General features: G+C 42.3%; 2 protein-coding genes, 1 long non-coding RNA gene and 1 other non-coding gene across 7 annotated transcripts; 3 read left to right on the forward strand and 1 right to left on the reverse strand.

Annotated features, from left to right (window-relative positions):
* Positions 1-14772: 14772 nt before the first annotated feature.
* On the reverse strand, positions 14773-19067 carry LOC121574013 (interferon regulatory factor 1). Of its 2 annotated transcripts, none has more exons than XM_041886520.2 (9): positions 18907-19067; positions 17824-17915; positions 17474-17573; positions 17048-17259; positions 16695-16824; positions 16352-16465; positions 16203-16231; positions 15904-16045; positions 14773-15433 (listed from the first exon to the last, which is right to left on the reverse strand). In XM_041886520.2, the coding sequence occupies exons 2-9, from the start codon at positions 17908-17910 to the stop codon at positions 15297-15299; spliced, it is 951 nt and encodes a 316-aa protein (XP_041742454.2). In that variant the 5' UTR covers positions 17911-17915; positions 18907-19067; the 3' UTR covers positions 14773-15296. The 2 variants fall into 2 exon arrangements, with proteins under 2 accessions (XP_041742454.2, XP_041742455.2); XM_041886521.2 differs by having other exon boundaries at positions 14782-15433; positions 16352-16411.
* A 12822-nt stretch (positions 19068-31889) lies between these two features.
* LOC121574012 (long-chain-fatty-acid--CoA ligase 6-like) lies at positions 31890-92822 on the forward strand. Of its 3 annotated transcripts, none has more exons than XM_045222658.1 (21): positions 31890-31953; positions 50740-50960; positions 51626-51743; positions 52357-52421; positions 53047-53148; positions 53385-53484; positions 56452-56630; positions 62409-62441; positions 64495-64546; positions 67759-67832; positions 68137-68214; positions 75668-75802; positions 75899-76033; positions 76284-76379; positions 76579-76651; positions 84636-84724; positions 86373-86489; positions 86719-86862; positions 91194-91295; positions 91618-91689; positions 91845-92822. In XM_045222658.1, the coding sequence occupies exons 2-21, from the start codon at positions 50757-50759 to the stop codon at positions 91983-91985; spliced, it is 2109 nt and encodes a 702-aa protein (XP_045078593.1). In that variant the 5' UTR covers positions 31890-31953; positions 50740-50756; the 3' UTR covers positions 91986-92822. The 3 variants fall into 3 exon arrangements, with proteins under 3 accessions (XP_045078593.1, XP_041742453.1, XP_045078594.1); XM_041886519.2 differs by lacking the exon at positions 31890-31953 and adding an exon at positions 32742-33206; XM_045222659.1 differs by lacking the exon at positions 31890-31953 and adding an exon at positions 49135-49364.
* A 1555-nt stretch (positions 92823-94377) lies between these two features.
* On the forward strand, positions 94378-96330 carry LOC121574431. Its single transcript, XR_006002196.1, has 3 exons — positions 94378-94474; positions 94725-94863; positions 96159-96330. It is a non-coding gene; the product is annotated as an uncharacterized LOC121574431 (long non-coding RNA).
* Positions 96331-96628: 298 nt separating this feature from the next.
* trnae-uuc lies at positions 96629-96701 on the forward strand. Its single transcript has one exon. It is a non-coding gene; the product is annotated as a tRNA-Glu (tRNA).
* The last annotated feature ends 6745 nt before the right edge of the window (positions 96702-103446 follow it).

A 103446-nucleotide genomic window follows, 5' to 3' on the forward strand; every position in this document is an offset into this window, starting at 1 on the left:
CAACTAACCCCAGCCCCCCGACACATAAACTACTGCAGCATAAATACTGGAGGCTGAGACAGGAGCGGTCCGGAGACACTGTGGCCCCATCCGAAGACTCCTGGGCCAGACTACACTCAATCATATGACCTACTGAAGAGATAAGTCTTCAGTAAAGACTTAAAGGTTGAGACCGAGTCTGCGTCTCTCACATGGGTAGGCAAACTGTTCCATAAAAATGGAGATCTATAGGAGAAAGCCCTGCCTCCCGCTGTTTGCTTAGAAATTCTAGGGACAATTAGGAGGCCTGCGTCTTGTGACCGTAGCGTACGTATTGGTATGTACGGCAGGACCAACTCGGAAAGATAGGTAGGAGCAAGCCCATGTAACGCTTTATAGGTTAACAGTAAAACCTTGAAATCAGCCCTTGCCTTAACAGGAAGCCAGTGTAGGGAAGCTAGCACTGGAGTAATATGATCAAATTTCTTGGTTCTAGTCAGGATTCTAGCAGCCGTATTTAGCACTAACTGAAGTTTATTTAGTGCTTTATCCGGGTAGCCGGAAAGTAGAGCATTGCAGTAGTCTAACCTAGAAGTAACAAATGCATGGATTAATTTTTCTGCATCATTTTTGGACAGAAAATTTCTGATTTTTGCAATGTTACGTAGATGGAAAAAAGCTGTCCTTGAAACAGTCTTGATATGTTCAGTCAAAAGAGAGATCAGGGTCAAGAGTAACGCCGAGGTCCTTCACAGTTTTATTTGAGACGACTTTACAACCATCAAGATGAATTGTCAGATTTAACAGAAGATCTCTTTGTTTCTTGGGACCTAGAACAAGCATCTCTGTTTTGTCCGAGTTTAAAAGTAGAAAGTTTTCAGCCATCCACTTCCTTATGTCTGAAACACAGGCTTCTAGCGAGGGCAATTTTGGGGGCTTCACCATGTTTCATTGAAATGTACAGCTGTGTGTCATCCGCATAGCAGTGAAAGTTAACATTATGTTTTCGAATAACATCCCCAAGAGGTAAAATATATAGTGAAAACAATAGTGGTCCTAAAACGGAACCTTGAGGAACACCGAAATGTACAGTTGATTTGTCGGAGGACAGACCATTCACAGAGACAAACTGATATCTTTCCGACAGGTAAGATCTAAACCAGGCCAGAACTTGTCCGTGTAGACCAATTTGGGTTTCCAGTCTCTCCAAAAGAATGTGGTGATCGATGGTGTCAAAGGCAGCACTAAGGTCTAGTAGCACGAGGACAGATGCAGAGCCTCGGTCTGACGCCATTAAAAGGTCATTTACCACCTTCACAAGTGCAGTCTCAGTGCTATGATGGGGTCTAAAACCAGACTGAAGCATTTCGTATACATTGTTTGTCTTCAGAAAGGCAGTGAGTTGCTGCGCAACAGCTTTTTCTAAAATTTTTGAGAGGAATGGAAGATTCGATATAGGCCGATAGTTTTTTATATTTTCCGGGTCAAGGTTTGGCTTTTTCAAGAGAGGCTTTATCACTGCCACTTTTAGTGAGTTTGGTACACATCCGGTGGATAGAGAGCTGTTTATTATGTTCAACATAGGAGGGCCAAGCACAGGAAGCAGCTCCTTCAGCAGTTTAGTAGGAATAGGATCCAGTATGCAGCTTGAAGGTTTAGAGGCCATGATTATTTTCATCATTGTTTCAAGAGATATAGTATTAAAACACTTAAGTGTCTCTCCTGATCCCAGGCCCTCGCAGAGCTGTGCAGATCCAGGACAGCTAAGCCCTGGATTCAAAGAGGAGTCCGTAATTTGCTTTCTAATGGTCATGATCTTTTCCTCAAAGAAGTTCATGAATTTATTACTGCTGAAGTGAAAGCCATCCTCTCTTGGGGAATGCTGCTTTTTAGTTAGCTTTGCAACAGTATCAAAAATAAATTTTGGATTGTTCTTATTTTCCTCGATTAAGTTGGAAAAGTAGGATGATCGAGCAGCAGTGAGGGCTCTTCGGTACTGCACGGTACTGTCTTTCCAAGCTAGTCGGAAGACTTCCAGTTTGGTGTGGCGCCATTTCCGTTCCAATTTCCTGGAAGCTTGCTTCAAAGCTCGGGTATTTTCTGTATACCAGGGAGCTAGTTTCTTATGACAAATGTTTTTCGTTTTTAGGGGTGCAACTGCATCTAGGGGTATTGCGCAAGGTTAAATTGAGTTCCTCAGTTAAGTGGTTAACTGATTTTTGTCCTCTGACGTCCTTGGGTAGGCAGAAGGAGTCTGGAAGGGCATCAAGGAATTTTTGTGTTGTCTGAGAATTTATAGCACGACTTTTGATGCTCCTTGGTTGGGGTCTGAGCAGATTATTTGTTGCGATTGCAAACGTAATAAAATGGTGGTCCGATAGTCCAGGATTTTGTGGAAAAACATTAAGATCTACAACATTTATTCCATGGGACAAAACTAGGTCCAGAGTATGACTGTGGCAGTGAGTAGGTCCAGAGACATGTTGGACAAAACCCACTGAGTCGATAATGGCTCCGAAAGACTTTTGGAGTGGGTCTGTGGACTTCTCCATGTGAATATTAAAATCACCAAAAATTAGAATATGATCTGCTATGACTACAAGGTCTGATAGGAATTCAGGAAACTCAGAGAGGAACGCCGTATATGGCCCAGGAGGCCTGTAAACAGTAGCTATAAAAAGTGATTGAGTAGGCTGCATAGATTTCATGACTAGAAGCTCAAAAGACGAAAACGCCATTTTTTTTTTGTAAATTGAAATTTGCTATCGTAAATGTTAGCAACACCTCCGCCTTTGCGGGATGCACGGGGAATATGGTCACTAGTGTAACCAGGAGGTGAGGCCTCATTTAACACAGCAAATTCATCAGGCTTAAGCCATGTTTCAGTCAGGCCAATCACATCAAGATTATGATCAGTGATTAGTTCATTGACTATGACTGCCTTTGAAGTGAGGGATCTAACATTAAGTAACCCTATTTTGAGATGTGAGGTGTCACGATCTCTTTCAATAATGGCAGGAATGGAGGAGGTCTTTATCCTAATAAGATTGCTAAGGCGAACACCGCCATGTTTAGTTTTGCCCAACCTAGGTCGAGGCACAGACACAGTCTCAATGGGTATGGCTGAGCTGACTACACTGACTGTGCTATTGGCAGACTCCACTAAGCTGGCAGGTTGGCTAACAGCCTGCTGCCTGGCCTGCACCCTATTTCACTGTGGGGCTAGAGGAGTTAGAGCCCTATCTATGTTGGTAGATAAGATGAGAGCACCCCTCCAGCTAGGATGGAGTCCGTCACTCCTTAGCAGGTCAGGCTTGGTCCTGTTTGTGGGTGAGTCCCAGAAAGAGGGCCAATTATCAACAAATTCTATCTTTTGGGAGGGGCAGAAAACTGTTTTCAACCAGCGATTGAGTGCTGAGACTCTGCTGTAGAGCTCGTCACTCCCCCTAACTGGGAGGGGGCCAGAGACAATTACTCGATGCCGACACATCTTTCTAGCTGATTTACACGCTGAAGCTATGTTGCACTTGGTGACCTCTGACTGTTTCATCCTAACATCGATCCTTGCGACATGGGGCCGTGCATTATCATGCTGAATCATAAGGTGATGGTGACGACAATGGGCCTCAGGATCTCGTCACGGTATCTCTGTGCATTCAAATTGCCATGGATAAAATGCAATTGTGTTCGTTGTCAGTAGCTTATGTCTGCCCATACCATAACCCCACCGCCACCATGGGGCACTCTGTTCACAAAGTTGACATCAGCAAACCACTCACCCACACAAATTCATACACGCTGTCTTCCATCTGCCCGATACAGTTGAAACCGAGATTCATCCATGAAGAGCACACTTCTCCAGCGTGCCAGTGGCCATCGAAGGTGAGCATTTGCCCACTGAAGTCAGTTACGACGCCGAACTGCAGTCAGGTCAAGACCCTGGTGAGGACGATGATCACGCAGATGAGCTTCCCTGAAACGGTTTCTGGCAGTTTGTGTAGACATTCTTCGGTTTTGCAAACCTACAGTTTCATCAGCTGTCCAGGTGGCTGGTCTCAGACGATCCCGCAGGTGAAGAAGCCGGATGTGGAGGTCTTGGGCTGGTGTGGTTACACGTGGTCTGCGGTTGTGAGGCCGGTTGGACGTACTGCCAAACTTATGGAACAGATGGCAAAAATTCTGGTGGACATTCCTGTAGTCAGCATGACAATTTCATGTTCCTGTGTCATTTTGTTGTGTGACAAAACTGCACATTTTAGAGTGGCCTTTTATTGTCCCCATCACAAGGTGCCCCTGTGTAATGATCGTGCTGTTTAATCAGCTTCTTGATATGCCACACCTGTCATGTGGATGGATTATCTTGGCGAAGGAGAAATACTCACTAACAGGGATATAAACACATTTATGCACACAATTTGAGAGAAATAAGCTTTTTGTGCATATGGGACATTTCTGGGATCTTTTATTTCAGCTCATGAAACATGGGACCGACACTTTACATGTTGCGTTCATATTTTTGTTCAGTGTAGCTCGATGAGTGCGATCTTAGTGCCAGCATCAGTTTGTGGTGGTAAATAGACAGATAAGAAAAATATAGATGAAAACTCTGTTGGTAAATAGTATGATCTACAGCTTATCATGAGGTATTCTAACTCAGGCGAGCAGAATCTTAAGAATTCCTTAGTATTAGAGATCGCACACCAGCTTTTGTTAACAAATCTAAGTTAGCCAGGCTAATGTTGCTAACTACACTACATGGACAAATGTATGTGGACACCTGCTTGTTGAACATCTCATTCCAAATTCATGGGCATTAATATGGAGTTTGTCCCCCCTTTGCTGCTATAATATAATATAATAACTCTTATAGGAAGGCTTTCCACTAGATGTTGAAACATTGCTGCGGGGACTTGCTTCAATTCAGCCACAAGAGTATTAGTGAGGTCGGGCACTGATGTTGGGCGATTAGGCCTGGCTCGCAGTCAGCGTTTCAATTCATCCCAAAGGTGTTTGATGGGTTGAGGTCAGGGCTCTGTGCAGGCCAGTCAAGTTCTTCCACACCGATCTCGACAAACCATTTCTGTATGGACCACGCTTTGTGCACGGGGGCATTGTCATGCTAAAACAGGAAAGGGCCTTCCCCAAACTGTTGCCACATATTTGGAGGTACAGAATTGTCTAGAATGTCATTGTATGCTGTAGAGTTAAGATTTCCCTTCACTGGAACTAAGGGGCCTAGCCCAAACCATGAAAAAACAGCCCCAGACCATTATTCCTCCTCCACCAAACTTTACAGTTGGCACTATGCATTCGGGCAGGTAGCGTTCTCCTGGCATCCGCAAAACCCAGATTCGTCCATCAGACTGCCAGATGGTGAAGTATGATTCATCTCCAGAGAACGTGTTTCCACTGCTCCAGAGTCCAATTCGGCTATCAGATGAATTGCAATTAATTGCAAAGTCCCTCTTTGCCATGAAAATGAACTTAATCCCCAAAAAACATTTCCACTGCATTTCAGCCCTGCCACAAAAGGACCAGCTGCCATCATGTCAGTGATTCTCTCATTAACACAGTTGAGAGTGTTGACGAGGACAAGGCTGGAGATCACTCTGTCATGCTGATTGAGTTAGAATAACAGACTGGAAGCTTTAAAAGGAGGGTGGTGCTTGAAATCATTGTTCTTCCTCTGTTAACCATGGTTACCTGCAAGGAAACACGTGCCGTCATCATTGCTTTGCACAAAAAGGGCTTCACAGGCAAGGATATTGCTGCTAGTAAGATTGCACCTAAATCAACCATTTATCGGATCATCAAGAACTTCAAGGAGAGAGGTTCAATTGTTGTGAAGAAGGCGTCAGGGCACCCAAGAAAGTCCAGCAAGCGCCAGGACCGTCTCCTAAAGTTGATTCAGCTGCGGGATCGGGGTACCACCAGTACAGAGCCTGCTCAGGAATGGCAGCAGGCAGGTGTGAGTACATCTGCACGCACAGTGAGGCAAAGACTTTTGGAGGATGGCCTGGTGTCAAGAAGGACAGCAAAGAAGCCACTTCCCTCCAGGAAAAACATCAGGGACACCCTGATATTCTGCAAAGGGTACAGAGATTGGACTGCTGAGGACTGGGGTAAAGTCATTTTCTCTGATGAATCCACTTTCCGATTGTTTGGGGCATCCGGGAAACACCTTGTCCGGAGAAGACAAGGTGAGCGCTACCATCAGTCCTGTGTCATGCCAACATTAAAGCATCCTGAGACCATTCATGTTTGGGGTTTCTTCTCAGCCAAGGGAGTGGGCTCACTCACAATTTTGCCTAAGAACACAGCCATGAATAAAGAATGGTACCAACACATCCTCCGAGAGCAACTTCTCCCAACCATCCATGAACAGTTTGGTGATGACCAATGCCTTTTCCAGCATGATGGAGCACCTTGCCATAAGGCAAAAGTGATAGCTAAGTGGCTCGGGGCTACAAAACATTGACATTTTGGGTCCATGGCCAGGAAACTCCCCAGACCTTAATCCCATTGAGAACCCACAAATTCTGACAAACTCCAAGCATTGATATGCAAAGATGGGCTGCCATCAGTCAGGATGTGGCCCAGAAGTTAATTGACAGCATGCCAGGGCGGATTGCAGAGGTCTTGAAAAAGAAGGGTCAACACTGCAAATATTGACTCTTTGCATAAACTTAATGTAATTGTCAATAAAAGCCTTTGACACTTATGGAATGCTTGTAATTATACTTCAGTATACCATAGTAACATCTGACAAAAATATCTCATAACACTGAAGCAGTGAACTTTATGAGACCAATACTTTTGACCATGACTGTATATACACACGACTGTGGTGGGAGGCCTTTGTTCAGTGTCACAACGCTTCCTGTCGCCATGTTAAAGACAGGCCTTTCTCTTAGTTACATAATGAGGTCTAAGCCTACTGCAGATGATTTACAGTATGAGCTTCCTGTGCAGTCCACATTATCATACATTGGTTTTGCATGTTCAGATAAGCCCTTATTCCCAAAGACTCAGTCTAAGACAATCAGCAACTTTATGGATTTTCTTGCTCCATCCTTTTAATAGTCTTGGTCTCACAATTTACTAAGGGAAGGCCTACTTTAACTGATTTACTACTGTTTACAGTATGAGTACTCACTGTATTGGCTGTTTACGTCTGCAAGGAACACTGTTGCATTTTACAAGGAAACCTTTTTTATCCTTTATACATTGAGGTTACGCTCAGAGTATGGAAATTGTCATTTACAGATCATATATACTGCTTATAAAAAGTAAAGATACAGTGACATCATCCATGACATCATTCTGTTTTCCCATCGTTAGTGCATTTAATGATCCATCATTTGGTCATATAGCCTACCAATGTTTTGTTTTAAGTATCTGTACTCGGCACTGTGTTTCTATTTACTGTAACAGCCCTGCTTTAAATTCCAACAGATGCAATGTATCTTGACTTACCAGTTTTTCATCAACCACTATTCCACTGCATGATAGATGTCATGCCAGGCATTCCTGGTCTCTGTGTGTTTCAGAGAATGTCTTTCCAGTAAATCAGCAGACAAACATAGAGAGGCAGGGAGGCTTAGAGCCTGAATCACTCAGGGATCTCTTCCTCCTTCTGAGCCTGCTCTCAGCCATAGGGCTCTGGTCAAAGGTAGTGCACCATATAGGGAATAGGGTGCCATTTGGGACGCGGACCCTGGTCAAAAGTAGTGCACCAAATAGGGTGCCATTTGGGACGCATGGGCGACCGTGCCACATCAGATCATTCAGTTAGTTTGATTATATCCAATGCAATGAAAGTCAGTATTCATACTTTTGTGTCATTTTTGTATTGTGGTATTGTGGTAATGTTGTATTGTAGTGCATTGCGGTTCCCACTGCCACGACAGTGATTGTGCATTAGTAGCCTGAGTCATCATTGTGAGGAGTAGCTACCAGTGTGTACGTGTGTGTGCCTGCCTGCCTGCAGAAGGGTTTCCAGAGAGGCCAAACAAAAGCATCAAAGTCTAAATAGAAAGTCAACACAGCAACTAAACCTGAAAATCAACCTGCCAGCCAGGTCTATTATGTTGTTTTGTTTGGCCTTTGTTATGATTCCTAGCATTCATTTCAATCATTCTGCCTTGACGTATCAAATATTATTAGTTTGATTATTAGTTTGAGCAAGTGAGTTTGAAGAGTGATTTAGTGGTAAAGGAAGGGATTTAAACAGAGGGGTTTAAAGTGATGGTGATGGTGTTATGTTCAACAACATCATGCAACATGATCTCATCAACAGTAGTATCACCACCATACCACAATGGTTATGGCACTTCCATTGCTGCATGTCCATCCAATTTGATTATAGGCCATAGTGTAATAATGAATCTATAATAGGAGAGTTTGCATAGACAAAACTGAGTTTAATATTAGCACATTTACATATGTTCAAAATGCATGCATATCAGCTGAGTCTTGACTATGACTCATAAATGCATTCCATTGCTGAGCATAATATTCAGAATCACTGCCCTAAAATGCTCTCTACTCTACTTTATCTCTGCCTATTGGCATCCTGTCATTCAGAAATGCCTGTGATCATAATCATCCTGTTGGCTTTTTCACACTATCTGGTGCAAAGACATATGGGCAGGTGCAATAAGTCAGGTGATATATGTCTGTCATGTCTGGTTTTTCAGTAAAAGGGGACAATGAGGACAATGAGCTCTGAGGACAATGAGCTCTGATTATCATCAAACATCTGAGTGATTGGTTCCTTGGTAACCCTTGGATTTGATTGAGCGAGAACAAATGATAATTCATCATTTTGAAATAAAATTCAAAATCCCATTGAAATAACAACCTCACCCTCAGTTTCGTTCCTGTACTGAGATGAGATATTTGCTCATTCAATTCAGAACCTGCACATACACTCACGAACACACTTCTCACCTTTTCTGTCGCCCACATTGTATGTTTAAACTGTGTCATTGAGAGTCTTCACCCTTGATATCCTTGACCCCCCTAATAAGGACTATACATTTTGTTTGTTAATGAGTGGCCTGGGTGGGTAGTATTTCAGCTCTCACCCTTTCTGTCACACGCTTTGTGTGCTTGATATGTGACAGTATGAGTCAATATTACAGTACTAGACCTACTAAATCATTTATGTCAACACATTATGCTCTTACAGTCATTGATAACTTATCTTCTCTCTGGGTAATGTTTGCAGAAGACCAGTATGTACAGCCATGCTGGGTCATGAGGGCTGAAAATTTGGGAAATACCAAACAGACTTTTCTCTCCACTTGTGATAAGGGAAGTTACCCATGATGCTGTGCTGTGGTGAGGTTGTGTGGCTGAGATCATTTCACAACCATCAAAACAACTCATGTTAAACTTCTGCTTGTTCAGAAGCAATAAATCAGCACTTTAAAGTGGTAAAATGTATATATCTTCTAAAAAATATGAAGGTGCATACTTTTATGCCTGAGAATACATCTTCTGGTAGGGTACTGTAATTGTCAACTAAGATACTGTTTGCTGGATAGCATCTTAATGATAACAGTAAAATGATCCCATTATAGATATGAAGAATAGCCCCTATGGTCAATGATAAATACAGTATGCACTGTACAATGTTATGCTTCTGTCATTATAACTATATAATTCCTTACCATCTAACTAATAAGTCACATAGGATAGATGTTTTCTTTTGCATGGGAAATTCTGTTCTTATGGGACAGCATTATATGTACACTATAGTGTGTGTAGATTGGAAAGCACCTCTGTTTTTCATCTGTCACATGATTTTGGTACACTCCCTTCCTCCTTTCCTCCCTCCCTCTCTCTGTGTGTTTGTGGTTACGTATGAGCTACTGTGACAGAGCTTGCTAGTTCTTTGCACAGGCAGGATGGATCATGGATTAAATCTATTGTAATATACATGCATGAAATAAAATATGAAGCTGTGTAAAGGTTTTGTATACAGATGATAATTAAGTGATAATGCCCGAGAAGCTGGTGTTTGGAGGATATACAGTATTGGCACAGGTGTTGTTAGGCCCTAGACCATTGGTTCGGTTGCCAGGGACGCGACCCAGTCGTTCAGTCTTTTTGTTCTGTATCTATGGACGCGACCCAGTCATTAATTCTAAATGTTCCATTGCCATACTGGCTGGCAACGGTCTTATCCCTTGCCTGCTAGCTACCCAACTACGGCTAACTTACAGTCACGTCAAAAAGAGCAGCCAGAATAACCTCCCCAGTGGCGCAGTGGTCTAAGGCTGTGCCACTAGAGCTCCTGGTTCGAATCCAGGCTCTGTCGTAGCCGGCCGCGACCGGGAGACCCATGGAGCGGCGCACAATTGGCCTAGCGTCGTCCAGGGTAGGGTAGGGGAGGGAATGGCCGGCAGGGATGTAGCTCAGTTGGTAGAGCATGGCGTTTGCAACACCAGGGTTGTGGGTTCGATTCCCATGGGGGACCAGTATGAAAAATAAAATAAATAATGTATGCACTCACTAACTGTAAGTCGCTCTGGATAAGAGCGTCTGCTAAATGATGTAAATGATAACAGCAAAGTAGCTGCATTTTAACGATGAGCTAATGAGGCGCGATTTCGCCTGGCTTAGAAAATGTGCTCACTCGTCAGGACAATGTTGCTCAGAGGAGCTAACCAATCACTTCAAACGGAAGCTGGAAAGACTGCAAACTAGCTGCACTTCGTTTCGTTTTACCTTTTTTCAATTGACATTTTCTTTGTATATATCCATAAAAATAATGCCAGCTGATTTATGCTTTCGACTGGCTGAGAAATGCTGCCGGTCTGTCTGTCTCGTCCCTACTCCTGACACGTTCATTACTATGGGACAGCTGGAGATCGAATTTGACTATTGAAACAATGTTGCAAATGTCGGAGAGACAGACAACAAGGTTTATATTTGTCTCTCACTGTTCAAATAAACCAACCATTAAAATTATAGACTGATCATGTCTTTGTCAGTGGGCAAACGTACAAAATCAGCAGGGGATCAAATAGTTTTTGCCCTCACTGTATCCTCCTTGCTGTGTCATGGGTATATTGCCCATCCAAAACTGCTTACACTGGTTTCCATACCAATTTACTAATGCTGAGTGGTTCCTTATTTTGATATCTTCCCATGCAGAATAAAGGCTACAAGTTGAAACAAAACCTGTGGGAGGCTTGTCCTCAAGGACAAACTGAATGCATCTCCCTCTCAAAGATAGTGGTGGAGTTTGGATTAACAAAGTACAGTACAGGAGAAAATGACAAGTTAGGGACTGTCAGAGAGGAATGTTCCTGACATGAATCAGATAGGCCAGATTAACATTTAGAAACTAGAACCAACTTATTGAGAAGCAGCTGAACATGCATGGAGCTGGAAGCCATATAATAAACTCACATGACCAGGTGTCACGCCCTGACTCAGGGGACGTTTATTTGTTGAGTCAGGGTGTGTTTATTTCGTGTTGTGTTTATTTCTATGGTGAAAATCTAGTATGTCTATTTCTATGTTGGCCGGTGTGGTTCCCAATCAGAGGCAGCTGTTGCTCGTTGTCTCTGATTGGGGACCATACTTAGGCAGCCTTTTGGCACTAGTGGGTTGTGGGATCTTGTTCCGTGTTAAGGTATGTTGTGTTGTGCTGCCTTGGACTTCACGTATCGTTTGTTTATTGTTTTGTCGTTGTGTTTATTCGTTAATAAACATGTATGCATATCACGCTGCGCCTTGGTCCGTCCCGTTCGTCAACGATCGTGACAGAAGATCCCACCAAAACAGGACCAAGCAGCGTGTCCAGAAGCAGACAGCCTGGACCTGGGAAGAGATCCTGGACGGTAAGGGATCCTGGACTTGGGAGGAGATTCAGGCCGGGATGGATCGCCGTCCTTGGGAGGAGACAGTGGAGGCGCGATATAGAGAGGAGCAGCGGCAACGCGGAAGGCGCCGGCCGAGGAAGAAGCCCGAGAGACAGCCCCAAGAAAATTTGGGGGGGGGGGCTAAAAGGGTGGTTGGCGGAGCCTAGAGGTAGAGCAGAGCCAACTCCCAGTTCTCACGCGAGGAGGAGTGTGACTGGGGAGGCTCCGTGTTATGCGGAGCTATGTACTGTGTCGCCAGTGTTCCGGCACAGTCCTGTACGTCCTGTGCTAGCACCACGCACGTGTCGTGCGAAGATGGGCATTCAGCCAGGACGGGGTGTGCCGGCTCAACGCTCCTGGTCTCCAGTACGCCTCCTCGGTCCAGCATATCCTGCGCCTGTTCTATGAGCTGTATCGCCAGTGCGCGTGCACAGCCCAGTGCGTCCTGTGCCAGCGCCCCGCAAATGTAGTGCGAAAGTGGGCAGCCAGCCAGGACGGGTTGTGCCAGCTCTCCGCTCCAGACCTCCAGTCCGCCTTCGCAATCCGGTCCGGCCCGTTCCTGCTCCTCGCACCAAGCCAGTGGTGCGCGTCGCCAGTCCGGTCCGGCCTGTTCCTGTCCCTCGCACCAAGCCAGTGGTGCGCGTCGCCAGCCCGGCCCGGCCGGTTCCTGCCCCTCGCACCAAGCCAGTGGTGCGCGTCGCCAGCCCGGTCCGGCCTGTTCCTGTCCCTCGCACCAAGGCAGTGGTGCGCGTCGCCAGCCCGGCCCGGCCTGTTCCTGCTCCCCGCACCAGGCCAGTGGTGCGCGTCGCCAGTCCGGTACGGCCCGTTCCTGCTCCCCGCACCAAGCTAGTTGTGCGCGTCGTCAGCCCGGTACAGCCCGTTCCTGCTCTCCGCACCAAGCCTGTGGTGCGCGTCGTCAGCCCGGTCCGGCCCGTTCCTGCTCCCCGCACCAAGCCAGTGGTACGTGTGTCCAGTCCGGCACGGCCCGTGCCTGTTCCACCGGGATCCAGTCCAGCTCCGGTCAGCGGCTCCACTCCGGAGCCAGAGCAATCCGCTCCACCGGGATCCGGTCCAACTCCGGTCAGCGGCTCCACTCCGGAGCCAGAGCGGTTCGATCCACTGTCATCGGGTCCAGCTCCAGTCAGCGGTTCCAGTCCAGACCCAGACGTCAGCCCCTCTCCAGGTTCGGGGTCTCCCACACCAGGGTCCAGACAGGGCTTGGTACGTCATGGGAGGAAGGAGAGGGGAAGCAGCGCGCCGAGGTCCAGACCTGACCAGGGGCGCAACAGGGAGGCGGAGAATACAGACTTTTTCCACATTTTGTAATGTCACAGACTAATTCTAAAACGGATTAAATTACAAATGTTCCTCATCAATCAGCACACAATACCCCATAATGACAAAATTAAAACTGTTTTTTATAAATACCTTATAAACATAACTATTCAGACCTTTTGCTATGAGACTCGAAATTGATCTCAGGTGCATCCTGTTTCTTTTGATTATCTTTGAGCTGTTTCTACAACTTGATTGGAGTCCACCTGTAGTAAATTAAATTGGTTGGACATGATTTGGAAAGGCACACAACTGTCTATATAAGGTCCCACAGTTGACAGTGCATGTCAGAGCAAAAACCAAGCTTGAGGTCAAAGGAATTGTCCATAGAGCTCTGAGACAGGATTGTGTCGAGGCACAGATCTGGGGAAGGGTACCAAAACATTTCTGCAGCATTGAAGGTCCACAAGAACACAGTGGCCTCCATCATTCTTAAATGGAAGAAGTTTGGAACCACCAAGACTCTTCCTAGTGCTGGCCGCCTGGCCAAACTGAGCAATAGGGAGGTGACCAAGAACCCGATGGTCACTCTGACAGAGCTCCAGAGTTCCTCTGTGGAGATGGGAGAACCATCCAGAAGGACAACCATCTCTGCAGCACTCCACCAATCAGACCTTTATGGTTGAGTGGCCAGACGGAAGCCAATCCTCAGTAAAAGGCACATGACATGATAGACTAGCTCAAATTCAGCACAGTTCTTTCAGCTCCTGTTATAGAATGTAGAACAAGAAGGTTCAAAATAATACAATGGCCAATAAAATGTATACCTTGTATTAAGTACACTGCAATGATTTGACAAACTACCTAAATAGGAAATGAGAACAATTATAATACATGGACTAACACAAAGCATATGGAGTAAGGCAGGTTTGGGTCTGTTCATCAGCCTAAGAGGAATTGTAACTTCTGTCTATGGCTGAAACTCACATGAGGAAGAATAGATCGTATGGGAATGGATAAATAAGACTCAGCAAAATACCAAAATAAAGCCTCTGTGGACAGCAGTTGTCAAAGCAGTTTGACCCGTTTCCGAGAAACGTTACAAACCTGTCATAAAAAAATGTGCATCGGTATTCAACAGTGGTTCATAGGCTTGAGTCTGAGAAAGTAATTCCTCTCTAATTTATGTATGGAAGTAGTTTACAACAGCTGGGACTAATCATGTGATTTACACACAATGCTGTGTTGTCACCTTCACCATTAAAAAACAACAATTGTATGCTCAGTTAAAAGCTCTGCCACTTTGAAGAATGGCAATAAGAGACTCCCTTCAAAACAAATCTGTTTCCAATAAAATGTTATTTTACAATAAAATGTTATTTGACAATTATTACATTGTAATTTACAATGTTACTATAACCTTGAATCAGGATGTTGCCTGTTGCGCATTGATGCGTTGGACACTGTCAGCTCCTCATGTCTTAGACAGCTAACTAATCAGGTCATACAGGCTCTTCTCCCCTCATCAAAACCTCTCTAAAAGTATGTCATGGCAGATATAAATATTATTAGATATTAAGTATAGCATAGTATACAATATATACACTATATAGTATAGTATACACACAACTCACAAAAGAAGTTGGTATTTCATTTCATTTATTTTGTAGAAAATAAACAGTGACACAAAAATATTTACAAATATTGAATACAAATATACACAAAATGACATCTTTTAGACCTTTCACCAAATGGACAGTTTGTTATGAATGATTATCATGCGGGAATATACTGCTGTATATTATATAGTGTGTAAATAACGGAACATTTTGTCACAGTAAAACAGAAAAATCTGTTCTTTGTTGTGCTGGCAATGGGCTAGGTGCCCTCATATCAACTATGGATCTTGTAAATGAGCTATTCATACTGAGAACAATACAGCTATGAGCACAACAATTTAACAAAGACTAGAAACACAGTAGAGAGTCCCAGACTTACTTCCTGTCAAAAATGCTACCTAAGGTTTTAGAGATCCTTCAACTGTCACAGAGCAGCAGACGCCAAATGGCAAAGATGGTGTAGCTTGAGGTCATGAGATAAAGAAGAAGTCGGAGTGAAGTCTTTTGGTTCTGTACAGGGTCTGAGAGAGTGCAGAGCGGGGGCTCAGAGTGGGCAGGGGATCTGTTGGAGATAACTGGTTGTGTTGTTGTTCAGTGTCCAGGTGTCGGCGCAAGAGAAGAAGTCTTCAGTATATGGTAGTCCTTGGAGTTCTGTGTACAGACGCAGCTCTATTTCCGTCCCTGTAAAACAAACAAAACAAAGCAGGTCAGGGATGCAAGAGAAACACAGCTGAAAGATGGTACAGATTTCTTCTTACGTTTTGCAATATTGACAGCAGCCTTGTTAGATGGTTTTGATGTAATAACACAAACTGAAGCTTAGGCTCTGGTGTAATCATTCACTTCTATCTCTGCCATCTGTTTACCTTACATGCATTATTCTGTTTCACACCTTATGCATATGAGAAGGAAATATTATTGATTGAAACACCTTCCTCAATCGTCTCAGTGTTTTACATATGACAGTTTTGTTTAACAAATCTGTTTCCAATGGCCTACGGAATCCAGAGTTTTCCTCCTCCTTTTCCTTTTGTAGTCTTTCATTTTGACTAACAAATGTTTTACAAAGACAATACATGCAGACAGGATTTAATCCTGCCGTCGAATACTACAGTATAACAAACAGCCTGATTCCATGTAGCATAATTTACCTGAGTTATCACTCCATTGGCTCTCTGAACTGTGATAAGACTCTGCGATGTTGAATGACTCTGCTGTGCTTACTTCACTGCTCAGGATCCCCTTGTCGTTTGCACTGCCTTGCTGCTGCAATTGCTCCCAATACTGTGCAATCTAAATGAACAAAACACAGGGGATGAACCTGGTTACATTTTTGCTTGATTTAGCTGTGTTAGCATTTTTAGTATTCAATAAAGAATATCTGGCAGACATGGTTATTCCTGATAATGAAAAAAGCACACTGAACTTGTAGCGGTAGTGTCAAACTTACCTCAGTAAGGGATTCGTTGTCTTCATATTCTGTAAAGTTGAAGAAGGAAAATTGACATGAGCATTGGTCAAACCTCAATTACATTTGCAGCTCACACTCAAACACAAAGAGTTTAATCAAACCCAAGCATCCAGCAAGGTTAATCTTACCTGTGGAGTGCTCTGGTGACACTTCGAAAGGCACGTGGTAGTCGTTGGTGCTGTCTGGGCCTATTTCCACAGAGATGGAAAAGTCTGGAGTATTAGTTTCGTATGTTGTAAAATCTTTACAGAAAAGACACAGAAAACCATAAGGACTACCATTCATTTGTACCCTCACGTTCATACACATCTCACACACAGTTTTGTGAATGAATTAGTGAATTCATAGTCTCTAGTCCTTTGTATCTTTTGTTGGGACAAAGTTTAAAGTAAATTCTGCAGCTTTTGTATATCAGAGTCTGGTAATCATTTATAGAGACATCAAGACATGATGCTGCTGTGATGTTCTCACCTAGGTTGTCTGTGCTGTCTACCATGCTTTCATGTTTAATTTTGTCCTCGTGCAGGTGTGTGTTGGTATTGCAGTCCTCGGGGCAACAGGTTTCACTGGAGTCCATTCCCTCTGTCTTGGTCTTTGACCCCTAGAAGAGACAACAGCAAAACTTGAAGTAAGATTATAATTTTCATCTCTGTTGACACTGGTCTGGATACAGCCAGCTAAATACACATGCACAGGTCTTTATATAGCAGAGGGAATACATAACTACAAGTGATGATAGGGATTCTAAAGTGGGTTGAAGGGATTCTAAAGTGGGTTGAAGGGATTCTAATGTGGGTTGCAGTTAAAAAGTAATATAACCTTACCTTGTTATTTTTATTGACATTGTTTGCTTTTGACCTCTTGCTATTTCGCTTCGAGCAGACGTCCAGCATTTTGTAGACGCGCACCGCTCCACACCCTCTGTTGATGCTTTTGTCTTTCACTTGCTCTATGTCAGGAAGGGAGTTCATTGCACAGCGGAAATTAGCCTTCCATGTCTTAGGGTCTGGTTCAGTCTTGCCTTGTATGAATTTCCCTGCATCAACAGACAAGTAATATCATTGTTATTACAATGCAGTTAGTATATTGAAAAACCTTAAGGTGCTGAAGTGCATATTGTGCAGAGCATATGATGCACCTTAAGGTGCTGAAGTGCATATTGTGCAGAGCATATGATGCATCTTGGTGAAAATACATTTTATTATGAGAGGGGCTCTAGTAGGTAGTCTAGGAATGTGTTATTTGCACACCTGTGTGCATGGCCCATTGCTGGAACAGACAGGCATCCTTGTTCAAGTCCCATCCATGACGTGCAGCATGCTTCCATGGGATGGAGAAAATCATCTTGGCCTGGACAAAAACCACAAAGCAATGGGTTTCAAATGAACGCCTCCTATCTCTCAACCCAGCATCTCCTCTACATGCCTAGTTTTGAGTAGTCCTTTTCATGGGTAATAGTGCTTAATATGTTTTGAGCTGTCAATGTCTGGACTGAGTTCTCTTCTTACAATGACAGTTTCTGCCACTGCAGTGTTTCAGGGAGTATTGCCTTTGTACATAAAAATGCATTAGATGAGTCTGATGAGTAGGAAAGTCTTACCTTGTCCACCCACACCAATCCACTGATGGAGTTGGACTCAAGCTTTTCCTCCAACCAAGGCCTCATTCTCATCCTAGACACAGGCATGGTTCCTGGGAGAGCAAGGAGAATAGAATAGATTAGCTTAGTTTTAGGCACATGGCATTTGGAATGTGAGGTAGATGTACAAGCATGTTACTCAGTCCCTCCCACTGCCATTCTCAGTTTTGGCATCCGATAGTGGGCGCTGGAGCTGCACGATAGTCTAGGATTAATGTGCATTCCCGTCAACACACTCCTGTCCCCCGTGGACCTGGAATGCGCATCAATCCTAGACAATAGTGCAGCTCTAGCGCCCACTATCGGATACCTAGTCTAGTCATGACCAGGAAGTGTGATGTAGCTATGACCATTGCCAACGACAGTCAAATTACTGGACTATGCAAATCAGTGAAAGAGAGCAGTACTAGTATTTATATCATGTGCATTTAATAGGACTACATTGAACGTCTTTATAAGTCTTTCTCATGATCTTATTCAAGCAGATAAAGGGTTTGGTTATTTCTGGTGCATCCCAGGTTAAATGGAGCAGGTTCTTTACAAGTACTTAAAAATAACACGATAGACCAATAACAAGCATGCACACTCTCATGCACTGAACAAGCGCATGAACATTTAAACCAATGCATTACAGTGCCTAGATACGTTACAAACAGTGTTACACCTAGACCTACTAAAACGTGCAATGATTTATATTTTAACTAGAACTCTTAAAAAGTCATAATATCCGACTGCAATGTTATTAGCTACTTGCATTACATCGGCTAGGTCAATTCACCAACAGGTTGACCGCACCGCCGCAACCCTTTGCTTCTAGGCTTGTTCGTGTCAGTGTAATAATATCTGTCAAAATATGTGGACAGTGCCCCATGACAAGACGCACGCTGCTGCACACATGGAAAAACAAATGCGAGTCAATAGAAAAAAATGCCTATAGGCCTACTAAAAATACAAATTGTATTGTCTATAAATATGTACAAAGAGCACTATGAGCACAGTTTCTATGTAGCCTATTGCATGCAATAAGAAAACAAAATCACTTACAGCTGCAATATGATATCGCTTAATCCGATTGTTTAGAAATTGTGCCTAAAAGCAGGTATACTCTTTTGTAAAGATTGAGCGAGAAGTTGTTCCTCTGTTATTCCTTGTAATAGCCACTCCTTTCTTCGTTGACAGTGTGTACAGTCTGCTGATGGAAACATGGCTTTTATACAGAGAGGTTGGGATTTCCCCCCAATGTAGTACCATGAACACGGTTTTGGCAGCTGTCCGCGTCTGCGCTGAATGTCACCCCAAGGCATGCGCGCTCAAACTACAGGCAACCTGATTTCCGAGAAATCATGCCTTTGTGAGCGAAGCTATGGGATGAGTTAGAACGCTTGAATAAATGTATATGCATGCTGCTCGTAGCAGGAAGTATCATTTTACAATATCTAGGCTTTTAATGTCTTATTGTTTTCAGTGAAAATTAATAATTATGCATGACTATTGATAGTTTAATTTAACTTGTGTTTATAGAATATATAGAGATAATGTATAGCAAACAAAGCCTATTTTATCAGTTAAGTAATCATCCCACACGTATTCCTATCATTTAATTTAATGCAGCCGATTATCCTCAATAATGAGACAACATTAGAGAATTTGATTCCATTATTTAATTGCATAACTATGCCAAATGCAACCAGCGGGTGAGTGGCCTATGCATTTTCTGTTATTGATGCAATTATTTCCCGCGAAGCATCAATAGCCCAGGCATAGGCAAGCCCTTTAAAATAAAGTCGCGCTTTTCCGGGAAATGGTGTAGGTATCAAAAGCACCGACAGGGGACGTGTTGACTATTCAGTTGATTTTGCGCGTCACGGACTCCAGTCCAGACTTCATGTAAGTCACTGCAGACACGAGCACGTTTCTTGTTTACATTTTTTAAAAGCACTTCTACCAAGAGCCAACTGCTAAAAAGTTAAGCAAGTGTTATGTATTACTATTCAAGAATGACCCTTGTTCGAATGTTAACAGCATGAAACTGCCATGCACTTTATTATAAAGACTTGGAGTGATCTGCTTTATTCTCAATAGTCTCGTATTGCGTAAGTACAGAAAGCGTATTTAACGGTGTTCTGATTTACAGTGCAGCGGTTGATCCGCCAGGAAACCCCTCGTCAAGCAGGAACAAACACGTCACCCGTTTTTGCCATTAAATTACTGTCATGTTTGAGCCCGGAGCGCGCGGGGGAGGTGTGTATTACAATGTGTGGGTGTGTCCCAGTCCTATGAGGAAAAGCAGGGTATTTTCCTGTTGCGGAATTTTTGCTCCGTTTAAAAAGCCCAGGGTTTTCCCAATAAAAAGAAAAAGGATAGATCTCTCTTTTAATGGTGGTCAATATGATTTGTCCTTTATACAAATTATTTGGATTACCACCAACCCATCGTGTGTATATTTGCAGAGTCAAACTATTTGGTATATATAATCCAGGAGTCAGCCTAATAACCTGTAGGCCTATCACATGCAATGGTTATTTAACTAAGTAGCCTAGTACTTCAGTAATTTTTACATGTTGGCTAAATCCCAACCTGGATGCTTAGTAAGACATTTCTTGTATTTATATAGTGCTTTTCATTTTACTAGGTCTCAAATTGCAACTCACCACAAATCTGTCTGACTGAAGAGGAAATAATGACAGCAAACTTCTTCAGATATTTCATTACAACTCTTCTAAGGTCATTGGCATATAATGCATGAATAACATTTTAGGTTGATTTGTTTAAAGGCCTTGTGAAGCGTCCAGTATTTCTATAGGGCTCGCCAGCTTGTAGTCCTTTTTACAAAACAAAAACTCACATTAATAATTGTCTGAATGTTAAACTGCTGAGGAAAAAGTAGCCTCCATGCCATGCTTTAGAGATCTGGAACTGAGAATAATACGTTTGCTCGTAATAAGAAGTCTGTAAACAAGAATAAACTCCCTCAAATGGGCATCTAAAGCTCCTCTGACAGAGGTAATACTACTATAGTGAGTACATTTACTGTAGCACGGTGGTTTTCGAAGTGGGGGGTACATAATAACAAAAACAATGTAGGGGGTAGATCAGCTTTAAATATATTTTCCTTTTATATTTTCCCCTAACCCTACCATCCCTCCCCTAATTGGAGTAAACTAATGGACAACAACACTTAGGCTTCTCCTTCCAGCTTATACATACTATATACATTTTACGGACACAGTATATTTTACAATAGTTATATTTTGTTTGTTTCTAGTCCCATCCTTCAGCTCCACTCAACCCCTCCCATCTATCTCTGAACAACATCCAGTTTTGTGCTGTGATGTTTCACAAAAGTTCTGAACCTTTCTATTCTCATAGATTCTAGCTCAGTTGGTAGAGTATGGTGCTTGCAACACCAGGGTTGTGGGTTCGATTCCCACGGGGGGCCAGTATGAAAAAAGCATGAAAAATGAATGCACTCACTAACTCTAAGTCGCTCTGGATAAGAGTGTCTGCTAAATGACTAAAATGTAATGTAAATTAAAAATAATATTTTTGCTAAGAGTATTATTATATTATTGATCGATAGACTATGACTTTTTAAATCACCCAGCAGTGCTATTTGCAGAGGGGGACATAACTTGGCAGGAGGTCTGGGGGCCCTCCCATTTTGGGGGGCATCTAATGCACATTTCCTGCATTTCTACACAATCTAATATGACCCATGGTCCTTCTAGCCATCTCTATTTAGAACAACACAAAGTAAGCAAAAATGCCCACAGTCATCAAGCTAGGTAAGAGATTATTAAATATGTTTAAGTGATTGATAACACTGAACTAGATCCATGATAATTCAATAATCAATATTGTGCTGCACTTTTAACTAATAGCGTAACAAATGAACAACTCTTACAAATAATAATAATAATATGCCATTTAGCAGACGCTTCTATCCAAAGCGACTTACAGTCATGTGTGCATACATTTTTGTATGGGTGGTCCCGGGGATCGAACCCACTACCCTGGCATTACAAGCGCCGTGCTCTACCAATTGAGCTACAGAGGACCACAACTGAACCTACCTTAACTGAACCTGGACTGCAAAGTCGCACTTGGTCCCAGAGATGTCCATGGAGCTGCTGGTCTGCTGGACCTGCTGGGGCGTCAATGCAAAGGCATAACACGTCTCCTGAAACCGCTGACTGTTGTCCGAGGCCAGGCTGGTAAAGAACAAAGACAACTTTTGATTGTCTTTAAGACAGACCGCCCAGCCAACCAGAGTCGCCTACACGCCCGACCCCCACCAGTCTAGTCAATAACTCAACTCTCTCCCAACACAACTTCCTTCCCATTTTTTTAATGTCTCAAGGGAAAGGTTTGGAAAACAAAAGTTGAATGAAAACCCACATACACCTACACAGTAACACACAGAAACAGTACACCCTCCATATCATTCATATCATAGTTCTAATAGTACTGTAGTACTGCTCTTTTAACTTGCACACAATATAACTGGGTCACCCCGTCCTGCCCCTAGGGGTCCACCGCACTGTAGTGCCCCAACCCAACACACCCCACTCAGCTTTAGGATGTTAGTGAAATATTCATTATTGGTTTCAGGTGTGTTAGACCAAGGCCAGAGTGACACCAGTACCACAGACCCCCAGGACCAGGACTGAGCAGCCCAGTAGCTAGGGATTGCCTAAATAGGTATCTCCCCTGACGTGGACATGTTTTCAATACAGACTCCTTTTGTCGTACAGTATTCCATATAAGGCATCCAGATCTTATGAAAGTTGTACAGTATATACTTCAGCTTAAAACAAATCTAGTGATACTGAACATAACTTTACATTTCTTCCATACATTGTGGGAGGATAACCAACCTTCCAATTAATGGTAATGCATGTATTAGCCACTATAAATGCTAGGTTACACAGTTTATTCTGATAACAGTCTCCAGTATCAACATTTCCAAGCAAACATAAACAGGGAGAAGGGAGAATCTGTAGACATACTGAGATAAAACAACATACACTTTGCCAGAATTCAGCCAGCCTTCACAAGACCATAACATATGCAAATCCCCTTTTGTGCTTTACACCTCCAGCAGAATAATAACATTTCTGAGTGCATGATATTCAGTTTCACTGGTATATAGTACATTCTATGGATGGTCTTAAACTGCAGTCATTTATGTCTGAGATTATATGGACATGACTGGGCATTCGAACATATCTGTATCCATTCATCATCATCAATATCGTCTCCCAGGTCTTCCTCACATTTCTGTTTGAGATGTTTTGTGTCATCAGGAAAAGCCTCTATCAACCCTTGATACAGTTTGGAAATCAACTTTGGAGGTTTGTCAGACTGCCTTAAAATAGCATCTGGCTTGTCCAGTGTTTGCTGGACAGAGAGAATAAAGTGTGATATCTGCAAAAATTCACCTCACTTCTGTCACAGACTGGTCTTCCCTGGCTGCCTGACCCTGCTGCGACCCCTGTCACCATCTGATCCTCCTAAAATAAGGCATGACAAAGAATTACCTTGGTGTAAATGTATACATTATATTATCCAATAATAGAATCAATGGTTCAATAATTGAAATGACCGTTATTCCCAGATCCCAGACTGTAGCTTTAAATTTAAGCTGCTGTCCTGTAGGTCTGCCCATCAATTCAAGATGGAACTTTGTATAATTCACTGAATATACTGCAAAATTCACCTGAGCTCTGTAGACTGGTCTTCCCTGGCTGTCTGACCCTGCTGGGATCCCTGTCACCATCTGATCTGCTAAGACATGATGAGCATAGTGTTGTGTGCTGATGGCACTAGAGGGCTGCAGGTCCCGACAGAGATCATTGCGGCGCGGTCTGCATATTTCATGCTGCAGGTGGGAGCAGGTGGTCAGACAGACGACTTCGGGATGAAACAGTCCTCTTTTTGCTTTGTATGTGTTAGCCTACCTATTGTATTAAAAACACATATAAGTTTCACATTATTCACACAATCAGAATTTGCTGCTTCAACTTCAGTAGCCTCTCTCCTCTCCTGTTTGGGCGTGCGAGTTCAAGTGCGCCTAGTATGTGTGGTCTCATTGAAATAGAGTAGGCTGCCTACATGGGCGGAGAATCACGTGGCAGTTAACTTAAATATGAAATTAACTTAAATATGATTAGACTGTAGTTTACTACAGTGTCTGTAAATAAATATTGATATTGAAAAGAAGTGGAGGGCGCTCAACCATCATGAGTCGAAGTGCAATCAAAATATTTAATCCTCATTGAAAAGGGAAAGGCACACCGCGCACATAGGTTAGGCTACTATGGTGAGCCAGTGTTGCACCTTTTCATTTTCAATAAGTATGGATTACCCATTTATTTGTCTCTGCCTGCAAATCGTCCTCCTAAAAGGTAGGCTATATCCTATAGGACTATGCAAAACGTAGCAAGTGTCGCTGTCATCATTCTTGCTGCCTCCAGTTCAGTAGCCATACCTGCGAGATCAGGTGCGCGTGTGGTCTCAATTAAGTAGAGTAGGCTATAGCCTATGTATACATGGGCAGAGAAGCACGGGACAGTTATCTTTCCAAGGAAATGTACTTCCTAAATAGGCCTATGATTAGGCTATAGTTTACTACATTGCCTAGAAATAGGCCTAAATATTGATCCCCCATATTTCTCAGTCTGAAAATAAACACTCTAAACAGCCTACCAGACCGCTCGGAGGCATCCGCATGGTCCTAAAGCACACTGTTGCCTTATTTTGTATCACACATTCAATGATAAAACTGGGGGGGACAAAAATGTAATTCCAGTGAAAGTTGCGCCCCTGTACTGTAGTGCCCCTGTCTGTCCTGCCTTTCTGGCTGTCTTCAGCAGAGAACAGGAGCTTGGGGGCTTTGGATGAAGCGGCTTGTACTATACAATCTCCCCTCAGCCATCACCTTGCGAAAATAGTAATATCTACCCTGTTCCAGAGGAGAGATTTCCACCCTGACACCATCCAGAGGGTAAATGCCAGCCTCTCTCGGGACTGTGTGTTATGGCCAAATGTACACCTGGCCCACCATCCCACCCTCAGCCTGGACTGTCTTTAAGACAATGTACACCTGTACAAAGAGGCAGTCCCTACCTTCGCCAGCACGTTAAAGGATATTGCTATAACAGAAATAACAGTAGGGAGGCTATATATACAGGGGGGTACCAGTGCAGAGTCAATGTGCGGGGGCACTGGCTAGTTGAGGTAGTTTAAGTAATATGTACAGTGGGGAAAAAAAGTATTTAGTCAGCCACCAATTGTGCAAGTTCTCCCACTTAAAAAGATGAGAGAGGCCTGTAATTTTCATCATAGGTACACGTCAACTATGACAGACAAATTGAGGAAAAAAAATCCAGAAAATCCCATTGTAGGATTTTTAATGAATTTATTTGCAAATTATGGTGGAAAATAAGTATTTGGTCACCTACAAACAAGCAAGATTTCTGGCTCTCACAGACCTGTAACTTCTTCTTTCAGAGGCTCCTCTGTCCTCCACTCGTTACCTGTATTAATGGCACCTGTTTGAACTTGTTATCAGTATAAAATACACCTGTCCACAACCTCAAACAGTCACACTCCAAACTTCACAATGGCCAAGACCAAAGAGCTGTCAAAGGACACCAAAAACAAAATTGTAGACCTGCACCAGGCTGGGAAGACTGAATCTGCAATAGGTAAGCAGCTTGGTTTGAAGAAATCAACTGTGGGAGCAATTATTAGGAAATGGAAGACATACAAGACCACTGATAATCTCCCTCGATCTGGGGCTCCACGCAAGATCTCACCCCGTGGGGTCAAAATGATCACAAGAACGGTGAGCAAAAATCCCAGAACCACACGGGGGGGACCTAGTGAATGACCTGCAGAGAGCTGGGACCAAAGTAACAAAGCCAACCATCAGTAACACACTACGCCGCCAGGGACTCAAATCCTGCAGTGCGAGACGTGTCCCCCTGCTTAAGCCAGTACATGTCCAGGCCCGTCTGAAGTGCATTTGGATGATCCAGAAGAGGATTGGGAGAATGTCATATGGTCAGATGAAACCAAAATATAACTTTTTGGTAAAAACTCAACTCGTCATGTTTGGAGGACAAAGAATGCTGAGTTGCATCCAAAGAACACCATACCTACTGTGAAGCATGGGGTTGGAAACATCATGCTTTGGGGCTGTTTTTCTGCAAAGGGACCAGGACGACTGATCCGTGTAAAGGAAAGAATGAATGGGGCCATGTATCGTGAGATTTTGAGTGAAACCCTCCTTCCATCAGCAAGGGCATTGAAGATGAAACGTGGCTGGGTCTTTCAGCATGACAATGATCCCAAACACACCGCCCGGGCAACGAAGGAGTGGCTTCGTAAGAAGCATTTCAAGGTCCTGGAGTGGCCTAGCCAGTCTCCAGATCTCAACCCCATAGAAAATCTTTGGAGGGAGTTGAAAGTCTGTGTTGCCCAGCGACAGCCCCAAAACATCACTGCACTAGAGGAGATCTGCATGGAGGAATGGGCCAAAATACCAGCAACAGTGTGTGAAAACCTTGTGAAGACTTACAGAAAACGTTTGACCTGTGTCATTGCCAACAAAGGGTATATAACAAAGTATTGAGAAACTTTTGTTATTGACCAAATACTTATTTTCCACCACCATATGCCAATAAATTCATTAAAAATCCTACAATGTGATTTTCTGGAATTTTTTTTCTCATTTTGTCTGTCATAGTTGACGTGTACCTATGATGAAAATTACAGGCCTCTCTCATCTTTTTAAGTGGGAGAACTTGCACAATTGGTGGCTGACTAAATACTTTTTTCCCCCACTGTACATGTGAGTAGAGTTAAAGTGACTATGCATAAATAATTAACAGAGTAGCAGCAGCGTAAAAAGATGGGGTGGGGGGTGGGGGGGCAGTGCAAATAGTCTGCGTAGCCATAATTAGCTGTTCAGGAGTCTTATGGCTTGGGGGTAGAAGCTGTTGAGAAGTCTTTTGGACCTAGACTTGGCACTCCGGTACCGCTTGCCGTGCGGTAGCAGAGAGAACAGTCTATGACTAGGGTGGCTGGAGTCTTTGACAATTTTGAGGGCCTTCCTCTGACACCGCCTGGTATAGAGGTCCTGGATGGCAGGAAGCTTGGCCCCAGTGATGTACTGGGCCGTACGCACTACCCTCTGTAGTGCCTTGCGGTCGGAGGCCGAACAGTTGCCATACCAGGCGGTGATGCAACCAGTCAGGATGCTCTCGATGGTGCAGCTGTATAATTTTTTGAGGATCTGAGGACCCATGCCAAATCTTTTCAGTCTCCTGAGGGAATAGGATTTGTCGTGCCCTCTTCACGACTGTCTTGATGTGTTTGGACATTGAAGTAAATTATTATAATGTATTTAGATGTGACAGATTACAGAAAGGGGGAGTAGTGGCCATATATGTTAAATCTAATTTTATGGCGTACCAATCTTTAAATATTTCTGTACCCAAGAAATTTGAGCTCTTGGTTGTAGATGTTACCATAAACCAGAATACAGATGTATTTGTTACTGGGATTTACCGCCCCCCTGCTGCCATGGCAGATGCTATTGGTGCTATATCGGAGTGTTTAACACCTTTTTTGTCCTCGGAGTTGGTCATTTTAGGGATTTGAATCTGGATTGGCTATCCCCGGCCTCAGATCAATTTAAGAGTATATGCATTGATTTTAATCTGACTCAGTTGATCTGAAAACACAAATGGCTAAATGTGAAAAACCCTGGTAACTCCTCATTGATTGACTTAATTCTTACTAATAACCCCCATAAATATTTGTCTAGTGGAGTGTTTGCATATGATCTCATTGATCATTGTCCCTTAGTATGTATTGGAGATATATTTAATTAAGAAGATACATTTTAAAGTTTTCTCCTCAAGGGTTTTTACATGACCTGTTCTACTCTGATTTAGCCACTATCTCCTGTATTCCTGACTCTGAGTTGGCTCTATAACATTTCTCCTCTATATTTATTCCTCTGGCAGATAAACACGCCCCTTTTAAACAATTTAGAGTCAAAGATAGATCTAACCCTTGGATTATCTGAGCTCATTCAGATGAGAAATCAGACCTGTGCCAATGCAAGGAAAACCTACTCTGTAATGGACTGGCAATCTTTCAGACAATTGAGAAACAGATGTACTATCTAGATTAAGAAAGCTAAATCAATCAATTTTTAAGCTTTATCTCTGACTCTGTTGGTGATCCAGCAGCTGCAAAGAAAAAGCCATATCTCAGACTGGCCAATAAAAATAAAAGATTAAGATGGGCAGTATGAGGTATGGCTTTTTCTTTGCAACTCTGTCTAGAAGGTCAACATCCCGGGGTCGCCTCTTCACTGTTGACGTTGAGACTAGTGTTTTGCAGGTACTATTTAATGAAGCTGCCAGTTGAGGACCTGTGAGGTGCCTTTTTCTCAAACTAGACACTCTGATGTATTTGTCCTCTTGCTCAGTTGTGCACCGGGGCCTCCTACTCCTCTTTCTATTCTGGTTAGAGCCAGTTTGCGCTGTTCTGTGAAGGGAGTAGTACACAGCGTTCTACGAGATCTTCCGTTTCTTGGCAATTCCTCGCATGGAATAGTCTTCATTTCTCAGAACAAGAATAGACTGACGAGTTTCAGAAGAAAGGTCTTTGTTTCTGGCCATTTTGAGCCTATAATCGAACCCACAATTGCTGATGCTCCAGATACTCAACTAGTCTCAAGAAGGCCAGTTTTATTGCTTCTTTAAATCAGCACAACAGTTTTCAGCTGTGCTGACATAATTGCAAAAGGGTTTCCTAATGATCAATTAGCCTTTTAAAATTATAAACTTGGATTAGCAAACACAACGTGCCATTGGAACACAGGACTGATGGTTGCTGATAATGGGCCTCTGTACGCCTATGTAGATATTCCATTAAAAATCTGCCATTTCCAGCTACAATAGCCATTTACAACATTAAGAATGTGTACAATGTATTTCTGATCAATTCGATGTTATTTTAATGGACAAAAAAATTGCTTTTCTTTTGAAAACAAGGACATTTCTAAGTGACCCCAAACTTTTTAACGGTAGTGTAAATAACACCCCGTGTTCAAAAACGTTGTAGTGGCTGCACACCACGTAGACACTTATCTTATTAATTCCTACAGACAGCTGTCAGTGGGTCTTTCCATGGTACCGTTATGCCCTCGCTCTAGTCTTCTCATAAGACTAGTGACTAGCCTTCTCTGTATAAGACTATGGGTACCTTTTTATGTGTTACTCGCCTTGATTTAATTGGTTTGATAATTTTTGTAAAAATATTTTTTACAAATTCATTTACATTGCCTTACTGAAATCAGTTGCCATCCCTCAATTGTTTGCGGAAGATGTGTCTCCTCCTGGGCAGCTCACAGTAAGGGTATGGTCTGGGCGGGTCTCGTTGTCTTTTGGTCAATCGGGAATTTCCCTCATGCTTCATAAAATGCACCATCGGTTTTCCTCGCAGACCCCCACTGGAAAGCTCCGCAGGCAGAATCGGTCATCCTGTTAGTTGACGCCAAATTGTCATGGAAATTCTTACACAGGGACACTCAAAGTCAATCTTAAATGAATCATTATTTATTATCAGTGCGCTGGAGAAGTTCCAACCAACTCAATGCACCAAGTACAAATGTCGATTAGGAGCTCTCATGGGGCAATCCCGTTAGTTCCCTTATATACTGGTTACAGACACGTTACATAGGCATAGTTCATAGGGTTGGTTCCGGCATGTGTCTGGCACCGTCTCCTATCTTAACTTAAAGAACATATTCTGGGCGTTCTGCCAGATGGTCCTAAGGAGGAGGTCATGACGGCCCCCCATCATATCTTTACCAGGCACAGGCAGGAACCAAGGATTGTTAATGACACCAAAGACAAGATGGACATTTTCAAGACTGTTTCTTCACAAAGTAAAATTTTCTTCACAGAGATATAACTCATTGTGTATCTACTGATGGTGCTAAATCAGGTTTCCTGGATATTACGAAAGGTGACCCGCAGGGGTCGTTTCGGGGTCCTGTACTTTTGACTGTTTACATTAACAATATCGGCTTGTCTGTAAAAAACTGTAACCTGCACTTGTATGCCGATGATACTGTTGTGTATGCTATTACCCCCATGGTTGACCAGGCTCTATCTGAACTACAGTCTACCTTCATTGTATTACAGAAAAACTTTATTGACCTGAAATTAGTATTGAATGCAGATAAAACTAAGTATATGTTGTTATCTAGAGTGCATAAAAATAACTGATGATTTAAGCATATGTACTTTGGCTTGTGTCCATATTGATCATGTCCCTGCTTACAAATATCTGGGCATCTGGATAGATGAAAAGCTGTATTTTAAAAAGCATATTGATGAGTTAGTAAAGAAGCTGAGAATAAAAATGGGCTTCTTCTATAGAAATAGGTCCTGTCTCTTGCTAAATAGTAGAAAGCCGATTATTCAGTCGACGTTCCTATTGGTCCTAGACTGTGGCGACATCATCTATTTGAACGCAGCTGCCACTTCACTAAAGCCGTTAGATGCAGTTTATCATAGCGAACTGCACTTTATTACGGGCGACAATTTTAGTACTCATCACTGCATTCTCTATCAGAAAGTTGGTTGGCCCTCTTTGATGTCACGTAGGTTGACACATTGCTATGTTTTCATTCATAAAGCCCTTTTACAAAAAGTCCCACTGTTCCTAACATCTTTACTAAACTTTAGTAAAAGTTACCACACCCGGTCACAAGGATGGTTAACGCTGGAAATCCCTTTGGTCTCTACGGAGTAAGGTAAATCAGCTTTTAGTTTTCTTGCATCTTATTTGTGGAACAATCTTCAAAATGTTCTTAAATTCGATGTTTTGGTGCCTCTAGGGCAATTCAGAAGGCTAATTGAGGACCTTATTAGTGATGAATGTGTTAGTTTTTTATGACCATGTTTTTCTTTCTACTTGCATTTTGTATTTATATTGATGTGTGTATTTTCTGTAATTTATGTAATTCAGGGCTCATCTGTAAAAGAGACCTTGGTCTCAGTATGACTCCCTGATAAAATAAAGGTTAAATAAATAAATACAAATCTGCTTTGACAGCTCTTTGACATTGGATCAAGTCAAAGCCACTGCTGGTACATCATGGTGGCGGCCCTGCCCCTTTTAACAGCTGCTCTGCAACAGTTCTCTACTTCCTCCTTTTACTCTCTCTCCCTCTGCCCCTCCCACTTCCACCATGCCCACTTCCCTCCCCATGCACACTCAGCGGTGAGATAGGCGGGCCTGAAGATGCTATAGATAACCTGACATTCTTAATGGACATGGAGGTACAGGGGAGGAAGAAGAGGATTAGTGTATGGGAAGATGTTTTATGTGTGGAGAACACACTTTGAACACACTTTGGTGAAATAAAGGCATGCGGTCTCTGTAGTACAAGACACGTCATCTTTTGAAGGAAATAACCCTATCACTCTGTTATCACTTAACTGCATGTGTGTGTTGTGTACCCAAACATCTCTGCAAGGGGCATTGCAATCATGCAATGAAATCCCTATTGTCCATCAGTAGGTAATTTATCTTGCAACTCTTGCATGACCTTCCTGAATTCCCTCCTCAGTCTGTGAGTACATCCCAAATTGCCTTTATAGTGCACTACTTTATACCAGCCACATAGACAGTAGTGCACTATAAAGGGAATAGGGTGCCATTTGGGATGCAAACAGTATCCACCTGTGTGATCTGGGGTGTAATCATTAGCCAGACAGTTGCAAAACAATCGTTTTTCTTAGACATATTCATGTAGGTCCCTCCCCATTTAGTTCCATTTGCTTCACTTTAAGAAATGTTTTGCAACAAAATCAGCGTAATGAATACACCTCTGGCTGCCTGCCTCTGTTTAACATGTTTAATGTGGCCATGTTTGTCTTTTCTGCAGCAAAAGGAGGAGGAGGAGGAGGAGGAGGAGGAGGAGGAGGAGGAAGATGTGACTGGTGGCAGGACAGGAAATGACAGATGGGAGGTCCTGACAATGACCCATTTGATAAGGTCAGTCACGTGATGCAGACACGCAATTAGGCCTAACGTTTCATGCCTACCTGAAGAGGAGCACTCCTCCCCTCCCTGGCTCCCTCCCTGGCTACCTCAGGAGACTGCCTCCAGGAAGTGTCTTAGGCTGCTCAAAATGTGTCTGAAAAAAACCCAATGGGGACATGTGTAGGCTAGGGCTACTCAAAATGTGTCCAGAATCCAGATTAACCCGTTGCATAAAATGTGCTACAGTAGGCTTGACATTTAAGGTGTGATATAATCTATGTATGACAAGACAATAAGTAGAAATGATCTCTGTGTGTCCTATTAAATTATCACACAAATGTTATGTTTGTAGCAGCAGCAGCAATGGGCGCTCCCCCTGCTTTGGAGGGCAGCATTTTCAAGGTGATGTTTTAATTCTGGGGGAGTGTCATGTCATGTGAGGAGTGTATCTCCAACCCAAACATTCCCCATGCAGACCCACTGAAATGTACTAAACCCAACTCTAGAACCCGCTGTAACTCGCATAGCCTATATACTGTAGGCTTATGATATACCTCCCCTGATAATAAAATGCCCGTATGTACAGCTATTATGACAGGACAGAGACTACACAGAACTATTATCGAACATCATGCATTATCAACGTTATTTAAATGTATGTACAAATCCACAAATCTAACCTAATCGTGTACAACAATCAAACATACATTTGATCTGTTAACTCATTTATACCCAGCATCTAAAATAAAAAGAAATAGAGCCGCTATAATACCGCTATAGCCTAACAGTGCACATCACCCAGTACAGTTATTTCTGCGTAACCTTGCTCTCCCTGCATCTCACCTGCAACATCGGCTAAACGCTTTAATTTCAGTAGGTATGCTGTTGCGCAGGAAAGCCTATAGTCTACCTAGAAGGGAAATAAAATAAATAGTCCAGGAGGGATGGTAGGCTATATTCATTCATATTTGAGGATGCATTTTTTCTCGTGCGCAGCTATAGCTATTTATGTGCTCCTATGCAAATAGCTATAGCCTAGGCTGTAACCGGTTGGACGTTGCAATCTGAATTGACTGGCTAGCAGTAAGTAGACTAGTAGGCTATTACTCGGTGATTCTCATACTCTCCCAGACTGTCGGCGAGTTACTGCAGTCGATGCTGCAGTTTGAGGCTCTTGCACCGGGCTGTGTGCTGCGACGTCAAACTCAATGAGAAAGACATGCTTTCCTTCGTTCTGGTCTCTGGGTCTGTCTGGATAATATTAGGTGAGTTTCATATATTTTCATTCATTATGTTCACCATAGAATAGCAGGTGCCATTTATTTTATGGGCGCAGCCTCTCTGAAATTGTGAGACATGTTAGTGATTTAGAATTCATATAGAATAGGATGCATTATTTTGACATGTGCCGCTTCTATATTTAGAAAAGCCTATAGTGTGGCCTGGATGATACATTTTCAAGATACATTTATTCGCGTCCGGCCTACACGGAATGCATCTTGGAAAGGTTATCTTTATGTGCATACCTGCCGGCCTGACAGTGAGTGCACTATTATAGCATAACCTATGTGATGTAACTTATAATAATAGGCTACACCAGTTGTTGAGACATTTTCACGGAATAACGATTTTATTTGCCTTGCAATTACAGGCATATGGCATGGCATGGCAAGCGCATAGCGCAACATAATGCAAAAACCTCTGCGCATAGGCCAACTAGGTCGATACAGTTTTTCTGCACATATAGCTTGTTTTGTGTTTCAATTAGTTATACACATTTCCGGTATTTTTATGCGATGTTATTCCACATGACAGGCTTCAATGTGAGAAATTCTTGTCGGCTGGTTATTAAGGTCGTGCAAGATACTGTAGGGTATATGCCTAAACCGGATACACGTAAATGAAAAAGCTAATCTCTCAACCATTTAGCAACTGTATTTCGCCTGGCAATGGCTCAGTGACTGCTGCTAACATGCATCGGCGTAAATGTAGGCTATTATCAGGACAGCCAGATAACATGTAGCTAGCTAGATCAATCAAATACTATACATTTAGCTAAACAATTGCAGGATAGGCCCATATACCAACGTGTTTTAGTGGTTGCGGATGGATGTCTTCTGATTCTACCCACGCCATATTGGGTAGTGTGACGTGCGCATTCACGCGCTGAATCGGACTTGTCTGATTGGTAGGAGCTGTCCAGTGGCGAGGGTCCTGAAATACTGCAGCCAGCCCGAGCGCATAATCACTTTCTTGGGTAATGCTCTGTAAAACACTATTTTGTTCTGCCAGTCAGGGGTGTGGGGGAAAATGTGACGATTTAAAAAAACAGTATATATTAATCAACATTAGGCACATTTTCCACATATCAGCGTGTTTGATCTATAGTAACCTCGTCCCCAAAAGATCAAGTAGCCTAGGGACAGTTATACTGTTGCGTTGTCAACGTTTACTTTACAGCCATTGTGCGCTGTCAAAACTCCTCATCATGCATAATGCATTGTTTTAACATCTGAGGTAGGATAATACACATAGTCCATGAGCCAGACCCCCCAAATTTGGTCTCTCGGGCTCACTTGGGGTGACGATGTCTCATAGTGATTTTTTTTTAAGGTCTATGTCCCTGGAGTTGGAAAATGTGTGATAGCAGTGCAGCAATGGCAGTTTCTCTGTTATCACTCTCTCATTCATCCCTCCATCCCATTCATTTTCCCATAGGGATTTTACCCTATGACAAACAATGTCAATATACAACAAGTTATTGCTCAGTTATACTTTTTAATCATATATAATTGGAAAGCTTAGATTCACAGCTATCCATCAGACACATTTTCGGAATGTTCAGGTCAACAGAACTCTGACCTTTGATCTCTAGGGTACATGTCAGAATTACCTGTATAAATTGCTTTTACAAAGGAAACCCTGGTACATTTTAAACTTTGTTTGACAAGTGGTTCTGAAAGATCATGAAATTACCTTTGAAATTATATAAAGCACCAGATACAACTATTGTTTAAAAATCACCCATATTGTGTCATTGAAATAAGAATGTTGGAAGCTTGGCCATAGAATTCCATGTAATTGAGTGATAGAGGCACCACATTTTGAGGACTATAAACCTGCCCTTACATTCCAGTAGTAAAATCCAATGTTGGGCCTTTTTGAGGCCACTTATATTACTATTAGTATTCTAGTAACAGACCAATCTGTTATGACCCCATAGTAAGAATAGACATTCATTTAGATTAACTACATGTAACGGTTTGCTGCTTTCATCATCAGGTGAAAACGTATTGGTATTCCTATAGAATTATGCATTGTAATGTATGCGGCAAGTCTCTAGTCCTCTGTTTTATGAAAAAAGTTAATACGATAAGATTATATAATTTTTAATCAGCTCACATCCATGACTATTCACATGTACATATCCATTTTACATGTTTGAAGCTGAAATATTGCAATTATTGATCATAACTCCTTCAGAAATCAGTGATTGGGAAAGCTTTTGGGCACATTCTTAACACAATTCTGTTTAGTCACTTCTTTATATATCTGGCACACCTGGCTCATTTGGTTGTGTATTCTACATCACTATGAAGATTTTAAAGGTCCAAAGCAGCCATTTTTATCTCAATATCAAATAATTTCTTGGTAACAATTAAGTACCTTAATGTTATTGTTTTAAATTAAAATGGTCAAAAATAAAACATTTTGCTTCTTAGCAAAGGGCAATTTCTCAAGCAAGAATTTTGCTAAGACTTTCTGGGAGTGGTCTAAGTGGGGAGGGGAAAACTGAAAGTTAGCTGTTATTGGCAGAGAGGTTTGGAACTCTCTTTCTTGTTGGTCTATTAACTATTTTACTGCATGGTGATGTCACCATGGAAAGCCAAAACTCCATCCCACCAAAACAGGCAGAAATTTCAGGCAGTCTATTCAAACAGCTATTCATCATTTTCACAATTTCACGGTATTATTCCGACCTCATAGTGTGGAAATATATATAAAACACAAGAAAATCACGTTTTTGAGTGCCTTTAAGACTGAATAAAAGAAACCTAGTAAAGCATGTGATGCATCAGGAGAGGACGTAACCCTTGTTCAGCACTTTCCATTTAGTCAATGCAGTCCAATAACCCACATTAAAGCAATGGGAATGCTTGGGATGCTGAAACATCCACACCATCCACCCCTACTCTTCATAACACTCACAACTGTCTGAGTGAGGCAATATTTTTGACTGCACTGGGCTTTTAAGATATTATTGGGCCTACTACAATTATATATCATACAGATATGGTCATGCGAAATTGTCCAATGAGAGCCCATTGAGTTGTTTGTCAGCCATATTGGAAAAATGGTTCTGTGGGGTTGATACTAGAATTCTGTGATGGCCCTGTATCTACAAATATTTTAAAAATCCTGTTCTAGCTGTGTGTGTGCAATTTGGTGCCTCTATCACCAAAGTTAGAATCCAAAAACATAACTGCCCCATTCTAATGTCGATGGAACAATATGGCCGATTTTCTAGCAGCTGATGCTTCCAACGTTGGTTTTATTATATCTAATTTGAAAGGTAATTTAATGACCACGTGTCAAACAAAGTTTAAAATGTTGACATGTTTCCTTTTTAAATCAATTTATACAGGTAATTCTGATATGTATCCTAGAGGTCGATGATCGAAGTTCTGTTGAACTGAACATTACGAAAATGTGCCTGATGGATAGCTGTGAATCTTTCCAAATATATATGATTAAAGGGTATAAGTGAGCAATAACTTGTTGTATACTGAATTGTTTTGTTAGGGTAAAATCCCTATGGGGAAATGAATGGGATGGAGGGATGAATGAGAGATGAGACATTGTCACCCCCCTGGCTCATGGAAACCTATTATTTTCCCCCTCTTAATAATTTAGAGGATGAGACACATGCTCTACCCATGACAGAGTCACAGACTGAGAAAATATATGAGTGCTTCTCAGTTGAAAAGTTTTGCTACAATTCGGTATTTTTCGGACCATTGTAGGCTACATTTCTAAATCAGCCTACAATTTAATGACTTTTTAAGTCGTCATGGAACCTAGCTAGGCTATAGCCTATTTAGTCAAAGTAATATTATACCAGTGGTAGTTTAGTGTTGTCGCTATAATTTAGAAACATTGCATGAGAAGAGTGGGGATAATATCAAGCATAAACCTTTCAGCCATTACCCTATTAGCTAGGTTTGGCCCCTGTACAGTATGCTATGCTACTGTACATGTGTGAGGTGTTAATTTACAGGTTCATATTTATGTAAGTGCATTCCAAGTTTAAAGACAGGAAATTATATGATATCTACGTCTGGAATCTCATATAATCCATCACATTAATTATATTAATGGATGGATATTGCCTCACTCAGACAGTTGTGAGTGTTATGAAGAGTAGGGGTGGATGGTGTGGATGTTTCAGCATCCCAAGCATTCCCATTGCTTTAATGTGGGTTATTGGACTGCATTGACAAAATGGAAAGTGCTGAACAAGGGTTACGTCCTCTCCTGATGCATCACATGCTTTACTAGGTTTCTTTAGATCAGTCTTAAAGGCACTTAAAAACGTGATTTTCTTGTGTTTTATATATATTTCCACACTATGAGGCTGGAATAATACCATGAAATTGTGAAAATGATGAATAGCTGTTTGAAAAGACTGCCTGAAATTTCTGCTTGTTTTGGTGGGATGGAGTTTTGGCCTGCCTGGGTGACATCACCAGGTGGTAAAATAGTTAATAGACCAACAAGAAAGAGAGTTCCAAACCTCTCTGCCAATAACAGGTAGTTTTCCCCACTCAGACCACTCAAAGACAGTCTTAGCAAAATTCTTGCTTGAGAAATTACTCTTTGCTAAAAAGCTATTGTTGTTTCCTTTTGACCATTTTAATTGAAAACAATCAGAGTAAGGTACTTCATTGTTACCAATAAACTAGTTGATATTGAGATAAAAACGGTTGCATTGGACCATCAACTAGAAAAAGCATTGCCTGACATTCCCCATCTCTTTTAAAATGACTCATTGATCTGCTCACTGTATGAGTCAAACCTGTATGTTTGTATGTTAATGTGTTTGGTTGAGTCCGCACTGTATGTATGTGTATGTTAGCTATTAAACTTGCATGTGTGTGTTTGTTTTTGTGTTGAGGTCTGCATGTGTATTATTTATCATTTGCTGGAGGAAGCGAAGCACCGTGGGTTTAGGGAGGAAGAGAGAAGGGGGGAGCGAGAGAGAATAGCTGGAGCGTCTGCTGAGGGTGGTGTGATACGGTGGCCAGCCAGGCACAAACTAGGCCAAATGCGCTTCTCCTTTTCCCCCCTCGCTGAGCATAATCTCCCAGCGGTGGGAGGTAATTAAAGGTTTGCAGAGGGCAATGTGAGATCTGCCCTGGGGCCCAGACAGACAGACAGACAGACAGACAGACACACAGACACACAGACACACAGACAGACAGACAGACAGACAGACAGACAGACAGACAGACAGACAGACAGACAGACAGACAGACAGACAGACAGACAGACAGACAGACAGACAGAGGTGAGGTGACTTTAAATAGAGAAGGCAGAGCCGAGGGGGATGGGGGGTTACTGTGCATCCGTCTCTGCACTAATAGGCCATAATCTCATGGCAGAATAGCCTAATTGCTGGTGACGCTCTGCAGATGGGGAGAGGGGGCGGGACTCAGGCCTCTGAGGTTAGTGTGGGCAGCCAATACCTTCCGTTCACAACCCCTAGGCTACCGGTAGGTTACATGTACAGTATCCAAGGATTCAGAACAGACACAGTAGGCCTACATATGGAAAGAAACAGTACATCTAGGGAAAACTAACAAAATTAACTCTTCCTGCTGCATGGAGAGGGTGGAAATTGAATAATGGAAACTAATGTACACTGAGTGTACAAAACATTAAGGACACCTTCTCTTTCCATTACATAGACTGACCAGGTGAATCCAGGAGAAAGCTATGATCCCTTATTGATGTCACTTGTTAAATCCACTTAAATCAGTGTAAATGAAGGGGAGGAGACAGGTTAAAGAAGGATTTTTAAGCCTTGAGACAATTGAGACATGGATTGTTAATGTGTGCCATTCAGAGGGTGAATGGGCAAGACAAAATATTTAAGTGCCTTTGAATTGGGTGTGGTAGTAGGTGCCAGGAGCACCGGTTTGTGCCAAGAACTGCAACGCTCCTGGGTTTTTCACACTCAACAGTTTCCCGCCTGTATCAAGAATAGTCCACCACCCAAAGGACATCCAGCCAACTTGACACAACTGTGGGAAGCATTGGAGTCAACATGGGCCATCATCCCTGTAAAACGTTTTCAACACCATGTAGTCTATGCCTCAACGAATTGAGGCTGTTCTGAGGGTAAAAGGGGGGGTGCAACTCAATATTAGGAAGGTGTTCCTCAGTGATGGAAAAAGTACCCAATTGTCATACTTGAGTAAAAGTAAAGATACCTTAATAGAAAATGACTCAAGTCAAAGTAAAAGTAAAATACTTCTTGAGTCAAAGTCTAAAAGTATTTGGTTTTAAATATACTTAAGTATCAAAAGTAAATGGAATTGATCAAATATACTTAAGTATCAAAGTAAAAGTATAAATAATTTCAAATTCCTTATATTAAGCAAACTAGACAGCACGATTGTCTTGTTTTTAAAATTTACGGATAGCCAGAGGCAAACTCCAACATTCAGACATAATTTACAAACGAAGCATGTGTGTTTAGATCAGAGGACTTAGGGATGACCAGGGATGTTCTCTTGATTCGTGCGTGAATTGGACCATTTTCCTGTCCTGCTAAGCATTCTAAATGTAATGAGTACTTTTGGTTTTAGGGAAAATGTATGGAGGAAAAAGTACATTATTTTCTTTAGGAATGTAGTGGTAAAAGTAAAAGTAGTCAAAAATATAAATAGTAAAGTAAAGTACATATACCCCCAAAAACTACTTAAGTAGTACATTAAAGTATTTTTACTTAAGTACTTTACACCACTGGTGTTCCTAATGTTTGGTATACTCAGTGTATATCTTGCTGTCTGTGTACCCCTCCAACCACAAATATCATGAGCTCACTGTGTCCCTAATGACCCGAATTAGGCTGTGTTAGGCGACTTATGTGATTGGTCCATCTGATCAAGGTCATTACTGTTGATAATGACGATATGGTGGATTGGGATGTGGTGGTTGCCTGAGCAGCTCTTCCACTGTCCTCTGCCCAGTAGTACTCTTCCTGGGCTAAAGATAGCTGGCTCTGACCTGTGTGTGAGTGATCCTCCGCAAGCCTAGCATAGGGCCAGGTTAATATAGGACAAAGAGTGCAGAGAAGGGACACTCCCTATTGGATGAGAGGATAGACTAACCCTCAAACAATGATACAGATGCAATCAGGGGATGGGCTGCCATCAATAATGGAAGGCCGTACAGACTGGGACACATCCCAACATGCTACCTCAACATAGCCTCCTATGTGTTTCAGTGGAAAGGTTCAGTTAAGAGTTAGATCAGAATATTTATCTAATTACACTATTAGGCCTATAAAGTCTCTCTCAAGTTTTTGTAAACGCTTTACATTGTAGGCAATCCAAATCCTTGTGAATAATTCTGGCCTTGCCTGTTTGTCTGTGGTGTTTCATGCTTAGTATGTTAGTGAAATCAATGGCCGTCATGAAAACTGTTAAACAAGCACTTTGGACAGCAGAGAGGTTGACTGGTGTTTGTGTTGAGGTGGGTAGACTTCCCAGACCAGAGCTTCTAATGCCTGTACCTTGAAATCAATAGCCTCAACAGCATCAGCTAATTTAGTGTCATTAGAATGAGTAAAACATTGACACAGACGTGAAGTACAGTGTGATTCCCCGAGTTGGAGCAGGATGCCCATGTTGCTCAAGCATGTAGACTACCCATTATTCACGCTAGCATGTTCAATTCAACTAGCCAGAGACTTGGCAGTGTGGTGCCAGGATAACAACCTCTCCCTCAACATGATCAAGACAAAGGAGATGATTGTGGACTACAGGAAAAGGAGGGCTGAGCACGCCCCCCATTCTCATCGACGGGGCTGTAGTGGAGCAGGTTGAGAGCTTCAAGTTCCTTGATGTCCACATCACCAACGAACTGTCATGGTCCAAACACACCAAGACAGTCGTGAAGAGGGCACGACAATGCCTATTCCCCCTCAGGATACAGAAAAAATTTGGCATAGGTCCTCAGATCCTCAAAAAGTTTTACAGCCTCACCATCGAGAGCATCCTAACTGGTTGCATCACCGACCGCAAGGCACTACAGAGGGTAATGCGTACGGCCACTAGGGCCAAGCTTCCTGCCATCCAGGACCTCTATACCTCAATACAAAGGAAGTCCCTAAAAATTGTCAAAGACTCTAGCCACCCTAGTCATAGACTGTTCTCTCTGCTACCGCACGGCAAGCGATACCGGAGCGCCAAGTCTAGGTCCAAAAGGCTTCTTAACAGCTTCTACCCCCAAGCCATAAGACTCCTGAACAGCTAACCAAATGGCTACCTGGACTATTTGCATTGATCTACCTACATTGACTCTGTCCCGGTATCCCCTGTATATAGCCTCGTTACTGTTATTTTATTGTTGCTCTTTAATTATTTTGTTATTTTTCTATTTTCTATTTTTTTTCTTTTTTATTATTATTGATTTATTGTTTACTTCAGTTTATTTAGTAAATACTTTCTTAACACTTATTTTTTCTTAAAACTGCATTGTTGGTTAAGGGCTTGTAAGTAAGCATTTCACTGTATGTCACGATTCAGACAGACGACCAGAGGACCACAATTGCGTCACACCAGAAAGTTTATTAAACTTAAGGGAAAAGGGAAGTAGGGAGTGAATGAAGGCTCCAGGGGTAACAGGGATCCCGTCCAATGCGCTGGGTCTGTGCCCCCCAGTGGCAGCGATACGTCCTATGAAGCCGGTGGTGGGTGGTCCAGAAGTCCTGGGGGGAGACACAGACACAACAGGGCGGAATGAAACCAGGCAGCAGTACAGTTCAAGGGAAATCCAAAATACGTAGTAGCAAGGCAGAAGGCTGGTCAGAGTTACCGGGATTGAAGAGTAGTCAGGAGTCGTAATGGCAGAAGCAGGTCTGGATCTCCTGAGGCAGAAGAGTATCCAAAAAACAGGCAGGTCCGGGGTCACAAAACCAGGGTGAGCCAGAAGCGCGAGCAAACAGGTTCGGGTGTGAGCTTTGCAGACGATCTGACACCGGAGAGCTGAAAGACAGGGCCTTAAATACTGGGAGAGGTTAGTGGGTAATGCAGCGCAGCTGGCAGAGTAATTAGAGCCGAGCAGAGCAGGGACAGGTGGAGCTAGTTAGGCTGAGTAGAGAGAGGGAGGTGAGCAGAGTGGAAGATAGTGGAAACAAATTAAGGTGGTAACCCGGTGGAGTGAGAGGGCTCATGACAGAACCCCCCCAAGGGACGGCCCCAGAAGTCCCAAGAGCAACACCACGCCGGGCGGGAGGAGGGGAGCCGGAGGAGGGCTAGAACTCCTCCGAACGGTCCGAGTGAACGTCCTCATCCTCGGAGGAAGCCGGAGGGCCGTGGTCGGGAGATGGGACAGGTCCCGAGACAGGATCAGGCACAGGACAGGAAGCCGAGCGGGCCGGACGGTTAGGGACCCCTCTGGGGCGGCCCCCTACGGATTGCAGGTTGATCAGGATGCCGTTGGTGGAAAGCGGTGATGAGAGTCCTATCCACAATCCGACTAGCTGGCACCCAGGTCCTTTCCTCAGGTCCATAGCCCTCCCCAGTCAATGAGGTACTGGAGACCCCTACCCCTCCGTCTGGACCGAAGCAGGCGGCGGACGGTGTAAACCAGACCACCATCGGCTGAGCCGTGGAGGAGGAGGACCAGGCGCAGCAGGGACCAGCGGACTCTCATGGATGGGCTTAATCTTAGACACATGGAAAGTGGGGTGCACCCTCAGGGAATTAGGCAGTTGGAGCCGGACAGCAGTTGGGCTAATCACTCTTATGATAGGGAATGGGCCAATGAACCGAGGTGCCAGCTTCTGCGACTCCACCCTGAGTGGCAGGTTCTTCGATGACAACCACACCCTTTGACCAACATGGTAGGTGGGAGCAGGAATTCTCCGACGGTTGGCCCCGGTAGTGTAGCTGGCAACGGACCTGAGGAGTGTGGCTCGGGCTTGTGACCAGGTGCGGCGACATCGACGGGCAAAAGCAAGTGCAGATGGGCAAGTAACCTCCTCCTCCTGGCTGGCAAATAGAGGAGGCTGGTATCCATAAACACATTGGAAAGGGGACATACCGATGGCAGAGCAGGTCAGAGAATTGTGTGCGTACTCCACCCATGTCAATTGCTGCGACCAGGAGTGGGGGTTGCGTGAAGTCATGCATCGCAGCGCCTTCTCGAGCTCCTGATTAGCCCGCTCTGACTGCCCATTGGATTGGGGATGGAATCCGGAAGTCAGACTGACTGTGGCTCCCAGCAGGTGACAGAACTCCTTCCAAAAGCGGAGGAGAATTGTGGACCACGGTCAGAAACAACATCCCTTGGCAGTCCGTGGATCCGGAAGAGCGTGTTCCAGGACCACCTGGGCGGTCTCCTTGGCGGTTGGGAGCTTGGGGAGGGGAATGAAGTGTGCCATCTTGCTGAAACGGTCAACGATGGTGAGAATGACGGTCATGCCACTTGAAGGGGGGCAGCCCCGTGACAAAGTCAAGGGCGATGTGAGACCAGGGGACGTCTGGGCACAGGCAGGGGCTGCAGCAATCCGGCTGGGGGCTGGCAGGACGACTTGTGTTGGTTGCAGATGGGGCAGGCTTGGACGAATTCCCGTACATCCTTCCTCAGAGAGGGCCACCAGAACCTCTGGGCGAGCAGGTTGTAAGTGCGGGTGGAGCCAGGGTGACAAGCTAGGCGGGAGTCATGTCCCCACTGAATGACCTGGGACCTCAGGTCTTCGGGGGACAAAAAGGCGGTCAGCTGGGCAAGTGCTGGGACCTGGCTGGTTACGGAGAGCCTCCAGCACCTGTTCCTCAACAGCCCAGGTCAGAGCTGCAACGATGCAGGGACTTGGCAGAATCGACACAGGGTCCTTGGAGGGGGTGTCATCCTTCTGGAATTGACGGGAGAGGGCGTCTGGCTTGGTGTTGCGTGATCCAGGCCGGTATGACAGAGTGAAATTAAACCTGGTGAAGAACAGGGCCCAGCGGGACTGCCTGGAGTTCAACCGTTTGGCCGTGCGGATGTACTCCAAGTTCTTATGATCGGTCCAAACGAGAAATGGAATGGTGGACCCCTCCAGCCAGTGACGCCACTCCTCCAAGGCAAGCTTCACAGCCAGCAGCTCACGGTTCCCTATGTCGTAATTGCACTCAGAGGGGGACAACCGACGTGAGAAAAAGGCACAGGGATGGAGCTTCCTATCCTCCGCAGCCCACTGAGAAATCACAGCCCCAACTCCCACATCCGAGGCGTCCACCTCCACAATGAATTGCCGGTCCACATCAGGCATCTGGAGGATGGGAGCGGAGGTGAACCTCACCTTGAGGGTACTGAAGGCTTTGTCGGCTGCTGGGGTCCAGGTGAAGGGTTGCTTGGTGCTGGTTAGAGCAGTGAGAGGGGCAGCAACGGTACTGTAGTTCCGGATAAACTTCCTATAGAAGTTAGCAAACCCCAGAAACTGTTGCAGCTTCTTTCTGTTCTCCGGAACTGGCCATGAAGTGACTGCTGATACTTTGGCAGGATCCATTTGGATACTTCCTTCTGCCACTATGTACCCCAGGAAGGCCACTGTCTTGACGTGAAACTCACATTTCTCTGCCTTGGCGTAGAGGGAATTCTCCAGAAGACGATGAAGGACTTGCTGGACATGGCGGGTGTGTTCAGACAGGTTTCTGGAGTAAATTAAGATGTCATCCAGGTAAACGAAGACAAACTTGTTTAACATGTCCCGCAGTACATCATTCACTAGAGCCTGGAACACAGCAGGAGCATTGGTGAGGCCAAAAGGCATAACCAGATACTCGTAGTGGCCTGTTGGTGTATTGAATGCGGTTTTCCATTCATCTCCCTCCCCGGATCCGCACTAGGTGGTAAGCGTTTCTGAGATCCAACTTGGTAAAAACAGTGGCTCCCTGGAGCAACTCAAAAGCAGAGGTGAGCAGAGGCAGAGGGTAACGGTTCTTCACTGTGATGTCGTTGAGTCCCCTGTAGTCGATGCAGGGGCGAAGAGATCCGTCCTTCTTCCCCACAAAGAAGAAGCCAGCACCAGCAGGAGATGAAGATGAACGGATTAATCCTGCGGACAGAGAGCCATTGATGTAGTCCTCCATGGACTTTCTTTCAGGAGCAGACAACGAATAAAGACGACCCCTTGGAGGAGCTGTTCCAGGGAGGAGGTCGATGGCACAGTCGTACGGTCGGTGAGGGGGCAGAGATGTGGCTCTTGCTTTGTTAAACACCTCTCTGAGACCATGGTAGCATTCTGGGACATTGGAGAGGTCAGGAGCGGAGTTAGTAGGTACTGGCCGAGGGGTAGTGCGGCAGCAAGCAGGCAGGTTCGGTGGCAGTCCTCTCCCCACTCCCTGATCACCCCGGTCACCCAGTCGAGCTGAGGGTTGTGCCGGGCGGAGCCATGGGTAACCCAGGATGAGGGGTTGGCCTGGAGAGGGGAGCAGGTGAAACTGGATAGTTTCTTGATGGTTTCCGGACAGACCCATCGAGACCGGGGCCGTGACATGAGTGACCGATCCGAGTAAGTGTCCGTCCAGTGCCCGGGCAGGAATAGGAGGTGTCAAACGGAGGTTCTCCAGTCCCAGTTGGCGTGCCAGCTTGATGTCCATTATGTTGGCTTCGGCGCCAGAATCCACCAGAGCAGCCAGGGTGTGAGTTGAGTCAGAGAGGCGGAGGTGAACTTGCAGCAGGGGTTTGCGGTCGGAGGACTGGATGGTCATTGAACTCAACCGGACTCCCCCTACGCCCGGTGAGCTTCGGCCCTTTAAAGGGCAGGTTACCACACGATGTCCATCACCTCCACAATAGAGGCAGAGGTTTGAGGTGAGCGGCGCTGGCGCTCTGCAGGAGTGAGGGAGGCTCGCCCAATCTCCATAGGCTCAGACTGATCAAGCTGACCTGGGTGAGTGGCAGTAGATGACAGGAGCCCAGTCGGATCTCTCCGAATGCCGGTAGTAGGTGGACCTTGGCGCCCCCCTCTCACGACGACGGGTCTGTATCCTTCTGTCGATCCTGACAGTCAGTGCGATGGCTTCATCAAGAGTGGAAGGCAGTTCATGGGAGACCAACTCGTCCTTGATATAGTCAGCCAAACTATGGAAGAACGCGTCCACCAACAATGGTGTGTTCCAAGAACTTCGTCTAGACAGGGTTCGGAAGTCGATGGAATGGTCTGCGACTGTACGTCTGCCTTGTCGAATACTGAACAGTTCACGAGACGCCTCTGCGGTGGGTGAATCCAGGTCAAACACCTTCAGCATCTCCTCAGCAAACAGGTCGAAGGTTGCACATGCGGGGGTTTGACGTTCGAACTCTGCTGTTCCCCAGAGTCGAGCTCGGCCCGTCAGGTGAGTGATGGCATACCCAACTTTAGCCCCCTCCGTGGCGAAGGTCCTTGGCTGCAAGGAGAACTGAAGTCGGCAGCTAGTCAGGAATGGCCGGACCTGGGTTGAATCGCCGTTGAACCGCTCGGGGTTTCCAATCTTGGGTTCGGAGCAGCGGCTGCAATGACCGGGGCAGGTAACTCGGGGGCTGGGCTGGTGGGCAGACTGGCTGGGGTAAGGTTGGTGAGGAGTTGAATGATCATGGCGAGTTGTTGTTGCTGCTGCTGGAACTGCTGCTCATGCTCATCGGTTTCCATGTCGGGAAAGTGTGCGCTGAGTCCATAATGGTCAGATCGTACTGTCACGATTCAGACAGACGACCAGAGGACCACAATTGCGTCACACCAGAAAGTTTATTAAACTTAAGGGAAAAGGGAAGTAGGGAGTGAATGAAGGCTCCAGGGGTAACAGGGATCCCGTCCAATGCGCTGGGTCTGTGCCCCCCCCAGTGGCAGCGATGCGTCCTATGAAGCCGGTGGTGGGTGGTCCAGAAGTCCTGGGGGGGAGACACAGACACAACAGGGCGGAATGAAACCAGGCAGCAGTACAGTTCAAGGGAAATCCAAAATACGTAGTAGCAAGGCAGAAGGCTGGTCAGAGTTACCGGGATTGAAGAGTAGTCAGGAGTCGTAATGGCAGAAGCAGGTCTGGATCTCCTGAGGCAGAAGAGTATCCAAAAACAGGCAGGTCCGGGGTCACAAAACCAGGGTGAGCCAGAAGCGCGAGCAAACAGGTTCCGGGTGTGAGCTTTGCAGACGATCTGACACCGGAGAGCTGAAAGACAGGGCCTTAAATACTGGGAGAGGTTAGTGGGTAATGCAGCGCAGCTGGCAGAGTAATTAGAGCCGAGCAGAGCAGGGACAGGTGGAGCTAGTTAGGCTGAGTAGAGAGAGGGAGGTGAGCAGAGTGGAAGATAGTGGAAACAAATTAAGGTGGTAACCCGGTGGAGTGAGAGGGCTCATGACACTGTAAGGTCTACACCTGTTGTATTCGGGGCATGTGACAAATAACATTTGATTTGATTTGATATCTACATATACCTTTGCAATAGAGTAATTCCCCTCTGTGCTATTTTTACTAAAGATACTAGGCCAGTGTTTTCCAAACTCGGTCATGGTGTCCCCAAGGGGTGCACGTTTTGGTTTTGCCCTAGCACTACACAGTTGATTCAAATAATCAAAGCTTGATGATGAGTTCATTACTTGAATCAGCTGTATAGTGCTAGGCCCAAAAATAAAACTTTCACCCCTTGGGGTCACCAGGACCGAGTTTGGGAAACGCTGTACTAGGATATGTAAATGGAGCCGTTGCAAGGTCACATTACACCACCAACCCCTCTGTGTGACAATAGATTTACACGCACCCCCCAAAAAACATGTTTAGACCGGCGACAACTCAGTTTGATTTGTATTTTGATATCGCGTTTTGTGTACTGATCGGTTGACTTTGCCATGATCTCTTTGCAGGGTAGCCACATGTAAATCATGTGCATCAATAGGCTCTGGGTGTAATGGCAGGTGTAGCCCTGCTCTTAGATCTACCTGGCAGCAGTGGCGTAAAGTACCTAAGTATAAATATTTTTTGGGGGGGGGTATCTGTACTTTACTTTACTATTTATATTTTTGACAAGTTTTACTCCACTACATTCTTAAAGAAAATAAAGTACTTTTTACTCCCTACATTTTCCTTGACACCCAAAAGTACTTACATTTTGAATGCTTAGCAGGGCAGGAAAATGGTCCAATTCATGCACTTATCAGGAGAATACGTGGTCATCCCTACTGCCTCTGATCTGGCGGACTCACTAAACACAAATGCATCGTTTGTAAATTATGTCTGAGTGTTGGAGTGTGCCCCTGGATATCCGTAAATTTTTTAAACAAGAAAATGGTACCGTCTGCTTTGCTTAATATAAGGAATTTGAAATTATTTATACTTTTACTTTAACTTTTGATACTTAAGTATATTTAGAACAAAATACTTTTAGAATTTTACTCAAGTAGTATTTTACTGGGTAACTTTCACTTTTACTTGAGTAACTCTCTATTAAGGTATCTATACTTTTACTCAAGTATGGCAATTGGGTACTTTTTCCACCACTGCCTGGCAGTATAATTCACCCTCATCAAGGCTGAAAAAACCCACCAGAGATGGATAGCCTAATGCTTACACAGCAACACCCCTAGCTACTGGCCTTCTAGGCCTAGGCTAAGCCTATACGGTATAGTAGAAACTGAAACAAGGAAGGTCAGGATGGGATAGAATTGCAATGTGTGAAAAATCAGTTGCTGTAAAAAGCACAATGTACCGCATAGCACTATGAGCAATAATAGTATTACCATAATGTTGCACATGACTCATTATTATAACCTTGCTGTGACCTTTCAATAGAGATGGTACTGAATCATAGGGATGTAGTTAAAAACACTCACAGGACATGTAGGGTCAATGTGTATGAATGTGTCAGTTTTGTAGTGACAGAAGAGGAAGTGAGGCCTATTCTGTTCTGGTAGATGGTTGAGTCATGTGGTGGCTGCTGTAACTGTCATTGCTGATGTCTCTCTCTGCTGCATAGTGAACCAAGAACGAGGAGGAAGTGATTGTGATTGGCCGGGCTTGTGGTTCTGTGTGACTCATACCACCAGGGAAGAAACACAAATTCAGCATTTCAACCGTCTACCAACCAACCATACAGAATAATGTATATTATTCAGTATTAATCAGTAATGTATATCTTAAGATAGCTAGGTGGGACAACGACATATCTCAGTTAAAGTAAGTACATTTTTCCTCAATAAAGTAGCTATCAGCAAAGTCAGCAAAAAGTCAACTGCGAGTGTTAGTTCACTAAAGAGGTAAAGAGGGGATGTGATAGGGGGGTGCTGTGGGATTAATTAAGATACTCTTTGTAGAGGTAGGGTTTCAGATGTTTTCGGAAGATGAGCAGGGACTCTGCTGTCCTATCTTCAGGGGGAAGCTGGTTCCACTATTGGGGTGCCAGGACAGAGAAGAGCTTTGACTGGGCTGAGCGGGAGCTGTCCTCCCGTTAAGGTGGGAGGGCCAAGAGACCAGAGGTGGCAGAATGGAGTGCTCGGGTTGGGTTGTAGGCTTTAAGCATAGCCGGAAGTTAGGGAGGGGCAGTTCCTCTTGGTGCTCATCCAAGCTGGGCTGACTTCCAAGCTGAGATATCTGCCAGGCACGCAGAGACCAATGGTTTCGGGATGCTTTGCTGCCTCAGTACCTGGGCCACTTTCCTTAATAGAAGGAACCATGAATTATGCTCTGTATCAGAGAATTCTACAGGAGAATGTCAGGCCATCTGTCTGTGAGCTGAAGCTGAAGCGCAACTGGGTCATGCAGCAAGACAATGATCCAAAACACGCAATCAAGTCTACATGAAAATGGCTAAAAAGCAACACATTTTAGGTTTTGGAATGGTCTAGTCAAAGTCCAGACCTAATCCCAATTGAGATGTTGTGGCAGGACTTGAAACAAGCAGTCCATGCTTGAAAACCCACAAATGTCGCTGAGTTAATGCAGTTCTGCATGCAAGAGTGGGCCAAAATTCCTCCACAGCGACGTGAGAGAATGATCAACAACTACAGGAAGTGTTTGGTTGGAGTCATTGCAGCTAAAGGTGGCACAACAAGTTATTGAGTGTAAGGGGGCAATTACTTTTTCACACAGGGGCATTGGGTGTTGCATAGCCTTGTTTATGAAATAAATTAAATAAGAATGTAATGTTGTGTTATTTGTTCACTCAGGTTCCCTTTATCTAATATTAGGTTTTGGTTGAAGATCTGATAACATTCAGTATAAAAAATATGCAAAAGTAGCGAAAATTAAAAAGGGGGCAAATACTTTTTCACAGCACTGTAGATCTACTGTTTTGTGGGATGACCGCAAGCTATAGCCTAAGTCTGTAAGTCATAACCCTGCATCTGACCTCTATTTTTCTATCTCTGCCCCGCCCTCCCAATTAATTTCCCCCTCTCTTCCTCCCTGCCCCCTCTCACTTTCTTCCCCACTATTCAATCTTCTTCCTCTCTCTGCTCCCTCTTTCTCTTCTCCTTTCTCCGCCTCTCCTTATCACTTACTCTCCTCTCTACCCTTCTCTCCCCCCCTCCCCCCTCCTCCTCTCCCACCCCAGAGCTGAGTTCCACCCTGATGGAGAGGATGCAGGCCCAGGAGCTAATGAGCAGTCTACAGCTGCCTGAGCTAGACGAGTTAACCCAGTTCTTCCGCTCCCTGCCCACCTCCACGCTGGTGGGAATCGGTACCCTGACTGCCGTGCTGGCCTACTGGCTGGCCACACGGCCACGCGCCATCTCTCCTCCCTGCAACCTCCAGCACCAGTCTGAGGAAGTGCTGGTAAGCCAGAAATACGATGCGATCAGAGGAGGCTAGTGGGAGGAGCTATAGGAGGACTGGCTCATTGTAATGGCTGGGATGGAGTCAATGGAACGTAGTCAAACGTTGTTTCCAAGCATTTGATGTGTTTCCAAGCATTCCATTTATTCCATTCCAGCCATTACAATGAGCCGGTCCTCCTATAGCTCCTCCCACCAGCCTCCTCTGGATGCGATACGCCACCTCGGCCCGTATTCAGAAAGCGTCTCAGAGAAGGTGCGCTGATCTAGGATCAGTTTTGCCTTTTAGATCAAAAGGAATAATACAGGGTGTACCTGATCCAAGGTCAGCACTCTCTGAGACACTTTGTGAATACAGGCCCTGTGCACCAGGGCAGCACACAACAAAAGGGGCTGACTAAGACATAAACCCCACAGAGGTTTACCTGAGGGTTAACGCAATACCACTTCCACCCAACTGTTACACCCACTCCATTTACCCTCATACACACATTATCATATCCTCACGTAAGTAAGAGAATAAAGGGTAACATTTTGGATTTCGAACCTACTGTATATTTGGACTACAGTAGAAATAGTAATGTTGTTACTTTGGTGTGTGTCTCTCTGTGTGTGTGTGTGTGTTCCCTAGCCTCACTGTGTCTATCTCCCCCTGTCTGTCTCTAGCATGAAGATGGGGGTCGCAGGTCAATGCTGGGGGAAAGCCCCAATAAGCTGCTGACACACTACCATGAGGATGCCAAGACCATGTACGAGGTGTTCCAGAGAGGCCTCCACATAGCCGGTGTGTACACACACACACACACACACACACACACACACACGCACAAACACACACACACACACACACACACACACTTACATGTGCAGACAGTCACAGACAGACAGACAGACGCATGTATGCACACACGCACACACACTAGCACTTTCTCAGAGACATGCACACACACATACACTGTGGTCTGAGTAATATATACACACACAGAAATTGTGGTCTGACAAAGCGCTAGTGCCCTGCCTGTGTGGTCTGTCTGTGTGAGTGAAACAGTGCCATCTAGATTACCATGGCAACTGAGTGTGGGAAATAGTGTCTGAGGCCTAAAGTCAAACTGCAGACAGACTAGACTGTATATAAAGTAGATAGTATCTCTCTATATCTGGTTCTGACTGACTGAAAAATAATGCTGAGGACCAACTGTCATTGTATTGTTAGTACACAGTGAAGAGATTGCTAAAGAGAACTAAATACAAGGAATAGATAGCGGAATCGAAATGTACTGTAGATGTGTGGTCATGAGCGTCAGTCAATAACTTCTGTGTGTCTTCATGTGATAGTTTGGGTGTTTCTGTGGTTTCATGTTTTTCCCTTACTCATCCTGTTGTTGTATTGTCTTTAGGTGATGGACCTTGCTTAGGCTCCCGGCTACCCAACCAGCCTTACAAGTGGCTGTCCTATAAAGAGGTAAGCACACAGTAGAATTACCTCTGTACAGAACACTGAAGCACAAGAGCAGCTCTCTGCTTTGCATACAGGCTCCGTGTGGTCTATTCCTTCATAGGGCTAGTGTAATCTATAGCTCTGTGTGTAACTCACTCCTTGTGGTTTGTGTTGCATTTGGACGTGTCGCATATGGTGTCTCAACAGATGCACAGGTTCAGTTTACAGTCTCCCCTACTTCAAGGAGAGACGTCTGCTACTACTCAAACCTCTGTAGTAACACAGAGTTGAAATTTGAAGTTGATTTACACTAAAGCTTTCTGTACCACTACTGAACTACTGGCCTTTTTAACACACACATTTGAAGGGCTTCCAAACACGATCAAAAGGGAGGGATTCATTTTCAGCATTCTGTAAATGGAACTCTTTAATGGTATTGAAAATGATTTATTTAGGAAGCTTTTAAACACTTCAGCATTGGAATGCTGCAGCTGGAAGGATTCTAGAGTTACGCAAACACTCTGCTCCGCTCCAATATTTAATCTATGACATCATGAGAGTTGAGCAGAGGTATGTTTTTGTTTTATACTGTCATATTTCTCGTTTCCCAATACGCTCAGCTGCTGTCCTATTTCTTTTTGACTTCCAGGTCACAACCCGGGCGGAGCACTTGGGGTCGGGGCTGCTGAGCCAGGGCTGCACGCCGAGCCCAGATCAGTTCATCGGAGTGTTTGCACAGAACAGGCCAGAGGTGAGGTCATCATCACAGCAACACACTGTGTGCGTCCCAAATGGCAGCATATTCTCTACATACTGCATAACTCTACATACTGCACTATATAGGGAATAGGGTGCCATTTGGGACGACACTGATTCACAAATGTTTTGACATGATATACAGTTTAACAGCCCCGACTTGTAGAGGCTTTTTTAATTATCTTTATGGCGACGCTGACCTCCTTTTGACCTGTCTGTCTGTACTTACAGTGGATCATTTCGGAGCTGGCCTGCTACACCTACTCTATGGTGGTGGTGCCTCTGTATGACACACTAGGGCCTGATGCCATACGGTATATCATTAACACTGGTAAGACTAGCAGCTTTCTGATGTTTGTGTCCCAAATGGCACCCTTTTCCTCATGCAGGTCACCTATGGGTCCTGGTCAAAAGTAGTGCACTACATAGGGAATTGGGAGCCAATTGGGACTGAGCCTTACTGTAAGTGTAGTGCTGTCTACTCTGTTAGCCCATAGCAATAGATCTGAGAATGTTCCTTTTAGTTTCATGGTCCAGTTCTTTTAATTATTTTCTTGATCAAGCTGCATTGGCAATGTCATGAAATGCATACAATCTATAGATGTGTCTGAAAGGATGAAAAGCTGAGACACTCAGCCTTCCCTTCCTGAATAACAGTTTTTCCTAGACTAGAGAATTGTTTTTTGTTGTGTTTAAGTTACACAATCCCTTTATCTCCGCATACTCACAGGAATCAGGCTAGGGCTCACCTTTGCCTTATGCTGGAGGTAATGAGCTTAGCTCAGTGGGTTTGGGAGGGAGCAGGCCTTGAGATCTGTCGTTACACTCTCCTTCTTTCCCATGACCTCAGGGCTCTCCATTCTTTAGTTTCACACTAATCAGACAGCTAACATTACAGTTATTTTCGATTGCTAACAAGCATTGTTCAATACTGCGGATACATGTGCAAAACTCTAAATACAGTTATCACATCAACACTATGTGGCAGCCTGTGGATCATTTGTCATTGCTTTGACACAAAATGCATTCAATGACAACATCTTTCAAATTACATAAATATTTGTCTCACAAAAACACATTTACCAACAAAACTCTATGTATCTACAGACCATTATGCAAATGTTAAGATACCCTTATAAAAACGGTTAAAATCAAGTTCAAAAGATACTGAAAATTGAATGAGACTGCAAAATATAAATAATAATAATAACTTAATTTTTCACATCTGATTTTCATTCTACATTACGTAACTGAAGACCTACCCAGGTGTTTTCCATTTTTATGTCATTACCATCTCTACAAAAGGGGACATCTTTGGAATACATTTTACATAAACATGGACCCAGCCAGAGATCGTGTAGTGGCTAACAGAGGTGGAAGAGTTGTCGGGAGAGGCAGAGGATTACGTATCCGTGGTGGAAGACGACTGAGGGGAAGACCCAGCGTTGTAGTGTCAGATGAGATTAGGGCTACAATCATTGATCATGTTGTCAATCATGGTCTATCAATGAGAGATGCTGGTCTCAGAGTGCTGTAATTGTTGACATGGTCATTAGCAACAATGCCATAAAACTCAGAGAAATTCAAGAGAGAGTGTTGGCAGACAATAATACATTTCATAATGTTGAAAGTGTAAGCACGACAACCATTGCTAGAGTCTTGACAAAGCATCATATCAGCATGAAGCAGGTGTACACTATTCCCATTTGAGAGGAACTCTGATCGTGTCATGGAACTCCGGTACAAATATGTCCAGGTAAGATGTCTATATCCTGTAATACAGTACTGTTTTTACTGTAAACAAAACCCACCAGAGCACTGCACAGTTACAATATACTGTAATGTAAACTACTGTTATAGAATAACTGTTATGTTGCCGTGTGGATTTACAATATTTTAGAGTGTCATGGAGCTTGAAGCCAGGCCAACACCCCACATGTTCGTCTTTGTGGATGAGGCTGGTTTTAACATGGCCAAAACACGCCGACGTGGAAGGAATGTGATCGGGGAAAGAGCAACAGTGAATGTCCCGGGCCAGAGGGGTGCCAACATCACAATGTGTGCCGCAATATCCTCTGAAGGATTGCTGTTACATAAACCACTAATTGGGCCATACAACACAGAGCACCTCATTTCATTCATGGATGACCTCTATGGAATGCTTTTGCCAGGTGAAGAAAGAGGGCAAGTCAGAAGAAATATGGAAATCTGGGTGATTGCATGGGACAATGTGGCATTTCACTACTCCCATGCAGTCACAGAGTGGTTTGCAGCCGATCCCGGGATGGTGTCACTTTAACTCCCCCCTTACTCTCCCTTCCTCAACCCCATAGAATAATTATTTTCCTCATGGAGGTGGAAAGTTTATGACCACCATCCACATGATCAAATGTCACTCTTGGATGCAATGAATGCAGGATGCCTGGATATCTCTGCAGAAGATTGCCAGGGATGGATCAGGCATGCAAAGAGATTCTTTCCCAGGTGTGATGTGGAAGAGAACTTGTGGCCCAATGCAGCAGACAGGGTTGACTAGCATTGTTATATATCTGTTTCATTTGGACAATATGCTATGCATATTCATAGTGTGTATACACTTTTTGTTTGTTTAACAGTACTGGAATTATTTATTTTTGTGTATTTTGGAATTACTCTGCAAAAAGCAAAATAGAGTAATTTGCAAAAATACAGTCAATTGTATTGAAGCATATTGCAGCCTTTCTGCTTTATTTCTTTACATATCTTGCAGGACATTCTATACAGTACAGGTTTGCCACTCTTCTTTGTAAAAATGACTGTTGGTTCATCTAAAAAAAATATGATATTAAAGACAAATTGACCCATTTTCAAGTGGTATCTGTTTTTAGAGTTTTGTAGGTCATGATACTATGAATGACAAAGTGTGCATGTCATGAGAGACTCTTAGCTTTCATTTGGTAGAAAGATTAGCTTTTGAGACATGTAGGATGTGCATTGCCAAGTTGCATGTTGTTTTGATAACTGTATTTAGAGTTTTGCACATGTATCCACAGTATTGAACAATGCTTGTTAGCAATAAAAATAAAAAAAACTCACTCTCATCATTTTTTTCAAAATGTCCAACTGCCCCTCAGTGATACAGTGTGTTGGTTTTGGCCCAGTGCCCCAACAGGATTTGTCTCTGCTCCAAGGCCATGGAAGGGAAATCTGTTTGTAGAGCAGTAGTTAGTTAGCTGTGTGTTTACTAGCTGATTGGATCATGTATGTGTGTTCTAGTTCTCACAAAAGGCATGCGGATCTCTTGTGTGCTGTCTTTCAGCCGACATCATCACAGTGATCTGCGACAAGCCTGAGAAGGCCCAGGTGCTGCTGGGTAACGTGGAGAGGCAGGAAACCCCCGGGCTGAAGAGGATCATCCTCATGGACCCTTTTGACCATGCCCTGCTGGAGCAAGGGGAGGGCTGTGGGGTCATCGTCCAGTCCATGCAAGACATTGAGGTACGTAGGGAGAGTGTAGGGGGGCAGGGGGGATGGGGGAGTAGTGTAGGAGGGTAGGGAGAGAGGTGGGAGGGAGCCGGGAGAGTAGGGGCAGATGGAGAGGGGAGGGATGGATCTCAGGTAGGGAAGAAGAGGGGCCTCAGCCCAGCTAATATACTTTCAGGAGTGGCTACAGTTCCGGATTTTGTGGAACCCGACTTGCCGTGGCTATTGATACAGATTTCTGCGCAGGTGCAGGATTTTTTTTAACGTAGCTGCGACCTACTTTGCTGCCTACGTAGCTTCTGCTCAGTGCTCCCACTTCATGTTATACACTAAAGCAACTCTCGCTACGGCAGCATAACTATGAAGATTATCATCACAAATAGTAGGCAGTCGAAAGCAGTAGTTGACAAACGACGTGAAGAATAATACCACACCGGGCACCAGGCGACGCAAAACGAACTCGCTCATTATCAGACTCTGTTTACCGGTCTGGATACACATGCTCGGGCTGCCTAGAACATTCAGCTGCCCAGAGGTGGAGCAGCTAGGTAGCCTACTCGTGCAGTACTTACTTGCCTGATCATTGAGAAGCACAATAGCAGTTGGTAGGGCCTATATGTGGTTAAAACACTGATTGTTTTTTGCCCCAATACAAAACTCAAGTGGGGAGTTACATTATTTTTACAGGTGCTGGTTAGTGGCTACAATATGGCAGCAACTATAAAGATTAGCCTAAGAATTAACAGAAACTTGTTACAAATGATGGAGTCATCCATGATTCACCAAACAATATTTTGAAAGAGGAAGCAAAGTACTTTAAGCATATGTTTTCATTTCAGTGTCCTCCATCTCCACTAACTGAAGTTAATTGTAAGGATTTCTTTCCCATTAATAGTGTAAAATTAACAGCTATACAGAAAGACTCATGTGAAGGCCTAATTACAGAGGAGGAACTTCTAGATGCAATTAAAGCCTTCAAGTCCAGGAAAACTCCAGGGCTGGATGGCATACCAGTTGAGGTATATCAAAGATTTGTTGATGTACTCAAAGGTCCGTTATTAACATGTTTTAACCACTCCTATAGAAATGGTAGACTATCAGATACTCAGCAAGAAGATCTGATTTCACTATTACTGAAACAGGACCCAGGTGGTAAATATAAAGATCCGTCCACCTAAAAAAAACCTTACACTTCAGTGTTGTGATGCCAAAATCCTAGCAAAATGCATAACGTGTAGAATTAAAAAGGTTTTGTTGGATATTATTCATCCTAATCAGACAGGTTTTTTTACATGGACGATAAATTGGAGATAATATAAGACAAGTACTGGAAACAATAGAACACTATTAAAAATCTGGGAAACCAGGCCTGGTATTCATAGCTGACTTTGAAAAGGCCTTTGATAAAGTACGACTGGAATTTATATATAAATGCCTGGACTATTTTAATTTTGTACAATGGTTAAAGTTATGTATAGTAACCCCAGGTGTAAAATAGTAAATAATGGCTACTTCTCAGAAAGTATTACATTGTCAAGAGGAGTAAAACAAGGTTGTCCACTATCAGCATATCTATTTATTATGGCCATCAAAATGTTAGGTATTAAAATCAGATCCAACAATAATATCAATGGGCTAGAAATCCAGGGTTTAAAAACAAAGGTGCCATTGTACGCTGACAATTCATGTTTTCTTTTAAATCCACAATTTGGATCCCTGCACAGCCTCAGAGGATCTAGATATTTTTTCTAACCCTCTCTGGATTTAAACAGAATTATGATAATTGCACCATATTACGTATTGGATCTCTAAAAAATACAACTTTTACATTACCGTGTAGTTTACCAATAAAATGGTCCGACGGGGAAGTGGACATACTCGGTATTCATATCCCGAAAGAAGAAATGATCTCACTGCAATACATTTTAATAGAAAGTTAGCCAAATTAGATATGATTTTTCTGCCATGGAAAAGACAACACCTGTCTATTTGTAGAAAAATCACCCTGATTAATTCTTTAGTCATATCCTAGTTTACCTATTTACTTATGGTCCTGCCTACACCAAACAACTTGTTTTTATTTTATTTTATATAATGACATAAAAGTATTCCACTTTATTTGGAACAGACAAATTTAAACTGGCCTATTTATATAATGAATATGAATTCGGAGGGCAGAAATGATTAAATATTAAAGCATTGGACCTCTTACTAAAGGCTCCAGTCATACAAAAGCTATACTTAAATCCGAACTGGTTCTCTAGCAGATTAGTAAGAATGGCTCACCCCATATTGAAGAATGGCCTTTTTTCCTTCATTCAGATTACAAGCTCTCACTTTCGATTATTTAAAAATGAAATAATCTCCAAAATATCGCTATTTTTAAAACAAGCAATAGAAAGCTGGTTGCAATTTCAGTTTAATCCACCATAAAAGACAGAACAAATATTATAACAAATATTATGGTTAAACTCAAATATACAAATTGATTTTTTTTTTTACATTATAAAAAAACAAAAACTTTATAATCTTTATAAATTATTTCATAAATAGGACTGGTGGAGTTATGTCACACATGCAGTTAACAAAAATAATGGAAATGTCTGCTCTATCCAAAATTACAACCAACTGACCGCAAAAATGGACGAGGCAAGTGGAAAGGGGATAAGGTAAGGAACATGTCTGTCTGCCCTGCATCAAATACCTAAATTATACCAGAGGTATACCAGCTTCATTTAAGGACCAAACAATTGACAGCTGCACCATACAGGTTGCAAAATAGCTGGGTGGAGATTTTCAATGTACCGATTCCATGGCACATGGTCTATGAACTGATACACAAAACGACGCCGGATTCAGAACTTAGAATTGTTCCATTTAAATTATTATACAAAATTCTTGCAACCAATAGAATGTTATATATATGGGCGATACAACCATCCCAGCTCTGCAGATTTTGCTGCGAAAAGACAGAATCATTAGATCACTTGTTTTGGTACTGCCCATATGTAGCTTGTTTTTGGTCGCAGGTTCAGGAATGGCTGAAAAATTGCTAAATTTACTTGGAGCTACGCTGGGTGATTTGAAAAGTCATAGTCAATCGCTAAATAATATAATAATACTCTTAGAAAACGTGTTTATCTTTAATTTACAATCTGTAGAAACTATGATAATAGAAAGGTTCAGAACTTTTCTGAAACATTACAGCACAGTGGAAAAATATATGGCAGCTAGAAATCAAAACTGGATGGTCTTCAGAGAGAGATGGGAGGGGTTGAGGGTAGCTGAAGGCTGGGACTAAAAACAAAAACGATAACTAATGTAAAATATACTGTCCATGAAATGTATGTTGTATGTATAAGCTGGAAGTCGAAACCTAAGTATTGTTGTCCATTAGTTTACTCCAATTAGGGGAGGGGTGGTAGGGTTAGGGGAAAATAATAAATAACAAAAATATATATTTAAATTAATATACTGTAAATATTTACAAAAAATATATCTGGGGGATTGGAAATGACGCAGACAATTTCATTGATAGAAGCCACAATCTATCTGCAATATTAAAGCTGATCGACCCCCTACATTATTTTTTCCTTCTATAGATTAGCGTACATCATCACACAAAACGCTCATTGTTTTTGCTCCAATGCAATGTGTAGGGACTTCCTCCTGCTTGTGCAACTGCAATATCCGTTACAACAGCGAAGGTTGTATAGCCTTCAATAAATATTTTTGGGAATGTTTGTTCAAATCACCACAGGGTTTTTTATTTCAGCTGTTCAGAAATATGAGGCAAAGATAGGCATGGTTCACAAGAGGTAAAGATACAAACGTAAATGGAGGGGGAGTGTGAGGAGCAGCTATGTAGTGTGCGTAAAATAACATTTACTCTAAACACTCCGAACACTAACGTATGACTGATGTGTAGGCTATAACTTTTAGTAAAGCCTGCAGTATGTATTTACTGTACTCCATGTACTAGCCCTCTGAGGGCAACTTTGAACACATACAGTACCAGTCAAAAGTTTGGACACACCTACTCATTCAAGGGTTTTTCTTTATTTTTTACTATTTTCTACATTGTAGAATAATTGTGAAGATATCAAAACTATGAAATAACACATATGGAATAATGTAGTAACCAAAAAAGTGTTAAACAAATCAAAATATATTTTATATTTGAGATTCTTCAAAGTAGCCACCCTTTGCCTTGATGACAGCTTTGCATACTCTTGGCATTCTCTCAACCACCTTCATGAGGTAGTCACCTGGAATGCATTTCAATTAACAGGTGTGCCTTGTTAAAAGTTAATTTGTGGAATTTCTTTCCTTCTTAATGCGTTTGAGCCAATCAGATGTGTTGTGACAAGGTAGGGTTAATATACAGAAGATAGCCATAATTGGTAAAAGACCAAGTCCATATTATGGCAAGAACAGCTCAAAAAAGCTAAGAGAAAGGACAGTCCATCATTACTTTAAGACATGAAGGTCAGACAACACATAACATTTCAAGGAGAGAATGCCAAGAGTGTGCAAAGCTGTCATCAAGGCAAAGGGTGGCTACTTTGAAGAATCTCAAATATAAAATATATTTTGATTTGTTTAACACTTTTTTGGTTACTACATAGTTTTGATGTCTTCACTATTATTCTACAATGTAGAAAATAGTAACAAATTAAGAAAAACCCTTGAATGAGTAGGTGTGTCCAAACTTTTGACTGGTACTGTAATTACCTCTGTAGTCCTGTGTAGCTCAGTTGGTAGAGCATGGCGCTTACTACGCCAGGGTTGTGGGTTCGATTCCCACGGTGGACCAGTATGAAAAAATTATAATGTATGCACTCACTAACTTTAAGTCGCTCTGGATAAGAGCGTCTGCTAAATGACTAAAATGTAAAAATGTAAATGTAAAACATGATGGCATCTTGAACAGGTCTAGCCTGTTTCACCTCCTTGAGATACATTTCCATGTCAACGTAAAACAAATATTATGATACAAGCAAAAGTTATACTTAGATCCATTGTTGGGGAAGCTACTATGAAAATATAGTTTACCAAGCTACCAATTACTTCACACTGGAAGAAGTTAAACTACACTAACCCTTAAGAAGCATATAATTTACGTAACTAAATTACTGAGAAAAAGTAGTTCACTACATTCAAACCAGTTCGTGAAAAATAATCATACCTACATCTGAAATGTCATAGTCTATAGTCTACAAATTGCAAGAACAGATCACTAGAGTCAGATGTTAACCTAATGTGTATTTTGACCTATTAAACATAAAAACGATGTTTCAAGTGAGAATTAGGCAGGTATGATGCCAAAAAATTTAAGGAAATATTTCCCTACTTTACCCATATTTTCGTTTCTTTTTGCAAAAAAAGTAGTGTGTAGTTCCAGTAGTTAGCTACACCACTACATGGCAAAAAAAGTTATTAACTACTGAAAACACTACCAAGATTTGAATTTAGTTTAACGACCACCAAGCTTCAGCAACATGTTATTAAATTACTAGTTGAACTACAGTACATGTAGTTCACTACTCCCCAACACTGCTTAGAGCCTACATTCTGGCAAATAAAGAAAGAATGCTTCGGCATGCACTTTTTATAATTACTAAATTAATCTAGCGTAAAACTATGTAAGCATCTCTTTTGTGGGGACGTTAGAGTTGTTCAGATATTCAATCCCCTCTACTTCACCATGGCTGTGTATTGTATTTTATGGTTCTTCTAATGATTATCTAACACAAGATGTTGTGCTTCTTTGCATGCTGCTGTCCCATCTAGGCACTGGGCAGAGAGAAGCACAGAAATCCCATGGTAAGTACAGTCTGTATGTCTGGTCTGATTGCAGACATCAGCTTTGGAGCGGCTGCGGCATAATGAAGAAGAGGTGGACAGCAAATGGTGCTGAAAGTAATTCATTTCAACAATTGTCTTCATTTTAATTCCACTTCACTAACAACAAGAGGGCTTTGTTGGAGCCTATTTCTTCCTATTCTAAAAAATAAGAGGTAGGTCTACCTGTTTGACAGACGCAATTATGCTATCCATAGATTTGTCGGTAAAGCCAAATCCTCCAATACTGTCACCATGCAGTCCTTAAATACCTTCGTGTTTGGGAAGGGCTTGGTGGGTTTGGTTTGAACCAGGGCTCAAATTGAGTGGGGGTATGCCATACCCTTTCTTAAAGAAAAAGGGCAAAAAGGATACCTATTGTTAGCTTTATATTTTGAAATAAATAAATAGTATCCAGATAATAGAAAGCGGTCTATAACAATGCTTAACTCCGTGATGCCTAATGCTAGAAACAAGCTTTAAAATGCCCACAAAAGATGCTACTCTGATGCATATTGGGATATATTGATTCGTCTCTATGACATTCTGAAGCTGAGCTGCGGTCTTCAATATTGGAGGAGACAAAAAATTTTACTTTGCTATTCTGTCCCTATTCATTTAGCTTTTCAATTTCTGAAAAGACAAGACGTTTAAACCCAGGCAGCTTTTAGGGAAGCCCTTCTGTTGTTGGGTTAAGCAACGGACGAGGAGCCAGCAGTTGAAGCTTAACTTTTTCTGCGTCGGTCGAGCCTCTGTCTGGTTGGAAAGGTAACTTTTGAAAGTCCCATGCTTAGATTCATAAGGATGTCTAATATAATTTTTTTTGCAACCGTTTCGTTGCAAACAAGACACTCTGCTTTGACATTGGAGAAATATGGTAAAAATGCCTACTACTCTCTACTGCCTACTTCTATTTTCATTATCCACTTTTCTTTAGAGACTTTTTCAGAGCAGCATTTTCTCAATTGCAAGCTGTTTTACCCCAATCGATGCTCAAAGAAATATAAAAAACTAATTTAATAGAGACATTGGTGATTTTATCAGTATAATCAGATTGAAAATATTAGGATATGTTATTGACATTGAACTGATTACTGATGACATAGCCTACTAACCAAATGTGTTAAAAATTGTGTTTAATTTATAGCATAGGCCTATGAATTGGGCTGCTAATATGTTCTGTTCTGTTCTGTTCTTGCCCAAGGCCAAACCTATTGTCGACCCCTGTTGTACACTATTCTAGTTTAGCAGGGATAGGAGGGGGGTGGCAATTTTTTGTCTCGCCTAGGGCAGTAGAACGTCCAGAGCTGGGCCTGATAGGCCCATACATTTTTTGGGTGGACGCGCATACACACATAGGAGGTCTCGTACCAGGAAGAAATTACATCTACTTTCACCCCTGGGTAAAACAGTAATTCTGCTCATAGATTATGCATGTATGAACTACACATTGACACATTCAGCCCAAAGCGTGAGGTTTCCAAAACACTTAGTAGTCTACAAAGTTCCGGAGCATGTCTTTAAGTATCAAAAGTAAAAGTGAACGCTATAAATCCTTTCAAATTCCTTATATTTAGCAAACCAGACAGCACAATTTTCTTGTTTCTTAATTTATTTGTGTATTTGTGTTTAGTGAGTCCACCAGATCAGAGGCAGTAGGGATGGCCATGTTCTGTTGATGTGTGAATTGGACAATGGTCCTGTCCTGCTAAGCATTCTAAATGTGAAGAGTACTTTTGGGTGTCAGGGAAAATGTATGGGAGTAAGAAGTAGATATTTTCTTTAGGAAAGTAGTGTAGTAAAAGTAAAAGTTGTCAAAAAAATTAATTGTAAAGTGCAGATACTTAATACATTACACTACTGGTATTCTTGCTTTATGTTAGTCACATTAAGCAATAATGCAAGCACTCACAGACTTATCTACAGTCACATATTGCTTAAAATGTCAGAGATGGGCTAATGTGATGGTGATTATTGTCTAAAGGTGATGTCAATGAGTTAAAGATTTCATTCAGACTAGATTTGTTCCCCACAGCCACCTACGCCAGAAGACCTGTCCATCGTGTGCTTCACCAGTGGTACCACAGGTATGGTCAGACAAACTAACACCCCAAAGTGTCTTATTCTTTCAAGCTAAACACAGTATTGATGTGTATTAACACAGTAATGTACTATCTTAAGAGTTTAGCCCACTTCATCCACAATACCTGATTCAAGTCCAACCCTGACGTGTGTCTATTACTTTGCTCATTGTGTGTGATAAATTATTAACAGGAAGAGGCCTCCCCCTGACCATTTCAGACCATGTACAGTGGCTTGCGAAAGTATTCACCCCCCTTGGCATTTTTCCTATTTTGTTGCCTTACAACCTGAAATTAAAATGAATTTTTTGGGGGTTTGTATCATTTGATTTACACAACATGCCTACCACTTTGAAGATGCAAAATATTTGTTATTGTGAAACAAACAAGAAATAAGACAAAAAAACTGAAAACTTGAGCGTGCATAACTATTCACCCCCCCCCAAAGTCAATACTTTGTAGAGGTACCTTTTGCAGCAATTACAGCTGCAAGTCTCTTGGGGTATGTCTCTATAAGCTTGGCATATCTAGCCACTGGGATTTTTGCCCATTCTTCAAGGCAAAACTGCTCCAGCTCCTTCAAGTTGGATGGGTTCCGCTGGTGTACAGCAATCTTTAAGTCATACCACAGATTCTCAATTGGATTGAGGTCTGGGCTTTGACTAGGCCATTCCAATACATTTAAATGTATCCCCTCAAACCACTCAAGTGTTGCTTCAACAGTATGCTTAGGGTCATTGTCCTGCTGGAAGGTGAACCTCCGTCCCAATCTCAAATCTATGGAAGACTGAATCAGGTTTCCCTCAAGAATTTCCCTGTATTAAGCGCCATCCATCATTCCTTCAATTCTGACCAGTTTCCCAGTCCCTGCCGATGAAAAACATCCCCACAGCATGATGCTGCCACCACCATGCTTCACTGTGGGGATGGTGTTCTCGGGGTGATGAGAGTTGTTGGGTTTGCGCCAGACATAGTGTTTTCCTTGATGGCCAAAAAGCTCAATTTTAGTCTCATCTGACCAGAGTACCTTCTGCCCTCTTTGCCTGGTCCGTGGGTTTTGGTGGGCGGCCCTCTCTTGGCAGGTTTGTTGTGGTGCCATATTCTTTCAATTTTTTAATAATGGATTTAATGGTGCTCCGTGGGATGTTCAAAGTTTCTGATATTTTTTATAACCCAACCATGATCTGTACTTCTCCATAACGTTGTCCCTGACCTGTTTGGAGAGCTACTTGGTCTTCAGGGTGCCGTTTGCTTGGTAGTGCCCCTTGCTTAGTGGTGTTGCAGACTCTGGGGCCTTTCAGAACAGGTGTGCAGTGAGGGAAAAAAGTATTATCCCTCATTAAAATGCAAATGAATTTATAACATTTTTGACATGCGTTTTTCTGGATTTTGTTGTCTTATTCTGTCTCTCACTGTTCAAATAGACCTACCATTAAAATTATAGACTGATCATGTCTTTGTCAGTGGGCAAATGTACAGAATCAGCAGGGGGGATCAAATACATTTTTCCCTCACTGTATATATACTGAGATCATATGACAGATCATGTGACACTTAGATTGCACACAGGTGGACTTTATTTAACTAATTATGTGACTTCTGAAGGTAATTGGTTGCACCAGATCTTATTTAGGGGCTTCATAGCAAAGGGGGTGAATACATATGCACACACCACTTTTCCGTTATTTATTTTTTAGAATATTTTCATTTTTTCAGTTCTTTTCATTTCACTTCACCAATTTGGACTATTTTGTGTATTACCATTACATGAAATCCAAATAAAAATCCATATAAATTACAGGTTGTAATGCAACAAAATAGAAAAAACGCCAAGGGGGATGAATACTTTTGCAAGGCATTGTATCATGGTTAATAGTATGGTCATGTTAGTGCCCCTAACACTTATAGACTTCAGAGGGAAAGACAGACATACAAGAGGAGTTGTATGGAATCCTGCCCTGTTATTACAGTCTGGCCAAAAACACAGTCACAAAGAGTAGTAGGAGTAAGATTAGGAGAACCCCTGTATTTCCAGACAAGGCTAAGCGGCCCACTGCAGTAGTGGAAAGAGTGCCACCTGTTGGTCTTTCAGTGTAATTTCCCCTGGTGCCCTGGCCTCTCTTATCTCCTGTGGTCTGTCTCTAAGAGTGTGTGTTCCAAAGGTTGTTACAGGGTAGTACAACTAAGGCATTTCCCACTATGGCAAGACATATATAAAAAAAAGTGAATGTGTAGCCCGAAAAAAAAAGTGACACAATATTATTATTCCTATAGTTCCTAGGCTGCTAATAGCTAACTGTTTGTTTTTCCATATACACTGAACAAAAATATAAACACAATATGTAAAGTGTTGGTCCCATGTTTCATGAGCTGAAATAAAAGATCCCAGAAATGTTCCATAAGCACAAAAAGCTTATTTCTCTCAAATTCTGTGCACAATTTTGTTTATATCCCTGTTAGTGAGCATTTCTCCTTTTCCAAGATAATCCATCTACCTGACAGGTGTAGCATATCAAGAAGCTGATTAAACAGCATGATCATTGTGCTGGGGACAATAAAAGGCCACTCTAAAATGTGCAGTTTTGACATACAACACAATGCCACAGATGTCTCAAGTTTTGAGGGAGCATGTAATTGGCATGCTGACTGCAGAAATGTTCAATTGACTGATTTCCTCATATGAACTGTAACTGAGTAAAATCTTAGAAATTGCTGCATTTTGCGAATATAATTTTGTTCAGTGTATATCTACCGTTGTTGTTTTCCATGGATTGATACTTGATCTGTCCCAAATGGCACCCTTTTCCCTTTATAGTGCACAACTTTTGACCAGAGCCATATGTAGTACACTATAAAAGGGAATAACTCTAGCTCTTAAATGGTTTTCCCCAAAATTCTATTTTTTACAATCAAATTGTAATATTGTAATTTCCATCATGAAAAATGTCCTGTAATGTTAAGTGTTCTGTACTCTATTTATGTCACGTGTTATGTATTTTACATGAGTGTTTTGCAACTATTAGTGATGTAAATTCTGCATTTCTTCAGTTTTATCTGTGAGCAAGAATACAAAAACTCAAACTCAATAGTGTGCCATTTGGGACGGAGCTAATGCTATTCATTGTTGAGAGTCCATTGTTGGGTGTTGTTTTCTGTCTTTCTCCTCCATTGTTGAGAGTCCATTGTTGGGTGTTGTTTTCTGTCTTTCTCCTCCATAGGAAACCCAAAGGGAGTCATGCTTACACATGGGAATGTTGTGGCTGATTTCTCAGGCTTCCTCAAAGTGACAGATGTGAGTTCAAACAGACTATGGTGTCACAGACCCTTTCTTTGGAGAAATTTGCCTTGCATTTATCTTGAGTAGGTGCTTTTCTCCCATTTCTGTAACTATATTAGAGGCAAGGCTCACTAAATTGCTTCATGTCACATATCTTACATGGGACAAGACGACACAAATGTATTTGTTTTTTGTGAGCTTGTGCATCATTTATGTTTCTCATTAACAGCATATTTTACAGTTTAGTGGTGGGAAACAAATGGTTCTGATCCTGTCTAACCACCGCTTCTCTCCCCCATGCTTTTATGGAATACCACAGAAAGTCATCTTCCCAAACCAAGACGATGTTCTCATCTCCTTCCTGCCTCTGGCTCACATGTTTGAGAGACTCATTGAGGTAATGTCAAACAAACAAAGCCCCCGCTAAGCTTTCAGCTGTATAATTATAGTTGGTGTGGGCGTGTGCTTGCTCCTCTTTGGCTGTGTGTGTGTGTACGTGCATTTCCAGACCTGAAGGATCTTGGCAGTTGCCCCTGCCCTGAGTCATTATTGACCTGGCTATATGTGATATTAATTATGCCATAGCCAGTCAGCTATTTATTGATACCATATCTGCTTCCACTGTAAAAGCTGGCTCATATAGTTAAGGGTGCAGATTATTTATGCCGCTTCTAACAGCTACAGGAAACTTGAGTCCCAACTGGCACCATATGGTATATAATTGGCACCCTTAACCTTAATATACTGCGCTACAAAGGGAATAGGGAGCCATTTGGAACACAAACTTGGTCTGTTGTTTCCTTTAGATATGGTTTTTACTGTCCCTAACTACTAATTTAGGATCAGTCACGAACTACACTATTCTTTTGAGTAATTACTGGACCAGCTAAAGCACTGAGGGGGTAAAGCAACCACACGGGTTCAACCAGCATGCCTGTTTTGTCTCGCTGCAATACGTGTTCTTCCGTTGTCAGCGTGTGAGAGGCAGACACAGACACAGGAAACAACCTCGCTTCGCCTCCAACACAAGCAGACATATGATTCACGTTCACGAGAATACACACATCCAAACACTTAATGCATGTGAATTCTATGCAGCAATGCTGCAGAGATTTCTTTGAAAGCAGTATCCAAATCCATTGGATGTAGTGATCACAATATAGTAGCTATATCTAGGAAAACCAAAGTTCCAAAGGCTGGGCCTAATATTGTGTATAAGAGGTCATACAATAAGTTTTGTAGTGATTCCTATGTTGTTGATGTAAATAATATGTTGGTCCGTGGTGTGTAATGAGGAGCAAACAGACACTGCACTTGACACATTTATGAAATTGCTTATTCCAGTTACTAATAAGCATGCACCCATTAAGAAAATGACTGTAAAAACTGTTAAATCCCAGTGGATTGATAAGGAATTGAAAAATGGTATGGTTGAGAGGGATGAGGCAAAAGGAATGGAAAATAAGTCTGGCTGCACAACCGATTGGCAAACGTATTGCAAATTGAAAAATCATGTGACTAAACTAAATAAAAAGAAGAAGAAACTACACTATGAAACAAAGATAAATGACAAAGAATGATAGTCAAAAGCTTTGGAGCACCTTAAATGAAATTTCTGGGGAAAAAGGCAAACTCAGCTCCATCATTCATTGAATCAGATGGCTCATTCATCACAAAACCAACTGATATTGCCAACTACTTGAATTATTTTGGGGCAAGATTAGCAAACTTAGGCATGACATGCCAGCAACAATTGCTGAGACTACACATCCAAGTACAGTTGAAGTCGGAAGTTTACATACACCTTAGCCAAACACTTTTAAACTCAGTTTTTCACAATTCCTGACATTTAATCCTAGAAAGAATTCCCAGTCTTAGGTCAGTTAGGATCACCACTTTATTTTAAGAAATGTGAAATGTCAGAATAATAATATAGAGAATGATTTATTTCAGCTTTTATTTCTTTCATCACATTCCCAGTGGGTCAGAAGTTCACATACACTCAGTTAGTATTTGGTAGCATTGCCTTTAAATTGTTTAACTTGGGTCAAACGTTTCAGGTAGCCTTCCACAAGCTTCCCACAATAAATTGGGTGAATTTTGGCCCATTCCTCCTGACAGAGCTGGTGTAACTGAGTCAGGTTTGTAGGCCTCCTTGCTCGCACACGCTTTTTCAGTTCTGCCCACACATGTTCTATAGGATTGAGGTCAGGGCTTTGTGATGGCCACTCCAATACCTTGACTTTGTTGTCCTTAAGCTATTTTGCCACAACTTTGGAAGTATGCTTAGGGTGATTGTCCATTTGGAAGACCCATTTGCGACCAAGCTTTAACTTCCTGACTGATGTCTTGAGATGTTGCTTCAATATATCCACATAATTTTCCTTCCTCATGATGCCATCTATTTTGTGAAGTGCACCAGTCCATCCTGCAGCAAAGCACCCTCACAGCATGATGCTGGCACCCCCATGCTTCACGGTTGGGATGGTGTTCTTCGACTTGCAAGATCCCCCTTTTTCCTCCAAACATAACGATGGTCATTATGGCCAAACAGTTCTATTTTTGTTTCTCCAAAAAGTATAATCTTTGTCCCCATGTGCAGTTGCAAACCGTAGTCTGGCTTTTTTATGGCGGTTTTGGAGCAGTGGCTTCTTCCTGAGCGGCCTTTCAGGTTATGTCGATATAGGACTCGTTTTACTGTGGATATAGATACTTGTGTACCGGTTTCCTCCAGCATCTTCACAAGGTCCTTTGCTGTTGTTCTGGGATTGATTTGCACTTTTCGCACCAAAGTACGTTTATCTCTAGGAGACAGAACGCGTCTCCTTCCTGAGCGGTATGACGGCTGCGTGGTCCCATGGTGTTTATACTTGCATACTATTGTTTGTACAGATGAACATGGTACCTTCAGACGTTTGGAAATTGCTCCCAAGGATGAACCAGACTTGTGGAGGTCTACAATTTGTTTTCTGAGGTCTTGGCTGATTTCTTTTGATTTTCCAATGATGTCAAGCAAAGAGGCACTGAGTTTGAAGGTAGGCCTTGAAATACATCCACAGGTACACCTCCAATTGAATCAAATGATGTCAATTAGCCTGTTAGAAGCTTCTAAAGCCATGACATCATTTTCTGGAATTTTCCAAGCTGTTTAAAGGCACCGTCAACTTAGTGTATGTAAACTTCTGACCCACTGGAATTGTGATACAGTGAATTATAAGTGAAATAATCTGTCTGTAAACAATTGTTGGAAAGATTACTTGTGTCATGCACAAAGTACATGTCCTAACCGACTTGCCAACAATATAGTTTGTTAACAAGAAATTTGTGTAGTGGTTGAAAAACGAGTTTGAATGATTCCAACCTAAGTGTATGTAAACTTCCAACTTCAACTGTATATCTGACCAAATTATGAAAGACAAGCATTGTAATTTTGAATTCAGTAAAGTGAATGTGGAAGAGGTGAAATAATAATTGTTGTCTATCAACAATGACAAGCCACCGGGGTCTGACAACTTGGATGGAAAATTACTGAGGATAATAGCGGACGATATTGCCACTCCTACAGTGAGGGAAACAAGTATTTGATCCCCTGCTGATTTTGTACGTTTGCCCACTGACAAAGACATGATCAGTCTATAATTTTAAAGGTAGGTTTATTTGAACAGTAAGAGACAGAATAACAACAAAAAAATCCAGAAAAACGCATGTCAAAAATGTTATAAATTGATTTACATTTTAATGAGGGAAATAAGTATTTGACCCCTCTGCAAAACATGACTTAGTACTTGGTGGCAAAACCCTTCTTGGCAATCACAGAGGTCAGACGTTTCTTGTAGTAGGCCACCAGGTTTGCACACATCTCAGGAGGGATTTTGTCCCACTCCTCTTTGCAGATCTTCTCCAAGTCATTAAGGTTTCGAGGCTGACATTTGGCAACTCGAACCTTCAGCTCCCTCCACAGATTTTCTATGGGATTAAGGTCTGGAGACTGGCTAGGCCACTCCAGGACCTTAATGTGCTCTTCTTGAGCCACCCTTTTGTTGCCTTGGCCGTGTGTTTTGGGTCATTGTCATGCTGGAATACCCATCCACGACCCATTTTCAATGCCCTGGCTGAGGGAAGGAGGTTCTCACCCAAGAATTGACGGTACATGGCCCCGTCCATCGTCCCTTTGATGCGGTGAAGTTGTGCTGTCCCCTTAGCAGAAGAACACCCCCAAAGCATAATGTTTCCACCTCCATGTTTGACGGTGGGGATGGTGTTCTTGGGGTCATAGGCAGCATTCCTCCTCCTCCAAACACGGCGAGTTGAGTTGATGCCAAAGAGCTCGATTTTGGTCTCATCTGACCACAACACTTTCACCCAGTTCTCCTCTAAATCATTCAGATGTTCATTGGCAAACTTCAGACGGGCCTGTATATGTGCTTTCTTGAGCAGGGGGACCTTGCGGGCGCTGCAGGATTTCAGTTCTTCACGGCATAGTGTGTTACCAATTGTTTTCTTGGTGACTATGGTCCTAGCTGCCTTGAGATCATTGACAAGATCCTCCCGTGTAGTTCTGGGCTGATTCCTCACCGTTCTCATGATCATTGCAACTCCACGAGGTGAGATCTTGCATGGAGCCCCAGGCCGAGGGAGATTGACAGTTATTTTGTGTTTCTTCCATTTGCGAATAATCGCACCTACTGTTGTCACCTTCTTACCAAGCTGCTTGGCGATGGTCTTGTAGCCCATTCCAGCCTTGTGTAGGTCTACAATCATGTCCCTGACATCCTTGGAGAGCTCTTTGGTCTTGGCCATGGTGGAGAGTTTGGAATCTGATTGATTGATCGCTTCTGTGGACAGGTGTCTTTTATAAAGGTAACAAGCTGAGATTAGGAGCACTCCTAATCGCAGCTCATTACCCGTATAAAAGACACCTGGGAGCCAGAGATCTTTCTGATTGAGAGGGGGTCAAATACTTATTTCCCTCATTAAAATGCAAATCAATTTATAACATTTTTGAAATGCTTTTCTGGATTTTTTTGTTGTTATTCTGACTCTCACTGTTCAAATAAACCTACCATTAAAATTATAGACTGATCATTTCTTTGTCAGTGGGCAAACGTACAAAATCAGCAGGGGATCAAATACTTTTTTCCCTCACTGTATTTGCCATATTTTCAATTTAAGCCTACTAGAATGTGTGTGCCCCCAGGCTTGGAGGGAAGCAAAAGTCATTCCACTACCTAAGAATAGTAAAGCCCCCTTTATTACTGGCTCAAATAGCCAACCAATTAGCCTGTTACCAACCCTTAGTAAACTATTGGAAAAAATTGTGTTTGACCAGATACAATGCTATTTTACAGTAAACAAATTGACAACAAACATTCAGCATGCTTATAGAGGACATTCAACAAGCACATAACTTACACAAATGACTGATGATTGGCTGAGAGAAATTGATGATAAAAAGAATGTGGGGGCTGTTTTGTAAGACTTCAGTGCGGCTTTTGACATTATCGATCATAGTCTGCTGCTTAAAAAACGTATGTGTTATGGCTCTACTCCACCTGCTATATTGTGGATACAGAGTTGCCTGTCTAACAGAAAACAGAGGGTGTTCTTTAATGGAAGCCTCTCCAACATAATCCAGGTAGAATCAGGAATTCCCCAGGGCAGCTGTCTATGCCCATTACTTTTTTCAATCTTTACTAATGACATGCCACTGGCTTTGAGTAAAGCCAGAGTGTCTATGTATGCGGATGACTCAACACTATACATGTATGCTACTACAGCGACTGAAATGACTGCAACACTTAACAAAGAGTTGCAGTTAGTTTCAGAGTGGATGGCAAGGAATAAATATTTCTAAAACTAAAAGCATTGTATTTTGGGACAAATCATTCACTAAACCCTAAACCTCAACTAAATCTTGTAATAAATAATGTGGAAATTGAGCAAGTTGAGGTGACTAAACTGCTTGGAGTAACCCTGGATTGTAAACTGTCATGGTCAAAACATATTGATACAACAGTAGCTAAGATGGGGAGAAGTATGTCCATAATAAAGTGCTGCTCTACCTTCTTAACAGCACTATCAACAAGGCAGGTCCTACAGGCCCTAGTTTTGTCACACCTGGACTACTGTTCAGTCATGTGGTCAGGTGCCACAAATTGCAATTGGCTCAGAACAGGGCAGCACGGTTGGCCCTTGGATGTACACAGAGAGCTAATATTAACAATATGCATGTCAATCTCTCCTGGCTCAATTTGGAGGAGAGATTGGTTTCATCACTGCTTGTGTTTATGAGAGGTGTTGACATTTTGAATGCACCGAGCTGCCTGTTTGAGCTGCTGGCGCACAGCTTGGTCACCCATGCATACCCCACAAGACATGCCACCAGAGGTCTCTTCACAGTCCCCAAGTTCAGAACAGACTATGGGAGGCGCACAGTACTACATAGAGCCATGACTACATGGAACTCTATTCCACATCAAGTAACTGATGCAAGAAGTAAAATTAGATTTAAAAAACAGATAAAGAAAACACCTTATGGAACAGCGGGGACTGTAAAGCAACACAAACATAGGCTCAGACACATGCATACACACACACGATAACATACGCACTATACACATACGTACACATCTGTGAATGTATTGTAATGTTATTAAAATTGTATGAACTGCCTTAATTTTGCTGGACCCCAGGAAGAGTAGCTGCTGCCAAGGCAGCAGCTAATTGGGATCCATAATAAATACAAATACAAATGTAAACACCCACAACAGGAACAGCTCATGTTCTCCGTGTAGAACTCTGTGAATAGGCTATGGCAATGCCTATGCTGTGCTATTCCTAGGGCAGCCGGTAGCCTAGCGCTTAGAGCGTTGGGCCAGTAACCAAAAGCTTGCTGGTTGAATTACACAAACCGAAAAGGTGAAAAATCTGTAGATGTGCACTTGAGCAAGGCGCTTAACCATAATTGCTCCAGAGGTGCTGTACTACTATGGCTGACTTTATAAAACAACACATTTCACTGCACCTATCCAGTATATATGACAATAAAACATTTAAACATGTATGCCACATACAGTATTATGATCCCTGCAGTCTATTATGCAAATCAAGTCTGTCAACACGGAGAAGAAGAAAAAAGGCGGTCCCTGCAGATCCTTTCCCCTGCAGAGCCTTTCCCCTGCAGAGCCTTTCCCCTGCAGATCGTTGTTTTTTTGTTTTTTAATCATTTGAATAATCTTTTAACACAGACTTAACACCTAAAAAACACTTTGTATTTTTTTAAAACTCATAACATAGGCAAGGCCCTGTTGTTACCTAATTTCCTTGCATTACGCCTGGGAAGAAAACACTTCAATTTTCTTAACTTGCCATTGGCTCAACTTACCCGATGGCCATTGGCTCACTTACCCCAAGGCAAACATTTTGACTATATTATCCCACACAGCTACAAGGATGCACTTTCATGCAAGGTTTAGGACTTCATATTGAAGCTTATAGAGATCCCAACTGATGTATAGAACAATCTTTAAATTATCTACATTGATTTACATACAAGTATCATAAAACCTCTAACACAATAAATTCATTTGACTTGGTGAAAATGACTTGGTTTAAATGTATTTAGGACCTAACTTGCTTAACACTTTTTTCCATGTGGTTTCTTCCTCCACAGACTCCATGAAATGATGACCTCTTCCTAAATATTTGGTCAAATTATTAATTTTGTGTATGGTTTCCTAGAAACAAGGGTGGCTCAACTTACCCCTTGGGTCAACTTACCCCTACTGTATGCAATAACTGCTTTTTGACTCAATGACTCGGTTTTGTGCTATTTCTCTCTATTTCCCCAGTCTGTGGTGTATTGTCATGGTGGCCGGATCGGCTTTTTCCAAGGCGACATCCGCCTGCTGTCTGATGACATGAAGGCCTTACGGCCCACAATTCTCCCTGTGGTACCACGATTGCTCAACCGCATGTACGACAAGGTGAGAGAACCACCTACCCACATACACACACACCTCCACTCATTCTCCATATTTTATGTCAACTCACCCCCTCTCTCGTGTGTGTGTGTTCCACAGATCTTCAGCCAGGCCAACACTCCATTGAAGCGCTGGCTGCTGAACTTTGCAGCCAAGAGAAAAGGGGCAGAGGTCAGCAATGGGATCATCCGCATGGACAGCCTGTGGGATAAGATATTCTTCAGTAAGATACAGGTATCCACCTCACCACCTCCTCTTCTCCCCATGAGTGGCCTGATACAGTTGATGTATGTATGGATAGATGGACGGAGGGAGGGAGGGACGGACGGACGGATGTGAAGATTGATATATAGATGTGTGCTGTGTGTGTGTTCAGACAATAAAGGGGGTATGTCCCCAGTGTGACCCTTTGGCGGTGTTGGGAGGCAGATTTTTGGTGTGTTGTTGGAGTTTAGGTTGTGATAGTATTGTGTACTGTTGGCAGGCCAGCCTGGGTGGGAGGTTACGTATGATTATAACTGGAGCTGCTCCGGCCTCCCCCGCTGTACTGGGATTTCTCAGGGCAGCACTGGGTTGTCAGGTGAGTGACACACACACACATGTATGAGTGCATAAACACACACATGCACACATGCACGCACACACACAAACAGACACACACACAAGAATGTGCACATACACAAACACATGAACACGCGTGCACACAGACACACCACACAAACCGTCAGTCTCATTATATCACATCCTCCTAACATCCTGTCTATCCTTGCTGGCTGTAGGTGTATGAGGCGTATGGCCAGACAGAGTGTACTGCTGGCTGTACTTTTACCACTCCTGGAGACTGGACCTCAGGTTAGCTTATCTTCCCTCTCCTCTTCTACTCCAGCTGCTCCACTCCCAGGTCACCCAACAAACCTTATAATATGGGATGCATCCCAAATGGCACCTTATTCCCTATATAGTGCATTACTTTAGACCAGAGGCCTATGGGCCATGGTCGAAAGTAGTGCACTATAGGGACTCGGGCCCTGACCAAAAGTAGTGCATATGAAGGGAGCCGTTTGGGACACACCCCTACTGTAGGCCAGGGAATAAGAATACCTCTATGACAGGGATGGGCAACTAATGGGGGTGGTGGCCACAAAAAAATTTCTCAAACATTTTAGTGGCCCCCCATCTTGACAGCGGATAACTTTTTTCTTAATTTTGTGCAATTCTACACATTTTTGCCATGGGGTGTAAAGCAGTGGTTCTCAACTGGTTGTGCCTCAGGACTCAAATTGAACCAGCTTGTCTCAGTCGCGACCCAATATTTGCATCCCAATTTTTTTGGCCCAAAATGCAATCTGGAAAATATATTTCATGCTATATTCCCACCTTTTTCATTGTCAATAATTCAATTTTGCCCATATTCTTGATGAAGAATGTTAATAAGCTCACTGATTTGAGACCACAAAATAAACCAAATCCGCTAAAAGGCACTGCTAATACTGTAATTCTATATTTAAAAAACTGTGATTTAATTATTTAAAAATGTACTGTAGGTTAAATTATATTTTAGTTGTTTAAGTTCAGACTGGAGTATTTTTCCGTAAAAATAATAATAATACAAATAAATTACTCAAGAGAGTCGCTATTGTAGAGAAAATGTTGCAGTTTTAACCCAAGTTTGCTGCAACTTTACTACACGTTTTGCCTTGGGGCAGAGAGGAAAAGGAGCTGTTTTACAGCTAATTTCCTGCAATTCTACAGATTTTGCCATTGGGTGGAGAGAAATGTTAGCAGTTTTTTATATGATATCTGAGTGAGACTGACTAACAAAATCAATGGGGGCCCCACGGACGGTAATTCGACCATGATAACAAGTTCAGATAGTTGGCCGCTAAATTAATTTAGCAATCTAAAAAGAAAATGCTGACATGGGCTTATTAACTGACTATCAGTGACTGACTGAGAGAAACTGCTGATGCGCATCCGAATTTCAAAATTGCACTTTGTGTATTCTACTATTCTAACTCGCAACAGTAAGTTGAGACCCCGACTGACTTCCAGTTGCCCATCCCTGCTGTAGGACATCAGTTTACAGTCAGTTCTGGCCAACGCCTGTATTTGGTATTGATTAGGATCCCCATTAGCCGCTGCAAAAGCATCAGCTACTCTTCCTGGGGTCCACATGAAACATTACATAAAACATTATTAGTCAAGGACTGATATACATCAATTGAAAATGTCACACATAGCCTACATATCAGTACATACACACAATATCTAGGTCTAATACGTAGTACAGTGCAAATTACAATACTATATATAAAATGGCTGTGTCTCTTCACAGTCCCCTTTGTTTTTGAAACTGGTTTTATTGCTAGCTTGAGTTACCTGGGGTGGCAGAGAGTTCCATGTAGTCATGGCTCTATTTAATACTGTTCGTTTTCCAGCCTCTGTTCTGGACCTGGGGACTGTGAAGAGACCTCTGGTTGCATGTCTTGTGTGGTACCGATGAGTGTCCGAACTGTGTGCCAACTGCTTGAACAGACAGTTCGGTACCTTCAACACATCAATACCTCGCACAAAGACCAATAGTGATGCAGTCAATCTCTCCTCAACTTTGAGCCAGGAGAGACTGACATGCATGTTACTGACACTTTCCCTCCGTGTCTGGTCGACTGAGATGTGAAGAAGGACAGCGCCCTATCATGGACAGACCTCTTCCCATTTTCGCAACCATTGAGTCTACATGTTTTGACCATGACAGCTTTCTATCTAGGGTTACACCCAGCAGTTTAGTCTCCTCAACTTGCTCAATAGCCATATTATTCAATAATAGATCTAAACGAGGTTTAGCGTTGAGCGAGTGACTTGTCCCAAAAATTATGCTTTTAGTTTTTGAGATATTTAGCACCCATTCTAAAATTGACTTGAGCTCTATGTTAAGTGTCTCAGTTATTTACTTTACTGTTGCAGCCGACGTGCGTATGTAACCGTGTTGCTTCCGTCCCTCTCCTCGCCCCTACCTGGGCTCGAACCAGGGACCCTCTGCACACATCGACAACAGTCACCCTCGAAGCACCGTTACCCGTCGCTCCACAAAAGCCGCGGCCCTTGCAGAGCAAGGGAAACAACTACTTCAAGGTCTCAGAGCGAGTGACGTCACCGATTGAAATGCTACTAGTGCGCACCGCTAACTAGCTAGCCATTTCACACCGGTTACATATACTGTTGAGTCGTCAGCGTACATAGACACACAGGCTTTATTCAAGGTCAGTGGAAGGACATTTCTAAAAACAGAAAACAATAATGGCTGCCCTGCACTACACCACACTCAACTGAATTTGCATGAGAGGCTTCCATTAACAAAAACCCTCTGTGTTCTATTAGATAGGGAACTCTCAATCCATAATAAGACAGAGGATGCAATTTTTTTTCATCAATAGGTTATGCTCTGAAGTCTAACAAAACAGTTCCCACAATAGTCTTACTATCAATTTCTTTCAGCCAATCATCAGTCATTTGTGTCAGTGCCGAGCATGTTGAGTGCCCTTCCCTATAAGCATGCTGAAAGTCTGTTGTTCATTTGTTTTCTGTAAAATATAAACACCTTATCCTGCACCACTGGGTGAAATCTCCAATTTGACTATAGCGGAAACAAAATACGCAGGGAACACCCTACGTGTTGGGAACACATTATCGTCTGACTCACTGTGGCTTCTGCTGACTGATGCCAAAAACAACAACGCCCTCCAGGTCCTCAGGAGATAGTGTTAGTCACATGCTTTCAGCCTCACACACACACACAACCTTTGAGGTGCTATGTTTTTTGCTCTGTGGCTATGGGCTGCAGGTGCCACCTTTCTGCAGCGTGCTGCTCAGACGCCCAAATAGGACCACAACCATTTCCCCTCTGTAAGGTGTGAGAACAGGGGTGATGGGTCGGGAGGCCTGACTAGAGTAGGGTCAAAGACCTGTGGATCACAGCCAGTATTTACCCACGCACTATGTTGTTGTTATGTGTTTTACAACAGGTTGGCAGTTACGGTATGATAACCCAAGCATGCCACATACACTTTATTATCTCGGTGAAACAGCCATGGCCAAAGGTTACACCGGGAAAGTATTGAGCTCAGTACTGGTGGTTTAATGGTTGTTAGAGGAACTGAAACACCTAACCCATTAAACCCTGGGTACGTCCCAAATGGCACCTATATAGTGCACTACTTTTAACCATGCACTATATAGGGAACAGGGAGCCATTTGGAACGCAGCCGTCAATCATCTCCTGTCAGACTGGTAATGTCATTACAGGCTCTTATTATTTCATGATGCAGAACTTGCTATTGTGGTTACCAGCGGATAGTTCCTTTCTTCTAAGGACAGAGCAGGAGTGTATCATGTTATTCAAAAAGTTCATGAGTTCACTCTCATAATAAGGGTGCTTCCACCAACGGGGTAGCTCACTGTTAGTTTGGATCAGACAATTGAATTTGTTTTTTTATTTATTTATTTTATTTTTTATTTATTTCACCTTTATTTAACCAGGTAAGCCAGTTGAGAACAGGTTCTCATTTACAACTGCGACCTGGCCAAGATAAAGCAAAGCAGTGCAATAAAAACAACACAGAGTTACATATGGGGTAAAAAACATAAAGTCAAAAATACAACAGAAAATATATATACAGTGTGTGCAAATGTAGCAAGTTATGGAGGTAAGGCAATAAATAGGCTATAGTGCAAAATAATAACAATAGTATTAACACTGGAATGCTAGATGTGCAAGAGATTATGTGCAAATAGAGATACTGGGGTGCAAAAGAGCAAAATAAATAACAATATAGGGATGAGGTAGTTGGGTGGGCTAATGTGTGACACAACATCAGACAAAACTGAATCAGGGGTCTCAGGGGAGAATAACAATTCAAGATCATCAGATACTCTAGAATTGGTCTTTGGTTTTGTGCCTTGCCATGCTTTTATGTTTAGCAAGTATGGAGAAACGTATGACTTCAACTATTGTGCAAGCCTTATTGTCAAACACCACTAGGTTTTGCCTATTTCCACTAAAAGAAATGTGTTGCTCAGATGCACACTGGGCTAACAAAGGGAAGGGGCCCGTCACAAAAACATACTATAGTCCTTTTCTAGGTTAAGACCTCTGGGGACTAAAGTATCTAAGGGATGGATCCAGAACATCTCTCTGGGCTGTCGGTGTTTGTCAACGTCGCTACCGCGTTTGTTTTTGCTAACTTGTTCAATTCCAAAATAAAATAACTCACAAAGCAAGTGTCCTCTTTTTTTATTTTTTATGGAGGGCCACTGGGCAGTTGGGGTCAGCACTTCAAATGGCACTTCGCTGCTCACACATTCTAGTGTGTAACTCCCTTGAGGTCTCGCCTATGTAAAATAAGTTGCACAGGCAGCGAATCGCATAGATCACATTGCGAGAATTGCAATTGATGGTACCTTTGATCTGGGGTGCAGGAAACCTTTCATACGTTTGGTGTACTGGCATTGGGTACAATTGCCACACTTGTAGTTGTCAGGAGGAATAGGTAGGATGCTGGTTTTGTTTGCGCTTTAGCTGACGTCGGATCGGACAACATTGTCTTTAATGTTTTTAGCACTATGGTAAGCAGTCATGGGAGGCTACTAAAATGTATTAACTAGAGCTGGGTTTGAGCATAGAATGTACCAAGGGTTTTTTGATGATGCCTAGGAGTTCTGGACTTTGCGGGGTGTAGGTAGTGACCATTTGGATGGAGGGTTTAGCTCTAGGGCTTCTGGGCTTGCTCAGTAGCTGTGCACTAGGAACATCCATGCTTTCAGCTTGGATTGTAGCCCTTTGCTCTGAATCTGTCTGAGTTCAGACCTCCCTCGCAGGTGTCCTGTAATGGAATTCAGAAATTGGTGAAAGGACATCAGGGAGTTTAGGTCACCCTTGTAGACAACAAACATGTCATCAATGTAGCATTTCCAAACGATCAGGTTCTTGTTTAGAATGTGAACATTTTCAACTTACCTGAAGTGCAGGTTAGTGAAGTTGGTTGCCATCCTTGTGCCCATGGCATTCCTGCTACACTGCAGGAAGTAGGCGTCGTCGAACTTCAAGTAGTTTTTGGTGAGCACCAACCTCACGAGTTCAGCTAGGAAAGAAGAGGGTGGGTTGGGTTCAGTTCTCAAGTCAAGGAAATGGACACAGTGTTCAATTCCTAGTTCATGAGGAATGACTGTGTACATAGATTGAACGTCAAAAGACAATAAGAAACACTGTTCTGGTATCCCAATGTCAATTGTTTTAGAAAGTCACCTGTGTCTTTGAGATAAAATGGCAGATTTAAGACAATGGGTTTCAGGTGGTCGACATAGAGCGAGATGTTCTCAGTTATCCTCCCAATCCCTGACACGATGGGTCTGCCCGGAGGGTTGTCCATGTTCTTGTGTAGCTTAGTCACCATGTAGAACAGGGAGGTGCGGGATGTTGGATATACAATAACGCTCATGCTTTTTTATCTGTGATGTTGTGATTGACTGCTTCCACTAACGTCTCTGATCTGTTCATTGTAGGTGGAGGTGGGGTAAGAGGCAAGTGGCATGTAGAAGTTTCGGTCTGACAATTGTCTTTTGCATTCAGAAACATAGTCAACTGTGTTCAAAATCACTGTTACCCCACCTTTATCTGCCTGTTGAATGGTAATGGTATGGACTGTAGCTTCTTTAGAGATTGTAGCTCCTATTTGCTCAGGTTGGGTTTCTTCATTCTTTTATTCTGTTCACACCAAACCTTTACCTTATCTTCCACAAGGCGGCAGTATGTTTCTACAGAATGATTTCCATGTTTGGGGAGGGGTGAAGGTACTCTTAGGTTTGAGCCTCACGTCTGGAAAAAAAACTGCCATAATCTGATAGTTCTGAAAAATGTCTGAAGGTCTACAGAGATGTTAAAGTCCTTAATAGGTGCCGTAGGAACAAAAGCCAAACCTGGATTCAGGAGGGAGACTATTTGGCTTGTTGTTTGCGTCTGGTGTTGTACCGGTGCGTAATTCCGTTACCGGTTGCCTCTGCTACTTTTTCTGGTCTCATCTCCCTGTCCATTGGTTCGCCATGCATTGTGCCGGTCACCCGATATGTTGTGCCACTGGCGTCTGTAGTTCGGTATCTGTTTGTTGTATGAACGATGGTTACTAGAGTTTGAGTGATGCGAGTCCATGGAATTGTCACGTACATCTCGTCTCCCCCAGCTGGGTTGACGGCAGCCCCCATTATGACTTCTGTATTGTGCTCTAGGGCAGACTCTGCTGCCTTGGCTAGTCAAGAGTACACATAACCCTCAGAGTAATCTCGTCGGTCCCGGTGGAACTTCTCCTTTTTGCGCTCTCGCAGCTCATTATAGGTTTGTGCTGCCTCATCGTTAAGGTAATTTAGAGTGCTAGTTAGTTGACCATCTTTCAAATGCTCTCCTAATTGTGTCTCTATTAGGGTGAGGTCGTCTTTCAGTTTGTTCTCCTTCTTTTGTAGGTAAGAGATTGTGGCTGCCATCAACACGAAAGAGCTTCTATTCAAGGTGTCAGTCCAGGTGTTGGTTAGTTCCTCGTCATCAGGTAGTCAAATAATGTCACCCCATGTAGATGGGTTTTTTCCAGTCCTAGTTTGATGTCTTTCCATTCATTCATCAGAGGGGAATACATTTCTTGTCCATCCTCAGTGACTCCCGCATAATAGCATTTTCAAAGGAGTTATCGCTTAAAAGGGTGTCCAAAAATGTATTGTGGGGATTGACATCCCTATTTACTCCATGGGCCATGGTTGGGAGCAAGCCGTCAAATCTAATATGTTAAGAAGTGGAGGGTGCTCAATCAATATGAGTCGTGGTGCAACCAAAATGTTTTATCATAACTGAAAAGGTGCAACGCTCGCTCGTCATAAAAAAATATATTTATTTAAGCAAGGTTAAAATACTAACGTTTCTGCCTTCATCAGAATAATCACTCAAAGGGAATGTACAAGTTCATATAGGGCATGGGTGTTAAACTCATTCCATGGAGGGCCGAGTGTATGCTGATTTTCATTATTTCCTTTCAATTTGTGTCCAATTAAGACCTAGACACCCAGGTGAGGGGAGTTCCTAACTAATCAGTGACCTTATTGATCAATCAAGTACAAGGGAGGAGCGAAAACCTACAGACACTCGGCTCTCCGTGGAATGAGTTTGACACGCGATATAGGGCACGGGGAACACAATTAGGGAGAACTCTTCAGCTGGTGGTGCTAATGAGAGAGGGTGTTGTAGACTATACAGGTTGGTCCTCAGGGTGAGCGGTGTGGTCAGTGTCTCCACCTAGTGGTAAAATACAGAAAAGGAAACAGTAAAACAATTGGAAAGACAGGGTGAGCATATTCCAACTGCAGTAGATATCATTTATGTACAACCATTACTATAGAATACATGTTGAATATGTTAGGTCAGGGGTATCAAACTCATTCCATGGAGGGCCTAGCGTCTGCAGGTTTTTCCTTTCAATTGAGCCCTTGACAACCAAGTGTGGGGAGTTCCTTACTAATTAGTGACCTTAATTCATCAATCAAGTACGAGGGAGGAGCGAAAACCTGCAGACACTCCATGGAATGAGTTTGACACCTGGTCTAAGTTTCTGTCCCCAAAAATTATTTTTTGTATTTTCAGCTTTATATATGCTTTTTTTAGCATTATACTGTAATGCATACTTTTTGGTGGCAGCCAATTTACTGTGTAATGACTTCAATCAAACAAATTAAGACATCAATTAGTGCTGTCTGTAAACTAGATTTTGCTCATATTTGTCCTTGTTTTGATGACTAACTCTAGGTCATGTGGGGGCACCACTGCCATGTAACCTCATCAAGCTGGTGGATGTGGCTGAAAAGAACTACTTTGCTGCCAAAGGAGAAGGAGAGGTGAGTTGAATGAAGCCTCAAGGATATTTTAGGATAATCCGTACTTGAACAGGGTCACAGACAGTTGGTCATCAAGGCTATAGTGGGTATCATAATTATTCATTTTCTTCCGTCACAAAGTTGGATAGAAATCGATTTTTAATAATAGACCTACACAAAATACTCAATGTCAAAGTGGAAAGAAAATTCTACAAATTCAGACAAATATAATGACTAAAATATAGTAGCAAAAGTATTCACCCCTTTTGTTTAGGCAAGACTTTATTATTTCAGGAGTAACATTTGGCTTAACAAATGACAAAATAAGTTACATGGACTCACTCTGTGTGAAATAATATGGGTTGACATGATTTTTGAATGACTACTCCTTCCTCTGTCCTCCATACATACAGTACCAGTCAAAAGTTTGGACACACCTACTCATTCAAAGGTTTTTTCTTTATTTTTACTATTTTCTACATTGTAGAATAATAGTGAAGACATCAAAACTATGAAATAACACATGGAATCATGTAGTAACCAAAAAAAGTGTTAAACAAATGAAAATATATGTTATATTTGAGATTCTTCGAATAGCCACCCTTTGCCTTGATGACAGCTTTGCGCACTCTTGGAATTCTATCAACCAGCTTCACCTGGAATGCTTTTCCAACAGTCTTGAAGGAGTTCCCACATATGCTGAGCACTTGTTGGCTGCTTTTTCATCTGATGCAGCACTCCATCACTCTCTTTCTTGGTCAAATAGCCCTTACACAGCCTGGAGGTGTGTTGGGTCATTGTCCTGTTGAAAAACAAATCATAGTCCCACTAAACCCAAACCAGATGGGATGGCGAACCGCTGCAGAATGCTGTGGTAGCCATGCTGGTTAAGTGTGCCTTGAATTTTAAATAAATCAGAGACCAGCAAAGCACCCCCACACCAAAACACCTCCTCCTCCGTGCTTTACGGTAGGAACTACACATGCGGAGATCATCCGTTCACCCACACCGCGTCTCACAAAGACACAGCGGTTAGAACCAAAAATCTCAAATTTGGACTCCAGACCAAAGGACAAATTTCCACCGGTCTAATGTCCATTGCTCGTGTTTCTTGGCCCAAGCGGGTCTTTTCTTTTTGTTGGTGTCCTTTAGTAGTGGTTTCTTTGCAGCAATTCGACCATGAAGGCCTGATTCACATAGTCCCCTCTGAACAGTTGATGTTGAGATGTGTCTGTGACTTGAACTCTGTGAAGCATTTATTTGGGCAGCAATTTCTGAGGCTGGTAACTCTAATGAACTTATCCTCTGCAGCAGAGGTAACTCTGGCTCTTCCATTCCTGTGGCGGTCCTCATGAGAGCCAGTTTCATCATAACGCTTGATGGTTTTTGCGACTGCACTTGAATAAACTTTCAAAGTTCTTGAAATGTTCCGTATTGACTGACCTTCATGTCTTAAAGTAATGATGGACTGTCACAATCACAATTATATTCATTTCAATCCTATTTTGTAACGCAACAAAATGTGAAAAGATCCAAGGGGGGGTGAATACTTATGATACCCACTGTATGTACAATATGTTAGCATTTGTTAAAATGATAGTTGGGTGCTGAACATATTCTCCTTAATTATCACTTTGTTTTTCTCCCTCTCCCTCCGATCATCCATTAGGTGTGTGTGAAAGGACCCAATGTTTTTAAGGGCTACCTTAAAGACCCAGAGAGGACGGCTGAAACCCTGGATAAAGACGGTTGGCTCCACACAGGAGACATAGGGAAATGGTTACCTGTACGTACAAAGGCTTGTCTATGACTCTTCACTTGCAAAGACATTTCCTCAAACATCTCTTTGCCATCCTTGTACAATATCCTATTTTAGGGTTGAATCCTAACTTGTGATCCACAAGTATCTCAATTAAAATGTAAGGTATGAGCGTATTTTCAAGTCAGGATTCAGACCTGTGTTTCCCACTATCTCCTTATGACGTTTGCCCTCTCCTCTTCTCTTCTCTCCTCAGAACGGTACACTAAAGATCATTGACAGGAAGAAGCACATCTTTAAGCTGGCCCAGGGAGAGTACATCTCCCCTGAGAAGATAGAGAACATCTATATACGCTGTGAGCCCGTGACCCAGCTCTATGTCCATGGTGACAGCCTACAGGTGACCTAACCTACCTCCCTAACCACCTCTCTTCCTTATCACATCACAACCCATGGTTCGTTGTTTGAGCATTATCATGAGAGATGGTCACTGGACCCAGAACCACCTGAACATACATAGCCATCTGTGTCTCCAGACTGTACATGTACCCTCTAAACCAAACTCATGCAGTTTTAGTTTTTCTGTTTGTTGCCAGAGGACATAGATAATCTGTCAATTCATTATATATTTAGCTCAATTTGTTTATAAACCACTTATCCAGTCAACAAGTCAGTAGTGGCTGTTCTTAATGCCACAGTTTATGCTTGACACTGTTTATATACAGTTAGTTTGAAAGAGACACAGACTTACTTAGGCCCATCGCTCCTTTGGAGCATTGGCCATCGACGACTCGATCACACCCTGTTCTAGGCAGAACGTTCCCTCCCATTACGTATGTGTGTGTGTGTGTGTGTGTGGGGGGGGGGGGATAGATAGATAGATAGACAGATGTCCACAAATTTCTTGTAAACAAACTATAGTTTTGGCAAGTTGGTTAGGACATCTACTTTTTGCATGACACAAGTAATTTTTCCAACAATTGTTTACAGACAGATTATTTCACTTATAGTTCATTGTATCACAATTCCGGTGGGTCAGAAGTTTACATACACTAAGTTGACTGTGCCTTTAAACAGCTTGGAAAATTCCAGAAAATGATGGCTTTAGAAGCTTCTGATAGGCTAATTGACATAATTTGAATCAATTGGAGGTGTACCTGTGGATGTATTTCAAGGCCTACCTTCAAACTCAGTGCCTCTTTGCTTGACATCATGGGGAAATCAAAAGAAATCAGCCAAAACCTCAGAAAAATTATTGTAGACCTCCACAAGTCTGGTTCATCCTTGGGAGCAATTTCCAAACTCCTGAAGGTACCACATTCATCTGTACAAACAATAGTACGCAAGTATAAACACCATGGGACCACGCATCCGTCATACCGCTCAGGAAGGAGACACGTTCAATCCCAGAACAACAGCAAAGGACCTTGTGAAGATGCTGGAGGAAACAGGTACAAAAGTATCTATATCGACAGTAAAACAAGTCCTATATCGACATAACCTGAAAAGCCGCTCAGCAAGGAAGAAGCCACTGCTCCAAAACCACCATAAAAAAGCCAGACTACGGTTTGCAACTGCACATGGGGACAAAGATTGTACTTTTTGGAGAAATGTCCTCTGGTCTGATGAAACAAAAATATAACTGTTTGGCCATAATGACCATCGTTATGTTTGGAGGAAAAAGGGGGATCTTGCAAGCCGAAGAACACCATCCCAACCGTGAAGCACGGGGGTGGCAGCATCATACTGTGGGGGTGCTTTGCTGCAGGAGGGACTGGTGCACTTCACAAAATAGATGGCATCATGAGGAAGGAAAATTGTGGATATATTGAAGCAACATCTCAAGACATCAGTCAGGAAGTTAAAGCTTGGTCGCAAATGGGTCTTCCAAATGAACAATGACCCCAAGCATACTTCCAAAATTGTGGCAAAATGGCTTAAGTACAACAAAGGCAAGGTATTGGAGTGGCCATCACAAAGCCCTGACATCAATCCTATAGATCATTTGTGGGCAGAACTGAAAAGGTGTGTGCGAGCAAGGAGGCCTACAAACCTGACTCAGTTACACCAGCTCTGTCAGGAGGAATGGGCCAAAATTCACCCAACTTATTGTGGGAAGCTTGTGGAAGGCTACCTGAAACGTTTGACCCAAGTTAAACAATTTAAAGGCAATGCTACCAAATACTAATTGAGTGTATGTAAACTTCTGATCCACTGGGAATGTGATGAAAGAAATAAAAGCTGAAATAAATAATTCTCTCTACTATTATTCTGACATTTCACATTCTGAAAATAAAGTGGTGATCCTAACTGACCTAAAACAGGGCATTTTTTACAAGGATTAAATGTCAGGAATTGTGAAAAACTGAGATTAAATGTATTTGGCTAAGGTGTATGTAAACTTCCGATTTCAACTATCTATATATATATACACAGTGGGGGAAAAAAAGTATTTAGTCAGCCACCAATTGTGCAAGTTCTCCCACTTAAAGATGAGAGAGGCCTGTAATTTTCATCATAGGTACACGTCAACTATGACAGACAAATTGAGAGAGAAAAAATCCAGAAAATCACATTGTAGGATTTGTAATGAATTTATTTGCAAATTATGGTGGAAAATACGTATTTGGTCACCTACAAACAAGCAAGATTTCTGGCTCTCACAGACCTGTAACTTATTCTTTAAGAGGCTCCTCTGTCCTCCACTCGTTACCTGTATTAATGGCACCTGTTTGAACTTGTTATCAGTATAAAAGACACCTGTCCACAACCTCAAACAGTCACACTCCAAACTCCACTATGGCCAAGACCAAAGAGCTGTCAAAGGACACCAGAAACAAAATTGTAGACCTGCACCAGGCTGGGAAGACTGAATCTGCAATAGGTAAGCAGCTTGGTTTGAAGAAATCAACTGTGGGAGCAATTATTAGGAAATGGAAGACATACAAGACCACTGATAATCTCCCTCGATCTGGGGCTCCACGCAAGATCTCACCCCGTGGGGTCAAAATGATCACAAGAACGGTGAGCAAAAATCCCAGAACCAGACGGGGGGACCTAGTGAATGACCTGCAGAGAGCTGGGACCAAAGTAACAAAGCCTACCATCAGTAACACACTACGCCGCCAGGGACTCAAATCCTGCAGTGCAAGACGTGTCCCCCTGCTTAAGCCAGTACATGTTCAGGCCCGTCTGAAGTTTGCTAGAGTGCATTTGGATGATCCAGAAGAGGATTGGGAGAATGTCATATGGTCAGATGAAACCAAAATAACACTCGTCGTGTTTGGAGGACAAAGAATGCTGAGTTGCATCCAAAGAACACCATACCTACTGTGAAGCATGGGGGTGGAAACATCATGCTTTGGGGCTGTTTTTCTGCAAAGGGACCAGGACGACTGATCCGTGTAAAGGAAAGAATGAATGGGGCCATGTATTGTGAGATTTTGAGTGAAAACCTCCTTCCATCAGCAAGGGCATTGAAGATGAAACGTGGCTGGGTCTTTCAGCATGACAATGACCCAAAAACACGGCCAAGGCAACAAAGGAGTGGCTCAAGAAGAAGCACATTAAGGTCCTGGAGTGGCCTAGCCAGTCTCCAGACCTTAATCCCATAGAAAATCTGTGGAGGGAGCTGAAGGTTCGAGTTGCCAAACGTCAGCCTCGAAACCTTAATGACTTGGAGAAGATCTGCAAAGAGGAGTGGGACAAAATCCCTCCTGAGATGTGTGCAAACCTGGTGGCCAACTACAAGAAACGTCTGACCTCTGTGATTGCCAACAAGGGTTTTTCCACCAAGTACTAAGTCATGTTTTGCAGAGAGGTCAAATACTTATTTCCCTCATTAAAATGCAAATCAATTTATAAAATCTTTGACATGCGTTTTTCTGGATTTTTTTTGTTATTCTGTCTCTCACTGTTCAAATAAACCTACCATTAAAATTATAGACTGATCATGTCTTTGTCAGTGGGCAAACATACAAATCAGCAGGGGATCAAATACTTTTTTCCCTCACTGTGTGTGTGTGTGTGTATATGTATATGTGTATGTATATGTATATGTGTATATATATATATATATATATATATATATTACTACCACCAGTCAAAAGTTTGGACACACCTACTCATTCAAGGGTTTTTCTTTATTTTTTAAAACTATTTTTTACATTGTAGAATAATAGTGAAGACGTCAACACTATGAAATAACACATATGGAATCATGTAGTAACCAAAAAAGTGTTAAACAACTCAAAATATATTTTATATTTGACATTCTTCAAATAGCCACCCTTTGCATTGATGACACCTTTGCACACTCTTGGAATTCTCTCAACCAGCTTCACCTGGAATGCTTTTCCAACAGTCTTGAAGGAGTTCCCACATATGCTTAGCACTTGTTGGCTGCTTTTCCTTCACTCTGCCGTCCGACTCATCCCAAACCATCTCAATTGGGTTGAGGTTGGGGGATTGTGGAGGCCAAGGGTGGCTTTTTGAAGAATCTCAAATAGAAAATATATTTTGATTTGTTTAACACTTTTTTGGTTACTACATGATTCCATATGTGTTATTTCATAGTTTTGATGTCTTCACTATTATTCTACATTGTAAAAATGTAGAAAATAGTAAAAATAAAGAAAACCCTTGAATGAGTAGGTGTGTCCAAACTTCTGACTGGTACTGTGTATATTAACTTCTAATATTAATATACTATGTGGTCTGTTACTCTTCCAGTCCTGTCTGGTTGCCATAGTTGTTCCTGACCCAGAGACGATGCCTGCTTGGGCCCTGAAGAAAGGCATGGAGGGGAGCTATCGGGACCTCTGTAAAAATACCGTATGTGATTTAAATTAGTCTACATTCAATGGTGTGTTTGTTCCATTTGTTGCCATGAAGGTGAGGTGTTTAATAATTAACTATGTGTTATGTGAATAGACTGACTTAGTCCAAAAGAAAAGGATTCCTGTTGCACACCAATATTTAGTGTAGGTGCTGCCCTTTTAGAGAAAGATCCCCAGATTCAACAAAATGAAAGGGTGCCCTGTTGAACCCCTTTTTGTTAAGAGTTGGGCCTTTTGTTGAATAGGTTGACATAACACAATACATGGTATCATCTTCGAGAGTCATGGTATGGTGTCATGTCTGTGTTTGTGTAAAGGTCCTGAAGAAAGCCATCATGGAAGACTTGCAGCGACTGGGCAAGGCCAGCGGCCTCCACTCGTTTGAGCAGGTGGGTGTGTCAATTGTGAGGTGTTCATTGGTGGGGGCAACTGAAACTCAGTTTCAACAAATGACAAGTGTCTGAAAGAGAATTCGATAATGACAAATAGCTGACCTGACACAGGATCCTTTCTACATTTTATAATGTATACATTCTCTCCTAAGGTGAAAAACATCTACATCCATAATGAGCAGTTCTCCATAAAGAATGGCCTGTTGACTCCCACACTAAAAGCGAAGAGACCTGAGCTGAAGGAGTTTTTCAAGGAGAAGATCGAAGACCTGTACGAAAACATCTCCATGTGAAACACTACGACGACCACAAAATAAAAGCCTGGTTCCCAGCAACATCACTCCTCATTAACATTTCTCCTTCACTCCACTTCACCCCTATCAAACCACAAAACAGACTCAAAACAACCAAACAAGTTACTGACTGTGGGTCAGGAAGGAATAATCGATTTAGCTCTTTTGACGCCCACTGAATGAGTGTTGCCCGCTGCCCCACGGCAGCCAATGTCGAGCTACAACCAAATCAGCCTCCTCTCCATCTTGAAACGGCAGCAACAGACAGTCAACATAGCCTGCACGTTCCTCTTTCCTTTGTAGGCCTATAAAAAAACTGATGCAATCTTTAAGTTTTCTACATGATGTGCTCAGAGAGTTTGCCTGGTAAGAACATACATACCTGGGCTAAGGGCAGTGCATGCAGTGTTCCCTGCATTGCTGGGACCGTTGTTACATGATCCTTCAAAATTAGCCCTGGGATTTTCAGGCAGTCAACAGGTTTACCAACACCAACAGTCAAACTGCAAGGCTTTCTCATGTTGTCGAGATCGACAAGCTCCACCCATTGACGGAGGTTAGAACAAAATGGACAGTGACATTTTGGGTTTACATAGTACAAATGTATAGGCTTTTGAGTAAATTTCAGTCCCAAAGTATCACTATGTAGATGTACATATTGTGGACAAATAGATGTAAGCATATGAATGGATTTTTTTGCGTGTAGTGAGATGAATTGTAACTTTATTTAATTTTCTGTCAAATGGAATAATCACCATATCCTTGTATTGAATGAGTACAGCAATAAGTATTAGGGGTTGGATGGGGAAGAGAAAAATAAAATACATTCTGGAATTATTTTTATTATTTCTTTATTTTCCATGTCAAGCGACGCTCAAACAAACTAAAACAGAGTTACCTTTACATTGCAACACTGACTCATTTGGCTGGGCAATATAAACAAAGTGTTAACAATGATCACGGTAGTGATATAGGGTAATATGAGCATGCACGCAGTTGGACAGGTGGCACAGTCTCCATAGAAATGTTTATCCTGTGTTTTTGGAGTCTACTGAGCTTCACACAGTTAAAGTGGCTGTGTAATTGGTTGAAGTTGACTATGGCACAACAAAAGTCTACATTGAGATAGTAGATGTTAGTGCATGCTTCTTCTCAGCAGCCAACAACCACAATGTTGAGTGCTGAAGGTCTATAGGGCATATTTTCTTCAAGTACCTCAGATGATGTTTCATCATCATATTTGATGTCTGATTTTAGTGGGGAAAAGGCTACACTTACAGAGCCTCTGAAATATGTTTGTGAGCAGTAGAACCTCACATTGTCTGTTACAGCTACTCAATTAACCCCAGTATCAAAGTTGCATGGGGGTAGGGGTTTCGACTCAAACTCAAAGACTAGCAATTGTAATTTTAGTGGAGATGGTTGAGTGAACTGAGGCCTGAAGACTAGCCCACAAAGTACATGCCTATATGCTTTAGCTCCGCAGGCTAACACAGCCTTGTGACACACAGGCGGCCAGGGCTCAAATCATGGCATCCATCACACTTTTTTCAGACGACAGGCAGATTAATATAATACATTTGCAGCATCCAGCTCATTTTATTTGGTAAAACACTATTTCAAAGTTTTATTCAGTTTTTTAAAAAAATACTTGACTTACTTGATTTACTTGATTTAAGCCCATGGCTCCATCTCCCTTATTTCGGGGCAAGTTTTTCAAGTTTGCACCAGTTGAGGCCGCTCTCAATCATTCCTGCCTGGACAAATAAACATGTCACAAAAAATCTAACCAGAAAAATATATATGTAAATTATATATCCTGAGTCACAATCACATCCCTCAAGTCTCTGCTTACAAACAAGCTGTTCAGAGGATACCGTGAATCCACTTCACAGATAAGATGTGATTGACATATTTAGGGGAGAGTATGAGGATTGTGTACATTGCATCTGGAAGAACAAGCATGCTTGTACAGCACTTTTGTAAATTAATGTAAAGTATAAAAGGAATACATTTTTTCTTTGCATGTGAAACCATGGGACTGGTTAGGAATCCATACAAAATGTATAGTACAATTCCAACTGATGAATGTAAACAGGGCAGAATATAAATAACCATGTAGTATGTTTAAAAATATATAAATAATAGTATGTTTTATAGTAAATCTAAATGATGGGCAGGAGAGGAATAAAGCTGTACATGTTGGATATTTGAATACTCCGTGTTTTTTCTTCTTTGACTATTGACAGGACTCCAGTTGAGGTCATGTTTCAAACCTGGTAGTGTTAGCACAGATAGAACAATGAGTTAGTTATAAAATGGGTTAGTTATAAAAAATATTTGGTGTTAGTGTACTCTATTTTGAATCTCACCCAGCAGGGGGCGCAAAAATACATTTCTTGGCGAACGCCGCCATTCAAAATAATTTCTGAATATCTCGAGAGGCTCAAACTCATTCAAGCTGCTGAAGATCCAGAAGAAGTGGAGAGGTTCGTGAGAACAATTGAAATAATCGCTATGGCCAATGACAATATTTTAATAATTTAATGATGAATAGTTTGTTCGAACTATATTTTGGATTCGCTGGCTTTCTACTTTGATCTAACAAGTGAAACACCTGGGCAAAAAAACAAATGTTGGCTAGCTAGCTAGTTTAGCAGGGTTCATTCTCTGGTCACTCTAACACGTTAGCTAGCTCGTATTCGTGTTTTGATTGAACTGTAACTTTTCTCTCCGAAGAATAATCTTGTTTTTGCTGGAATGGTTCGTTCAAAACGTAAGAGTTACATCAGCATCACAAGACGAGAAGGAATGCGTAGCAGCAGCCCCGGAAGCCGGAGTCGCTGTACATCTTTGAAGTCAGGTGGCACAAGAGGAAGTAAGAAATGGGATGCCTTTCAATGACAGTATGAGCTACTATGATTATACCTGAAGTCCATATCTCCCCAGACTTATTTTAATGTATTCCTAACAGATGAGATATAGCCATCTATAACATTATTCAAAAAACAGTTTCACACATTTACCTGCAGTACAACAGGTGGACAAAGAATAACCCAAACCCAGTACACTCATTCCCAAACTGTTTTTCTAACTTGCAGAGGAAGTTAAGCCCTGCTCATAGCTGATCAGTAGGTTTGCCTACTATGGTTGCTGTTCACTTGCCTGGCAGAATCAAATTGGTCTGGATGCCAGACAAGCTGATCATCAAGTACATATTTTGTTTAATTCTCAGAACTGAAGCGACTCTTCCCTAAACCCCTTTCCACAGCGAAAAGGCCCTGTCCTGACACCCATAATTGAGTCAATATGCACTGACCACAGGTGAGCTGCTATGCAGACCCTACTACTCGGTATCGTGATACTTAGCCTGGTATTGTATTGTTAGTCAAATTTTGGTATTGCGACTTACAATTAGTGAGTGCATACATTTTTCATATTGACCCCCGTGGCTTTATCTCAGTGGCATTTAAAGAGAAATTGTTGCAATCTCAAGAGAAATTGTGAATCATCTGAAAAAGAGACTCTGGGTTTCAATGGGCTTTTCCTGGTTAAATCAAGGAAATAAATAAAATAAAAAGTGTAAGAATGTCAGTTAGTAATGAAATCCTTCTCTCAAAGTCTGTGATGATTAGACCCAGGAAGATCAAATGCAGGAAGAGAGTAACATTCAGTGACTCTGTTACCACTGAGAAGATGGTAGGGAACAATGTGGAGCCTGTAAGAGTGTTTGATATGCTTACAATTTCTACACAGGATGTATTTTTGCATATTTTTGTTTAAAAAAAAATGTTAATTCCACACCCTCTGACTCGGTTTACCCTGCACAGAAAAGTATTGCAGAAATATGTCATTACGCGAAATGTCCATTAGAGGTCATGCCTCTCTCATGAGACCTTTCATCGTGTCCTCTTAAGTATTTCAATGAGTAGGGCCAGGACCTTTTCCTGACTATTGTGACTGGACCAGGAAAAACGTGTGGCTCTATTTATTGGCTGTAAATTGGGCTCAAGTTTTTCCTAGTCAGGAGAAATTCCTGCCGCCATATCCATGAAACATACTGTTTTGTTATAATAATTTATAGTGATGGTTATTGAGTATGATTGATCTGCTGCTACTTCTGTTACTTTTCTATTGTTTTTATTTGAATATTGTGCTTTATTCACTCTGCAGTTCCAGAACCAGCTGTGCAAGGTGTGCCGGTTCCACCCCTCCAGGAAGGAACGCTACCAAAACTTGTTAAAGGTGTCATCAATAGATGCAGTTTTTACATATGGTTTTTAATTCTTTCTTTTAGGACAATTCTGTAAAAAAAAAAATATGTTTTCACAGTCCATGTACAGGTTGTCTGTTTTTTTGTTTGTTTTTGTTTTTAAATAGAAAATAAACATTTATGAAATTATGTTGCTGTAATACATAATGTACATTGATTTTATTTAACTTAATACATAGATAATATTACCACCCTGTTGGAGTAGAGCTGATATTTGAGCTATTTGACATGTGTATGTTTCAGGCTAGGAATTGAATATGATCCATATTTAACTTATCAAAATATGTAATCTTCTACATATTCTTTATTATGTTTTAGGAGTTTTTAATATACATTTTATTTGGTGTCTCGGTCAGATGGTAACTATAAGCCTCCTGTAGCTCAGTTGGTAGAGCATGGCGCTTTCAACGCCAGGGTTGTGGGTTCGATTCCCACGGGGGGGGGGGCAGTATGGAAAATGTATGCACTCACTAACTGTATGTCGCTCTGGATAAGAGCGTCTGTTAAATGACTAAAATGTCAAATGTAAAACATCAACACAGCAATTCCATTGACCACGTGGTGCTTGGTCAAAAATATCAGCCAATCATGTATTTTCGACAAGGAGCAGTGGATCATCGTCCAATCAGAAAAATGTAGTGGGTTTCCAAGTAGCTAGTGTGACTAATGCCTGTCATATGACTCTGACACAAATGGAATTAGTTTCAAGGAACTAGGGTTGCTCTTGGATTTAAAAGAAAGTGAGACTTTCTGTACCGAAATATTTGGTACAAAATGCCTCCAACTCTTTTTCATAAACTTTTTAATAAAAGAAATGCCTTTTCGCCGCCCCCAAGATGCAACAAAGAGGATCCCGCGTTCAGGTACGTGCGCATGCTATCCATAATAAACTAGCTAGCTAACGTTAGTTGAGCAGCTCATCATATTGTTTAAGGCAAGGGGTGAGCAGAAGGTCCGAGCCTTATATTAGGATACTGCTATGCAATCCATAATAGCGTAACTAATGTTTGATAACAGCAGCTGTATGCTGGCCTTATTGTTGCCACCAGCTAGCTAGCTAACGTTAAACCACCTAGTGAACTCGCACGAGAAACATTTAGGGTCTTCGTAGAAAATAAGGCAACGCCTCCACTCTTGGTGGAAATTACTTGAAGACGTTTCAGTAACACGAGACAAAGCAATTATTAATTTCTAAAGCTAAGTTTACTCATTTGTGTTGTGCAGGATAGGGTGTTCATCTTTGAGGTGTGTTACCGTGGAATACATGGTCGGTTTTATGTTTCTGTTCACACAAACAAGAATTCATAACTAGCTTGCTACAATTCCAGATTATTATCAACACTTGGTGCAAAATAACGCCGCTGCATGCATGCTACTGTACCAAGGATGTATATATAAATCATTGTACAGTACCCAGTCGGAGGCATTGAGATGTGGTAACAAGCCAGCCAGTCAACCAGGGACAGTATGTGCTCTGTGTACGTGCACGTGACTGCTCAATGGGCCTATGACAAATGGAAGGATGGTTGGCAAACTGAAGCTGCGCTGTGAAGGCTCAGAAAATACTACATTAGTTGTGCTATAGTTTATCTGATTACTATGAAATTACAAAGCATTTGACGTTTACCTTCTGTTACTGCTCATTGGGAAATCCTTTTATACATTCTTTAAAAATATAGATTATGAATTATACATTTACATTTACATTTTAGTCATTTAGCCGACGCTCTTACTTATAATTGAATGAATTCAGGTGGATTATATTTATATCTATCACTAATGAGACCCCCTGATACTAAATACCCTAACCTATATGTGTCTAAACCACAATCCACATCGATAAAGATGTCCAGGCTGAGAGAGAAAAGCAGTGGAGTTCATTTCGCACTGGCTCCCATCCTGGCATGGGTTACTATTCCCTTTCTGGCCCGCACTTAAGTACATTTCTTTGCACCCAGGCTTCATTCATCAGACACGTGGGACTGATAGGAGTTCACTGTAACACTCACTTAGGCACGGGTTTGATGAAGCCACACTTTGGTGTCTCTGACTACAAAATTCTTGATTTGCTTATCTGACAGTAAAACTACTCAGATACTGACTGATACTGACACTGGACTGTCCATAAGAATACCAGGCAGGGCAGCAGGTTGTCTGACCCTCTGAGGAAAACCCTTAACAGAGCTCATCTTTTCCTGACTCCCTGGCTACGTGTGACCAAGGGCAGTATACTGTACAGCGCTGAGAGATACCAGCCAAAGGCTTTGTTTGCTTCCCTGCCTGCCCCTATTGCAAACAGCTTCCTTCCTGTACCACAGCACAACACACACACAGCCTTGAGTCAGGACTCAAAACACACTGCTCCTTCCCGTTGACTCTTTCCACATTTTGTTGTGTTACAGCCTGAATTTAAAATGGATTAAGTTTATATTTTGTTTCACTGGCCTACACACCATACCCCATAATGTCAAAGTGAAAAAATGTTTTTAGATTTTTTCTCTCCAATTAATTAAAAAAATGAAAAGCTGAAATGTCTTCAGTCAATAAATATTCAACCCCTTTGTTATGGCAAGCCTAAATAAGTTCAGGAGTAAAAATGTGCATAACAAGTCACATAATAAGTTGCATGGACTCACTCTGTGTGCAATAATAGTGTTTAACACAATTTTTGAATGACTACCTCATCTCTGTACCCCACACATACAATTATCTGTAAGGTCCCTCAGTCGAGCAGTGAATTTCAAACACAGATTCAACCACAAAGACCAGGGAGGTTTTCCAATGCCTCGCAAAGAAGGGCACCTATTGGTAGATGGGTAAAAAAAATAAAAATAAACATACATTCAATATCCCTTTTGAGCATGGTGAAGTTATTCATTACACTTTGGATGGCGTATCAATACACCCAGTCACTACAAAGATACAGGCGTCCTTTCCAACTCAGTTGCCGGAGAGGAAGGAAACCGCTCTGGGATTTTACCATGAGGCCAATGGTGACTATAAAACAGTTAGAGTTTAATGGCTTTGACAGGAAAAAACTGAGGCTGGATCAACAACATTGTACTTACTCCACAATACTAAACTAAATGACAGAGTGAAAAGAAGGAAGCCCGTACAGAATAAAAATATTCCAAAACATGCATCCTGTTTGCAATAAGGCACTAAAGTAAAATTGCAAAACATCTAGCGTAGAAATTAACTTTGTCCTGAATACTAAGTGTTATGTTCGGGGCAAATGCAACACATCACTAAGTGCCACTCTTCATATTTTCAAGCATGGTGGTGGCTGCATCATGTTATGGGTATGCTTGTCATCGGCAAGGACCTCAGAGTTTTTTTTTTAGGATGAAAAGAAACGGAATAGAACTACGCACAGGCAAAATTCTAGATGAAAACCTGGTTCAGTCTACTTTCCAACGGACTCTGGGAGACAAATTCCCCTTTCAGCAGGACAATAACCTAAAACACAAGGCCAAATCTACACTGGAGTTGCTTACCAAGACAGCATTGAATGTTCCTGAGTGGGCTAGTTACAGTTTTTTAAGAATAATGTGCAACTATTGTAACATGTATTGACTCAGCGGTGTGAATACTTGTGTAATGAGATTTCTGTATGTCATTTTCAATACATTTGCAAAAAATTCTAAGAACATGTTTTCAATTTGTCATTATAGGGTATTGTATGTAGATGGATGAGAGAAAATAAATGTGATCTATTTTGAATTCAGGCTGTAACACAACAAAATGTGGAATAAGTCAAGGGGTATGAATACTTTCAGAAGTCACTGTAGCCTAAACTAGAGGGACATCACGTTTTTTGTGTGATTTTTAAACATCTCTGTTCTTGTTCGTTTGGCTAGCTTATATATTTTTAATGCTGTAGTGAGTGGTTGAGGGAGAAATGGCATGGGCCGGTTCTGTTTTTCTGATTTTCAGTGATTTCTGTTTTGCTATTAAGCCTTAGTTGTTAAGCCTTAAAGTAACTGTCCAGTGAAATATGTATTTTTAAAGCTCATTCTGTTTGCTCATAACCAAATAATGTTATAATAATATAATAATAATATAATATGCCATTTAGCAGACGCTTTTATCCGAAGCGACTTACAGTCATGCGTGCATACATTTTTTTTTTTGCGTATGGGTGGTCCCGGGGATCGAACCCACTACCTTAGCGTTACAAGCGCCGTGCTCTACCAGCTGAGCTACAGAGGACCAATGTTGTTGACTTGTCCTTTACTTTGTGGCCAAAGCATAAATTAGAGAAAAAACACTCAGTAAACTTGTTTTTGAAGCAAACAGCTTAAATAAACGCTTGAAATTTGCTTAGATAATGACATCCTCTTTGGCCAAGACGGGCCCTTATGTGATTAGTCTAGCAGCTTTTTCCTTTTTCCAAAATTCTCCGGTGGGAAAGAAGATCCTTCTCAAGACTAGGGGACTGAGTTGGTCCGTGCTATCTGGGATGCTTGGGACGTCCCTAGAATTAAGTTGAACATTAGAAGGGTTAAGGCGTCCGCATGCTTCCCATCCGAACAGTTCGGAACAGTTCTTGCATATATTATGACGACATTTTGTGTTGTTTTTGTTCGTTTTGGTCTTCTGCAAGTTTTGTTTCCGGCTGTTCGTGCACACACATTTCTTTTTTCTCCCAGAGGCAAGCCGAAGTCTACGTGCCTTCGTCTGTGATTTGTCAACAGTAGGGATTCTTCAATAAAGTGTATGTCATTCAATGAGACATTGTTTTCATGCAAAAAAAAATTACTTGAGAAAAACGGCACCAAACATCTTAGATGTAAAATTGCACGACCAAGATCTTTTCTGCAAAAAGGTAAAAACTCAAATCTGTCATTAATTATCTCAGATTTACATGATCTCAAATGTAAAGATGGACAAACAGTACTCGGCCGCTTTTTTCTCGTTTTTCAAGCAAAGGAATATAGTGACAACGCAAAGGACAGAAACGACTCACACTTGTGAAATAATCAGTCTGCATTTATTGCTGTTATAGTAAAGTGCACTAGTAGTTCCATCGTGTGTTTCCAAATCCTGAATCCATCCATACTATTTGACTTGGCAGTCTGCCCCAGTGCCCCCACATGGAAGCTAATTTGAATATCCAGGTGTATGCAAGTCTCATTGGACGAGCTGTCAAAGCAATTTTTTTTTACCAGTATACTCCCAAACCACTCTGTTTCCTAACAGGCTAAGCAGAGGCACAGAGAAAAGCTGCTTTTTAACATCCTTCATTATATATCTTTTTAAGGACATCTATTTAATTCATGTTGTAATTAATTGTAGGTAATATTTCATACACAATCTGGAACACTGGACAGATACTTTAAGATGTAGTAGTGGAATGGTTGAGAGAGGAGAAATCTAGGCTCAAGTTCCCTCTGCACATAGTTTCATAACAGTGTGTGTGTATCATGTGAGGGATCATCAATCATAACGTCTGCCACAGTATCACGTCTGTATTCCCCAGTCAGTCACAACCTATAAAAGTAGCTGCCGGGTTAGATGAGGGGAAGTCATTGCTTTTTTACTTCCAATCTCCTGCTTCCCTGTCTTGAGTGGTGGTTTGGCTACTTTGTGATTACAAAAAAATGAATTAGTCTATTTAGTGTGTTCCATCTCAGCAGGCAGGCCAGTGGTCTGTAAGACCGCTTGTCGACATGTTCTTCCTATCAGTGCTATTTTAAGTGATCCAAGCGTTCTCAGAACAGCAGGGTCATGGTAAAGATATATTTTTGCGTAAAGCACCCTACCCTGTCTTCACCTATGGTACTGGCATGGTAAGTACTGGTAGTTGCCTATGTCTTAATGAAAACAGAATAGGCTATTTGTGGGAGATTTAGGCTATCAAATGTAAAGTTATGCAGACTACTAGACCTATTTCTTGAATTCTTCCATGCTCTGTTAGTTAGCAGCACAATCAGGATTTCCTCATAAACAACCCGTGTAGCTCAGTTGGTAGAGCATGGCTCTTGCAACGCCAGGGTTGTGGGTTCGATTCCCACGGGGGGCCAGTATGAAAATGTATGCACTCACTAACTGTAAGTCGCTCTGGATAAGAGCGTCTGCTAAATGACTAAAATGTAAACCACATCAAAGCCTTTGAAAAGCTGGTGTTTGAACGGTGTAGGCCTACCAGCATTTATCCTAGATTTTAATATGCAGGCCTAAAAGCGTCCAAATGCTTCCCAGCCGAAAACATTTCGGAACAGTTTGTGCATATATTATGATGACATTTTGTGACGTTTTATGTTCATTTGGTCTTCGGCAAGGGTTTTTTCGGTTGTTCGTGCACACAAAAAAAATGTCTCGAGGCAAGCCCGAGGTCGGCAGCCGAAGTCTACGCCCCTTCGTCTGTGATTGGTCAACAGTATGGATTCTTCAATGAAGTGTTTGTTGTCATTTCATGCACTTAACAAAAATAAAACTTGAAATACTGCACCAAACATCTTAGTTGAATGTAAAATTACGCGACTAAGATCTCCTTGTTAACTCAAGAAATCTGTAATTAATTTATGTTATCTTAGGTTAATTCAGACTTTTGAGGACGTTGTCTCAAATGGACAAACAGTACTATTGCAATTCGTTTCTCGTTTTTCAAGCAAAGGTCTTTTAAGGGAGTATGCGAGCAAACAGTCGTTGGTTTCGCCTAGCAAAGTTCAGCAAGGCGCCAGCCGAACTGAAGCATGCTGACGCCTTAACACACCCTCAGAATTCTAACCCTGGCTTTAATACCAACTTAGCCAGAAACCCTGTTTGCTGTTTCTCAGAATTGGCAGTCAGAGCTTGTGTCCCAAATGGCACCCTATTTTTGTTCAGTGTACATAACATTCATATTTAACTATTGGATTATTATTAGTCTAACCCTATCCATTGTTGACTTTTTAAAATGATTATTTTACATAATAGGGCCATGGTACTGGCAGCCTCCTGTTTGTGTGGTGTTGTCAGCTTTAATGCTGGCTGTGGACCATTTACAGCAGGAATCAGATCGTCAATCATGTTCATGTGTAATGTTACTCCATAGACTGATATGAACACTTAAAGGCCTCTCGGAATGTAATCTAGGCCTATTTAGTTGACAGAGTCCCATATCAGTGATATATCCCATATCACCTGACTACCTACTTTCTTTCTGTACATTCTGGCAAAGCAGAGGGTGAGACACTCAATATT

This window comes from Coregonus clupeaformis, chromosome 9 (genome assembly GCF_020615455.1).
Source record: "Coregonus clupeaformis isolate EN_2021a chromosome 9, ASM2061545v1, whole genome shotgun sequence".
In the NCBI taxonomy this organism is placed as follows: domain Eukaryota; kingdom Metazoa; phylum Chordata; class Actinopteri; order Salmoniformes; family Salmonidae; genus Coregonus; species Coregonus clupeaformis.

Coding starts and splice junctions, on each gene's coding strand:
- LOC121574013 (XM_041886520.2), bottom strand. CDS start 17,910: ATGCCTGTGTCTAGGATGAGAATGAGGCCTTGGTTGGAGGAAAAGCTT. Junction 17,260..17,473: donor GCAATGGGCCATGCACACAG/GTGTGCAAATAA, acceptor CTGTTGATGCAG/GGAAATTCATACAAGGCAAG. Junction 16,046..16,202: donor ACAACGAATCCCTTACTGAG/GTAAGTTTGACA, acceptor TTGTTCATTTAG/ATTGCACAGTATTGGGAGCA.
- LOC121574012 (XM_041886519.2), top strand. CDS start 33,161: ATGCTTTCCTTCGTTCTGGTCTCTGGGTCTGTCTGGATAATATTAG. Junction 64,547..67,758: donor CTTCACCAGTGGTACCACAG/GTATGGTCAGAC, acceptor TCTCCTCCATAG/GAAACCCAAAGGGAGTCATG. Junction 76,380..76,578: donor GGGCAGCACTGGGTTGTCAG/GTGAGTGACACA, acceptor TGCTGGCTGTAG/GTGTATGAGGCGTATGGCCA.